At 39.8% G+C, this 144179-nt stretch overlaps 1 protein-coding gene, 3 long non-coding RNA genes and 22 other non-coding genes across 26 annotated transcripts; 25 read left to right on the top strand and 1 right to left on the bottom strand.

The window, feature by feature from the left end:
• Nucleotides 1–6050: 6050 nt before the first annotated feature.
• LOC149639881 (uncharacterized) lies at nt 6051–7970 on the top strand. Its single transcript, XR_016372307.1, has 4 exons — nt 6051–7015; nt 7081–7493; nt 7576–7657; nt 7729–7970. It is a non-coding gene; the product is annotated as an uncharacterized LOC149639881 (long non-coding RNA).
• Nucleotides 7971–47719: 39749 nt separating this feature from the next.
• Nucleotides 47720–47791, top strand: TRNAC-GCA (transfer RNA cysteine (anticodon GCA)). Its single transcript has one exon. It is a non-coding gene; the product is annotated as a tRNA-Cys (tRNA).
• A 58-nt stretch (nt 47792–47849) lies between these two features.
• On the top strand, nt 47850–47921 carry TRNAC-GCA (transfer RNA cysteine (anticodon GCA)). Its single transcript has one exon. It is a non-coding gene; the product is annotated as a tRNA-Cys (tRNA).
• Nucleotides 47922–48758: 837 nt separating this feature from the next.
• On the top strand, nt 48759–48830 carry TRNAC-GCA (transfer RNA cysteine (anticodon GCA)). The gene has a single exon. It is a non-coding gene; the product is annotated as a tRNA-Cys (tRNA).
• Nucleotides 48831–48888: 58 nt separating this feature from the next.
• On the top strand, nt 48889–48960 carry TRNAC-GCA (transfer RNA cysteine (anticodon GCA)). Its single transcript has one exon. It is a non-coding gene; the product is annotated as a tRNA-Cys (tRNA).
• Nucleotides 48961–49668: 708 nt separating this feature from the next.
• On the top strand, nt 49669–49740 carry TRNAC-GCA (transfer RNA cysteine (anticodon GCA)). The gene has a single exon. It is a non-coding gene; the product is annotated as a tRNA-Cys (tRNA).
• Nucleotides 49741–50964: 1224 nt separating this feature from the next.
• TRNAC-GCA (transfer RNA cysteine (anticodon GCA)) lies at nt 50965–51036 on the top strand. The gene has a single exon. It is a non-coding gene; the product is annotated as a tRNA-Cys (tRNA).
• A 318-nt stretch (nt 51037–51354) lies between these two features.
• On the top strand, nt 51355–51426 carry TRNAC-GCA (transfer RNA cysteine (anticodon GCA)). Its single transcript has one exon. It is a non-coding gene; the product is annotated as a tRNA-Cys (tRNA).
• A 553-nt stretch (nt 51427–51979) lies between these two features.
• Nucleotides 51980–52796, top strand: LOC149639873 (uncharacterized). The gene is made up of 2 exons (XR_016372341.1): nt 51980–52219; nt 52313–52796. It is a non-coding gene; the product is annotated as an uncharacterized LOC149639873 (long non-coding RNA).
• Nucleotides 52797–55578: 2782 nt separating this feature from the next.
• Nucleotides 55579–56527, top strand: LOC149639872 (uncharacterized). Its single transcript, XM_089850785.1, has 2 exons — nt 55579–55804; nt 55879–56527. The coding sequence occupies exons 1-2, from the start codon at nt 55579–55581 to the stop codon at nt 56433–56435; spliced, it is 783 nt and encodes a 260-aa protein (XP_089706911.1). The 3' UTR covers nt 56436–56527.
• A 12717-nt stretch (nt 56528–69244) lies between these two features.
• Nucleotides 69245–70756, bottom strand: LOC149639871 (uncharacterized). Its single transcript, XR_016372340.1, has 2 exons — nt 70331–70756; nt 69245–70149 (listed from the first exon to the last, which is right to left on the bottom strand). It is a non-coding gene; the product is annotated as an uncharacterized LOC149639871 (long non-coding RNA).
• A 1192-nt stretch (nt 70757–71948) lies between these two features.
• TRNAC-GCA (transfer RNA cysteine (anticodon GCA)) lies at nt 71949–72020 on the top strand. Its single transcript has one exon. It is a non-coding gene; the product is annotated as a tRNA-Cys (tRNA).
• A 1483-nt stretch (nt 72021–73503) lies between these two features.
• On the top strand, nt 73504–73575 carry TRNAC-GCA (transfer RNA cysteine (anticodon GCA)). The gene has a single exon. It is a non-coding gene; the product is annotated as a tRNA-Cys (tRNA).
• A 58-nt stretch (nt 73576–73633) lies between these two features.
• Nucleotides 73634–73705, top strand: TRNAC-GCA (transfer RNA cysteine (anticodon GCA)). The gene has a single exon. It is a non-coding gene; the product is annotated as a tRNA-Cys (tRNA).
• Nucleotides 73706–75448: 1743 nt separating this feature from the next.
• On the top strand, nt 75449–75520 carry TRNAC-GCA (transfer RNA cysteine (anticodon GCA)). Its single transcript has one exon. It is a non-coding gene; the product is annotated as a tRNA-Cys (tRNA).
• A 58-nt stretch (nt 75521–75578) lies between these two features.
• TRNAC-GCA (transfer RNA cysteine (anticodon GCA)) lies at nt 75579–75650 on the top strand. The gene has a single exon. It is a non-coding gene; the product is annotated as a tRNA-Cys (tRNA).
• A 964-nt stretch (nt 75651–76614) lies between these two features.
• TRNAC-GCA (transfer RNA cysteine (anticodon GCA)) lies at nt 76615–76686 on the top strand. Its single transcript has one exon. It is a non-coding gene; the product is annotated as a tRNA-Cys (tRNA).
• Nucleotides 76687–76744: 58 nt separating this feature from the next.
• On the top strand, nt 76745–76816 carry TRNAC-GCA (transfer RNA cysteine (anticodon GCA)). The gene has a single exon. It is a non-coding gene; the product is annotated as a tRNA-Cys (tRNA).
• A 1612-nt stretch (nt 76817–78428) lies between these two features.
• TRNAC-GCA (transfer RNA cysteine (anticodon GCA)) lies at nt 78429–78500 on the top strand. The gene has a single exon. It is a non-coding gene; the product is annotated as a tRNA-Cys (tRNA).
• An 835-nt stretch (nt 78501–79335) lies between these two features.
• TRNAC-GCA (transfer RNA cysteine (anticodon GCA)) lies at nt 79336–79407 on the top strand. The gene has a single exon. It is a non-coding gene; the product is annotated as a tRNA-Cys (tRNA).
• An 8656-nt stretch (nt 79408–88063) lies between these two features.
• Nucleotides 88064–88135, top strand: TRNAC-GCA (transfer RNA cysteine (anticodon GCA)). The gene has a single exon. It is a non-coding gene; the product is annotated as a tRNA-Cys (tRNA).
• Nucleotides 88136–88970: 835 nt separating this feature from the next.
• TRNAC-GCA (transfer RNA cysteine (anticodon GCA)) lies at nt 88971–89042 on the top strand. The gene has a single exon. It is a non-coding gene; the product is annotated as a tRNA-Cys (tRNA).
• An 8787-nt stretch (nt 89043–97829) lies between these two features.
• Nucleotides 97830–97901, top strand: TRNAC-GCA (transfer RNA cysteine (anticodon GCA)). Its single transcript has one exon. It is a non-coding gene; the product is annotated as a tRNA-Cys (tRNA).
• Nucleotides 97902–98348: 447 nt separating this feature from the next.
• TRNAC-GCA (transfer RNA cysteine (anticodon GCA)) lies at nt 98349–98420 on the top strand. Its single transcript has one exon. It is a non-coding gene; the product is annotated as a tRNA-Cys (tRNA).
• An 835-nt stretch (nt 98421–99255) lies between these two features.
• On the top strand, nt 99256–99327 carry TRNAC-GCA (transfer RNA cysteine (anticodon GCA)). Its single transcript has one exon. It is a non-coding gene; the product is annotated as a tRNA-Cys (tRNA).
• Nucleotides 99328–124573: 25246 nt separating this feature from the next.
• On the top strand, nt 124574–124645 carry TRNAR-GCG (transfer RNA arginine (anticodon GCG)). Its single transcript has one exon. It is a non-coding gene; the product is annotated as a tRNA-Arg (tRNA).
• Nucleotides 124646–144179: the final 19534 nt, after the last annotated feature.

Here is a 144179-nt window from a genome sequence, read left to right as displayed (position 1 = left end):
GGTTACACCGTTTTTTTCTGGGTTGGCGTGCAATTTCCATTTTTATCTTTAGGTATTATGGATTTCATGAGTTTAAGTCTTTTAGCCCCTTGCCCATATTGACTAACGGTGGGATTTTCCCTAGAACCACCAGATCCTCTCTGACGTCCAAAATAGTTTTCAACCAAATCCTGATTTAAATTCGCTGTTAATATGTAGGGTGCTCCTTTTTCTATCAAAAATTTTACAATCTCTATAGTTGAATAAACTAAAAGAATTAAAGAGAGTTAGAATTTGGGATTATTCTAGTTTATTTCACCTGTTATTCTTATGCCTTCAAGAGTTTCCCTACCAAGTAGCATTTTATTGTTGTCGAAATCTTCTTCAACTTCAATTTGCTTACTTCAGATTCCCATTCGTCTAAGTTTATACATTTTGTTAGTTTTTGTACTTTAATACCTTAAAACGCCAGTCAGTTAAGTTCATCAATGGTTTTAATTCAGGTTTCTTCTTTGTGAAGAATGCGTAGGTGTTAGAAATATTCAAGATGTCAAAAAAAGCGTCAAAAAGTCTTAAAAACTTGACAGCCTCTTCCGCTTTATCTCCCAACCAATTGCTCGACATCGTTGGCGGTAGTACTGCTCAGGATTTGGGTTGAAAGCTTTACTCTCATACAACTGTGTGCATTAGGATACACATGATTGTATGTCAACTTGGGCGCTAACCTTAGCAAGGACTTTGAATCAATTTCATAAGCATTAACTATATGCTGCCATAGCAAATGTTTTCCATTTTTTTAAAAGTCTGATTGGTTTAACTGAACCACCTTTGTGTTTCTTCATTTTACCACTCTTGTTTAGTCCATTTTTAGATGTTTTATGTGACAAACATCCGACACGAAATACAAGGTTTCAGCGATATTGAAGGATTTTTGGTTTTATACCCCACTCTGTGATTGTTTACTTCTTTATCAATCTCCGTAGAAATTTTAATTAATTTCATATTCGTGGAAGCTGTATCACATACCACAGCGAGAATTCGAAATCCCGCTGCTTGTAAATTCTCGATTCCCTCCCAAATTAAGGAAATAACTCTTCTGCGTATAGATTTCCACAAGGAAATAACGAGAATGGATACTTAAAATTGGTCATCAGTCCTCTGACCATGTACTGAAGAATTTGATTTGCCGAGTTTATGTTTGCAATTTCAACCTTTCCTTTAATGTTATTATCTAATTCAATGAATTTATTTCGGAATTCATTAAGATTTGCAGCTCCAATTAATTCTCCTGTACTGCTGTTGAATGCCAGTTCCTGTTTTATTTGAATTTCGTCAAGGATTAACGTGAAATACTTTTGGTGTTCGTCCATATTTTCTATATCAATTTTTCCTCTCATTTCCAAGAGACTGGCATCGTTAAATCCACTTTTTGTAGTTAGGTCCACAGAGTAATTATAAAGAGTTCGCTGAGAAGGCAATGCAATTACTTGACGCACGGCTTCGTATGCACAAGGAGACCTAGATTTTATCGAAATACACCACTGTATTATTGCTGGATGCCATTTTCTTGGCCTGGATTTTTTGGTTTGGAGTAGTTTCAATTGTTCGCTCATCAATAACTTTTGGAAAACCGATTTGCTCTCAAATGGATTTTTTCTGATTATTTCTTCAAAATCAAGACTTGCCTCTACAACATAAAAATTGCGTCCTTTTTAAAGCTCTTCTTTACCTTCAATTCCAATACATTATTCCTTTTTTTAACGCCTTATTTTTTATTTAATATTTTAACTCTGTCTTTCATCTGTCCTCCCGTGATGTAACGAAAATTGGCACGTTTTCCAAAGAATTTTACTTTTCGTTTTCGATTCTCTAAAACAATCTTCGGCCAAATTGTCATTTGGATAGCTCTTTTCCCCATTTTCACCCCGTTTGTGGCCGCCATTTTTCTTTAAGGGGAAAAAATTGAGAAAGGGTCCTTTTTCGTTGTCAGTTTCATATTTTTTGAGAATTTGCACATGGCTGGATTTTAAATATAATATAAATTAGGTTTCAAGCTTTAATATAAGCCTAATTTCATAATTTTCCACCTATAATCTATTTCTAAACTTCGCACCGTCGATTTTTGGCATTTAATAAAAAATATTTTTTTGCCCCTCGTTTTAAGGCCCGATACTTGTCCATCTCGTAGCGTCGTATTTTTAAAGTTTAGACTTAAAATGAATGCTTTGTTTTCTTAAATATTACCAGAAGTATATAATACTTCTGTTCGAGAGAAGTGTACCAAAAAGCGGGGTAAGTGTAACGTCATTCTTCTCAACATCGGAACATTTGGAGCAAGGTTACTAAACCGAATCACATATATGATAAATAGTTCCATCATCATTACTCTATTAGCGTATAAATATTTGGCAAGACGCGCTTGTGGATTTTTGTCCCACGTTAGGGGACGACGTTAGGGAGTGGATTTCTGGGGATTTAGTTCCAAACAGTTAAAAAATTCATCTTACGGTGCGATGCCCGTCTGAAGTTTGAAGAGCGGGAAAGCAAACGAAAAGGGTGAGCCTGGGAAGAATGACGTTACATAACTAAAGTATTAAGAGGCTACAGAGTGTCGTCCTTCCTCTATTATCCCCTTCTGATATTACTTAATTGTATAAAATTTCAATATTATAATTGCGTAAAACGTCCGCATTTACGAATTCAATGTTTTTTGTTGAAGGGACGCGCCATGCATTTGAATTTCGTTCCCTCGAAACTACCCCCTTTAACGGGCCGGAGGGTTTTTCTTTATCGCCGGCTGTTTTCGGTCGCTTCAGCCCCGAAAACCGTTGTGGTGAGAAATTTATTAAAAATGTATGCGGTCAGTGTTTTGTTTTTACATTTTAATGCTTCTAATCGTGCTGCGCGTCGAGGTTTACGAATCCAACGTGTGTTGCGAAATGAAAATAAAGGGTTGATACTATATGATCTATGCTTTAAAAGGAATTTGACGGCGACAGTCAAGCAAAACGGTATTAGGCCTTGCCAAAAATTGACTGAGCAGTCTGAGCTATAGTGAGCCTTCGTCAGATTATCAAATGTCAATGATATAAGAAATTGACCCTCGGATATCCTGTGATGAGGAGATGGTTATAAAGTTAACTTTCGATTTTGTAGGTAGATACTGTCTAGTGACACTTAAAGTAACGATTTAATCTTATAAACAGACTACCATCATAAGCCCATATCTTAAATTAACCGATGTTGATATCAAAGCTTAATTGAAATACCAATACCAATTTTTTTTAACTCAATAAATCTTTAATATCAACATCAAAAATTATCTACTGAAAGAGATATCTACTTATATTCAATTTATATTTCTCGCAACATTTCAAATTAAAGACTAGAAATGTGCAAATGAAGTTCAAGCCGATTAATTGGGAAAATTGCTACATTGGTCACCGTTACCTATCACAGATAGATTTGCATCCTTCAGTAGTGTTTATTATGCTTGTGAAATGGTAAGCGAAATCTGTGATTAAAGTTTAAAATAGACATGGGCAAAAAGTTCTTTATTCATATCAACTCGATTACCTAATTTCTAAATTTGACCTAAATTAACAAAATATTCTCTTCATGATTAAAAATCTTGTTTGAAGCAGCAAGCCATCTAATCCTTATTTACCTTCTTTTTAAAAAAGTAGGTTGGTACCTCTTTCAGTAGATGATTGATTGATATTTCAGTTTCATTGATTTTTTTGGTTCAGTGTCCTTCCTCCGCCAACTAGAATCATATAGAATATCGTGGTCGGATTTAAAATACTAACTGTAAAGTCAGTTGGAATTTGGAAGGGTATTAAAGCTCCTTGCTTGTGTTTTTGAGCTAAGCCTTGGTTTTCTTGAAATTTCAAACTGATATTCGCCGTCGCGCGCCAACATATAAAAATTTTGTAATGGCACGTGCAGCCTTTTACTGTGCTAAAGTCTCGTGACTAGGATCTTCCCAACAATTCTTAAGCCTATTTAAAATTAGATTTTAAACAGCGCAGACAGTGAACGAAACCAACCCGCTTTTTTAAAAACCAAGTTTTAGTAAACCGCTTTTTGAGCCTAGAACGACTGATAGCAGTTTATACAACCGGTGAATACACCGATATGATACTAGCTTTAGGCTATTGTGAAGGAAACTACGAAGCCGCATCGCGTCGTTACGCGGAATTGTTTCCATATAATAGGCGTCACCCAGATTCTCGCGTGATATCAAGAACACAGGAAAGATTGCGGGCAACTGGAAGCGTTTTGATTCAAGGGGTGGATCGTGGACGTCCAGCATTAAGAGCAGTGGCAGTCGAGGAAAATGTTTTGGATATGGTGTCAAACGACCCCACTCTCAGCACTACACGTGTCAGTAGGATGCTCAACATTCCCCAGCCGATCGTTTGGCGAACCATTCACGATGATAATCAACACCCATACCATTACCAAAGAGTGCAGCAATTGCGACCCCTCGATTTTCCAAGGCGTTAATTGTTCTACCAATGGCTCTTGGAACATCATGATGTGGACGACCATTTCCGTGGCCGTATTCTCTGGTCGGATGAGGCACAGTTCACAAGGAAGGGCATTCTAAACTTACACAACTTGCACTATTGGGCTCACGAAAATCCGCATCTCATTCGCAACGCAAGTTTTCAAGAAAAATGGCGTATAAACATTTGGGCCGGTATGCTAGGCGACACCCTGATTGGTCCATTTATCCTTCCGTTTCGTCTTAACGCGGAACGTTATTTGGAGTTTTTGCAAACGGATGTTCAAGATGTGTTGGACGAACACTACCATTGGCTGATCGTGCGCAACTATGGTTTCAGCACAATGGGGCACCGCCGCACATTGGCCGTCAAGTGCGGGCATATCTAGACGAGATGTTTGGCCCAAGATGGATTGGCCGAGCGGGACCCACGCCTTGGCTTGCCAGATCGCCAGACCTTACACCACTCGACTACTTCCTTTGGGGCCGCGTGAAGGATTTAGTTTACGCAAGTCCCTGACGAAGAAACCCTTCCCGCGAGGATCTTTGGTGCGTTTGACATCATCAGACAAAGTGGTGAGACAAGGAGAGCATGCTTTTCCATAGTCCGACGGTCACGGCTATGCGTAGACCATGAAGGGGGACATTTCCAGCAATTCCTATAATAAGAATCCGCGAGAGGTATGCTCGACCACTTCACTTCGCCCTCGCCTGGGAAATGCTTTGGTTCATTCCTAGCTTCCTGCATTACTTCTGATTGCTGCGGTTACATTGCGCCCGATGGTAGAGAGTAAAAAGCGATTCGAGGGCGCTGGTATGGCCCTCCACTAATTACAGCGCTTAATCAAAAACTAAACTGATAATGGCCACTTGTCGTCAAGGTCGTTGCGATGCTACTTTAACTCTTGGATTCACCACAGAAAAGAATTGGCGGGTTATTACGTCCACTCTTCATAAACTTTCCAAATTACCGCCAAAGATGTCAGACAACCACTACAATTTGAACTCTTGCGCGTTTTGCAGCTTTAATACCCTTCCAAATTCCAACTGACTTTACAGTTAGTATTTTAAATCCGGCCACGAAAGCAAACAAAAGCCAGCGATGCATCAAGTTTTGAGAATCGAATGTGAGAACAGACTCTCATTCCATGAGGCAAAACACGCTACACCGTCAAAAACTGACATTTAGTTGATTTCTTAATTTGGCTTCTGACTTTACAATTTATACGTTACATTGCAGTAGAGCCCATGTGTTCCGTAACTTCTTACTCCATTGACGATCAAATTGTTAAAATTAAGTTTTGATCCGCTTTAAACAAAAATACGTGTAATTTTGCTTGAAAAGCTTCACTTCATTTTGCGATTCTCAGAAGAGAGTGGAAATAAAACATTAAACCTTTGGTAAGGTTTTTCTCAATCCGGCAAGAATCTTCCCATTTGGTCCTTTTTTATTAATTTGCAATGCATTTCCCCATTGGGTTAGGTTTTTCTCAATTCGGCATGAATCTTCCCATTTGAACCCATTTTCAAGCTTACATTGGAGGAGGACTTCTTTATGGAGTTCACGGGGAAGTAAATCGCTAGCGTGATTACTAAACACGTGAGTCCCCTTAAAAAATGAATTCAACCCGCTGGGCTTTTGTTTTCGAATTTAATTCATTTTAAGGGGTCATCCGTAAATGATCCTTATCAGAACTTTTAAACGGTGGCCTGGATGACAAAATGCCATAGAACATTTTCGACTTAAAATCGCTCATAGAACCCGCAGTAGTTCGGTTATACCACCATTTTAGAATCACCCTGTATATGGAATAGAGAAAAGAGGCCTTAGCACCTTCAGCCAGCTTTACTATCTTAGCACATTGGAGCCTAGCAATTTTTCGTTCTTGTATTAATTATATTCATAATTAACGATACTGTATTTTACTGACCATGTACCCCGTTAATACAAATTTAGCCACAATGTGATGGGTGCATCGTTCCCAAGTTGTCGTTCAATGCACCGCGCCATGGAAAGGAACGAACCTAACAGTGTCAGTACTTTTGAAGGCCTTGTTCAAGCGCTAAACAAGGATCCCAAAGCGGAACAATACAGGTATGATAAGAACATTCTTAATCGTAATCTTTTTTGCAGGGCATTCTACCTGTGCGGAATACTTTTTCGTATCAGGGTATATGATGCAGCATTTTATGGCGGATATGAAGTCAATCTTCTTAGATGGAACTTTCGAAGTTTTTTTTGAAGGCGGCCCACTAAAGCATTACGTCAGCGATTTTTTTCCCTTTGATCGCGATAGCAAGATTTTATTCTTATTATTTTTTAAATACGTAATCCCTTTTGTGTACGCTTTCATGACCAGAAAAACAGCGGGGGCGTATGATGAGGTTCTTGATTTCTTATGCCGAGAATACCTCGATTTTCAGTCTACTGACATCATGACTGACTTTGAAATGGGAATGCAAAGGACTTAGCATGACCATTTCCCTTTGGCGAGGCTACGTGGGTGTTGGTTCCACTACACACAGGTTATCGTTTTTAAATTCCATTTCAAAAAAATAGAAAAATGCCAACCCCGTGAAAATTTCTTCAGGCAATTTATCGCAGAGTCGCCGCGAGCCCTGAACTTCACCGTCATTATAAGACAGAGAGGGACTAGCCACGGGAACAGAACAACATCCGCGATTTAATCAAATGATGATGGTGTTGCCTCTTTTGCCAGCTGTCCAAATTCAAGAGGGAATGGACGTAATATGGGATGGCATTGGTAGACCCTTTCGTGACCATGCGCTAAAAATTTACAGAACGTTTTCGGTCGAGCTTTATAGCCATTTTTTGGCAAAAGTTTAATTTTTTTAATTGAATTTAGTAATACTAAATAGTATCAATACATTGGGTCATACGTTCAAGATTATTGAATAGATACTGTGACACCTTTTGTAATTTCCGTCCACAAGGCGAACAAACAACGATGTGGAGTCTTTCCACGCATATGGTTGTTTACAAGTAAATACGTTAAAAACATTTCAATTTCGATTCTTAAGCTAACGTTGTGTATATTAAACAAAAAATCTGGGATCAATTGAAGACAGAGAGCGTTGAGACATTGAAATATCAGAAGAGAGGAGGTCCATTCGAACAGGGCATAACGCGTCCCATCTAAATAACAAGTAAGTCGGGATAACACAAACAATGTAAATACCTTTGTAAAGATAAACTTAAATCAATCCGAATTTTATAGTCGCCTAGCAATAGTAACTGAACAGCTAGCTCGTGATGAGATAAATGTTCAACAGTTCTTACGTCATGTAAGACATCTAATAAATATCCTGATGTTGGAGAACCAGAAATTGGATTGTAATATTAACATAAATTAAACCTAAAGCCATAATTGGGTCTGTTTCAGCAAGCTATAGAAATGAACACTGTTTTGGATGTTGTTGAATCATGTCTCTGGTTCTATATTCGAATAGATTTTCAATATAATAGTTTTATGGTTGTCCCAATTTTAACAATTTGCAGAGAAAATAAAAATGTAAATTCGATACCCCCTATTCCTGTCGCCCAGCGCATCCAGAATCTTTGTCGCCCAACCCCAAACACTAGGTTTCAAAAACCCAGATATTCTCAGTCCCCAAACACTAGGTTTCAAAAACCCAGATATTCTCAGTCCCCAAACACTAGGTTTCAAAAACCCAGATATTCTCAGTCCCCAAACACTAGGTTTCAAAAACCCAGATATTCTCAGTCCCCAAACACTAGGTTTCAAAAACCCAGATATTCTCAGTCCCCGAACACTAGGTTTCAAAAACCCAGATAATCTCAGTCCCCAAACACTAGTTTTCAAAAACCCAGATATACTCATTCCCCAAACACTAGGTTTCAAAAACCCAGATATTCTCAGCCCCAAACACTAGGTTTCAAAAACCCAGATATTCTCAGTCCCCAAACACTAGGTTTCATAAACCCAGATATTCTCAGTCCCCAAACACTAGGCTTTAAAAACCCAGATATTCTCAGTCCCCAAACAGTAGGTTTCAAAAACCCAGATATTCTCTATCCCCAAACACTAGGTTTCAAAAACCCAGATATTCTCAATCCCCAAACACTAGGTTTCAAAAACCCAGATATTCTCAATCCCCAAACACTAGGTTTCAAAAACCCAGATATTCTCAGTCCCCAAACACTAGGTTTCATAAACCCAGAAATTCTCAGTTCCCAAACACTAGGCTTTAAAAACCCAGAAATTCTCAGTTCCCAAACACTAGGCTTTAAAAACCCAGATATTCTCAATCCCCAAACACTAGGTTTCAAAAACCCAGATATTCTCAATCCCCAAACACTAGGTTTCAAAAACCCAGATTTTCTCAATCCCCAAACACTAGGTTTCAAAAACCCAGATATTCTCAGTCCCCAAACACTAGGTTTCAAAAACCCAGATATTCTCAGTCCCCAAACACTAGGTTTCAAAAACCCAGATATTCTCAATCCCCAAACACTAGGTTTCAAAAACCCAGATATTCTCAATCCCCAAACACTAGGTTTCAAAAACCCAGATTTTCTCAATCTACAAACACTAGGTTTCAAAAACCCAGATATTCTCAGTCCCCAAACACTAGGTTTCAAAAACCCAGATATTCTCAGTCCCCAAACACTAGGTTTCAAAAACCCAGATATTCTCAGTCCCCAAAAACACTAGGTTTCAAAAACCCAGATATTCTCAATCCCCAAACACTAGGTTTCAAAAACCCAGATATTCTCAATCCCCAAACACTAGGTTTCATAAACCCAGATATTCTCAGTCCCCAAACACTAGGTTTCAAAAACCCAGATATTCTCAGTCCCCAAACACTAGGTTTCAAAAACCCAGATATTCTCAGTCCCCAAACACTAGGTTTCAAAAACCCAGATATTCTCAGTCCCCAAACACTAGGTTTCAAAAACCCAGATATTCTCAATCCCCAAACACTAGGTTTCAAAAACCCAGATATTCTCAATCCCCAAACACTAGGTTTCAAAAACCCAGATATTCTCAATCCCCAAACACTAGGTTTCAAAAACCCAGATATTCTCAGTTCGCAAACACTAGGTTTCAAAAACCCAGATATTCTCAGTTCGCAAACACTAGGTTTCAAAAACCCAGACGTTCCTAGTTTTCAAACACTACGTTTTAAAAACAAAGCTATTCCCATTTCCGAAACTCAAGGTTTCAATTCCAGGTATTTGCAACCTAGAAATGGGTCTTAACGCCCAGATATTCCCAGATGCAGAACACTTGCTTCAAATCCCATAAATTTCCTTTTTTCAAAACCGATTTCGAGTCAAAGGTATTTCTATTATTTTCAATTCAAGGTATATCTAAACTAGATTAAATACCTCTTTATTTGCAATATTAAAAACTATTCTAATCCTTATATCTGAAACATGTCTACTCATAAAAACATTGCATTGAAACAAAGATTTCAAATCGCAATTTATGTTTTTCAATCAAATTGGAAGGGAGAAGTTCGTCTGACGTGGCTTACAAAGCCAAACCTTCCATACCACGATATTGAAATATTTAAAAAATATTAAGCATTAATGCCATAAATCCTTACGAAAAAACTTTCCTTGTTTCACAGCCTCCTATTCGTTCTACAGTAGTCAATGTTTTTACACATAATTTTGAGATATTTAATCTTTCATCGGCAACTTCGAGAGACAAAGGTTTCTGTGTTCTAACTAAGAAAGCCGTTTTTACGTTCCGAGAGCGCATTAAGGCTCCTCAGAGAAGTCCGCACTTCTCTCGGAACTTCATATACTTTTACTTCAATTGAATTTAATCAACTTAACGTCACTTTATTACAATATAACCTAATTTCAACCCATGTTAAGCGGCACGGTGACTATCGAGTACCACCCTGCCCCGCGGTCCTCGAAGAAGTGAAAACGAAGAACTTATTGCTGAGTAACGTAGAGACTAGAGAGAGAGAGGCGAGAATCAGGGAGTGGCGATTTTGTCAGCGTGCTTACCAAAGCAGGTGTACTATAGAAGGGATAAGACACATTACCTAGAAATCATTACACTTCTCGTCTCTCGTGCCTTTTGGATTATGGTTTTAATTGCTTCTGACATATTTTGGCGGTTTTCGATGCATGTTTCAAAAAAATGATAGTTTCTATACAATTCTCAGTTCTTTGATTCTTTGACAATAAATTAATATGAAAACGCCAGGGAAGATAACGTATCCGACTACACACGAATAATTTCCCCATAACGACCCGGGAGCAGGGCAGGAAATAATCTCAGGACACTGGACATTGTCCAATAAAATTTCAATATGTGCCATAATTTTTTTTAATTTAGGGGGGTCACTGGACAGTTTGACCAATAAAGTTTCCGAAGTTTTGATATCTTGGCCATGGAGAAATGACTCAATTTTTGCATAATTCAGCAGACAAAATCCTATAAATTTTCCATTCAAACGGGGGGTCACTGGACACTTGTCCCATAAGAAATGTTTCTTATTTCCGGCCCTGCCCGTGAGTCAGTTATCGCCATAGAACTGTAAAGGTTCTATTATCCCCTCTGACACTATTTTACCCCGAAAAGCCGAAGCCGAAGCTCGAAGTCATTTAGAATATTTTAGCAGACGACGTATAGGATGAATTCTCCAATTTTAGATTTTGAGGTAATTCGGGAATATGTTAGTTATGGGTTTTGGGGTAATATAGTGTTCCCCCATTTGCCATTAAGAACTTAAGGCTGGCGAAGCTGGGTAAACGTAATACTTGACTTGTAAATGATATTCCTTAAGTTTAACTGTAGGTTTTGTGGTTTTAAATAGCGCTGTTATAATTTTGTTACTATTTTAAACATGGAGCTAAGTTTTATTATTGTTATTCGTACAGTTAGGCAGGAAAATAGGTCTTTCAAAGTGAGATATAAAAAGCCCATATTCATCCCCTTACTCATCTTTTTCAATGGGAAAGGAAAAGAACCAAGGCTTAATGATTCTAAGCTTTGTTAATTTATAATAACACATCATTCAGGAATAACAACTATAGAGAGCTTTCATTTGGGGAAGGGGGTTGAAATACGTGACGTAGACAATTGAAGATGTAGCGCCATCTTTTGGGACATGAAACGTTCCTTTTAAATTTAAATATCGCGGCTTTCAAGCCGCCATATTGGAGGGTGGTCTGTATCGTTTTTCGACTGTTTCGAAGGCAGGAAACGTGAGCCAGAGACGCTCGCTAATTGAATGTACGCCACCAACGCCGGCGAGACCGACGTAAAAAGTTCAGCTCGGCGAACATTTTTTCTCTCTACGCCTCCTTCGACCAGCGCGGTTGGCGCGAAAATTTGCCAAGTGCGGACAGTGGTTTTTCTCGGCGTGCGTGGCGAGCGAGAATTTACGCCAAGTGCGGACATACCTTTACTCTTTTTCCGCTTACGCTTTGTCGCGTCCTCCTAGAATTAATGACCTAGATGGCATCACTAGAAATGTAAACATAACACACCATCCTTAGAAAGGTATAAAAACAGGACCCCTTGATTAGATAAGGCATTCGAGTACCGGGCACGCGGCTCCACAACTTCGGACTATGAACTATTGACTCTACTCAACTAAGCCGCGTTTACACGAGACTCTTTGAAACCGTTTTAAACCGTTTTGAAATGTACAAAAAATAATATTTAGCTGATAAAACGACATAATTTTCACGAGAAAATGCAAATATTATTTTTTAAAAAGTGTTAGGCCTTTCCAAAACAGTTGAAAACGGTTCCAAAGTGTCTCGTGTAAACGCGGCTCTAGTAAACTCGCGCTAGTAATTAATTTAGTATATCTTTTACTTGTTATTTAATAAACTATAATTATTGCACATACGCCTATTTATTCACGTTTATCAGTACATAACAGAATGGCGACGGAGGCAAGATCGTAAGTTAGCGGGAAATATTTATTTTGAACTCTAGATACCGGAAACCGATCCCGCGTAAAAAGACCCCTTAGTTCAGTACGTTATAGACCTTTCAATAAATTTCTCTCTTCGTGGTTCCCCCCCCCCCCCGGCACGACAGAAGAGGGGAAACTTTGATAGAAAATTTTTGGCATAGCGCACCTGTCCACGCGCTTCACGAGGCAAGCTGCTCGCGCCACAGTCGGTTAAAAAATCGGTCGCGCCATGCCAAAAATCCAGTTTTTAACGGGTTCTTCTTTGGGAAACCGATGAAAACTTATATTTTTATTTGAAAATGTGTAACTATAGCATTCGGGAATGCAACAGGCATTTCCCCTAACATGGTTGCACGACTTAAGTCTTGTGCTTGAAGTTTACATCATAGAGATACATAGAGTCACAATTCATATCGCGAATAGAAGCCGCTTATCAGTGGCGTCACGTGTTTTCTGAAGAGTAGGGAAGAAACGCTAAATAAACTAAAATTAAGTAATAATTATTTCGAATAAAATATAATGACGATATAAATAAAGTTTAGGAATGTGTAATTATTTGTGGTCAAGTCGAAAATTAACGGTAAGCAAATGATTTTAATAATTTTTCTCCATAGATAAAAATAGGAGTTATTTATTTTCTTTTGAAAGGCGTGAATTTTTTTAATTTATTGCCCTTGAAAGAGAATTAATTTGGTAAGCTTTTTTCTCACTGCGTCTTTTTTGAGTTCATTGTTTATATCCATGCTGATTTTGTGTAAACGAATCTTCTTTTGACGATCCGTTTTAACAAAGAATTCACATGATGCTGCGAACCTAGTTCATCATCGAACATATGTTCAGACAAAGATGGAAATACATCAGCATTGAGAAGCTGCCTTAAAACCAAACACTCAATCCTCAAATCTATGTTCTTGGCAGAGGTGTTTATCGGCCCACAATATCTTAAAGCCTTCTCGGTTAAACCGCAAATCTTTACTACACTGTCGGACGGATGGCGAAGTCCTCCGTTGTCTTTCAAATGTAGGAAAAGTTGGTTTGGGTGTTTCTCATAGGTTTCATTTGAAAAGTTAGAATGTCTTTCAGTTTCGAGCAAAGCGGCTACGCATTTCTGGCATTTTAGTTCTTTTTGAAGTTTTTTTAACACATAACCACTCATATAAAAAATTATATTTTCTCTGAAAATGTTAGATGATGATGACGTTTCATCATTAAGAAAGATAATAAAGTTGTCAATGTCATTTAAATCAAAAGAGTCTTTCTGAGCTTCAGCTATGTTGGTTTCTGTGATTGGAACCAAGAACTCGCTTAGATTTGGGACGTGAGTATTGTCTAAAGCAATGACATTTCCACTTCTTGACGTTTCAATTTTTGTCACTAGTGTGTTTTTGTACGCTGCGGTGAATTGCCGACAGCTTGGATTGTTGTTCCAGCTTCCTCTCTGACGGATTGTATTAAAATACAACTCTAGATGGTCTTGTGACAGTTTGTACGTCAAAAGGTACTTTTAAAATTAACAAATAGTTTGACATTGATCATGAGAGCTTTAGTTTATTTAACATTATACTTCAGTGGTGCGTCATTGAGAGCAACATATTTCTCCGCAATATCCAACACACTGTGAATGACGAGTGTGAAGCCCAAAATGGCTGTTTTTCTTGGACTTTCAAGAATTAAGTTGCCTTCTATATCTGTCAAATTTAACAACAGTTCCCTCGTTTTTAATAGATCTCTTTTAGTAATATCTAGGTTGGAAGGTTGGATTGCTGCCTTAAAACCTTTAGCCATTGGGTTTCTCGAGTTTAAAACATCAAACAATCTATACAAGACAAAGTGAAGTTGCATCTCAAAGTTTTCAAGACTGGACAATGAAGTGCAAGTAGTACCTATCAATGGATGATATAAATCTTGATGTTAGGGCACTGCCTTGGTATACTGGATCCCCTCCCTCCTTCAGAAACTCATTCCCTTTGCTACGGAGCTACTTATGGTTTGCGCTGCTAAGTTCACTTTCATTTTTTGACTCTTGAAATTAATATGGAATTTGGAAAGCTTGTTTGCCAAGAATAAACCCTCGTATGCTTGGTAGGCATGTAGGGTGGCTACGTACCCTCAGTCAATTCGCTAAGTAATTATGCAGATTATTAGCAAAAATGAAAAACCATTTAGAAAGTGTTAGTTTTGTGTACTTCGGCCGTGCGTTGGTCAATTAAATCACCATAATGCTCCCATAAATTTCTCTACAGTTTACGCATGTGGCATGCATCGAGAAGAAAGTGTACTCTTTCACTGGGATCCACTGGAAGGGGACAAATAACATAGTTGGGAATAGTTTATGTCCGAAGCGAAAACTAAAGAAAATAGGACCATATCAATTGTACCTGGGTTTGGGGAACTGCTCTGTACGGCGTCTTTTGTGATGGTAACCCCAAGTAACTGAGCCATCGTGATATTGCTTTTTAGTCCATCACACACAAGAGCATTACATTTGGAACCTGTTTTGTGTACATTGAAAAGACACTCAGTTACGAGAGTTTTTAGCAAAGAGCTAGGGGTTCCGTGAACGAGGAAATAGCCGACTGGCACTTTCCAATGGCCATTTATTGCTACAGCCATGAAAACTAGGACCGATGTAGCAATCTCGTCAGAATCTTGGGCATTGTGGCCTAACCCCAAGTTTACGTAACCGGAGAACTCTTTCCCTGTCCATTCTGTATGTTTTTTGATGGGCATGCCTGTGAAATGAAAGCTTTCACCTTTTACCTCTGCTTATTGAAAACCGGCTCTAGCATCTTTGTAAATGGTCACGCGAAAGCCGACGCCGAGCACAAAATTAAAGCTTCAGCTATCAGCTTCAGGTTATAGCTGGCTTATAAACCCACCTTTATCTTGCCATGGCACTTGGCCTTCCGGATCAAAATAAGTACGAAATGTATAACTTGTGGCTTGTCCGTTGGTACATCGTTGGTCATCGTCATTCTGAATATCCTTCTCTCTCCAAGAACCGGACTTCAATTGTCCAGTGTCAAGGTCTTCACAATGCACCGTACCTATTCTGATATAATCTGAATTTATTTTTCGCAAGAAATTATGCAAGTAGCAACATACTAAAACTATTGTTTCAGCCTTACCGGGACACAGATTTATTCAATTTTCTAAAACACCGAACCGCGAGACCATTATCCCGAAAACATTCTCAATAATTCTTCGCGCTCTTGACAGCCGGTAATTAAATATTCTTCTTTCGTTGTCAAGAGTTGCTTGAGAGTATGGTTTCATGAAGTTGTCTAAAAGTGGAAACGCTTCGTCACCGACGAAAACGAACGGGGCTGAGCTGGTCGAACTCGGTAAGGACTCGGGTTTAGGAAGATGTAACGAGTTCTCCAAAGGTTTCTTGTAAAACGTGGTTCCTCGTATGACACAGCCATCCGATATTCGACCATTTGCTCCGACATCCGCCATCATAAACTCATAGTTGGAATTGACAATTGCGAGAAGTACAATGCTATGAAAGGTCTTGTAGTTAAAATACCGAGAGCATGTTCCTCCTGGTTTTCGGATGGTAACATGCTTACCATCTATGGTCGCCACGCAATGATAAAAATTCCATGTACGTTCGAATACATTAACCACTTTCCTCCATTCGGAATCGTGATCTGGAAACTACCATATACTTATCCATTAGGGTCACATTTCAGATTATTATTTCCTTGGCTTAGGGAGCACTTTTTGAGGGACGGGTATGCTTATACATTTGTGAAACTTATCACCTAAGGAACACTCAACTTAGTGAGACCTTTCAGAAGCAACCTGTATTCACATAGACTGCATTAAAATTTAAACGAGTAAAGTGCTTCGTAATTAAATTAATTATAATAAGCTTTTCTGCCACAGAATGGATGGTCCGGGTAAAAAAGCCTCCATTGCTGGAACTGGACGAAAACAAACCAAAATTTCACAATGAACGGAAAATAAACAGTGCGTACAAACACATCAAGTGCATCGACAACGTCGCCGACTTCTTTAGTAAGTAATTCTTCATTAAGTGAAGAGGTTGACTTAGTTGAAATCGAGGATCGGAATTTGATCTTCCATCAAAGGTTCTTCGAAAAATATCAGGTGGAGAAGTGCGGGTGGCACACGTAAAAGGACGTATACAAAGGCAGTTTTACTAAAGAACGTAATCAGCCATCGAGAAAAGTCCTTTAATTATTCTTACACTGCCAAATGACCTTTTATGGTGACAATATTACAGGGTTGGCACGCTGGTATCCAGTCCGGTTTTATCCACCTGGATTAAACCGGTTTAAACCACGATTAAAAATCCAGTGGTTTTTTCAAAAAATATAATAATAGAGTACAGCGCAGGCACCATAAAGTGAGATGGAAGGAATCGTTTGACCCACATGTCTTTACCTCTTTATTTCATCGAAATGGTCGATTCCCATACATTGTGGGTTAGTTTGACGCGCCCTCCTTCTACTGTCCCACCCGAAACTCGTGGGACTGAGTTGAATTTTTCGCAACGCTAAATTGTTGGGTCGGACCGCGCATTTAGAAAAATCTTTATCAGACCCTGCCCTAATGAAGATCACAAAAAAGACTACCCGGGCCCGACCCTGCCCTATTGAAGATCAAATAAAAGCCTACCCGGGCCCAACCCTGCAATATTGAAGATAATAAAAATGTCTACCCGTGTAGACGATATGACAACCCTACCCGACCCGACCAGCAAAACATTTTAAGTAATTTTCTTACCCAACCCGATATGGGTCGGGTTGGATAGAAAAATCCTGATTAAATCGGGGGCCCTACTCATCTCCAAGGGAAATGTCTATAGTTTTATCAATTTTTATGTACAATAAAAATGATTCTCAATTAGATGGCCTAGCAGAAGACAACTAGCGCGCTAAATGTAAAAAGAAGTGCTAAAATTAAGCACTAGAGAGTAGTTTTAAAAAAAAAGCCAGATAAATCCAATAAAATCCGGTTTAAACCAGCAAAAAACCATTCCAGTGGCTTTTTCTAGAAAAATCCGGATTTTTGCCAACCCTGATTTTTGCAGTATTTGGGGATTTATTAAAGGTAGTAATTTCAGACAAACAGACAATAAAACAGTTGATAGCGTGAGCAAGTTTACAGACTACATAGGAACAATACTACGTCGAATTCCGGAAGCTGGTCGTGAAAACATTTAAAAGAAAGCAAAACAGTTGTGCTGTAACATTTGAACGCAAACGTTATTTATTAAAATTTAAAATCATAGAATTTAGTTTGTAAAATTTAAAATCATTCCAAGGGTCGTAGAATTGTTTCCAGGGGTTTAAAATCATTCGAAGTGTTGTATAATTTAGTTTGTAAAATTTAAAATCATTTCAAGGGTTGTAGAATTTAGTTTGTATTTAACCCTGGAGTAATTTCGTACTGCCAGGGGACCTCGCCAGCTGGAGTAGAAAAATACTCTGCAAATTTATCTCGTACCAGTCCAGCTTGCAAGTTATAATTTCTAGCAACTGTCGGTGCAATGTTGTTGCGTATATCATTATGCCAGTACCCTTCCACTATATTGTTTTCGTCGTTCAAATGATTGGCGTAATTAGTTGGACAATAGACCTTCCTGCCTTTTTCGGATTCTTGAACCATCAAAAAGTTGTGCAGAACAACGATTGCCTTCACTATTGCATCTGCATTTTTGGGAATCATACTGATAGAAGTACCAAGGATTCTCCATCTGGCTGCAGCGATACCGAAAGCGTTTTCACTGCAACGCCTAAACAAATTGCGTAAATTCAAATTAGGTATTTATACTCCATCAGCTATGTGAACGACATCTACCTGGCTCTGCTTAATCGGTAGTTGAATATTCGTTTTATGTCGTTTAAACTGCCTCTTGGATATGGTCTCATGAATGTTGGAAGGAGCTGAAAAGCTTCATCTCCCAAAAGCACATGTGGAACTTCTATATCCGACCCTGGTAAAGCCTTATCTTCTGGAAATTGCACAGTTCCATCTTGCAAAGATTTACCGAAAGCTGAAGCCTTGAATACACCACCGTCTGTTGTGGACCCATAGGCTCCAATGTCAACAGTTATAAATTTATAACTTGCATCTACTACCGCCACTAACACAATTGAGTTGAATCCCTGTATTTGTATTAACGATTTGATTACCATTTTAAATGGGTCCCTAATGAACAACTTACTTTGTAGTTATGATAAAGTTAACCTGAGTTTCGTGGTTGTTTTACCATAATGTGTTTACCGTCCACTGCTCCGCAACATAAAGGGAAATTCCATGTTTCACAGTACTCTTTAGCAACGTTCCTCCACGTTTCTGTAGTGGGGTTCTAGGAAGAAGATAGAAAAAACACATAAAAATTGATAGGATATGTATAGGCCTAATTAAATCTGAAATTTGGGCTACTTCCTATACTCACTGGTAAATAGATTGGCTGCAACGCATCCCATAATGCTTCACATACTGTCTCTATCACAGTATGGGCAGCAGTTTTGCCCAAACGGAACGAGTACGCCATGGAAGGGAGGGAGTTGCCTGTTGCCAAAAATCTAGTGACCGCGTATGTTAGTTTTTAAGTTACTTTTAATTAAAATTTGAACCTTTACCTTAAAGTAACCGCAAGCACTTCTCCGGGTGAAATAATATCAGAACGCCCGAAACACTTTTTTTGAAGTCTTTCTTTCAATAACCCCAATAAAAAGTCAAATTTTTCAGGACTCATTCTCGTGTAATTTTGGAAGTAACTATGATCGTGGGACCGCATAGCTTGAAGCTAATAAAGCAATATGTATATAATAATAATAATATGACCAAGGCTTAATTCGAAATGAATAGAACTTACCAAAGAGCCGAAATCCCCCTCTGTTTTACGGTTTCGCCATATCGGGTGGACCCACCAACGTTTCGCTTTGTACCGTCGTTTAATGTTCTGTTTTCTCTTTATTATTAATAGCGATAATAGTAGAATTTTCTTTCGAATCAGCAGATTTCGTAGTTCTTCGTCCGCCATTTTAAAAATCCTAGTAAACAAGCTCTAGATATCGCCAGCGGGTATTTTCAATGCTACCATGAAAACACGATTGCTGTTTTCGAGCGAGTAAACTACACGCGGAACTTTGACGCTAGCAAAATATACTCGCACGCTAGTCATTTACACGCTACAAGTGACCATGAAAACGTAGCTTTACATCCTCAGCCTGTTAATTCAAACAGAAGCGAAAGTGCAAAATACAGTATTTTTTGAAAATGAGTTGGACTGCAGTGACATATCTTTCGCCTTTGAATTAAATACTTTTAAACTTAAAAAATTTGAAATCAAAAATCATCTATCTATTAATATCTTTGGATATGAAAAAGAGGTTTTCCCTTTACACGTCAGTGACAACAAAGTTCTGGAAAATCGTCAAATAGACCTTCTCTATCTTCTGTCTGGAGAAACCAGACATTTTTGCCCCATAACAAATCTTAGCCGTTTATTAAGTCACTTCACTAATTACAATGGAAAAGTTCACGTAAGTCGATATTGTCTACACCGCTTTGCTGGAAAAAAATCCAAACAAAGATATAACGAACACCTTAGAAACTGTAACGTTCACGACCCGCAAGTTGTTAAAATGCCCTACAAAGAACCCATTTTGGAGTTCAAAAAAATCGACTGGTTACAAAAGGTAAGGAAACTACAACGATTTACATAGGGTAGAATTAAATTCTCTTTTCATTTTAGGTTCCATATGTTATATACGTGGACTTTGAGTCCAATATTGACAAAATGCAAATATGCCTTCCGGATTCTTTCCTTTACTCAACAACTAAGCTATCTGAACACGTAGCTTGTGGTTTTAGTTGCGTTGTAAAAGGACCCGACGGTATTAAATATTTGTATTAAATATTTGTATTAAATATTTTCAGCTTCTTATATTATTTTTATAGGAAAACCAAACGCTCCCGTAACCTATCGGGGGACTGATGCTATCGACGTTGTTCTTGAAAATTTGTTGATGGAACGGGAAAACATCACTCATTTATTGAATGAGAATATCCCCATGAACCTTACACCGAACGAAGAAGAAATGTTTCGAAACGCGACTCATTGTTACGTCTGCGAAGGGGTTCTTACGCTAGACGATCCTGGAGTGAGAGATCACTGTCATTATTCTGGTACGAATTTCACGAAACGTATTGTAACCCTCCGTAGAATAATTTAACTAAGGGAGAAGGTTCCCGAGGGCCATAAAAATGAATAAAGACAACTTGCTTTAAATATCCAAAAAGTGGAAGACAAGTCTTTCAAAACTTTATTAATATATAGTAATAGGGATAAACCCAACTCGACCGTACACTCGACAGTAGAATATAATAAAAAGGAATCAACCTCTCTATCTGAGAGCTGACTAGTGACTGACTTTACTAAAAATCACAGAGGTTTTTGGAAGAGGAGGAGTATGTAACATGGAGGCATGACACCCTGCCAGATCCAAGGAGTAGAAGCTCCAGGAATCTGGCAGCCATGTTACATCCCCCCTCTTTAGGAACTCGTTTTAATCCTAACAAAAATGAAAAAGATAAAAGGGTTACCCCGAGGAACCCTTAACATTTTAGCAGGGGTAAGGTATTTAGTTGTTATCACAAGTTTTATCACTAGTATACAAAAAAAAGAAAATCTCTCTCTCTCGTTTTTTCTCCTTTTTTTTCACTCTGGAGCTAAGTCCTTTTCGTAATCGTCCTTTTTTTGCTTATTGGCCAAACGGGCCAATCTACGAGCTTCTCTCCGGGCTAAGGCAGCTTTACTCCTTTTGCCAGGGCAGTCCGCAACAACATGATGGCCGACTTTTCGGCAGCGCCAGCAAATGGAAGTGGTCCAAATAACTGGGTGTTTGGCGTCAGCAACCTTTGAAGCAATTAAGAGTTTTGGAGGGTGTTTTGGGGTCCACCCCATTGATCCGAAGCGTTCGCAACGCAGTTTATCTTAAAAATCATCATTATCGGAATCCTCCAGGGGGATCCATTGGCGTGGTGACGGGTCTGGTTTCACAGTGGTTTCCTCCTTGATGTTGGTTCTTGAAGGCCTTTTTTCTTCCTCATGTGGAGGAGGATGGGGAAGGAATGGGGCCAATGACCAAGGGTCATTTGCTTCTTGATTTAAAGATGGAGGTGTTATTGGGTAAAACCCTGGGGACGGATTCTGGACCGCCTGAGGAGCTGTGTTTTGCTCCAATTCCTCTCCTGAATCTGCTAGCACCAGTATTTCGTCGTCGTTTTCTTTAAAAGGGCAAGAACTGGCAGTATGTCCCTGTGTATAACATTGCGAGCACGAGTCATTGGAATTCGTATATTTACTGGGAATTTAGCAATCGTTTGCTACATGTCCACGTTCGTCGGGAAAAACAAAAATGTTCCCTAGTTAGGTTTGGAATCTTATTATTTTGGAGGTAAACCTGGACCTCATATCTCGACCGTAATCGGTTATTATCAGAAGGTCGATAATAGATATCAACTTCATTACCCCCGGGCTGAACCGTCGCCCTCTTACACACCTCTCGTCGCCATCCCAATTTAAAAGGTTCTAAATAACAATCGGGTAAGGAGGCCCTATTCAATCTAGGAGTTCTCATAGACTCCGACAATGTAGTCGACGAACTGTCAGACGCACGCAGCGATTGGGATTGCGATTGGGAATCTGTTCAGGGGTTGATATTTCCTCTGAAAGAGTAGCAATCTGTTCCGGAGGTACTATTTCCTCCGAAAAACCAGAAGAAGGAGAGTGGTGTAACGCCGGGTCCGGTACTGTTTGTTCCGAAGACGTTGATTTATCTTCCGGCGTTTGAATTTCTTCTGTGAAACTGGATGTTGGTGTATGTAGCTTAGTTTCCACGACTGATTCATGATCAGACGGGGAAGCCTCCCCTGCCGCAGAAGGCGGACTATCGTTAGAGGGATGATCGAGCTGAAAAGCCCTCATATCATTATAGGTAAAAAGGAGGAGAGGAGGGTCTTCAAAAAGGGCCATGCCCGGTTCACTATCAGAATCTGTATGTTGCTGTGAATCATCTCAAACTGTAGGAGGGATCTGTTGATCCGCTGCTTGATCTTCTAGAGTACATGATGTCGAGGTTGGAGGGACAACTGGAATAGCAGAAATAATCGGTTGATTGACTTCCTGACCGTCCTGGGGTGACGGTGATGTAGAAGATGATGATGATTCAGATGACGTGGTTGGGGAAGTCTCCGTAAGAGGGTGGTCCGCGGTACCACCAGTCGTTGGGGGACTAGACTCAGGATCATCTGCAACGTTTGATTGAGAAGTGGGGGCATTTTCGGCATTGTCGAAGACGGCTACGTTAGTCCAATAAAGTTTTAAGTGTTCTAAGTTAACTTTCCCTACATTCTGTCCTGAGTTAGCATCTTCTAACTCGTAGACTACGGGAGAATGTTTTGCTACTATTTTAAAGGGACCTGCCCATTTAGGACTAAGCTTTTTCTTAAGCTGACCTGTCGTGCTTGATAAAGGATGAGTTTCCATCCATTCTAATGTTCCTACCTCAAACTCTAAAGGGTCATGGCGGAGGTCATAGTATTTTTTCTGGTGAGCTTTGGCTAACTTAGATAATTCATTACTGAATGCTAATTGTTCCTTAAGAACCTTCAAAGCCTTACTACGACTAGGGTCATCATTGTCCTGAATGGGTTCTTCAATAGCTAAATCCCAAGGGAGACGTGGCTCCCGCCCTAAATTCAAAAAGAAAGGGGATCTGCCCGTGGTCTCATGGGGTGCGGAGTTTATAGCGAATTGAAGAAGGTCAAGGGATTCATCCCATCTATCATGGTGATTCCCTACATAAAACGATATGAACTCGCCTATTACTCTATTTACTCTTTCGGTGGGATTTCCCTTAGGTGAGTAGGGGGTAGTAAACTTTGGGTTTATTTTAAAAGCTCTGCACGTCTGCAGCCAAAGTTTCGAAGTAAACTGTACCCGTCTATCACTAAGAATAGCTTTTGGAGCTCCCCACCTAGTGATAATAGACTTGAAAGCCTGTACACAGGTCTTAGCAGTAATAGTTTTAAGCGGAATCATTTCCACAAACTTAGTCATGTAATCGACAAAAACTATCAAATATTTATAGTGGTGTCTACTGGAAGGGAAAGGTCCCATTATGTCGACACTAATCTGGTCCCAAGGACTTGTTATTTCTGAGGGTTGCATTAGCCCTGGCTTTTTCCTATTTCTAGCCTTAAATTGTTGGCATAATGAGCATCCCCTAACATAGTCCTGGACGTCACTAATTATAGTGGGCCACCAATATATTTTAGTCACTTTACTAAGGGTCTTATCTTTGCCCCTGTGAGCCGATAGAGGGTGGTCGTGTAATAACCTCATGGCTTCGAGCCTTAAACGAGGAGGTAGGTAAATTTTTTCAGGATGGTTCCTGTACGGTCTTCTATAAAGAAGATCATTTTTCATTTCGAACATTTTATTCCTAACGGGGTTAGGTCCTTGCAAGGAATTAATAATAGGGGAAGCAAATGGGTCTTCCCTTTGAGATGTTCTTACATCGTCTAATGTAAATACGGAATATAAGGTTCTAGGACCTGGAGGACGTATTCGACCTTCCACAGCCTCACTAAGGAGATTGAACTACTACTACTACCGGTAGAACTTTGACTTGTACTACTACTACTTGGATCCATATTACTAGTAGAATTTGAAGTAGAAGAGCTAAGGTTTATGCTAAGGACGTTTATCGGAGCTCTCGATAAAGCGTCGGCTACTACATTTTCTACTCCTTTTTTATGCTTAATTGTAAAGTCAAATGTTTGAAGGTACATTGCCCATTTAACTAGACGAGAATTTGGTTCCCTAATATTAAACAACCACTGTAAAGCCTGATGGTCAGTGAGAACAGTGAATTTACGACCTTCTAGAAAGGGCCTTAACTTCTTAACCGCCCGTTAAATGGCTAAACATTCTTTCTCGCTAGTGGAATACCTTGTTTCCGCGTCTTTAAGTCCTGTACTAGCATAAGCCATAGGAACTTCTACATTGTCTTGTATTTGGGAAAGAAGGGCACCTAACCCTGCATCACTAGCATCTGTAGTGAGAATGCCCGGGGATTCCCTTCTGAAGGAAGCTAAGGGATGAGCCTTACATATTTCTTCCTTTATTCTTTCGAACGCCTGTTGCTGTTCGAAACCCCAAACAAATTTCTGATCCTTCTAAGTTTATTAATAGGGGCTACTATTTGGGAGTAGTGACCAATAAACCTATCCTGCCATCCCTAAAAATCTCTGGACTTCCTTAACATTTTTAGGAGGAGGGAATTTCTGAATAGCTTCTATTTTAGAAGGATCTATATGCACTCCTGTTTCGTTTACTATGTGAACAAATATGGTAGCTTCTTTTTGAGCGAAACGACATTTTTTTAACTGTAGGGTGAGACCCGCTTCCTTTAATCTATTTAAGACGTATTCTAAACACGTTAGCTGTTGATCCCAATCCTCGCTAAGAGAGGTTAAATCATCTAAATAGTCTATTAATTGGAAGTAATCGGCATCTCTAAAAATTTCGTCAATTAAACGCTGAAAAGAGCTAGGGGCGTTACAAAGCCCAAAAGGGAGTACATTGAACTCGTACTTTCCCATGTGAGTCACGAAAGCAGTTTTTTCTCTACTCTTAGGGTGCATTTCCACTTGCCAATACCCTGATTTAAGGTCAAGTGTAGTTATGTATTTTGGCCTTCCTACTCTAGCTAACATATCCTCTATATTAGGCAAGGGATAAGGGTCTTTAATAGTAACCTGATTTAGTTTTCTGTAATCAATACAAAACCTATAGGGTTTACCCCGTTTTGCCTGATCAACTAAAACTACGGGCGAAGCCCAAGGAGATACTGAGGGTCTGATTATCCCGTCATCCAACATTTCCCTAACATGTTGTTCAATAATTTTCCTTTTCTGGTCATTAACACGATAAGGCTGAGACTTTATGGGTGGACTAGTACCCGTATGGATCTCATGGAAGACTAGTCCTGTTCTTCCTACTTTATCAGAAAACAACTCGGGAAATTTCAATAAAAGGGTTTCTAATTTATGACGTTGATCATCAGAAATAGGGGCTGCGGAAACTGCGTCCCTAATGTTATTTACAATCTCCTTATCGATTGGACCCTTTTCTGATGGTATTGAAAAAGGGATCCTTAAGTTACCCACTAAGCATTGAGATGATTCAAAATCTAATTTGACCCTATTTTCCTCAAGAAAATCTTGACCTAGTATAAAGTCACTATTGAGGGAAGGAACTATGTAGAATTTAAATTTAAATTGTTTCTCACTTTCATTTGACTTAAGAGTAAACTCAAGTTCGTGAGAACGTTTTGTAAACGTATAACGGCCGTCGCCCCAAACTACACAATCTAGTTCTTCATCTTCAGGTAATTCTGAAGAATTTCTATATTTACAGATTTTCTACCACTGATCTAGACTAACAAAAGAGGCATCGGCCCCGCTATCTAATTTAGCGTGAACTGTCGCGTGTTCAAAAGTAACGGGAATGGTAACCCTTTTATAAACTGAACCCTTCCTGACAGATTCGATCCGCAGAGGGAACGCGACACGCTTATTGTTAGGGGAATTTATTGGGCACCGAGAGAGGGACCACGAGGGACCTCTCCCGTCTGGGCTTCCCCCGACTGGATCATCATTTTGTTTGGACAATCGGGTGCAAGATGACCTGGTTCCTGACAACTAAAACAAGTGATAGAACGAGTAGATGGGTAAGACAAGGCCAATTGACAACTTAGATCTCTGGTTATAATAACTATTATAAGATCGTTGACCTCTATTTGAAGTGTTTTGACCTCTAGCTTGCGATCTAGAGTCTAAGGGTTTCAAGGGATATTCCCATTTAGGAGAAGTAGGAGGATTACAAGGGCTTTTACAATGCCCGGGGGAACACTGACTATGGGCAGAGCCCTTATTAGCTGGGCAAGAAGACTCAGCTTTAACCTTAGGTTTAGGGGGTGACTTCCTCTTTTCCCTTTTCTCAGCATTCTTTCTCCTAACTTCAATATCCTTTTCTATGGTTTTACAGGAATTCCTTAACTGTTCCATAGTGGTAAATTGTAAGAAAAGGAGGGGAGTTCTAAGTTCATCTTTCAAATTGCTCTTAATTATAGGAACTAACTCCTTTTCGGAAAGAGGATGGGTCATCCCTAAATTCAACTTCATAACTTCCCCAAAGAAATCCTCTACCGACTCCTTATCTTTCTGACTTCTATGGTTTATCTCTATCTTAAGCTTAGAGTCAGCTTCGGAATCTCTAAACTGAACCTTATAGTGTCTCTTAAATGTTCTCCAAGCTAGATGAGGATGGGAAGGGTTTACACTACACATATCGTCATAATGACGGACTAAATCCCTATACCAATACAAGGCATGTCCTCGTAACAGGAGAGGCAATGCAGCTAACCTTTCTTCATTTGATAGCTTATGAAATTTTGCATACTCCTCAAAAGCTGCTAAAAACTCGGTGGCGTTATTGTTAGACGATCCCATAAAAGCTAACCTTTCTGGAGGTTCAATAGGGACTTTTCCCGTCTGAGGAACTGAACTTCTATTGATTAATGTAGGTAGGTCCCTAACTAATTTATCCAAACTAGTAGCTATAGCTTTATTTATTGCTACATTTTGGTTAGAATTATCTGCCAGTGTTTGGAGTAAGGGTAATATAAAGGCTTCTGGTCCTAATTGAGGGATTTGTTGGGACGGAGATATTTGGGTTCCGATAGTTCTAACTCTTGGATTAAAATTAATTAAATTCGTTAACAAAAGCCCAGCGGGTTGAATACATTTTTTAAGGGGACTCACGTGTTTAGTAATCGCGCTCGCGATTTACTTCCCCGTGAACTCCATAAAGAAGTCCTCCACCAATGTAAGCTTGAAAATGGGTTCAAATGGGAAGATTCATGCCGAATTGAGAAAAACCTAAACCAATAGGGAAATGCATTGAAAATTTAATAAAAAAGGACCAAATGGGAAGATTCTTGCCGGATTGAGAAAAAACTATACAAAAAATCAACAAAGGTTTAATGTTTTATTTCCACTCTCTTCCGAGAATCGCAAAAAGAAGTGAAGCTTTTCAAGCAAAATTACATGTATTTTTGTTTAAAGCGGATCAAAACTTAATTTTAACAATTTGATCGTCAATGAAGTAAGAAGTTACGGAACACATGGGCATTGTAACGTAAAAATTGTAAAGTCAGAAGCTAAATTAAGAAATCAACTAAATGTCAGTTTTTGGCGGGAGTTTTTGGAATGGGAGTCTGACTAGATGTTCTCACATTCGATTCTCAAAACTTGATGAATCGCTGGCTTTTGTTTGCTTTCGTGGCCGGATTTAAAATACTAACTGTAAAGCCAGTTGGAATTTGGAAGGGTATTAAAGCTGCAAAACGCGCAAGAGATCAAATTGTAGTGGTTTTCTTTCATCTTTGGCGGTAATTTGGAAATGTTTATGAATTTGGAAAGTTTATGAAGAGTGGACGTAATAACCCGCCAATTCTTTTCTGTGGTGAATCCAAGAGTAAAAGTAGCATCGCAACGACCTTGATGACAAGTGGCCATTATCAGTTTAGTTTTTGATTAAGCGCTGTAATTAGTTAAGGGCCATACCAGCGCCATCGAATCGCTTTTTACTCTCTGTCCATCGGGCGGAATGTAACCGCGGCAATCAGAAGTAATGCAGGAAGCTAAGAATGAACCAAAGCATTTCCCAGGCGAGGGCGAAGTGGTCGAGCATAACTCTCGCGGATTCTTATTATAGGAATTGCTGGAAATGTCCCCCTTTATGGTCTACGCATAGCCGTGATCGTCGGACTATGGAAAAGCATGCCCTCCTTGTCTCACCACTTTGTCTGATGATGTCAAACGCACCAAAGATCCTCGCGGGAAGGGTTTCTTCGTCAGGGACTTGCGTAAACTAAATCCTTCACGCGGCCCCAAAGGAAGTAGTCGAGTGGTGTAAGGTCTGGCGATCTGGCAAGCCAAGGCGTGGGTCCCGCTCGGCCAATCCATCTTGGGCCAAACATCTCGTCTAGATATGCCCGCGCTTGACGGCCAATGTGCGGCGGTGCCCCATTGTGCTGAAACCATAGTTGCGCACGATCAGCCAATGGTAGTTCGTCCAACACATCTTGAACATCCGTTTGCAAAAACTCCAAATAACGTTCCGCGTTAAGACGAAACGGAAGGATAAATAGACCAATCAGGGTGTCGCCTAGCATACCGGCCAAATGTTTATACGCCATTCTTCTTGAAAACTTGCGTTGCTAATGAGATGCGGATTTTCGTGAGCCCAATAGTGCAAGTTGTGTAAGTTTAGAATGCCCTTCCTTGTGAACTGTGCCTCATCAGACCAGAGAATACGGCCATGGAAATGGTCGTCCGCATCATGTTGTTCCAAGAGCTATTGGCAGAACAATTGGCGCCTTGGAAAATCGAGGGGTCGCAATTGCTGCACTCTTTGGTAATGGTATGGGTGTTGATCATCATCGTGAATGGTTCGCCAAACGATCGGCTGGGGAATGTTGAGCATTCTACTTACACGTCTAGTGCTGAGAGTGGGGTCGTTAGACACCATATCCAAAACATTTTCCTCGACTGCCACTGCTCTTAATGCTGGACGTCCACGATCCACCCCTTGAATCAAAACGCTTCCAGTTGCCCGCAATCTTTCCTGTGTTCTTGATATTACGCGAGAATCTGGGTGACGTCTATTTGGAAACAATTCCGCGTAACGACGCGATGCGGCTTCGTAGTTTCCTTCACAATAGCCTAAAGCTAGTATCATATCGGTGTATTCACCGGTTGAATAAACTGCCATCAGTCGTTCTAGGCTCAAAACGCGGTTTACTAAAATAAAAGAGCGGGTTGGTTTCGTTCACTGTCTGCGCTGTTTAAAATCTAATTTGAAATAGGCTTAAGAATTGTTGAAAAGATCGGATCGTAGTCACGAGACTTTAGCATAGTAAAAGGCTGCACGTGCCATTACAAAATTTTTAAATGTCGGCGCGCGACGGTGAATATCAGTTTGAAATTTCAAGAAAACAAAAGGCTTAGCTCAAAAACAAAACAAAAATAAAAGCAGCTTTAATACCTATCGAAATTCCAACTGACTTTACAGTTAGTTGCAATCCGGCCACGAAAGCAAACAAAAGCCAGCGATTCATCAAGTTTTGAGAATCGAATGTGAGAACATCTAGTCAGACTCTCATTCCATGAGGCAAAACACGCTACACCGCCAAAAACTGACATTTAGTTGATTTCTTAATTTGGCTTCTGACTTTACAATTTTTACGTTACATTGCCCATGTGTTCCGTAACTTCTTACTCCATTGACCATCAAATTGTTAAAATTAAGTTTACATCCGCTTTAAACAAAAATACGTGTAATTTTGCTTGAAAAGCTTCACTTCTTTTTGCGATTCTCAGAAGAGAGTGGAAATAAAACATTAAACCTTTGTTGATTGTTTGTTAGGTTTTACTCAATCCGGCAAGAATCTTCCCATTTGGTCCTTTTTTATTAAATTTTCAATGCATTTCCCCATTGGGTTAGGTTTTTTTCAATTAGGCATGAATCTTCCCATTTGAACCCATTTTCAAGCTATGGAGTTCACGGGGAAGTAAATCGCGCGAGCGCGCGATTACTAAACACGTGAGTCCCCTTAAAAAATGTATTCAACCCGCTGGGCTTTTGATTAATTATTTAATTTTAAGTGGTCATCCGTAAATGATTCTTACCATAGCTTTTAAACGGTGGCCTGGATGCCAAAATGCCATAGAACATTTTCGACTTAAAATCGCTCATAGAACCCACAGTAGTTCGGTTATACCACCATTTTAGAATCACCCTGTATATATAGATGAGATCGACACGTAAAATGAACAATTGCAATTTCGAAAATACATGGGGGTATTTAAGGAAGCATTGACGAAAAAATTAGTTAATCACAGGACATTTCACCGATGCCTATAAGCCCCATTAACCTATCCATGTTAACCAAATCTCTGGTGGTATGGTTAAGTCGGAACCCCTTAACCTTCATTTCGACGGCTGTCGATCCGGTATCAGGGTTCACAACTCGGTATGCGTAGTTCTTACATCCACCACTCGCATATTCTTCGATGTAGGCCTGGGGTCCGTACTTTTCAAGCTCATTGGTCATTTCACTGAAGAAATTACCAGTTTCGATTTCGACGCCCCCTGGTGTGTAAACGTACAGTATTGAATCAGTGTCTCTATAAATAACAGACTCACCCAAGCGTTCGAGGTAGGAATAAAGCTTAATCCTAGCCATGGCAGTGGTGTACGCTGCGATCGGAACACTGACATTTTTATTAATTGGGTCAATCTCGTTGATTTAACACCATTTAGCAACGCAAATGTCGTCGCTAACGGGTATCAACGTCTTGACCTCAATTGCTGGGTCATAGGACAAGTTAAAGAACTTCTGTGGATCTTCAAAGACTTCAACCTTGTCAAGCCGAGTCCTTTCACCAAATTTGCCCCAAAACGAATTCAAACACAGTTTGGCGATGGTACGCTTGCCAGCGTTCTTCTCGATACAGCTAGGATCAAGTTTTACCCCTTCCTTTTCGTAGTACTCGGCTACGTATTGCTCTTTCTGCGCTTGGGTTACTACGTCAGAAGGCCAACCGCTACTTTCCTGTTTTAGCTTCAGAAAGCAGTTAACGTAATTGTTAAATAGCCCGCCTGATTTAGTTACGGGGTCGTACTGAGATATTTTGTACGACCAGGCTTCGTGGATTTTAACAACCACGTAACCCTTTCTAACCGCTAAATGGACTTCGTCCGCCACAAACGTCCCCCTAATAACTCTTTCCTCGTCGGAATGTGTGCAATCCCCTTAATATTTGTTTTCAGGGCACAGCTGACACAGGGCAAAGCACAATTTCCCCCCGATCTTTTGGGGTAAAACTGGGTGGAAGAGGTTACGAGGGGGGAGGATATCCAGTTTAATAAAACCTTCAATCTCGTTAATGGGTGGGAAGTTGTCTGTCAAGATCGTAGGGTGGCCGTAAGGTAGTTTACCGTATTTGTTACACCATGGATATAGACTAGTGACGTCGACATATCGAATCTCCTCTCCCGGCTTAACCTTGTGATGAAGACACAGAGCGGAAGTACGTCCCCCGAAAAATGCGTTACGGGGATTGAGCGGTTCCCACGCATCGATTTGGATATGAATAGAAGATAGAAAGGTGTTAATTTCGGGCTTTTGCTCCCTCAATTTGTGGAATACACATTCCCACATTTCGATTACCTTATACCCCAGCTCCCTAAGCCTCTTATTACAGTTCAAAGTATCAGTATAGCGGGAGTGTAAAGTTTGGGTGACGTCACCGTGCAAAACCAGGTCTCTGTTTACCGGGAAACAGGTTCTACACCCGTGCCAAAAACAACCTTGGAATTGGTAGACGACCTTTTGATCTGCGCCAAGATCGTCTACTAGAAGCCCGTCGACTTTAATGTTCAAAATTTTAGGTTCGGAATCGTTAAAAGCCGACATAATAATGACCCCGCGCTTATGGGCTTCCCACCTCAACCACTCGATGGCTACTTTAGATTGAGGGTCTTTCATTCTATAGCCGTGAGGTGGAACAATTCCAATTGAATTTGGCGCTAGGTGGTCCTTCCTGAAAACGGCGTTGCAAAGCCCGGCAATTGTCGCGGCAGTGTTAAAAGGGTTAACGTCCGCAATCTTCTCAAAAATCTCCCTGTACTTTAAGCACCCCTCTCTTAAAATCCTAACGTCCAAACGGCAATAATGTATCAACTCTTCAACATAGTTGAAACCTTTTTTGGCTTCAACTTGTTCGTTGTACCATGAAATTAAAACCGAACGTTGTTTTTCGGTTAGCCTGTCTGGCGCGTAAGATTCTAAAAGAGGCATGCTTTCCCTCAAGACATAATTAGTACTCGTAGGATCTTTTGGATCAAACACGTGTTCGGGAACAAAGTTGAAGAGCAGGTGGGGGAATTGTCCCTTATTTAAACTAGGGTCTAAGCCGAAAGTGAATACAAAGCTAGATAAGGGGGAGGGGATGAAATTTAATCTATCTATAAATGTTAAATTCTCATATCGAATTTGCATAATCTTCGTTCCCGTCATTATCACTTGAGGGCGCCACGCTTTGATGGCTAACATGGCTTTGTACAGAAATTGTAAATCGTATCCCTTCGCATTATGGGCTATAACCGTTATTTTGGGAGAATTGTGGAATTCTTGAAGATGATTTAAAAAATCCAGAACAGCATCATTCCCAAGAAACACCCGTTCTCGAGGGCCGCAGGTGGCGCAAGTAAATTGATCAGATTTCTCGAGAATGCATTGATCACAGATTTTTTGAGAAATACATAAGATAGGAGTGTGTAGGAAAGCATTAGGGTTTGAAGGGTCTTGGGTATTTTGAACACATTCGAAATCATAAAAGATAGTAACCGAAGGATGGGTCTTAGCTTTTTTAGCCGCAGGGTGGGCTTTAGAGTCGGTAACCTGCATGAAACAATAGTGGGGGTGTGGGTTGAATTTTTTACAGACGACGCAATACACTTCACCGCAGTTGTGAGGTGACTTGCGTTTCCCCATATCTATTGTTTTCGCGCATCGGGGGCATTTAAAAACCCTTTCGCAAACGGATAAGGTTTTGCTTCCACTAGCCTTATGGGCGTCAAAGCATTCTTGCCCCCTAAAGTCGCGATGGCAGGTACCGCATCTAATTTCTCCCCCCTCGCAATCTTCGGCCCTTTGACAGGAATATTAATAATTGTTGCATGCATTCTTAAAGTCTAAATGATTATATCCCACAAGGCACCTCTCGCAGAAAAAATCGAAATGGAAGAGAGGCTTAGGTTTGGTGATGACGTCAAAATGATTTTGATAGTTGAAAAGGTATAGCCGCGGCTTTGGATTACCATCGGCACCGACAATGAAATCTGCTTCCCCGAAAATACGGTGGGGGACGTTTGCTCTAACTGTAAATACTAATATTTGGTAATCAGACAAATTCGCTTGAAATCGAGGTAGAGCACCCGCCCCCGCGCATTCGTCCAATGGTATTTCCGCCGCCAGGGCTAATTCCTCCGCCATCTTCCTAAGCCTCTCTCCTGATTTTTTACTAATATCGGTACGACATAGTGTTTTGAAATCCGCCTCGAGGCTTTTGTCAAGGGGATGCATTGTATGATCCCTGTGTATTCAAGCAAAAACTAGAGAATAAGGGAGGCATAGCCGATCGTTGTTTTTGATTTGTATAATACATTTCTTCTCCCTGGCAAAAGTCTCGAAGCTACAGATTCCAATAGCCTTTCCTCGGCGAGCGCCTTGGGGCAACCTCACACGCTGTATGAATATTCCTATAGGACCAAGAAAAAACTTTGAACCCCCTTCCGAGTTATACGACTTATCCGCGACTACTTCTAATATAAATCCAATATCTATTTGGTCTCTTCTTCTAAAACTAGTCCGCGGTTTGAATGCCTAGATTACTAATGCTTGTCATTGAATTTGCAATCATGTCATCGGGTAAACAGTCGTCCAAAACGTATTCTAGGAAGTCGCTTACAGATTCAACGATGTTATTGTCAAATCGTACTTCCATTTCCCATCCATCAAGATTAAAATTGGGGAAGGACACTACCCCGCTAGAAAGTACGTTTACACCTGGTGGTGCAACTAGCGGAGATGGCGGTGGAGGAGTAAGAACCCCACCCCCTACCTGTCCTTCCCCTTCATCCATTGACTCATTTTGAGATGGTGGGGTACAATAACCGTCTAAGAAAGAAACATCGTCGTTTTGAAACGCCTCTTCCAGAGGGGACAAAGGAGTAAGAGGGCTATTGTTGGCCCTAGACTGCGGGGTAATGTTAAACATAGACGGGGGTGTAGAATAATTTGCCATAAACGTGTCATCGGCATTTAAAAAGGCTATTTCTAACGAGTCTGGAAAGTCGCCTAAAAAACTATCAACTTCAATAGGGAGTTCAATTTCTACATTAGAGTTGGCCATTGCGATAATTTAAAAATACAAATACAGCAAAATACTAATAATAAAACTTAACAGGCATAAATAATAATACTAAAACACAAAAATATACTAAAACACTAATGCTAAAACAATAAAACACTAATGCTAAAACAATAAAACAGTAATGTACTTATAAAAAAATTGAAAGTACTTATAAAAAAACAGTCAAATACTAAAACAATAAAGTACTTATAAAAATTGAAAGTTCTTATAAAAAAATTGAATAAAAATTGAAAGTTCTTATAAAAAAATTTAAAGTTCTTATATAAAAACTAAGTTAAAAATACTAAAACACTTGTAAAACTAAATGAAAATACTAAAACACTTGTAAAAAAATTAAAAAACTAAGTTAAAATGAAAATACTAAAACACGTATAAAAACTAAGTTAAAAATACTAAAGCACAATGATATGGGCACGCAATAACTCACACGTTTTGTTTGGGAGCAGAAGATTTCTTGGCTTTCATCAACAGCGGTCAGAAGTAAACTGATGAGTAGCCTAGAGTGATCCGCTCTTTTATACTTTCGTGATACAATTAGAAAAAAATAGATCCCTTTCAATGTCATAAACATGTCTTAACACGTTTGGGCTAGTCCTAAAACACTCTAAATATAAATTCCATTTATAACAATACAACTGGTTCGACCACGCCCCCTTTTAAGGTCCTAAACCATCTGGTATGGGATCCAATTAAAGAATTGACAAAATAAATTCTTTTGTTCAAGTTCAGCCCTCTTTTATGGCCATAGAAGTCTTGGAATGACCCCAAAAGACAAAGGGAATAGATGCTTTTGTTCAAGTTCAGCCTCCCCCCTTTTCAAGGTCATAAATCAACCTGTGGGGTGGCCCAATTAAAGAAAAATAAATTCCAATGCATCTCAGGGACCCGAGGTCATTCACCCCTCCCTAAAGCCATAAATGATTTTGAGGAACTGTCAAAGACCAAATTGAAAATAGGAATGATTTTGATAAATTTAGTTAGAATTTATTTCAACGAGGTTTTATCAAGACTGTAGTAGGTATAATAGCATTACAAAGAACAAATTAAGGAAAAAAATATATTTATTTCGAGTTACATTTCAAGTTTTTGACTGGTTCTTTTATAATTTAGAAAGGTAATGAGGTATGGAATATATTACAATAATAGGATCTAACTTTCATGTCGCAAAAGTTCTTGAATAAACATTTCAATTATAGCTTTCTCGAGATTAACGCGTTTAATTCTTAGTACAATATCGTCATTCGGAGTAAGTGTTGTTGGTATCGGTTGGGTTGGCGGAATAATAATAATAATAATAATAAGCTTTAATAGGGATATTCACATTCAGATAGATCTGGTTTACAAGAGAGTCCCGACAAATTAAATTATAATCCAATATAATATAAATAAATAATATAAATAAATAATATAAATTTCAAATCATTATGCATCATTTTTCAAGAAGGCTAACATTCCATTTATAAAAGTTGCCCTTGTGTCTGATTTTTTAATTACTTCTGGCAAAGAGTTCCATAACTTCACGCCTCTACTTTTAATACTTTTCTGTGTAAATTTATTTTGGGAATTTTCAACATAAAGATTATGTTCACTACCTCTGGTTATATGTTTTTTAGGGCCATTGAGGGCATTATGAAATATTTCAGTTATATAATTTGGTGCTTCACCGTTAATGATATTAAACATAAATTTCAAAATATGTAACTCCTGTCTTTTGGACAAATCCAACCACCCAAGTTCAGACCTTGCTTCCGTAGCCGAGAATCTTTTGTCTTTTCGTAAAATACGCTTCGCGCAACTGTTTTGTAATACTTGAAGTCGCTTTAAGTTAGTTTTGGAGGCAGTGCCATATAATATGTCTAAGTAGTCAAAGATTGGTTGGAGCAAAGCGTTATATAGAATGCTAAGGGATTTTTTATCAAGGGCACAAAATAAGGGGTATAGCATCCAAATTCTTTTTTTTAATTTTTTGCATGTGTAATCGATGTGATTAACCCAGTTTAAGTTTTCATCTATATATATGCCCAAGTACTTGACCACAGAGACTCTTTGTATATCAGTGGCTCCTAAGAATTTAATGTTCTCAACGTCCAGTTTCTTATTTTGCGATGGAGAAAATATCATGAAGACTGTTTTTTGAACATTAATTCTAAGGCCAATTGTCAGCAGTGCCCTTTTCAACGCATTTATGTCTGTTTCCAGTTTGGAGATTAGGCATTTCACATCGCCATCAGAATTAATTATAGCCTCATCATCGGCATATTCGAGTAAAACAGATTCTTTCACCGCTAGGTGGTTGTCTTTGGTATATAAATTAAATAACAAGGGGCCTAATATGCTGCCCTGGGGCACCCCTGCTCTAATATGTTCGAAGTTAGAATAACATCCATTGAGATACACTTGTTGTCTACGATGCTCGAGGTAAGATTTAAACCATTTAATCGAGGAACTATTGAGTTTGCAACTTTTAAGTGTTTTTAGGAGGATTTGGTGGTCAACACAATCAAAAGCTTTAGAAAGATCGATGAAAACTATGCCTACGTATCTACCATGTTCTAGTCCGTCAATTATTCGTTCATGTAAATTTATTGTCCCAGTTAATGTAGAATGTCCAGGCACGAAACCTGATTGCATGTTGTTAAACAGACTATTATCGAGGGCAAATTTCATAATTTGGTGGTGTGCACATTTTTCTATAACTTTTGACATGGTTTGAAGAATAGAGATACCTCTATAATTATTTAAATCCATATGATCACCTGATTTATAAAGTGGTACCACCTTAGCTTCTTTCCATTTTTCTGGATAGGTTCCAGTTGAAAATGATAGATTAACAATTTTGGTTAGAATTGGGGCGATAAGAATTGCTATACCCTTTAACAGGCAGACTGAGATGCCGTCTGTACCTATGGCTCTACTATTTGGGAGTTTCTTTAATATATTGAAAATCATATCTTCTGAAACTTCCTGAAAACAGAATTCTGATATTTCATGATTGAAAGGAGTAAAACAGTACGGGTCAACTTTTTGAATGGCCTGATTTTTGGTAAAATGGTCGTTAAATAATCTCGCAATATCGTTGTTTTCTGTAACTATATTGTCATTAACTAACAGGGATGTGACAGTGTTATTTTTACTTTTTATATATGGTTTCAAACTTTTCCAAATGCTTTTTGAATCAGGTGATTTGGCAACCTTATCTTTAAAGAAACTATTTTTAGATTTTTTAACCATTAAATTAACAGTATTTCTTAGGTTCCGATACGTTAATAGTTTTGAAGGGTTTAAATGGGATTTCTTTTTTGCAATGTCACGTTCGTGCATTATATTTTTTATTTCGTTAGTGAGCCATGGTGGTTGGTTAATAAATTTACGGCATTGCTTTAGTGGCATAAAACTATCTAAATTGTACATCAATATATCATTTAACTGAGTGACGGCCTGATTAATTTCAATAATATTTAGCTTCTCTAAGTCTGTCGTAAGGGATACTATAAAATCATTCACCCGAACATGCCTCATATTTCTAATTTTGGTTATAATTTTTTGCGGTCGTGGACACGATTTTTTGCGAATGCACATAATTAAATCATGGTCTGATGCACCATTGGGAATCACAGTACTATATTTAATGTTCTGAGGGTGAGAAGTATAGAAGTGGTCGATGAGAGTTGCACTAGTTAAAGTTATTCGTGTAGGTTCGGTGATCAGTTGACTATATGTGTTTAATGTTGCCTTCAGTGATTTGGTTTTTGGAGTCTGCGTTTGAGTTAAGTCAGTATTAAAATCGCCCAAAATAAGAAGTTCTTGAGTGGTGTCTTCATGTATGAGTGCGATCACTGTACCTAAGTCTTCGAATGTGGTTTTATATTCAAGATTTGGCGGACAATAACAACATACTATATTAGTAGGTTTTGTATTTTTTTCGTATAGAGAGCACCATAAAAATTCAAGAGATGAACTCTTGGGCTGTGTGTATCCAAGAGATTTTATATTTATAGTTAAATGATCTTTATAATAGACACAAATCCCACCACCTCGTTTGTTAATTCTGTCCTTTCTAATTAAAGTATATCCGTTAATGGCTAGAGGAAGGTCTGGTATGAGAGCAGATAACCATGTTTCGGTGATCGTCAAAATATCAATATTATATTTAAACAATATATTAACTATATCAGTAATATGGATTTTAAGACTCCTTATATTAACGTGACCAATGTATAGCCCCTTAATACGGGTTTTTCCCATAAAATTATGAGTATTAGAACTTGAAGGTAAACTTAGTAAACATGGTTTGGGAAGTCATTTGGTGCAAGTGTTTGGAGCCCTTTCCACGTAACGCCTGACTCTTATAGGGCTCGGCCAATTCTCGGGGGCTAATATGATACTATCTTGCGAAGTTTCAGTTTCAATAATATAGCTATTCGTCCAGTTCGCTTGTTTCGACAGAAGACTTACTGTTACAGGAACAGTTATTCCAATATCTTCTAAATGATTTTTTATGTCATCCAGTGAAACTGAATTTTCACAGTTTGAAATGTAGTATTTCATAGTTGGCCGAATTGAAAGGGCAAGTCCTTCCATGGAAGTGTTCGTACCCCAAGTTTTTGGTTTCCTGTCAGACGTTCCTAGTAGATGACATGAGATGCCTTGGGGCCAAATGTTAGGTTTTAGGACTTCTACGGGAGAGGTAGTTGTTCGTAAAACATAGCACTGATAAGTCGACGACTCTGATTGCGATTTATAAGATGGTCTTAGTCCAATAATAGTTAGGCCCTGCATGGTCAGAAATAGGCTCAGGTCTGTTTCATTAGTGGTTTTCTTACAGCCACCTATGAAAAAATCATTCGTGCTTGGGGTTGTTTTGATCCTGCAGTTGGTAAGCTTTTCCAGGGGCATTGATCCTCTGCCTGATGTCGCAATTGATTTAAAAGGATGTTTCGCTTGGGCTACAGGTTTGACGACTTTTGGGAAGGGATTCGACGCCTTTTGGGAACGGATTCGGTCCTGAAGGATTTTTGGCTTCAAGATGTTTTTAGCTTTGTTAAGTCTGTTTGCAGATATGTTATTAACGCAGTTGAGCAATTTAGCCGAAACTTCGGCTTCGTTCTTGTTCGGTCTTTGCATTTTAGCTTGGTAGTTTGAGTTCTGTAAGGTAAGGGGTTCGACAATAGCCTCTAAAACATCAATATCCATTATCTTCGGTTGGCGATTTAGCGATCCTTCAATCATGACGATGTTTTCCTTTATAGCTAGCTGATCTGTCTCCAGTTTGTTTAATTCATCAATTAAGTCATGTTTTACTTTCGTTATGCTTTCTTCCATAATGGTGTGCATGGCATTGTTGCTGTCATGGAAAGAGGCAAATTTATTTGCCAAAGATTCTGAGTTCGGTACTAATGTAAGTTCTTTTATAATGTTGGATATATCATCCTTTGTTTCCTTACGAAGGGTGTTTAGTTCTTCCGAAATTGTATTAAGAGTTTGTTCTAAGTCTTCAATTTTATTTGCTAAGCCTTTGCATTGGCAAGGGTTGTTTACTCTATTTCTACATCTTTTACAAAGGAAAAATCTTTTGGCCTCGGCCGCTTTTATTTCGACACATGGCAGATGGAAAGTTAAGGAACAATGGTCACAAGTTACCGTAGGTGTCCTACTTGATCTCTCTTCTTTTCGGTCGTACTTGCAGTCTGGTAGACAGTATTTTACACCGGTGAATCCATTAGGGGTACCGGATTGTCGTCCGCTTGAGCGGCTGCTATCGTTCATGTTTTGATTGAGAAATTTTCCAATTTTTGCCTGTAAAATCCAGAGCAAAATTAAAGCCGCATCACACCCGTAATTTCACTAATTTAATGACATTTTCTTTCTCCCACTCTTCTTGAGGGACATCTCTGTACTTTCTGTTTGGTGGCATGTCTTTAGTCAGTGGGTTTTGGATGAATATAGGCATGTTATTTGTTGGTAATCCTTGAAGTAATGGACAGTCTGCCTTGAATTTCTGATGCTCCTCGAAAACATTATCGTTAGGTTCCCATCCTCGTAGCGTTAAGTCACAAAAATGGCATTTAACAGCGTCCGTCCCCGAACTTAAATAGTAAAACCCATGACGGGCTAGTTCTGACGGTTTTACAAACGTACTCGCAAATGCACCAAACGTTTCTAGACGGGTAATTTCACGATTCATCTTATCCTGGCGGTGTCTAACAATCAAATGAGGTCCTGACCAAATCAGCCTCTATTTATACCCCAAATAAGGGGATGAAAGGTTAGATTGTAATGGATGCTGTTACTAAGCAGACGTTAATTCGCGAAGCTCTTTCAAAGCCAGGGAAAATAGTGGCAGTTACTTTCATCCTAGTAACTGTATTCCTAGTTGAATTTGCATTTTGGTATTTTAAAAATATTACTTTAATTTCGGGTAACGCGACAAAAACATAACATGTTGAGACTTGTCAGGATAATGCCTTCAGGGCAAACACTTGGAAACAATTAAATGTTTCGTGGTAGGAAGAGTCACCGACTAACAAAGCAATAAATCCGAAAATAGATTCCATTCATAACAATACAACTGATTCGACCATACCCCTAAACCCATTAAAGCACGTCTTTATAGGAAAAATAAAAACGGATGGGGATAAATTCTTTTGTTCAAGTTCTGTCCCTTTTTATGGCCATAGACCAGTCTGAACGATGTTACGTATAAATATTACGTATAAATAAAAAGCCGATGGAATGTCTTAACACGTTTGTGTGAGTCATAAATCACTCAGATTCCATTGTTAACAATACAACTGGTTTAGCTACGCCCCCTTTTAAGGTCCTAAACCATCTGGCCAATAAAGGGCAATAAAAAAGCACCATTCAATATACCCTCAAGCTAATTATCAACCCCGCACTCTCAAGAAAATCTCGCGATAAAGATCATTCAGTCCTCAGCTTTTAAACCGTAAAGACCTCCCGTAAGAATGTCCACCAAAGTAGGAGGTCGTGTTTTAGATTACCGCGTGAACGCCCGTGTTAGACTCGGGGCTGAATGCTCGGTGGTGTTTGGGGTCAATGGATTTGAGCCAAGCTTACTTTTGACAAAGAAGGACGGGACTATTCTCGCAATCTCGGAAGACGTTTTGACGGAATTTATGGAGGAGTGGACGGAGATATATTCAGCTATAGAAAGTGGCGACTGGTGTAATTATCGTTACTTGAACTTGAAAATAAAAATAACCGTTATGGAGGGGAGTATAGTATTCGACGATGGCAGCGTATTCACTCTAACAAAGGCCGAAGCAGGGAAACTGAACGAGAAATTTAGTTTTATGAGCTTTCACTTCAAGCTTTTAAACGATCAAGCCGAAGTTATTAAATGCATGTACGAAGCTATTGTAAAACGCATGAATGATATATATCAAAATTATTATGTAAGTCGCGGTACTATGTCGCACAATGATAACGACCGTGTAAAAAATTTCCTAGCTGCGTGTATAGTTCCTTCGAGCATTTTCGAAGATTTTTGTAACTTGGTTCGTGACAAAAACTTGACGCGTAAACTACATTTGCTTAAATAACGACGCGTACATTCGCGAATTAATTGGAATTGATTGTGTTCATTAAACGTTTTTGACTTAAATTCTGATTCATAATAATAATAAGCCTAGAATAACCTAGCATAAGCCTACCAGGATCTACAATACCATAAGCCTAGCATAAGCCTATCCCTACAAGTACCAGCCACGTTAAGTCATAAAAAATTTGCCATGACGTCATACCAATACACTAAAAATAAATTCAAATTTCCCGCCAACACCATCACATGACGTCATCAATTTCCTCCCTCCCCCCCAACACCTTCACGTGACGTCATCAATTACCCCCCCTTCCCCCCAACCCCCAGGATGACGGTATAGAACAGGTTTTACCCCCCCTGAAGGGGGGGAAGAAGGGGGTAAAACCTGTTCTATACCGTCATCCTTACTCTCTGACATTGCACCCTATTGTGTGTTTCATGTACTATGTTTGACGTATATTCACTTCGTAAATTTCCATCTAATTTGGCTGTATGAAATTCTAAAAATAAAACCATATGATCCAAATCCTACATCTATTCAATATTTAAGTTTAGTTCTTCTTACAATTAAAATAACTTCCAATTTACACCTTGTCATAGTTGAATTCTAAAAATAAACCATATGATCCAAATTCTACATCTATTCAATATTTAAGTTTAGTTCTATTCTTACAATTAAAATTACTTCCAATTTACACCTTGTCATAGTTGAAATCAATTGAACACAAGTTTAGACGCAGTAACAAGCGTCACTTGCCACTGATTATCTTATTATTAGTATTGATCTAAATCTAGTGGAACAAGCATTTAAAAATGAATTGTCCAGTAAATATAAAAATAATTACTTGAATGTACAGTTGATGAAGGAAAATATGTTAATGTATGATGAAGTCTTCTGAATTGAATTTGAGTAAATAATCAATTATCAACCCTATTGCTGTTAACGTTGCAAAAGTGCAGGGTTAACTTAACATGATCTGGAAAATATGTTAACGAATGATCTTTCAATAATTAAATTTAATACTGACAATATTCACAACAATTTAGGAGGATAAGCAAACGCCAATGTGAATATAGCAAAAAAATAACACTGTGTGAACAAAGCGGTTTAACGTTGTAAATTCTGCGCAAATGTAAAAATGATCGTTGTCAAACTTACTGCCAACCACAGAGGCATAAGAGCCTATATATTTAAGGTGGTTACCGCCACTAACTATCCTTGACTCAAAACGGGTAATAATGAAATTTTTTACTTCAAACTATGGATCTTGAAAGAACTTCAGTGCGAATAAACCGATAATACAGATTCTAAGTACGAATATGCTATCAACCGTTTGTTTGTACAATGAGAGCGTCACATGAAACATACTATACGGAGCAGAATATTCACCGAAGATGGTTAATAAAATAATGCAGTTTTAAATCTCCCACCATGGAACGACCTGCCATAGAGTATAAACACAAGCTTGGAGAAGATTGGTAGCAACTTGACCAGCTGAAATTTTCCATCGAGTAAGGAGGATGATGGGCCTGGACTACTGGAGGGGAAAACGTGCACAGGTGGTTGCGTGATCGAGTTGGCTATGGCTGAGTGGCCCCAGCGAGTGCGACTGCTACAAATAAATTTTTTCAGTCTCAATGTTTTGGTCTACATTTGAGCTGAACTGAACTGGATGTGAAGTTCGTCCTATCACGGCACGCGTGCTTCTAATTCAGACAAAGACATTCACTTCACTCGTGAAAGCTTATAGGTAAGCCTAATTACATTTTTAAGAGTTTTGGGTTTTCTTATTTTCAGCTGTGAAGTTTGCTAAGCATCGTTTCAGTTGGCTTGGGTTTGACGCTTTTCTAAAAGCAAACTAAGCTGTACATTGCAATTTCTTAGTGTCTTTTTAAAGGTAAGAAAATTTTTCTTGCTTCATTGTTTGTATTTGTGTTTGTGTTAATGTGTGAGAGACCTTTTTTCGTGGTCCAACAGAGAGACCTATTTTCGTGGTTCAACAAAGAGACCTTTTTTCGTGGTCCAACAGAGAAACCTTTTTTCGTGGTTCAACAGAGAAACCTTTTTTCGTGGTTCAACAGAGAAACCTTTTTTCGTGGTTCAACAGAGAAACCTTTTTTCGTGGTTCACCAGAGAGGGAGTCCTTTCTTGCTTTAAAAGAAGCCTTTCTGGCTCTGAAAAAGAACTAAAATGGTTTCGCTGCTACGTGCTAAGAAACAAAAAAAGCGCTTACAATATTTAAAGCAAATTGCGTTGAAAGACCAAGCTCAGGCTAGGGTAAATAAGATTTTGGAAAACTCAGTATCAAACCGAGTTAGGTGTAAAAGGTACTATTTAAAAAAAACAGCTCTCTCAGAGTAAAAATTCGAGTGATGGACGTAATCGTAAGTCTTTATTGACAAGTTCAACAAAAATTGAAAAGGTTTTGCAGGCCCCTAAAATATGTGGCACTTCGCGACAAAGAAAAGGTGGTGCGAATCCTGCCAACTATTATGTTAAAAAAATCTCCTTCAACAAAGGAATTTTTAAAACAAAAAATAAAAAGATGATTGCCGAAAGTTTCAAGAGGTTTTTGATCACGCGACTTACGGAACGTTTGCTGTCAACAAAAACTTCTGCTTATTCATGTAAAAAGCAAAGTTCCAAATTTACATCCCACAAACTCCAATGCCAGTTGCTATCTGGAAAAACATTTCACCTAAAAAGGCAAATATATTCGGCCTTCCAGGCAAGACGTTCGTTACTTATTGAAGATTTCAAAAGTTTTGCCAAGAAAGTCAAGAAATTGGATTGGTAGATAGTGACAATTTTATCAAAGTCATTGGAGGAAAAAGGCTTCACAATAATCTCGAAGAAGCTTTTTATCACTAGACAACATATTTTACTTTGGGGAATGATGGCAGAATTTTAAAAAACCAGGACCACGAAAAGCGCTATGAAAAAATTTTGCGGTTCAACGAAAATGGTCTTGTAATAAAGGTGCTCCGAGAAAGCTCTCGTCGCGGCGAAAAAGTTAATGAATTATGGGTTGATGAAACTGGTAATTTTATTGACCAGAAAAGACTGAACAGAGGCATTGAACGCTGCTTGCAAGTTAATGATTTCGGTGTTGTCACGAATTAATTCAATGCAGTAGAAAACGTTTCAAAGGACAACAAGTTGGGAAAACCAAAATATTACCTCTCCGTGTCGAGAAGATTATATAAACAAAATTATCCAATGAAAACACTTTTGCCCTCATCCTTTATATATATAGGAGGCAATGAATGAAATATATCACAATTCATGGGCCTTGATAGATATAGGAGGCAATGAAGGAAATATATCGCATGCACGGGCCTTGGTTGATACAGGAGGCAGTGATAATCTCTCTTTGTACGAGAGGTTTATCTTTAATATTTAAATAAATATAATTATTTTTAATTATATTAATCTTCAATAATTAACATTAATAATAGTTAAATCGTTTAAAATAAAGTTATACCTATTATCATCTCAAACTTTGCTAATATTGACGTTTATAGTGAAGGGTACCCCTCTTGCCCGCTTTCTTCAAATTTTGGGGTATATATACGATTCGATTCCATTATAATAGTAAGGAAAAAGCGCAATTGCGAAAACCTTTGGTGGCGATCCCACCTTAGGGAGGCTAGACGTTTCTCGTAACCCTAGCTGATCGCCGCGTATATCCTAAAACCAAACGATGATAATGGAGTAGAAGCCAATGATACAGATTGGTGTCTATGTAGAATAGACGGAAGACCAGTGGATGGTGGTGTTAGAAGCCAGTGTAAGTGCAGACTGGTGTCAATGTGGGATTGACAAAGAACAGAAAATGGTGGTGATTAGAAGCCAGTAAGAACAGACTGGTGTCCGTGTGGGATGGACAAAGACCAGAAGATGGTGGTGTGAGAACTCAAGTAGAGGAGCCATTTCCGTGACTGTGAAAGCAGTTCGGAGATGGCGAACACGTTTGCTCCGATACGCAAACTGCGAACGCGGTCACGTGGGTGTAACAACAGACAGACAGACACACAGACACACACACAGACAGACAGACACACACACAGACAGACAGACACACACACAGACACGGCCGTTACAGAACCTCTCCTGGACTACGTCACACGGAGAGGTAAAAATCCCAAAGCGAATATCGTAGTTAACGAATCTGGGTTTATTGAAACCAAAGAAAAAGCTTCGTATTGGGAATGCAGTGACATTTGCAACGTTAGAGAGCGGACTATTTTTAAAGTCATAGCTTTCATTAACCAGGCGGCAAAGGCCAGTGATAGCGTCCTAAATGAACTTTTTAGTTCTAATTTTGACGTTTGCTCCTACAAAAATAAGTTTTGCCAAAAATCCGTGGTCAAATTGCCATTGGACGATTCAGATTTTGAAGTGAAAGTTCTGCCGTATCTTGGTCATTTTTCCTATTGCTCTGAAAGCGAAGAATGCGAGAGTTACTTGAGAGCCTTCAGAGAATTGGCTCCGCATTACTCCGGGATTAGAACTATTTTAAGTAAAATCTACTCTGTTCGAGCGTTGCTTAACGCTTTATCAACTTTGCCTGGGGGAATAGCTCAGTGGTAGAGCATTCTACTGCAGATCGAGAGGTCCTTCGTTCAAACTCGTGTTCCCCCTGTAACAGCACGGATCATTGCCTTTATTTTAGTTAATTAGACATTACGGTTATGAACAAGGGGGAATAGCTAAGTAGTAGAGCATTCGACTGCAGATCCAGAGGTCCTTGGTTCAAACCCGAGTTCCCCCTGTAACAGCACTGATCATTGCTTTTATTTTAGTGAATTCGACATTACGGTTATGGACATTGGGGAATAGCTCAATGGTAGAGCATTCGACTGCAGATCGAGAGGTCCCTGGTTCAAACTCGTGTTCCCCCTGTAACAGCACGGATCATTGCCTTTATTTTAGTTAAATACACATTACGGTTAAGAGAAAGGGGGAATAGCTAAGCGGGAAAGCATTCGACCGCAGATCGAGAGGTCCTTGGTTCAAACTCGTGTTCACCCTGTAACAGCACGGATCCTTGCCTTTATTTTAGTTAATTAGACATTACGGTTATGAACAAGAGGGAATAGCTCAGTGGTAGAGCATTCGACTGCAGATCGAGAGGTCCTTGGTTCAACTCCGTGTTCCCCCTGTAACAGCACGGATCATTGCCTTTATTTTAGTTAATTAGACATTACGGTTATGAACGAGAGGGAATAGCTCAGTGGTAGAGCATTCGACTGCAGATCGAGAGGTCCTAGGTTCAAACCCGAGTTCCCCCTGTAACAGCACGGATCACTGCCATTATTTTAGTTAATTAGTCATTACGGTTATGAACTAGAGGGAATAGCTCAGTGGAAGAGAATTTGACTCAGATCGAGAGGTCCTTGGTTCAAACCCGAGTTCCCACTGTAACAGCACGTATCATTGCCTTTATTTTAGTGAATTCGACATTACGGGTATGGACATTGGGGAATAGCTCAATGGTAAAGCATTCGACTGCAGATCGAGAGGTCCTTGGTTCAAACCAGAGTTCCTCCTGTAACAGCACGGATCATTGCCTTTATTTTAGTTAATTAGACATTACTGTTATGAGCAAGGGGGAATAGCTCAGTGGTAGAGCATTCGACTGCAGATCGAGAGGTCCTTGGTTCAAACCCGAGTTCCCCCTGTAACAGCACGGATCATTGCCTTTATTTTACTTAATTAGACATTACAGTTATGAGCAAGGGGGAATAGCTCAGTGGTAGAGCATTCGACTGCAGATCGAGAGGTCCTTGGTTCAAACCCGAGTTCCCCCTGTAACAGCACGGATCATTGCCTTTATTTTAGTTAAATAGACATTACGGTTAAGAGAAAGGGGGAATAGCTCAGTGGTAGAGCATTCGACTGCAGATCAAGAGGTCCTTGGTTCAACTCCGTGTTCCCCCTGTAACAGCACGGATCATTGCCTTTATTTTAGTAAATTTGACATTAGGGTTAGGAACAAGGGGGAATAGCTCAATGGTAGAGCATTCGACTGCAGATCGAGAGGTCCTTGGTTCAAACCCGTGTTCCACCTGTAACAGCACGGATAATTGCCTTTATTTTACTTAATTAGACATTACGGTTATGAGCAAGGGGGAACAGCTCAGTGGTAGAGCATTCGACTGCAGAACGAGAGGTCCTTGGTTCAAACTCGTGTTCCCCCTGTAACAGCACGGATCATTGCCTTTATTTTAGTTAATTAGACATTACGGTTATGAACGAGAGGGAATAGCTCAGTGGTAGAGCATTCGACTGCAGATCGAGAGGTCCTAGGTTCAAACCCGAGTTCCCCCTGTAACAGCACGGATCATTGCCATTATTTTAGTTAATTAGTCATTACGGTTATGAACTAGAGGGAATAGCTCAGTGGAAGAGAATTTGACTCAGATCGAGAGGTCCTTGGTTCAAACCCGAGTTCCCACTGTAACAGCACGTATCATTGCCTTTATTTTAGTGAATTCGACATTACGGGTATGGACATTGGGGAATAGCTCAATGGTAAAGCATTCGACTGCAGATCGAGAGGTCCTTGGTTCAAACCAGAGTTCCTCCTGTAACAGCACGGATCATTGCCTTTATTTTAGTTAATTAGACATTACTGTTATGAGCAAGGGGGAATAGCTCAGTGGTAGAGCATTCGACTGCAGATCGAGAGGTCCTTGGTTCAAACCCGAGTTCCCCCTGTAACAGCACGGATCATTGCCTTTATTTTACTTAATTAGACATTACAGTTATGAGCAAGGGGGAATAGCTCAGTGGTAGAGCATTCGACTGCAGATCGAGAGGTCCTTGGTTCAAACCCGAGTTCCCCCTGTAACAGCACGGATCATTGCCTTTATTTTAGTTAAATAGACATTACGGTTAAGAGAAAGGGGGAATAGCTCAGTGGTAGAGCATTCGACTGCAGATCAAGAGGTCCTTGGTTCAACTCCGTGTTCCCCCTGTAACAGCACGGATCATTGCCTTTATTTTAGTAAATTTGACATTAGGGTTAGGAACAAGGGGGAATAGCTCAATGGTAGAGCATTCGACTGCAGATCGAGAGGTCCTTGGTTCAAACCCGTGTTCCACCTGTAACAGCACGGATAATTGCCTTTATTTTACTTAATTAGACATTACGGTTATGAGCAAGGGGGAACAGCTCAGTGGTAGAGCATTCGACTGCAGAACGAGAGGTCCTTGGTTCAAACTCGTGTTCCCCCTGTAACAGCACGGATCATTGCCTTTATTTTAGTTAATTAGACATTACGGTTATGAACGAGAGGGAATAGCTCAGTGGTAGAGCATTCGACTGCAGATCGAGAGGTCCTTGGTTCAACTTCGTGTTCCCCCTGTAACAGCACGGATCATTGCCTTTATTTTAGTAAATTTGACATTAGGGTTAGGAACAAGGGGGAATAGCTCAATGGTAGAGCATTCGACTGCAGATCGAGAGGTCCTTGGTTCAAACCTGAGTTCCCCCTGTAACAGCACGGATCATTGCCTTTATTTTACTTAATTAGACATTACAGTTATGAGCAAGGGGGAATAGCTCAGTGGTAGAGCATTCGACTGCAGATCGAGAGGTCCTTGGTTCAAACCCGAGTTCCCCCTGTAACAGCACGGATCATTGCCTTTATTTTAGTTAATTAGTCATTACGGTTATGAACAAGAGGGAATAGCTCAGTAGTAGAGCATTAGACTCAGATCGAGAGGTCCTTGGTTCAAACCCAAGTTCCTCCTGTAACAACACGTATCATTGCCTTTATTTTAGTTAATAGACATTACGGTTAAGAGAAAGGGGGAATAGCTCAGCGGTAAAGCGTTCGACTGCAGATCGAGAGATCCTTGGTTCAAACTCGTGTTCCCCCTGTAACAGCACGGATAATTGCCTTTATTTTAGTTAATTAAACATTATGGTTATGAACATGAGGGAATAGCTCAGTGGTAGAGCATTCGACTGCAGATCGAGAGGTCCTTGGTTCAAACCCGAGTTCCCCCTGTAACAGCACGGATCATTGCCTTTATTTTAGTTAATAAGTCATTACGGTTATTAACAAGAGGGAATAGCTCAGTGGAAGAGCATTTGACTCAGATCGAGAGGTCCTTGGTTCAAACCCGAGTTCCCCCTGCAACAGCACGGATCATTGCCTTTATTTTAGTTAATTAGTCATTACGGTTATTAACAAGAGGGAATAGCTCAGTGGAAGAGCATTTGACTCAGATCGAGAGGTCCTTGGTTCAAACCCGAGTTCCCCCTGTAACAGCACGGATCATTGCCTTTATTTTAGTTAAATAGACATTACGGTTAAGAACAAGGGGGAATAGCTCAGCGGCAGAGCATTCGTCTGCAGATCGAGAGGTCCTTGGTTCAAACCCGAGTTCCCCCTGTAACAGCACGGATCATTGCCTTTATTTTAGTAAATTAGTCATTACGGTTAAGAGAAAGGGGGAATAGCTCAGCGGTAAAGCATTCGACTGCAGATCGAGAGGTCCTTGGTTCAAACTCGTGTTCCCCCTGTAACAGCACGGATCATTGCCTTTATTTTAGTTAAATAGACATTACGGTTAAGAAAAAGGGGGAATAGCTCAGTGGTAGAGCATTCGACTGCAGATCAAGAGGTCCTTGGTTCAACTCCGTGTTCCCCCTGTAACAGCACGGATCATTGCCTTTATTTTAGTAAATTTGACATTAGGGTTAGGAACAAGGGGGAATAGCTCAATGGTAGAGCATTCGACTGCAGATCGACAGGTCCTTGGTTCAAACCCGAGTTCCCCCTGTAACAGCACGGATCATTGCCTTTATTTTAGTTAAATAGACATTACGGTTAAGAGAAAGGGGGAATAGCTCAGTGGTAGAGCATTCGACTGCAGATCGAGAGGTCCTTGGTTCAAACCCGAGTTCCACCTGTAACAGCACGGATAATTGCCTTTATTTTACTTAATTAGACATTACGGTTATGAGCGAGGGGGAATAGCTCAGTGGTAGAGCATTCGACTGCAGATCGAGAGGTCCTTGGTTCAAACTCGTGTTCCCCCTGTAACAGCACGGATCATTGCCTTTATTTTAGTTAATTAGACATTACGGTTATGAACGAGAGGGAATAGCTCAGTGGTAGAGCATTCGACTGCAGATCGAGAGGTCCTTGGTTCAACTCCGTGTTCCCCCTGTAACAGCACGGATCATTGCCTTTATTTTAGTAAATTTGACATTAGGGTTAGGAACAAGGGGGAATAGCTCAATGGTAGAGCATTCGACTGCAGATCGAGAGGTCCTTGGTTCAAACCCGAGTTCCCCCTGTAACAGCACGGATCATTGCCTTTATTTTACTTAATTCTAGGAGAGCGATAGCTCTCTTAGATAAGACCTCATACCGACTTTAATGTATAAGGATGGTTTTTTGATTGGTTATAACTTTTTTTGTATCGTATTAACTGCTTTGAAAAAATTCCACAGAACTACAATTCGGGACCTAAATATGTGGTTAAAATTTCAAAAAGATCCATCCATTAGTTTTTCTTATAAAAAATAAAGTTGCTAAGGGTGGTTTTCATTTCCATAAAAATTTTACGATATTTTGATGAAAATCATGAAATTTTCCATAGAAATAACATGGGAAAAATTTAACAGATAGCCTTTTTGTGGAAGCCGTCATGAAATAACTATACGTTTGTTTGATTTGAAAACGGTTTCAAATGAAAGCCTCATATTTAGTATTTGTGCTTTCCAGCTTTCATTGATTAATTTTAAGTTTAAGTATGTTTAATTTTAAATTTTCAAAATTACCCCAATTTGCGTTATTTAAGCATGGATAGACTGATTTACTAGAAAATTGCAGCGCGAGGCCAAAATTGGCCTTTTTTTGCGTTTAGTTGCGTCATATTAATCCGATTGTTTTTTCTTAATGCCTTTTGGTTGAAATGCCCTATCGGTAGTGAGATAAGACTGCTTTAATATTGCCGCCGTGACAAATACCCCGTTTGTGGTCGCCATTTTTTTAAGGGGAAAAAATTTGAGAGTGGGTCCTTTATCGTTGTCATTTTCATATTTTTTGAGGATTTGCTGATGGATAGATTTTAAATATAATATAAAGTAGGTTTCACTTTTTAATATAAGCCTAATTTCATAATTTTCCACCTTCCTATTGTCCCACAATCTGTTTCTAAACTTGCCACTTTTTTTAAGGCGGTGAAACCCGTGAAATTGCGCTAAGCCTTGGTCGCTTCAGCCCCTTTAATGCTTCTAATCGTGGTGCGCAGCCATGGTGAATTAATTTCTCTAAGCCTTGGTCAAAACAATATCCATAGTGCACCAGGCCCGTCAATCTTATTTCCCATCCTGGTTTCCTCATATATGCTCTGTCTTCGAAGTCTGCTTTGTATTATGCTATGAATTTATGCTTTATTTATTTCGTAAGCATAGGTAACAGTAGTGATAGTTAAAAATGCCGTTATTTATTTACTCAAATCAGGGTTCCATTGTATTAATTAAAACCTTGTATTCTACCTAAATGATTAAAATGTTTCATTTGGTAATGCTTTATGAAAAACAACGCTCACTACAGAAGATTTATACACATATTCCTCACCAACGTAACACGTTTGTTTACCTTGTAAACTATTAAATACAATAAATACTATTGCCATTAACGGTGATTTTCTGGAAAGTATTGACAGCAAACCTTATTTTCTTAATTAATAGTTTACATATTTATAATTTAACTCAAACACACTTTTAACAAGTTATATTAATTGTGGTTATATGTAATATTTCATGAATGAAGCTCAGTTTCGAACAAAACCACTATTAGTGAGCCATCCAACAAACAATGGTTTGGAACTAATAATAATAATAATAGATGGAAATGATTAACGCAAGTTGATAAAGAAATTAATAATCTTTTGATTAATTATGTTAGAAAGGAAATGATTTACGCAAGTTGATAAAGAAATTAATAATCTTTTAATTAGTTATGTTAGGAAGGAAATGATTTACGCAAGTTGATAAAGAAATTAATAATCTTTTAATTAGTTATGTTAGGAAGGAAATGATTAACGCAAGTTGATAAAGAAATTAATAATCTTTTAATTAGTTATGTTAGGAAGGAAATGATTAACGCAAGTTGATAAAGAAATTAATAATCTTTTAATTAGTTATGTTAGGAAGGAAATGATTAACGCAAGTTGATAAAGAAATTAATAATCTTTTAATTAGTTATGTTAGGAAGGAAATGATTAACGAAATGATTTACGCAAGTTGATAAAGAAATTAATAATCTTTTAATTAGTTATGTTAGGAAGGAAATGATTAACGCAAGTTGATAAAGAAATTAATAATCTTTTAATTAGTTATGTTAGGAAGGAAATGATTTACGCAAGTTGATAAAGAAATTAATAATCTTTTAATTAGTTATGTTAGGAAGGAAATGATTAACGCAAGTTGATAAAGAAATTAATAATCTTTTAATTAGTTATGTTAGGAAGGAAATGATTTACGCAAGTTGATAAAGAAATTAATAATCTTTTAATTAGTTATGTTAGGAAGGAAATGATTAACGCAAGTTGATAAAGAAATTAATAATCTTTTAATTAGTTATGTTAGGAAGGAAATGATTAACGCAAGTTGATAAAGAAATTAATAATCTTTTAATTAGTTATGTTAGGAAGGAAATGATTTACGCAAGTTGATAAAGAAATTAATAATCTTTTAATTAGTTATGTTAGGAAGGAAATGATTTACGCAAGTTGATAAAGAAATTAATAATCTTTTAATTAGTTATGTTAGGAAGGAAATGATTTACGCAAGTTGATAAAGAAATTAATAATCTTTTAATTAGTTATGTTAGGAAGGAAATGATTAACGCAAGTTGATAAAGAAATTAATAATCTTTTAATTAGTTATGTTAGGAAGGAAATGATTTACGCAAGTTGATAAAGAAATTAATAATCTTTTAATTAGTTATGTTAGGAAGGAAATGATTAACGCAAGTTGATAAAGAAATTAATAAATTAATAATAATTTGATAAATATTATGGGGAAGAATATAATACTTCTTTTCCCCTTCTGATATGGGAACTCATGACGGAGACAATAGGGAGCTAACAGTTCTGACCCTGAAACGTCACACCCTTCTATCTCTTACTGGAGTTTCATCCCCCCTGACGGTTGGAAACAGTATTCTACTCGCAAAAATTCCAACCAGAGAGGGGCTGTGTGACGTCAGACTATCTGTTCCCCCTAGCCAGTTGTTAGCTCCTTATAGCTTTTAGACCAAACTACATTTTAAATGTCAGGAAGCTTTGACTGTAATTGGATTTAGGAATATTTTGAACTAATAATTCTACCCAAATGATTAAAATCTTAAATTAGGTAAGGCTTTATGAAAAACCACGCTTTCTACAGAAGATATCAACATATTTCTCGCCAACGTAACATCTTTGTTTATCTTGCAAACTATTAAACATAAGAAAAAGCACTGTCGTTAACAGTGATTTTCCAAGGAAAGTAATGACAGCACACCTTATTTTGTTAACTAATGGACCCCAGATTTATAATTTATCTCAAACACTTTTAACAAGTTTTATTAATGTTTATTTTGTTACATTTTAAATATTTTTTGTTTTATTACATTTTTAAATATTTTTGGTTTAATACATTTTAAAAAGTTTTGGTTTATTAAATTTATATTTTTTGACAGTTATGATTATTAATTTTTTTGAAAAAAGACGCTCTACAGTGCTGCCCCCAATAATTCGTCTTCAGCGCTAGCTAGGTTAGTGGTGGTCTTTAGAACTTTCGTAACCGACCAATCAAAATTGTTTTTGCTGGTTTGCAATCAGGGTTGGAAACAGGGCCGGAAATAAGAAAAATTTCTTATAGGACATGTGTCCAGTGACCCCCTGTTTGACTTGAAAATTTATTGGACATTGTCCACTGGAATGCGCAAAAGTAGTGATGCATCTCCATAGTCAAGCTATCAAAACTTGGGAAAATTTATTGGTCAAACTGTCCATTGACCCCCTTAGTTTTGAAAAAATTATGGGACATTTTAAAATTTTATTGGACAATGTCCAGTGTCCTGTGCTTATTTCCGGCCCTGGTTGGAAATAAGAAATATTTCTTATAGGACGTGTGTCCAGTGACCCCCTATTTGACTCGAAAATTTATAGGACATTGTAACTGGAGTGTGCGTGCCAAAATATTGTCGCTTCTCCATAGTCAAGATATCAAAATTTCGGGATACTCATTGGTCAAACTGTCCATAGTTTAAAAAAAAGTTATGGGACATTTTAAAATTTTATTAGACAATGTCCACTGTCCTGTGCTTATTTCCGGTTTCGGGCTGCCAGATTCTGAGTGAGTCTGACGTAGCAGACGACAAATGAGTTTTCCTTTAAAATCCTCATAGAGTGGCACAGGCTTAGCAATTTTAATTAATATTTTAGTTAAAAATGGTTTATTGTTCAGTTTTTAAGTGTAAAAGTCGCACGGAAAAAGATAAGGGGATTTCGTTTTACTGTTTTCCTTGTGTAAATAAGAAATATGGGCCTTATATTGAAGAACTTTCGCGTAAAAGAAGGCAGGCTTGGGTTAACGCCCTTCATCTTGAAAAAAAATTTTCAACTTTTGATCTAATACAGAAATGGCATAGAATATGTAGTCGTCATTTTATTTCAGGTAAGAAATACTAAAATTAAAGAAATGGTACAAGTTTTAAAATTTTTTCATTAATGCAATGTATTTTAATTTAGGAAAACCATCAAATTTGGAAGATGAGACGCACCCTGATTGGGTTCCATCACTTTTCCTGGGATATAGAAGTGTGCAAAGCTTAAGATCTCCAAAATCTAGACTAGATTTACATAATCGGTATTTAGAGCGTTCTGAGAAGAAGAGAGAATTGGAATCAAAAAGTGAAAATGCGATCTCAATGTCATCATTGGGAAATGATCTCTTCGTTTCTGTGTTAACGGAAGATAGTCAAGATGATTCTGTGTTAACGGTAGACAGTCTAGATGATTCTGTGATTATGGAAATAAGCATTCTTGAAGACAGAATTGAAGATTCTGGAAGAGCTGAAGTTGCTTGTCAATGCGTACCACTTTTTTTAAATGCATCTGTTCAAGCTAATGTTAAAATGGTGGAGGCATCGAGTCAGACAAGCAATAATACATACAAAACTGCCGAAATTCAAACTGATCTAACCATAGAAAATATAAATTTTTATGAAGACTTCAAAAAATACAATCAAATGAAACGAGGACCGTTTATTATACTTGCCTTCCATCAATTCTGTAGTACCATTTGATTAGATTTAAGATGTTCATAGTATATTTTTGCAAATTTAAAATTTTTTATTGCACAATTAAGGTGGAAGGAATAAAAATTATCACAAATTAAGTTTTATCACTTTTTCTTTCCTGGTCTACCTCTACCTCGGTTTTTGGGTTGGTTTTTAGAAAATATTTTGTACTTGGGGCCTTTGTAATTTTTAAAGATATGTAATGAAAGTTATTATGAAACTATTTCTATCACAGTTCTCATTATCACAAGCTATCATTCTCCCCTCTTCCCCTTTACCGCAATAACAATACTTTTTATTGACCAGATTTTTACAATTGCGGCTAGAGAGTTCACTGGAATTTCTCTAATGCCATTATAGAGAACATTTCTTCTAAAATGCTTACAAACCAATTCTAATAATATGCACTTTTTTTGTACATTTTTGAATTATTTCTTCCCAAAGTTCAGTCAGGTAAAATTCTTTCAATTTTGACTTCATTCAGTGTCCAAATGACAAAAATCACAATAACTTCTATCACGGATCATCATTTGGGTTTGTACTTGATAATAGTAAGCGTAACTAGAGGACAGTTTATACTTCTTCGTTTGTTAACAATATTCCAAGCATGAAGATTTCGTAGTTGCATACTCGTCTATTTTTATTTCTCTTACTGAATAAGGGCATTTGATTTCTAATAATCCAAGACCGCAGCATTCGCAAGAAATTTTGTTATCAGGTAAAGCCCCCATGAATGGGAAATCTGGGTTTATAACCAATCCTGACATAAAACACAGTTTTGCAGGAGCATGTTTTGAAATTTCCAAAAATATTCAAACAAACATCTCACCTCATGTCATTGTTTTCAAGCAAATTGCTTTAATTTTTAAACCGTTTTCTTCCCTTTTATGACTGCATACTTATACTTTAAGACTTGGGCTCTTTCCACTAACATCTCTTTCTGCCACTTTCTACAAACTCTATATACTCCAAAAGGAGAATAATCGTTTGTTCAACAACGTTCAATTCTATGATATAAATGTAATTATAATTTTGCCCGTTAAAACCTAAAAACTACCCTTATGTGATAGATTTAACCAAGGTTTAACTAGTAAAACTTCCTTACATACAGCCGCAATTTTGATTTTTAATAGGGCACCTTCCCCCTCTTTAAAGTTCACTTTTTTTCGGCTTTTCGCCCTTACCACACCCCACTCAGGGAGCACATTATCCTATTTTTGAGCTCACTGCCCCACTCGATCACGCAAGTTGCACGCACTTGCGTGATCGAGTGGGCTACACCCTTACGAACTCTGCCTCTTCAAAGTTCACTTTTAGGCGGCAACTTTCCGAAGCCAGGCTTAAGGTTCGTATTCCTCTATTAAAAACCTGTATTTAATTATATCTATTACTTCAAATTATATTTAGAAGTATTTTATGGGTTAATAAGTTGGTTATTTAAACCAACTTCATACATCGTTTGTGCTCAATTATTTTTTTCTTTCCAATTTTCCTTTTGTTAAAATTTATGATAAGCCTATTTTTTATTACTCACATTTCATTATTACCTACATCATTGAAATCTGAGTGTTTTGCAAAGGGTTCTTTGTGTACCTTTGCAAATTCAAGGGTTTCTTTGTGTACCTTTGCAAATTCAAGGGTTTCTTTGTGTACCTTTGCAAATTCAAGGGTTTCTTTGTGTACCTTTGCAAATTCAAGGGTTTCTTTGTGTACCTTTGCAAATTCAAGGGTTTCTTTGTGTACCTTTGCAAATTCAAGGGTTTCTTTGTGTACCTTTGCAAATTCAAGGGTTTCTTTGCGTACCTTTGCAAATTCAAGGGTTTCTTTGTGTACCTTTGCAAATTTAAAGGGTTTCTTTGTGTACCTTTGCAAATTCAAGGGTTTCTTTGTGTACCTTTGCAAATTCAAGGGTTTCTTTGTGTACCTTTGCAAATTTAAAGGGTTTCTTTGTGTACCTTTGCAAATTCAAGGGTTTCTTTGTGTACCTTTGCAAATTCAAGGGTTTCTTTGTGTACCTCTGCAAATTCAAGGGTTTCTTTGTGTACCTTTGCAAATTCAAGGGTTTCTTTGTGTACCTTTGCAAATTCAAGGGTTTCTTTGTGTACCTTTGCAAATTTAAAGGGTTCTGTGTGTACCTTTGCCAATTCAAAGAGTTCTTAAAAAGTTCCTTGTGAACTGCTGGGTGTAACAAACATATTTGCAAAACCCGTTGCAATATATTATTAAATACATTATTGTGACAGCCATTCTTGACTATTTAAAATGGTTACTCGAGAACAAGCTAAGCGGAAAAAAAACGCCTTGCAATGGGGAAATCTAGAACAGAAGCTAACTTAAAATTGCAAGCTGAGAGTAAAGCTTTGCAAAAGAAGCAAAGTAGGCAACTTTGCCTTAAAAAGCACTATTTGAAAAAGAAGGAGTGCTTTCAGAGAAAATACGCAAATAATCAAGTTGCGCGTAAATCTGGCCTTGGTATTGCGAAAAAAAAAAATTGGACTAAACCACGTGGTGGCACTACTAATGTGGGTTCCCAATCAAAAAATAAAAAAAAATATATGAAACCCACTAAACAAGATAAGTTTGGTTTTGCAAAAAAGCTTCTCAATGCGGGAATTTTCAAAACGAAAAACAAAAAAATTATAGCTGAAAGCTATAAAAGGTTTCTAGTCAAACGTCTAACTGAAAGACTGGCGGCGTCAGAGTCTTTCAACGGTGAGACTAAAAAACAACGCACGAAGTCTATCTCTCACAACCTAAAATGCCAAGTGCTAGCTGGTAGAATATTGCATTTCAAAAGGCAATTATATTCGGCTTACCACGCCCAAGTAACGAGGATAGTTAGTGAATTTAAGGATTTTGTTCAGAAAATCAAAGAAATTGGGTCCATTGATCCTGGTAATTTGGCAGAAGTTGTGGGTGGTAAAAGGCTTCACAGTAGCATGAAAGAGGCCTATTTCCATGAAACTACCTATTATCCGATTGGAAATATTGGTAAAATATTGAAAAATGACGATGAGTCACATTACGGCAAAATTTTTCAATTGGATTCTGATGGTCGTGTACGAAAAGTTCTGAGAGACCGTGTTACCACTTCGACTAAAGAATTGTTTGTTGACGAAATGGGAAATATCGTTGACATGAAAAACAATAACGCAACTAGTAATGTTGAACTAGTTTTACAAGTTAATGAATCGGGAGATGTTACGAATCTTTTCAACATTGTTGAAACTGAAGAGAAGAATCCAAAAGCAAATTTTGTGATCAATGAAGGTGGGTTTATTGAAACCAAAAACAAAACTGTATATTGGGAATGCAGTGATATTTGTAATGTTCGACCTCGAGCCATTGCAAAAGTACTAGCTTTCGTAAACACAGTTGCAAATGCGAATGAAAAATCTTTGACTAAAATTTTTGACACTGATTTGGACCTTTGCGAATTAAGAAAAGAATTTTGCAAAAAATCAAACGTGTCTATACCGCCAGATGGAGACGAAATAGTGGTGAGAATAGTTCCGTTCCTAGGACACACTGCTTACTGCGCTGATAGCGAAGATTGCCAAAGTTATTTGCGTGCTTTCGCTGAACTGGCTCCTCACTATTCGGGAATTAGAAATATTCTGAATAATATTTATCACATCAAAGCGTTACTCAACGCGTTAACTAAAATCTCAACTGAAATTGAAAGTGGTGATTACGAGTCTGTGACGAATGTCATGGCGGAATTAAGGAAAACCCTTGCTACACGTGGGAAAAATTTAAATAAGGAACAAAACGATGCTCCTGAAGGAAGCGTTAACGCTCCTCGGCCGAGTCTCGATGAAAGTGAAATCTTGAGTCTTTACGAGAATCAATTCGCTCGGGCAATGCTAAACACCAACGAGTTTCACGACACGCCCTGCGACTGCTGTTTAAGATTATTGAAAAAATCTGATTTAAGAGCAGTAGAAAAATTGGTAAACAGTGCTGTTTTTGAGAACGAGGCCTATCTGATTTTAAGAGCTGGCTGGATAATGAATAATTCGGACGCTAGAGAAGCGGACATGCTTCTATGTCGTTACTGCGCTACGGATTTGGGAAAGGGTAAAGTTCCCATTAGATGTTTTCTGAACAACTTGGCAGTTGACAATCCTCCGCCAGATGTCACCAATTTAAACATGTTCGAGAAAGTTTTAATTCAACTTGTGAAAGCCTTCCACACTGTGGTGCGGTTAGGCACTAAAACCAATTCCAACGTTAAGTTTGGTACGGTTAAAGCTTTAAAGGGAAGAGTAATTTATCTTCCAATTCCAGTGGAAAAAAATTTGAAGATGATTCCCAAGACGTTGCCGAAAAATCACGAACTGCATATCTTGGTGAACGGCGTTCCCACTGCGGACAAAAAGGTTTGGCAGCAGGTTGTTTGCCTCGAAAAAGTGTTGAAAGCATTCAGTGTGCTGAAAAAGATAAACCCTTTTTACAAAGACATTGATATTTCGACAATGAATGAGGAATATATTTGTGGCACGCAAGAAATTGATGGAAATGGAAATTCATCGACTCCCGAAGAATTACTGAGCCTAACAGATCCACTTGCGTTAATTAATGATGGATCTGATGCCTTGACACGCGCTTCCGCTGCGCTTCAAACAGAAGGGCCAGCGGATAGTAGTCACGACGTCCAAGGTGACCAAAACGCTTCGAACATACAGGAGCAGGATGAAAATCAGTCTAGGCTTGCACCAGGCAACGCCTACAAAATTTTAACACAGCCCGAGGCTTTGTTGCGAAAACTATCTGAGGGTGAAGCCAATGATCTGTACGATCATTACTCTATTCATCCAGTGAACGTTCAACCACCGAAAGATTTACTGGGCGCTTACCAAATGAAGCGCGTCGAAGCCGAGCCAGTTAGCACTTGGGACAAAACTTGGAATACATGAGCTTTGTTCATTTGTTCCCTAAGGGTCGCTTTGGCAAGCACGATGATAGACCATTTGGGAAAATAACGGAAACCGAGTATCGTTTATCCCGTTTTTTGAACAAGAGTCCAATTTTTAGACGAGATTACGCCTATCTGTTCCATTCTTATCAAGAATGCGAAATGAAAGCGATTTCTAGCAGTTTGAACTACGTTCTTCGTGTAAAAAAACCCATGCCTATTGGGGTTGAAAATTTGCTCAGTCGCGTTGAATCTGGCGATAAAGAACTTGAGAGTAATTTAGCTACTTTCTTGGGTCATATTCGAGGAACTAAGGACTACTGGTATAAAGTTCTTAGAAACGTTTTAGCGATGATTCGGGAATTTGGTCCTCCCACCTGGCTTTTAACTTTTAATCCGGCCGAATACGATGATATGGAACTGCACGATCACTTGAGAAAAGTGAATTCAGACGTTCCAGGAATAGAGTCGATGACGGTGGCTGAATTGTTGAATTTGGATCCGCTTAGCGTAAATTTGCACTTTCACAACAAAGTGAGGTCGCTGCTAAACAACTTTGTCTTGTGTAAGCAAAATCCAGTTCTTGGCATGATAGAACATCATTTTTGGCGGGTTGAATACCAATCTCGTGGTTTACCTCACTACCACATGCTTTTGTGGGCCAAGGACGCTCCAAAGATTGGAACTTCTTCGCCCGAGACTATTTTGGATTACGTGCAAAAACACGTCACGTGTTCGATGCCAAGCGCATCGATAAGTCCAGAATTGCACCGGCTGGTAAAAAAATTTCAATTTCACAAATGCACCTCCAGTTGTTACAAGAAGGTGAAAAATTCTAAAAAAGGATCGAGAGTGTGTCGTTACGGTTTCCCTCGTAACGTAACAAACGTAGCGACTATGAATTCCGTTAGATCAGTTACTCGTCACCGTAAGATGAAAAAGGTGCAGAAACGGTTGTACGACTTGCCGAGAAAACAGCACGAAGAATTAATAAATGATTATAATCCAACGCTACTATTGGCTTCCAAAGCCAACATGGATTTGCAATTTGTCGCTGACAAATCGGAGATAGTGGCAAACTATGTTACGGCTTACGTGACAAAGGGAGACCGGGCTGACATGGACCAAACTTTTGCCGAGTTAGGCAACGAAAGTTTGTCCAAAAAATTATTTGCCTATAGATTGAAATCTTTGACGTGCAAGCAAATAGGAATTTATGAAGCTCTCGATATGATGCTGGGCCAAGACCTTTTCAACAAGTCTGACAGCACTAAATTTATAAACACTAACTTGAAAGAAAACCGATCGAGAATTTTGAAAGGTTACAAGGAACTCGCTCGTTTGAGGGAAACTGACCCCGAAAGCAAGGACACTTGCCAAAAAGGGTTCGTCGACGACAAGTATCCGAATCGTCCCGACAGCTTGGAAAATCTTAGTTTGCGGGAATTTGGTCAGTTTTACGATTATGCCATGCGCTCCGAGGGTGTCGAGAAAAATGCGAATCTCATCCAGTTGAAAAACAATCTGGGTTTCATGAGAAAGAGAATTAAGCCGTACATAATAGAGCACTTTATTCACGACCCGATGGAGGAGAAAGAACAGTATTGTCACGCTCTACTGATCCTCTTCAAACCGTGGCGTGACGAAACTGAGCTATTGGGCGATTTTGAAACATACGCCGATGCTTTCGAAAACTCGCTTTCGGTGTTAAAAGACATGAGAGAATATCACGAGAAGCTGTCGGTTTCCAAAGAAGTTGAAAAGAAACGGAAGGCTTCTAAAAAGGCGGACGAGCTAGAAACCATAGTATCGGAGGCCGAAAGTGAAGACGATGAAAATGCGCTACAAGGGAAAGAAATTGTTATCGAAACTGAACACGCGATGGCTGATGTGGAAGCTGCCATGGAAATCAATTTCGAGACTGATGATGACAATGTGGCGTTACTAAACTCGGATCAAAGGCGAATATATGATCACATCATGGATCACTTCTCCCAAGAGGGAGAAAAATCTGGAAACAAGTGCCTTTTTGTGTCGGGACCTGGTGGCACTGGCAAATCGTTTCTTATCGACACTCTCGCCAACGCAGTAAGGCGACGCTTTCAAAATCCTGCTAGCGTGGCAATTGCCGCGCCAACGGGTTTGGCAGCGTTGAATGTTAATGGCGTAACATTACACAGATTACTAATGTTGCCGGTAGATCATGGGCGTATTGCCGAATACCATTCCCTAAGTTCTGACAATATGAGCATTATGAAAGAAACTTTGGGAAATTTAAAACTCTTAATTATTGATGAAATTTCCATGGTCTCGTCGGTGTTACTGACTCACGTTCACTTGAGGCTGAACGAATTTTGGGAAATGAACCAACCATTTGGTGGAGTTGTATTTATCCTTGTTTTGGGTGACTTTTTCCAATTGCCTCCGGTTCAAGGAAATCCCGCGTTCATCAAAATCACTTCCGAAGAAGCCAGACTTAGATTCAATTGCATCGGAGGAAGTGATCTTTGGAAGTTTTTTAAATACGATGAACTAACGCAAAATGTTAGACAAGCCAACGACCAAAGTTACGGCGACATTTTAAGCAGAGTTAGAATTGGAAATATTTCTAAAGCTGATGTTGCAACCTTAGAAAGTAGATTGGTTGCTCGAGGAAAAAACATCGAGGTGGCTATGGACCTTTTCATTAAACTGTCCAATGAAGGGTTTCGCCCAATTTGTTTGATGCCTAAATTAGCCATGTGCGAAAAATTCAACGGCGAAATGCTGCGAAAAAACGGCGAGAAAGTTGAAGTCATTCCTTGCCAGGATAGACTCGCTGACTATGGCAAAAAAATGAATAAAAACATTTTGAGGAGACTTCAAAGTCTAAAAAACGAACCGTCCAAAACGGGCGGTTTGGAGAGCGAGTTAATTCTTTGCGTTGGCTGCCGTATAATGGTCAGAAGGAATATCAGTTTTGAAAAAGGCGTTGTAAATGGTACGATGGGTTTCGTAACTGGATTCAAGAAGGACGAACAAGGAAACGTTGTTGGTATTTTTCTCAGAGTAGATCGCGAACCGAATAACGACAACGACAACGCTAACACTGACTTTTTAGTTGAGAAAATTTGCGTCAAATTTTTGCTCATGACAAACATTTACGTTAAGCGCTCCCAGTTTCCCGTCATCCTGGCATACGCAATTACGATACACAAAAGCCAAGGCATGAGTTTAAAATGCGCCATTATGGATTTGGGTCCGAATTTATTTGGAACGGGCATGGCGTACGTCGCTTTATCGAGAGTGACGTCCTTAGCCGGACTCCATCTATTACAGTTCGATCCGACTAAAATTAAGGCGGATGGACGAGCCATAATGGAATATAACAGGCTTCGCAAAAAATATAGGCCAGATCTGCCTCTTTTGGAAATAACGGAGTCGAAAGAAAGTAGAGGTGGGAAAAGAAGTGCGCCTACACTATCTAAAAGCCTTTTAGAAGGCGAGGAAGTGAGATGTGAAGAAACACCGAAGAAGAAAAGGAAAGCCCAACAGAGTTTGGATAGTTTTCCCTTGAAAGGTTTAGCTAACGATGATCAAGTAACGTGCTATTCTAATAGCGTTTTGCAACTACTCTTATTAGTGCCGGAATTAAGAGAATTGGTTAAATCTTACAATGGATCATTCGTTGAAAAACCAGTTTTACGTTGCCTCCATGACACGATAAACGACATCGAGAGTTCTCAAGGAAGTTTCAGTCGTAAAGGGTTGGAACTGAGAATGGCTGTCGGAAATCATTTTACGCAAAACGTTCAACAAGACGCCAGTGAATTTTTGATGGTGCTCTTGACGACACTAAGTCAAGAAATGGAAGCCAATTACTCTAAGGCTCTAAAAGATCTTTTTTGGTCAAAGTCGCGAAACTTTACCAAATGCCCCAAATGTCAAGTTGAACAAAATTCGGAAAATATTGTTGAAAGCAACATTTTCAATCTTCCACTAGAAAACCGAGATAAAATTGATTGGAAATCTCTAGAAAAAAGGATGAGATTAACAGAGGTGCCATGCGTATTTTGTAACAACCCAAAAATACAAGAGCGTGATGTATTGATATCCAGCGGGAAGTACGTATTTTTGTGTCTTCTCCGTGGCGATTACAAAGATGGTCGTCCAGTTAAGATTTCGACCAAAATATCAAGTTTTGAAAATCAAAATGTCACTTTGAGCAAGATGCTTTTTAAAACTAAAGGGGTGATTATTCATAAAGGTCAATCGTTGGCCGAGGGACATTATGTGAACTTTGTGAGAAAAGACAACGGCTGGTACGAGGTCAGTGATGCAATAATCAGAAAAAGGGAGAGATTCGTCAGTAACTTGACTGACGTCACTGTTCTGCTCTTGGAAAGAGTCCAGACACATTAAAGGATCTAACGTGATTGAAGAATCCATATCAAATTTACCCCAGGTAAAGCTTAAAATTTCAATATTCGTACCAGAAAGGAGCATCATATCTGTCAAAGATATACTAATAGTTTCATATTCCCTTTAAAGTAATTTATGATTGGGTAAAATTGTTAATTCTCGAGCAAGTTAAAGGTTTACAATGGTTCGAGATAAATTTTGATGTTGCCCAGACTATAATAACCGTGAATGGGAGAGGAAGGAGGATTGTAGGGCCTTGCTATTGTTTCGAAAAAAGGCGATGATTCTTGAATTAATTTTTAAATTTTCTAGTGAAGGGTTTTGCCTTGCCCCAATGGTATTTTATATAAAAACAAGTTAAAAACGTAGCCCCTGTTGGTAATGCTATGTGATTAAATATAATTCTTTAATAAGCTGGTGTTACTATTGAGACAAACTCATATTATTAGTTAACATTGAACAGATTTTTGGAACTGAGATTTAGACACTCGTACACAAATTTTAAATAAATACTGATTAAAATTAATATATTCGAAGAGTTCTCTAAATATCAGTTTCGCAACTACCATTTTTCTCTTTTAAGCACGCTATATTTTTTTTTTTACATTAAGACGCTCATAATTTTTTTTTGCATTAACAATTTCAAACCGTTCCAAAAAAAGTCCACGAGGTTTTATAAACTAAATTAATTTAATCTAATATCATACTGTTTTAATTTCAACCCCTGTAGCGAAGATTTTTGTGTTTAAATATTATTTATTAATATAACCTTTTCTTTGTATAACTTATCAATAATGTGTACCAGACCCAATCTAATACCACTTTCAAAAATTTATTTTAAAGTATTTAATAGCCATATGAACTTATTAATTTGTCCCACTAACTAATATCCTACTATTGTTGGATAATTTGTTTTTATAAAGTTTGAGAATTATTTCCCCAATTGCGGTTACCAAAATATATATATATATATTACATTACCCGTGTAAATAAAATAACTAAAACATTTTTTTTTCAATTAATATTCCAGGAAGTTTTGCATATTCTCTTTGTGTTTCTCACCAGCTGGAGTAGTCTGAGTGACGGGTGCCATTGATTAAAACCAACAGGGGTAGAATTTGCAAAGCCTTTTGGAATAATTTTTTTTCTTCAAAATTTAATAACCTTTTCATTGTCCCTTTGGTAACCCACGCGCAAAACAATAATTGTCATGTTCTAGCAGCACTGTTTTCAAACTTAAAGCTAAGAGTTGCCTGACATAATTTATAAAAATTGACCCTCAAAATCTCATATTTAAATGAACATATAATAGCCAGTAAATGGTAAAGTTTTCTTTCGCCTCCTCCCCCTCCGCCCCTTTACATAACTAATATACCGAAGAACAAAATTATTTCGACAAAAATGCTACGAGCAGTTCATATGTTCAACTTTGAAACATGCAATTTAAAGACTATTTTCGTACAACTACAAGCGTATTGTATCAACACGTGCCAGCTGCTAAGCTTCAACAGAAAGATAATTCATCATAGCCTTTACCAGTATAATAAAAGATTAAAACTACACAGCCAAAAAGTATGAACATCATCATTATATAAAACAACACCACAAGACTTCGATAGACAGATCAAGAAATATAAATATTCAACTTCTATGCCGAAATAACAGACACTTTAGACTGGCGTGTGCAAAGAATGAGAGCGACTTTGGATTAAAAACAGCAAAGATATTCAAAGAAATAACCCTCGTATTTGTTGAGTGAGTGTCTATAGAACGTCAAACTGTACCAAGGCCAAATAATACGTGTCAATTATTTAATTTCCCTGCATAGTTATATAACGGCTTGGCAAGCCTTGCCTTCAAGTTCATCAACACAATAGAAGTTCATAACAGATATGATTTTGCTAAAAAAACTTTTTTGAACAAAAGTTGCTTCAACGTTATTAAAATTTAGAACAGCAATGGTTTGTTACTAAAATTATGTACTTTACTATGTTGGGAGTTTGGGCGCACTCCTGTAAGCCAAGCTTCTGGGCGACAAAGTTTTGAGGGAATAAGGGACTTGTCAGCATGCCTACCCTACAGGAACTGACTACCCCGTGTCCGCGGGTGGTGAAATACCCCAGATCCCCCCTCCTTCACCACCCGATTAAACCTCAAGTACTTCACTCGTAACTCTAAAAAACCCAACTGTGATTAACCGCCTAATCACCTTGGACTTCAATTTAAATTTCCATCGAAACGCCTTATGAACGTTATTTTACGGACGTTTGCCAAACAAAACAAGCTCGATGGAATTAGTAAAATAAAGCTGCCAATTAATGACGTTAAGCAGTAATGCTATTTGAGTTCAAAAGTAATAAATATCAAAACAAAATAAAATGGACTGGAGATGTCGCTACCAAACACAAGGCACATCATTAACTCTCTGAACTAAATTGCAGATTCTACATTAACATAACAAAATCACGCGCGATGGAGCTAGTAAAAAAGCTACCGATTAATGAAATTAACCACTAACGCCATCTTAGTTCAATAGTGAAACACAAGGCTCCTCATTAACTGTGAACTAAACTGCAGACTCTACATCAATAAAACAAAACCAAGCGCGATGGAACCAGTAAAAAAAGCTACCAATTAATGACATTAACCACTAACGCCATCTTAGTTCAATAGTATTAAATATAGAAAAAAAAAATAAATCAACTGGATTGAAGATGTCACTAACGAAATACAAGGCGCTTCATTAACTCTCTGAGCTAAACTGCAGATTCTACACCAACAAATCACTACCCTTTTTAAAAAGCATCTTTAAGTATATTAGCAGTATTTTAACAAACTCCCCCTTCCCTTTTTTATACCTAAAATAATTTAACATTAAAACCCATGCTTACTATTTTTCTGGCTATTATATATTCTCAATTTTACAGTCCTAGGATTACATGTGTATAAATATTTTTTCATCATTGAATTATTCACTTGAGAGATTAACAAAATGATTATTGGTGCTCTAACGTTAATGTTGAACTTTTCACACTTTTTAAATCCAACCTTCACGTATGACTCTCTTTGAACATTTTTTTAATCCCTCTCATGTATTCATAGTGAAACTTACATTTTAGATTCAGTTAAAATTAATTATAGTTATTCCTAGCTTTTCCCTGTTAAGGTCTATTTTTTGACAGTTAGGACGCTATCACTAATTATTCTCAAAAGCCTTTCTGGTGTCCAAAATAATTTTCCTTATAAAGTTACGAATGAAACCCTTTAAAAAATACGCAACTATTAGCTTTAAACGTGAAAAACAAAATTTTTATTTACTGGAAAATAATTATAATGAATACAAATAACAACCAGGGAAATTCAATTCCAAATTGCGTCCTATAAATAAATGTAGCAATTATCAAACCAAATGTGTTTTTAAAATAAATCTTTAGCACATTCCAATAAAATAATAATCATACGTGTTTTAACTTTGAAAAAAAGGTTTAACAAAAATATTCTTAAAGCAATTTATTGTTTTAATGACTTTTAAGTAATTACTGAACAGCCATAACTTTAAAAAATTACAATTTATATTTTAACTATTATATAAAATAAATAATACTATTAACCCTAACTTTTGTCATCAATAAACTACTGTAACTCTCATTTCACTTTATTTATCAAAGGTAAAATAGTTACCATTAGTTTCATAAATACTAGTAAATAATTTGTTGGTCCTGGTATTTCCTATATTCAATGATAAATCTAAGCACAGTTCCATTGCCAGACTCCCCTAGTATGGTGGCTAATCATTTATCATCTATCCCAATGGCTAAATCCAATTAAAATTGTACTTAAGGACAGAGCGAAAAATAAAATATGCCAAACTACCACACTATACGGAAGAGAAAATCTTTTTAAGACGCGTTATATTTATATTATATTATAATTATTATGATATTGCCAGCTTTTCCAAAACACTACAAAATTGTATTTCTTTTCCCCTGAAATATTGCCAAATTATTGCTAGTTGTCTTATTTAATGCCACTTTTAACAAAAAAAATTACTATTTTAGTTTCTTAAATTAGGTTAAAGTTAATCACAAAAGATGGTAATCTATATGTTGAATCTCGTGTAAAGGTTAAGAGAAATATCCGTTCTGAATAAGATCTTGTTGACACAATGACATTGGAAATGGGGTTCAAAATTAACGTGAAAGCAACTGGTATATTCTGGTCTGGGTTCATCAGAAATAGTCGAACTAAAATCTTTGTCATGACATCACACCCTCGTATATCTACGAATTTCATCAGCTTAAATTAAGACTAAAAATATTGATGTGACGTCCCCTAAGCTAATAACTCTCAGTCTATTGAATGACAAACTATTTCCTTTTCTGCAGCTAGCGGGAATGAGCACTGAAATAAATTAATCACCACCGCATGTACGCAAAATTAATAAAAATTTTGACCGAAGTAACAGATATTAATCAAAACGCGTCTTGGATTTAACCAAGACCTAAAAAGTATCGATAAGAACAAGGTTAATCACTTGACTGAATGCACAGATATTGAAACTTTTTTTTTAATTAAAACTTACATGCTTAAGAAAGTATGTTCCATCACCCTATTCCATTGAATAAACTTACTTTACTGGTAGTAAATTTTTTCCCTCTCAATAATTTGAAAAATTTACTTATCTCGGGTTTTCGAGCACAATTCCATTCCCCGAAAACATTTTATAACTACATTTATTATCACTTTTAAGAGTTTTCGTGTGGAAAAATACCTCATAACTAGTAACTACACGTAACAATGAAAAAACGATTAGGGGGTAGTCTGCTTTAGCTTCTGCTGCGCCCGATACGAACAAGGAGGATGTATAGTTGTATACCCCCCTTGATAGAAGTACGCCTTGTGCCATTCTCATGCCTTGTCTTTCGCTGGCCTCGTCACCAAGGCAATAGCCCACTCAATTACGCGTTAAGCTGCTCGAGAATTCTGTGTGAATCACTTTTTAAGGTATTCGTCAGCAAATAGCGTCAGCAAATAGTAATTGTTTTTGAGAGCATTCCTCGCCTTGAAATAGGACAACTACGAAATAATTCGACCAAATTGAAGTTTAAATATTCGAACAAATCTTATTTTATAAATATCTTCTACCATTTCAATTTCTATAAAACTGTTCTACCAAATGCATAAAGAGTGCTACCAGAAGTCTCTGGGGCTACTAGAAATACAACATTTACTATAGGAAGATTCGCAGCGACAAGTTTAAAAATCCCATATTCCTTTAAAAACCGTTAATGCATTATCCTTGTTCCTGAAGATATACAGACTAAGTAGCAGAGTCGAGCCACAGCGTCGTAGATCACGCGACTTGGTGAACGCAGGCTATTTTTCAAAATAACCAAGTCATAAATTTCAGGCTACGACCACGCTTAAGTTAACAATTACAACAAAGAAAATCAAAAAATTACGAATATCATGCACGCCCCTACTGCTTGCGAACCATAGAAACGCCATGGCAGAACCGTTTGAACATTGTCTGTCGTACCGTTGCTATAGACCCTTTTTACGTAAAAAAGAGATGTCAATCCTTAGTATCGGGACATATGGGAGGGGGGGGTTTGACCCCTCGCCGTCTCTGCTCTATTTATGATCTTTCCATCGACTCGACTCACTCGAGCGAGATGGAAGGCAAAGTTTTACCCCCGTGTCTTCCCATGTCGAAGTGGTCTATTAACATAAGTCAGTTTAACCAAGAGTAAAAGTCATAACGTCCATGTTGAATGTGCTGCCATTGTTGAAATTTGCACTAAAATTAACAAAAGGTTTCACTATGGAGCGTTCAGGGCATAAACGGGGATATGTTAGCAACCTATTAACGACACAATGTCATACACGTACTCTCTTAAAAGTGATAATAAATGTAGTTATAAAATGTTTTCGGGGAATGGAATTGTGCTCGAAAACCCGAGATAAGTAAATTTTTCAAATTATTGAGAGGGAAAAAATTTACTACCAGTAAAGTAAGTTTATTCAATGGAATAGGGTGATGGAACATACTTTCTTAAGCATGTAAGTTTTAATTAAAAAAAAAGTTTCAATATCTGCGCATTCAGTCAAGTGATTAACCTTGTTCTTATCGATACTTTTTAGGTCTTGGTTAAATCCAAGACGCGTTTTGATTAATTAGACATTACAGTTATGAGCAAGGGGGAATAGCTCAGTGGTAGAGCATTCGACTGCAGATCGAGAGGTCCTTGGTTCAAACCCGAGTTCCCCCTGTAACAGCACGGATCATTGCCTTTATTTTAGTTAATTAGTCATTACGGTTATGAACAAGAGGGATTAGCTCAGTAGTAGAGCATTTGACTCAGATCGAGAGGTCCTTGGTTCAAACCCAAGTTCCTCCTGTAACAACACGTATCATTGCCTTTATTTTAGTTAATAGACATTACGGTTAAGAGAAAGGGGGAATAGCTCAGCGGTAAAGCATTCGACTGCAGATCGAGAGATCCTTGGTTCAAACTCGTGTTCCCCCTGTAACAGCACGGATAATTGCCTTTATTTTAGTTAATTAAACATTATGGTTATGAACAAGAGGGAATAGCTCAGTGGTAGAGCATTCGACTGCAGATCGAGAGGTCCTTGGTTCAAACCCGAGTTCCCCCTGTAACAGCACGGATCATTGCCTTTATTTTAGTTAATAAGTCATTACGGTTATTAACAAGAGGGAATAGCTCAGTGGAAGAGCATTTGACTCAGATCGAGAGGTCCTTGGTTCAAACCCGAGTTCCTCCTGCAACAGCACGGATCATTGCCTTTATTTTAGTTAATTAGTCATTACGGTTATTAACAAGAGGGAATAGCTCAGTGGAAGAGCATTTGACTCAGATCGAGAGGTCCTTGGTTCAAACCCGAGTTCCCCCTGTAACAGCACGGATCATTGCCTTTATTTTAGTTAAATAGACATTACGGTTAAGAACAAGGGGGAATAGCTCAGCGGCAGAGCATTCGTCTGCAGATCGAGAGGTCCTTGGTTCAAACCCGTGTTCTCCCTGTAACAGCACGGATCATTGCCTTTATTTTAGTTAAATAGACATTACGGTTATGAACAAGAGGGAATAGCTTAGTGGTAGAGCATTCGACCGCAGATCGAGAGGTACTTGGTTCAAATCCGTGTTCTCCCTGTAACAGCACGGATCATTGCCTTTATTTTAGTTAATTAGTCATAACGGTTATGAACAAGAGGGAATAGCTCAGATGTAGAGCATTCGACTGCAGATCGAGAGGTCCTTGGTTCTAACCCGAGTTCCCGCTGTAACAGCACGGATCATTGCCTTTATTTTAGTAAATTAGTCATTACGGTTATGAACAAGAGGGAATAGCTCAGTAGTAGAGCATTTGACTCAGATCGAGAGGTCCTTGGTTCAAACCCCAGTTCCTCCTGTAACAGCACGTATCATTGCCTTTATTTTAGTTAAATAGACATTACGGTTAAGAGAAAGGGGGAATAGCACTGCGGTAAAGCATTCGACTGCTGATCGAGAGGTCCTTGGTTCAAACTCGTGTTCCCCCTGTAACAGCACGTATCATTGCCTTTATTTTAGTTAATTAGACATTACGGTTATGAACGAGAGGGAATAGCTCACTGGTAGAGCATTCGACTGCAGATCGAGAGGTCCTTGGTTCAACTCCGTGTTCCCCCTGTAACAGCACGGATCATTGCCTTTATTTTAGTAAATTTGACATTAGAGTTAGGAACAAGGGGGAATAGCTCAATGGTAGAGCATTCGACTGCAGATCGAGAGGTCCTTGGTTCAAACCCGAGTTCCCCCTGTAACAGCACGGATCATTGCCTTTATTTTACTTAATTAGACATTACAGTTATGAGCAAGGGGGAATAGCTCAGTGGTAGAGCATTCGACTGCAGATCGAGAGGTCCTTGGTTCAAACCCGAGTTCCCCCTGTAACAGCACGGATCATTGCCTTTATTTTAGTTAATTAGTCATTACGGTTATGAACAAGAGGGAATAGCTCAGTAGTAGAGCATTTGACTCAGATCGAGAGGTCCTTGGTTCAAACCCAAGTTCCTCCTGTAACAACACGTATCATTGCCTTTATTTTAGTTAATAGACATTACGGTTAAGAGAAAGGGGGAATAGCTCAGCGGTAAAGCATTCGACTGCAGATCGAGAGATCCTTGGTTCAAACTCGTGTTCCCCCTGTAACAGCACGGATAATTGCCTTTATTTTAGTTAATTAAACATTATGGTTATGAACAAGAGGGAATAGCTCAGTGGTAGAGCATTCGACTGCAGATCGAGAGGTCCTTGGTTCAAACCCGAGTTCCCCCTGTAACAGCACGGATCATTGCCTTTATTTTAGTTAATAAGTCATTACGGTTATTAACAAGAGGGAATAGCTCAGTGGAAGAGCATTTGACTCAGATCGAGAGGTCCTTGGTTCAAACCCGAGTTCCTCCTGCAACAGCACGGATCATTGCCTTTATTTTAGTTAATTAGTCATTACGGTTATTAACAAGAGGGAATAGCTCAGTGGTAGAGCATTCGACTGCAGATCGAGAGGTCCTTGGTTCAAACCCCAGTTCCTCCTGTAACAGCACGTATCATTGCCTTTATTTTAGTTAAATAGACATTACGGTTAAGAGAAAGGGGGAATAGCACTGCGGTAAAGCATTCGACTGCTGATCGAGAGGTCCTTGGTTCAAACTCGTGTTCCCCCTGTAACAGCACGTATCATTGCCTTTATTTTAGTTAATTAGTCATTACGGTTATTAACAAGAGGGAATAGCTCAGTGGAAGAGCATTTGACTCAGATCGAGAGGTCCTTGGTTCAAACCCGAGTTCCCCCTGTAACAGCACGGATCATTGCCTTTATTTTAGTTAAATAGACATTACGGTTAAGAACAAGGGGGAATAGCTCAGCGGCAGAGCATTCGTCTGCAGATCGAGAGGTCCTTGGTTCAAACCCGTGTTCTCCCTGTAACAGCACGGATCATTGCCTTTATTTTAGTTAAATAGACATTACGGTTATGAACAAGAGGGAATAGCTTAGTGGTAGAGCATTCGACCGCAGATCGAGAGGTACTTGGTTCAAATCCGTGTTCTCCCTGTAACAGCACGGATCATTGCCTTTATTTTAGTTAATTAGTCATAACGGTTATGAACAAGAGGGAATAGCTCAGATGTAGAGCATTCGACTGCAGATCGAGAGGTCCTTGGTTCTAACCCGAGTTCCCGCTGTAACAGCACGGATCATTGCCTTTATTTTAGTAAATTAGTCATTACGGTTATGAACAAGAGGGAATAGCTCAGTAGTAGAGCATTTGACTCAGATCGAGAGGTCCTTGGTTCAAACCCCAGTTCCTCCTGTAACAGCACGTATCATTGCCTTTATTTTAGTTAAATAGACATTACGGTTAAGAGAAAGGGGGAATAGCACTGCGGTAAAGCATTCGACTGCTGATCGAGAGGTCCTTGGTTCAAACTCGTGTTCCCCCTGTAACAGCACGTATCATTGCCTTTATTTTAGTTAATTAGACATTACGGTTATGAACGAGAGGGAATAGCTCACTGGTAGAGCATTCGACTGCAGATCGAGAGGTCCTTGGTTCAACTCCGTGTTCCCCCTGTAACAGCACGGATCATTGCCTTTATTTTAGTAAATTTGACATTAGGGTTAGGAACAAGGGGGAATAGCTCAATGGTAGAGCATTCGACTGCAGATCGAGAGGTCCTTGGTTCAAACCCGAGTTCCCCCTGTAACAGCACGGATCATTGCCTTTATTTTACTTAATTAGACATTACAGTTATGAGCAAGGGGGAATAGCTCAGTGGTAGAGCATTCGACTGCAGATCGAGAGGTCCTTGGTTCAAACCCGAGTTCCCCCTGTAACAGCACGGATCATTGCCTTTATTTTAGTTAATTAGTCATTACGGTTATGAACAAGAGGGAATAGCTCAGTAGTAGAGCATTTGACTCAGATCGAGAGGTCCTTGGTTCAAACCCAAGTTCCTCCTGTAACAACACGTATCATTGCCTTTATTTTAGTTAATAGACATTACGGTTAAGAGAAAGGGGGAATAGCTCAGCAGTAAAGCATTCGACTGCAGATCGAGAGATCCTTGGTTCAAACTCGTGTTCCCCCTGTAACAGCACGGATAATTGCCTTTATTTTAGTTAATTAAACATTATGGTTATGAACAAGAGGGAATAGCTCAGTGGTAGAGCATTCGACTGCAGATCGAGAGGTCCTTGGTTCAAACCCGAGTTCCCCCTGTAACAGCACGGATCATTGCCTTTATTTTAGTTAATAAGTCATTACGGTTATTAACAAGAGGGAATAGCTCAGTGGAAGAGCATTTGACTCAGATCGAGAGGTCCTTGGTTCTAACCCGAGTTTCCGCTGTAACAGCACGGATCATTGCCTTTATTTTAGTAAATTAGTCATTACGGTTATGAACAAGAGGGAATAGCTCAGTAGTAGAGCATTTGACTCAGATCGAGAGGTCCTTGGTTCAAACCCCAGTTCCTCCTGTAACAGCACGTATCATTGCCTTTATTTTAGTTAAATAGACATTACGGTTAAGAGAAAGGGGGAATAGCACTGCGGTAAAGCATTCGACTGCTGATCGAGAGGTCCTTGGTTCAAACTCGTGTTCCCCCTGTAACAGCACGTATCATTGCCTTTATTTTAGTTAATTAGACATTACGGTTATGAACGAGAGGGAATAGCTCACTGGTAGAGCATTCGACTGCAGATCGAGAGGTCCTTGGTTCAACTCCGTGTTCCCCCTGTAACAGCACGGATCATTGCCTTTATTTTAGTAAATTTGACATTAGGGTTAGGAACAAGGGGGAATAGCTCAATGGTAGAGCATTCGACTGCAGATCGAGAGGTCCTTGGTTCAAACCCGAGTTCCCCCTGTAACAGCACGGATCATTGCCTTTATTTTACTTAATTAGACATTACAGTTATGAGCAAGGGGGAATAGCTCAGTGGTAGAGCATTCGACTGCAGATCGAGAGGTCCTTGGTTCAAACCCGAGTTCCCCCTGTAACAGCACGGATCATTGCCTTTATTTTAGTTAATTAGTCATTACGGTTATGAACAAGAGGGAATAGCTCAGTAGTAGAGCATTTGACTCAGATCGAGAGGTCCTTGGTTCAAACCCAAGTTCCTCCTGTAACAACACGTATCATTGCCTTTATTTTAGTTAATAGACATTACGGTTAAGAGAAAGGGGGAATAGCTCAGCAGTAAAGCATTCGACTGCAGATCGAGAGATCCTTGGTTCAAACTCGTGTTCCCCCTGTAACAGCACGGATAATTGCCTTTATTTTAGTTAATTAAACATTATGGTTATGAACAAGAGGGAATAGCTCAGTGGTAGAGCATTCGACTGCAGATCGAGAGGTCCTTGGTTCAAACCCGAGTTCCCCCTGTAACAGCACGGATCATTGCCTTCATTTTAGTTAATAAGTCATTACGGTTATTAACAAGAGGGAATAGCTCAGTGGAAGAGCATTTGACTCAGATCGAGAGGTCCTTGGTTCAAACCCGAGTTCCCCCTGCAACAGCACGGATCATTGCCTTTATTTTAGTTAATTAGTCATTACGGTTATTAACAAGAGGGAATAGCTCAGTGGAAGAGCATTTGACTCAGATCGAGAGGTCCTTGGTTCAAACCCGAGTTCCCCCTGTAACAGCACGGATCATTGCCTTTATTTTAGTTAAATAGACATTACGGTTAAGAACAAGGGGGAATAGCTCAGCGGCAGAGCATTCGTCTGCAGATCGAGAGGTCCTTGGTTCAAACCCGTGTTCTCCCTGTAACAGCACGGATCATTGCCTTTATTTTAGTTAAATAGACATTACGGTTATGAACAAGAGGGAATAGCTCAGTGGTAGAGCATTCGACCGCAGATCGAGAGGTACTTGGTTCAAATCCGTGTTCTCCCTGTAACAGCACGGATCATTGCCTTTATTTTAGTTAATTAGTCATTACGGTTATGAACAAGAGGGAATAGCTCAGATGTAGAGCATTCGACTGCAGATCGAGAGGTCCTTGGTTCTAACCCGAGTTTCCGCTGTAACAGCACGGATCATTGCCTTTATTTTAGTAAATTAGTCATTACGGTTATGAACAAGAGGGAATAGCTCAGTAGTAGAGCATTTGACTCAGATCGAGAGGTCCTTGGTTCAAACCCCAGTTCCTCCTGTAACAGCACGTATCATTGCCTTTATTTTAGTTAAATAGACATTACGGTTAAGAGAAAGGGGGAATAGCACTGCGGTAAAGCATTCGACTGCAGATCGAGAGGTCCTTGGTTCAAACTCGTGTTCCCCCTGTAACAGCACGTATCATTGCCTTTATTTTAGTTAAATAGACATTACGGTTTGAACAAGGGGGAATACCTCAGCGGTAGAGCATTCGACTGCAGGTCGAGAGGTCCTTGGTTCAAACCCGAGTTCCCCCTGTAACAGCACGTATCATTGCCTTTATTTTAGTTAATAAGACATTACAATTATGAACAAGGGGGAATAGCTCAGTGGTAGAGCATTCGACTGCAGATCGAGAGGTACTCGGTTCAAACCCGTGTTCCCCCTGTAACAGCACGAATCATTGCCTTTATTTTACTTAATTAGACATTACGGTTATGAGCAAGGGGGAATAGCTCAGTGGTAGAGCATTCGACTGCAGATCGAGAGGTCCTTGGTTCAAACCCGAGTTACCCCTGTAACAGCACGAATCATTGCCTTTATTTTAGTTAAATAGACATTACGGTTATTAACGAGAGGGAATAGCTCAGTGGAAGAGCATTTGACTCAGATCGAGAGGTCCTTGGTTCAAACCCGAGTTCCCCCTGCAACAGCACGGATCATTGCCTTTATTTTAGTTAATTAGTCATTACGGTTATTAACAAGAGGGAATAGCTCAGTGGAAGAGCATTTGACTCAGATCGAGAGGTCCTTGGTTCAAACCCGAGTTCCCCCTGTAACAGCACGGATCATTGCCTTTATTTTAGTTAAATAGACATTACGGTTATGAACAAGGGGGAATAGCTCAGCGGCAGAGCATTCGTCTGCAGATCGAGAGGTACTTGGTTCAAATCCGTGTTCTCCCTGTAACAGCACGGATCATTGCCCTTATTTTAGTTAACTCGACATTACGGTTATGAACAAGAGGGAATAGCTCAGTGGTAGAGCATTTGACTCAGATCGAGAGGTCCTTGGTTCAAACCCGAGTTCCCCCTGTAACAGCACGTATCATTGCCTTTATTTTAGTTAAATAGACATTACGGTTATGAACAAGGGGGAATAGCTCAGTGGTAGAGCATTCGACTGCAGATCGAGAGGTCCTTGGTTCAAACCCGTGTTTCCCCTGTAACAGCACGGATCATTGTCTTTATTTTAGTGAATTCGACATTACGGTTATGAACATTGGGGAATAGCTCAATGGTAGAGCGTTCGACTGCAGATCGAGAGGTCCTTGGTTCAAACCCGAGTTCCCCCTGTAACAGCACGTATCATTGCCTTTATTTTAGTTAATAAGACATTACAATTATGAACAAGGGGGAATAGCTCAGTGGTAGAGCATTCGACTGCAGATCGAGAGGTCCTTGGTTCAAACCCGAGTTACCCCTGTAACAGCACGGATCATTGCCTTTATTTTAGTTAATTAGACATTACGGTTATGAACAAGAGGGAATAGCTCAGTGGTAGAGAATTCGATTGCAGATCGAGAGGTCCTTGGTTCAAACTCGTGTTCCCCCTGTAACAGCACGGATCATTGCCTTTATTTTAGTAAATTTGACATTACGGTTAGGAACAAGGGGAATAGCTCAGTGGTAGAGCACTCGGCTGCAGATCGAGAGGTCCTGGGTTCGAACCCGAGTTACCCCTGTAACAGCACGGATCATTGCCTTTATTTTAGTTAATTAGTCATTACGGTTATTAACAAGAGGGAATAGCTCAGCGGTAGAGCATTCGACTGCAGATCGAGATGTCCTTTGTTCAAACCCGAGTTCCCCCTGTAACAGCACGGATCATTGCTTTTATTTTAGTTAAATAGAAATTACGGTTATGAACAAGGGGGAATAGCTCAGTGGTAGAGCTTTCGACTGCAGATCGAGAGGTCCTTGGTTCAAACCCGTGTTTCCCCTGTAACAGCACGGATCATTGCCTTTATTTTAGTGAATTCGACATTAAAGTTATGAACATAGGGGAATAGCTCAATGGTAGAGCATTCGACTGCAGATCGAGAGGTCCTTGGTCCAAAACAGAGTTCCCACTGTAACAGCACGGATCATTGCCTTTATTTTAGTTAATTAGTCATTACGGTTGTGAACAAGAGGGAATAGCTCAGATGTAGAGCATTCGACTGCAGATTGAGAGGTCCTTGGTTCAAACCCGAGTTCCCCCTGTAACAGCACGTATCATTGCCTTTATTTTAGTTAAATAGACATTAAAGTTATGAACATTGGGGAATAGCTCAATGGTAGAGCATTCGACTGCAGATCGAGAGGTCTTTGGTCCAAAACAGTTCCCACTGTAACAGCACGGATCATTGCCTTTATTTTAGTTAATTAGTCATTACGGTTATGAACAAGAGGGAATAGCTCAGATGTAGAGCATTCGACTGCAGATCGAGTGGTCCTTGGTTCAAACCCGAGTTCCCCCTGTAACAGCACGTATCATTGCCTTTATTTTAGTAAATTAGTCATTACGGTTAAGAACAAGAGGGAATAGCTCAGTAGTAGAGCATTTGACTCAGATCGAGAGGTCCTTGGTTCAAACCCCAGTTCCTCCTGTAACAGCACGTATCATTGCCTTTATTTTAGTTAAATAGACATTACGGTTAAGAGAAAGGGGGAATAGCACAGCGGTAAAGCATTCGACTGCAGATCGAGAGGTCCTTGGTTCAAACTCGTGTTCCCCCTGTAACAGCACGTATCATTGCCTTTATTTCAGTTAAATAGACACTACGGTTTAAACAAGGGGGAATAGCTCAGTGGTAGAGCATTCGACTGCAGATCGAGAGGTCCTTGGTTCAAACCCGTGTTTCCCCTGTAACAGCACGGATCATTGCCTTTATTTTAGTGAATTCGACATTAAAGTTATGAACATTGGGGAATAGCTCAATGGTAGAGCATTCGACTGCAGATCGAGAGGTCCTTGGTCCAAAACAGAGTTCCCACTGTAACAGCACGGATCATTGCCTTTATTTTAGTTAATTAGTCATTACGGTTATGAACAAGAGGGAATAGCTCAGATGTAGAGCATTCGACTGCAGATCGAGTGGTCCTTGGTTCAAACCCGAGTTCCCCCTGTAACAGCACGGATCATTGCCTTTATTTTAGTAAATTAGTCATTACGGTTAAGAACAAGAGGGAATAGCTCAGTAGTAGAGCATTTGACTCAGATCGAGAGGTCCTTGGTTCAAACCCCAGTTCCTCCTGTAAAAGCACGTATCATTGCCTTTATTTTAGTTAAATAGACATTACGGTTAAGAGAAAGGGGGAATAGCACAGCGGTAAAGCATTCGACTGCAGATCGAGAGGTCCTTGGTTCAAACTCGTGTTCCCCCTGTAACAGCACGTATCATTGCCTTTATTTCAGTTAAATAGACATTACGGTTTAAACAAGGGGGAATAGCTCAGTGGTAGAGCATTCGACTGCAGATCGAGAGGTCCTTGGTTCAAACCCGTGTTTCCCCTGTAACAGCACGGATCATTGCCTTTATTTTAGTGAATTCGACATTAAAGTTATGAACATTGGGGAATAGCTCAATGGTAGAGCATTCGACTGCAGATCGAGAGGTCCTTGGTCCAAAACAGAGTTCCCACTGTAACAGCACGGATCATTGCCTTTATTTTAGTTAATTAGTCATTACGGTTATGAACAAGAGGGAATAGCTCAGATGTAGAGCATTCGACTGCAGATCGAGTGGTCCTTGGTTCAAACCCGAGTTCCCCCTGTAACAGCACGGATCATTGCCTTTATTTTAGTAAATTAGTCATTACGGTTAAGAACAAGAGGGAATAGCTCAGTAGTAGAGCATTTGACTCAGATCGAGAGGTCCTTGGTTCAAACCCCAGTTCCTCCTGTAAAAGCACGTATCATTGCCTTTATTTTAGTTAAATAGACATTACGGTTAAGAGAAAGGGGGAATAGCACAGCGGTAAAGCATTCGACTGCAGATCGAGAGGTCCTTGGTTCAAACTCGTGTTCCCCCTGTAACAGCACGTATCATTGCCTTTATTTCAGTTAAATAGACATTACGGTTTAAACAAGGGGGAATAGCTCAGTGGTAGAGCATTCGACTGCAGATCGAGAGGTCCTTGGTTCAAACCCGTGTTTCCCCTGTAACAGCACGGATCATTGCCTTTATTTTAGTGAATTCGACATTAAAGTTATGAACATTGGGGAATAGCTCAATGGTAGAGCATTCGACTGCAGATCGAGAGGTCCTTGGTCCAAAACAGAGTTCCCACTGTAACAGCACGGATCATTGCCTTTATTTTAGTTAATTAGTCATTACGGTTATGAACAAGAGGGAATAGCTCAGATGTAGAGCATTCGACTGCAGATCGAGAGGTCCTTGGTTGAAACCCGAGTTCCCCCTGTAACAGCACGGATCATTGCCTTTATTTTAGTAAATTAGTCATTACCGTTAAGAACAAGAGGGAATAGCTCAGTAGTAGAGCATTTGACTCAGATCGAGAGGTCCTTGGTTCAAACCCCAGTTCCTCCTGTAACAGCACGTATCATTGCCTTTATTTTAGTTAAATAGACATTACGGTTAAGAGAAAGGGGGAATAGCACAGTGGTAGAGCATTCGACTGCAGATCGAGAGGTACTTGGTTCAAACCCGTGTTCCCCCTGTAACAGCACGAATCATTGCCTTTATTTTACTTAATTAGACATTACGGTTATGAGCAAGGGGAAAAGCTCAGTGGTAGAGCATTCGACTGCAGATCGAGAGGTCCTTGGTTCAAACCCGAGTTCCCCGTGTAACAGCACGAATCATTGCCTTTATTTTAGTTAAATAGACATTACGGTTATGAACAAGAGGGAATAGCTCAGTGGTAGAGCATTCGATTGCAGATCGAGAGGTCCTTGGTTCAAACTCGTGTACCCCCTGTAACAGCACGGATCATTGCCTTTATTTTAGTAAATTTGACATTACGGTTAGGAACAAGGGGAATAGCTCAGTGGTAGAGCACTCGGCTGCAGATCGAGAGGTCCTGGGTTCGAACCCGAGTTACCCCTGTAACAGCACGGATCATTGCCTTTATTTTAGTTAATTAGTCATTACGGTTATTAACAAGAGGGAATAGCTCAGCGGTAGAGCATTCGACTGCAGATCGAGAGGTCCTTTGTTCAAACCCGAGTTCCCCCTGTAACAGCACGGATCATTGCTTTTTACCTCTCCGAGTGACGTATGTCACGGAGAGGTTCTAATTTCAACGTGTCTGTGTGTCTGTGTGTCTGTGTGTCTGTGTGTCTGTCTGTTGTTACACCCACGTGACCGCGTTCGCAGTTTGCAAATCGGAGCAAACGTGTTCTCAATTTCCGGAAATTTCGAAAATTGTATTACACTTACAGGCTATTACTCCATTGCCTGTCTAACATCACCAGCCTCTGGTCTTTGTCCATCCCACATGGACACCAGTCTGTACACACTGGCTTCTAATCACAATCATCTGCTGCTCTTTGTCCATCCCACATGGACACCAGTCTGTACACACTGGCTTCTAATCACAATCATCTGCTGCTCTTTGTCCATCCCACATGGACACCAGTCTGTACACACTGGCTTCTAATCACCACCGTCATCTGCTCTTGTCACATGGACACCAGTCTGTACACCTGGCTCCTAGCACCACCATCTTCTGGTCTTTGTTTTTGTCCATCCCACATGGACACCAGTCTGTACACCTGGCTTCTAACACCACCATCTTCTGGTCTTTGTTTTTGTCCATCCCACATGGACACCAGTCTGTACACCTGGGAGGCTATTCTCTAAAAATCGAAAATCATTCGGATCACTCCGAATCCTTATGATTCGGATCGGGCTCATTCGGAGTGGACCGAACAAACCGTATTCTCTAACCCCAATCCTTATCGTCATTCGGATACTTCGAAAATTTTCTCTCAATCCAAATGGACGTCACTTCCTCTTAAGCCACGTGGTACTTTTTGACGCCCACTTTTTCTTTATTGGACAATTTTATTTGGCGCGCTTTCAAATTGAAGGGATGGAAACTTTGGTTTTTTCCAAGGAGTGGAAATTTTGGGAAATGGTCTTTGTATTGGGAACACATTCAATACAATACAAAGCAAATTTCGATTTCTTTTCTTAAGATAGAAACAAGTGCTTTTTTTCCTTTTTTATTTATTTATTTATTTTTGATAAAAAATTATTTATTCCTAAATTGCTTCATAATATTCTTTTAAAATGGTATTAAAGAACACGCTAAACAACAGTTAATATACGTCGAATTTTGAATGAAACTTAGCGCAAGTTTTGGTAGGGTTAAATATGAGGCAATGAGAACCTAGAATAACAACGTTAATTAATCGCAAATTATAATCCAATTGTGTGGATCTCGTGAGATTTTGATAAATTCATTAATGTAGATCATTAGCCCTCCATCAATGGTTACACACCTACCAAAATTTAATAATTTAAATAGATTCTAAACGAAATAACCAAATTTAATCTAGCAATTATTAATAATTGATGCAATTGGTCAAAAATAGGTGACTCTAACTTACAAGCACCGGTAGAAAAAATATTAAAATGAACAATTAAATCTGTGTTAAGTAATTGGATCTCGCGAAATTATCCCTTAAATGTAGGATAAATTCAACGACGTTTTTTACCTTTAATCTACCAAAAAAAGCCGTCGATCTACCTTGTAGATTTCGCCAAGGCCCGCCAAGGCCTAAAGCCATTTCCCGCTTTAACCTAAAATTTTGCCCACGCTTGATTTTAAGTCTCGAAAAACCCTTTGAACTCGTAAATCGCGACGGGCAATGCGATTACTATGTTCAAATCGCAAACGATGAAGCTTGAGTTGAAAAAACAAAGCAGCCATACTAAATAAAAATATGAACCGCAGCCAAAACTTCGGCGAAAATTCCGCGAATCTAAGATTGATGGAGGGAAGAGAGGCGGTAAAAACTCCGAATGCCCGATTCGGCCGTCTCTTACGGCCGCCGAATGATTCGGAGAGGTTATCACCGTATGATTAGGATAAGGTGCTAACAGAATAAGTTTTATTTTCATTCGGAGAAATTGACTCCGAATGAAAAGATTCGGATCGAAATTCCTCCAAAAGGACCTTAGAGAATAGCCTCCCAGGCTTCTACTCCATCATCATCGTTAAGGTTAAGACATACGCGGCGATCGGCCAGGGTTACGAGAAACGTCTGGCCTTCCAATGGCGGGGCTTCCACCAAAGGTTCACGCAATTGCGCTGTTCTTATCCATAGCTGCGATTCGACAACCTTATATACTACCTATTTGAGTAAGGCGACGCAACCGGCGTATGCTGCATTTCAAACGCCAATATTAGTCAAGTCTCTCAAGAATGTATAATTATTCTTTTTCAAAACGATGTAACGCTCAATAAGGCGAACAACTATCGAAGAAAATATTTAATATTAATTATATTTATTTTAATATTTAAGATAATCATGTCTCTAAACTCAAAATTAATACGGAAAGGGTAAAACAGCAGACTATGTGTTTGTCTATATGTGTCCGTCCGTTGTTACACTAGTGCGCTGCGTTAGAAGTTCGTTTTTGTTTTGATGTGTGAAGAAATCCTTCAGAACCTTAATATTCCCGTTTTCCATAATATAAAATGAATATGTGGAAATATTTTTCGTAATTATGATGCATTTAGTACTTTTGTAGCTTTAAAGCTCTATTTCATTTTGATATTCCAAAGATTTTTTTTAATATTATTATTTAAAATGGATGTTTATATATTACTTAAGCTATACTACATCTGTTTATAGCATAATCCTTCCCAAAGTGAATACAAGCGCAACGCTGCAATGTTGGTCAAATGAACTGTTATTTGTCAATAGGCCTAGTGAACCAAAAAGTAAACGCTTGGGTTTGGTTTTCGTTTCTGTAATGCAGAGACATTAACGGTTCAGAGTGAGCCGAAAGTTAAATACACTATTTAATAATTAGGCTTAGATATTATAATCATGGTGGAAATCTGGGCCGCGTTCAGCAGAGCCCAGCGCTGTTAGCAGTGTCCTACATAACGGGATTATGTTTTTGAATTTTGACGTCACGGTGCTTAGCGCTGAGCTAGCGCGGTCTTCAAAGAAAATAGTCGACTTTTTGGACAACGTGACGTAAAACGTCTAGTTCTCAGCTTGGCGAAAAAACCATGGATGAATTAATACAAATAGCTCTATGGGACTATAGCTATTTAATTAGCGTGAAACCAGTTGATCACGCGAGAATTTTAAGAGATATGTTAGTTTCTAATTTTAATTATAAAAGTTGTTATCTATCTCTACAAATATGTTATCATACAATTTTTGTTAAGCCTTGGTACCTTGCACGCTTTATTGCGCTAGCGTCATTTATAAAACGCCGATGACCGGAGAAAAGCTATGACGACAGAGCTCACCGGTAAACATTTCCAAAATCCGCTGTCTTTTTTGGTGAGCTCTGCTGAACGCAGCCAGACCAGTGAAAGGTCTGATCGTAATCGGATAATAGCTTCGTGTTTTCATGCTTTTTATGGTACGCATTTACTTTCAGTGTGTGTAGCCACAAATAAGCTTTGGTGTTATGTAACGTTAAGTCATGTTGACAAACTAAGAAAATCGTTGAGGTGAAACGAGAGGATAGTGTTTATATGGCAACCCTGTTGTGAATATGGCTTTGAACATAGAGGGCATACAGTTGAGGAGTAGAAAATTGGGCCTTTACAAACACGTAAAGGTAGTATCCCTCCAAAGTTTTATCTCTTCATTTCCCGTTTCTCCCCCATCGGATGATTTTAATGTGTACAATTATAACATTATTGGATGTAAAATGTCGTCTGATTTACAGTATATTTGCTATGCTTTGTATACTGCTTTAATATTTCATAAATTTTAACTTAAGAAACATTTCCATATCTGGGTAAATAAGTTTGTAAGTAGTCGTCTTGACTCGGAGAGGTAATATTTTGGTTTTCCCAACTTGTATTTTAGTTAAATAGAAATTACGGTTATGAACAAGGATGAATAGCTCAGCGGTAGAGCATTCGACTGCAGACCGAGAGGTCCTTGGTTGAAATCCGTGTTCCCCCTGTAACAGCGCGGATCATTGCCTTTATTTTAGTAAATTCGACATTACGGTTAGGAACAAGAGGGAATAGCTCAATGGTAGAGCATTCGACTGCAGATCGAGAGGTCCTTGGTTCAAACCCGAGTACCCCCTGTAACAGCACGGATCATTGCCTTTATTTTTGTAAATATGACATTACGGTTAGGAACCAGGGGGAATAGCTCAGTGGTAGACCATTCGACTGCAGATCGAGAGGTCCTTGGCTCAAACCCGAGTTCCCCTGTAACAGCACGGATCATTGCCTTTATTTTAGTTAATTAGTCATTACGGTTATTACCAAGAGGGAATAGCTCAGTGGAAAAGCATTTGACTCAGATCGAGAGGTCGTTGGTTCAAACCCGTGTTCCCCGTGTAACAGCACGTATCATTGCCTTTATTTTAGTTAAGTAGACATTACGGTTATGAACAAGGGGGAATAGCTCAGTGGTAGAGCATTCGACTGCAGATCGTGAGGTCCTTGGTTCAAACTCGTGTTCCCCCTGGAACAGCACGGATCATTGCCTTTATTTTAGTTAAATAGACATTACGGTTGTGAACAAGAGGGAATAGCTCAGTGGTAGAGCATTCGACCGCAGATCGAGAGGTACTTGGTTCAAATCCGTGTTCCCCCTGTAACAGCACGGATCATTGCCTTTATTTTAGTAAACTCGACATTACGGTTAGGAACAAGAGGGAATAGCTCAGTGGTAGAGCATTCGACTGCAGATCGAGAGGCCCTTGGTTCAAACCCGAGTTCCCCCTGTAACAGAACGGATCATTGCCTTTATTTTAGTTAATTAGTCATTACGGTTATTAACAAGAGGGAATAGCTCAGCGGTAGAGCATTCGACTGCAGATCGGGAGGTCCTTTGTTCAAACCCGAGTTCCCCCTGTAACAGCACGGATCATTGCTTTTATTTTAGTTAAATAGAAATTACGGTTATGAACAAGGGGGAATAGCTCAGCGGTAGAGCATTCGACTGCAGATCGAGAGGTCCTTGGTTCAAACCCGAGTTCCCCCTGTAACAGCACGGATCATTGCCTTTATTTTAGTTAATAAGTCATTACGGTTATTAACGAGAGGGAATAGCTCAGTGGAAGAGCATTTGACTCAGATCGAGAGGTCCTTGGTTCAAACCCGAGTTCCCCCTGCAACAGCACGGATCATTGCCTTTATTTTAGTTAATTAGTCATTACGGTTATTAACAAGAGGGAATAGCTCAGTGGAAGAGCATTTGACTCAGATCGAGAGGTCCTTGGTTCAAACCCGAGTTCCCCCTGTAACAGCACGGATCATTGCCTTTATTTTAGTTAAATAGACATTACGGTTATGAACAAGGGGGAATAGCTCAGCGGCAGAGCATTCGTCTGCAGATCGAGAGGTACTTGGTTCAAATCCGTGTTCTCCCTGTAACAGCACGGATCATTGCCCTTATTTTAGTTAACTCGACATTACGGTTATGAACAAGAGGGAATAGCTCAGTGGTAGAGCATTTGACTCAGATCGAGAGGTCCTTGGTTCAAACCCGAGTTCCCCCTGTAACAGCACGTATCATTGCCTTTATTTTAGTTAAATAGACATTACGGTTATGAACAAGGGGGAATAGCTCAGTGGTAGAGCATTCGACTGCAGATCGAGAGGTCCTTGGTTCAAACCCGTGTTTCCCCTGTAACAGCACGGATCATTGTCTTTATTTTAGTGAATTCGACATTACGGTTATGAACATTGGGGAATAGCTCAATGGTAGAGCGTTCGACTGCAGATCGAGAGGTCCTTGGTTCAAACCCGAGTTCCCCCTATAACAGCACGTATCATTGCCTTTATTTTAGTTAATAAGGCATTACAATTATGAACAAGGGGGAATAGCTCAGTGGTAGAGCATTCGACTGCAGATCGAGAGGTCCTTGGTTCAAACCCGAGTTACCCCTGTAACAGCACGGATCATTGCCTTTATTTTAGTTAATTAGACATTACGGTTATGAACAAGAGGGAATAGCTCAGTGGTAGAGAATTCGATTGCAGATCGAGGGGTCCTTGGTTCAAACTCGTGTTCCCCCTGTAACAGCACGGATCATTGCCTTTATTTTAGTAAATTTGACATTACGGTTAGGAACAAGGGGAATAGCTCAGTGGTAGAGCACTCGGCTGCAGATCGAGAGGTCCTGGGTTCGAACCCGAGTTACCCCTGTAACAGCACGGATCATTGCCTTTATTTTAGTTAATTAGTCATTACGGTTATTAACAAGAGGGAATAGCTCAGCGGTAGAGCATTCGACTGCAGATCGAGATGTCCTTTGTTCAAACCCGAGTTCCCCCTGTAACAGCACGGATCATTGCTTTTATTTTAGTTAAATAGAAATTACGGTTATGAACAAGGGGGAATAGCTCAGTGGTAGAGCTTTCGACTGCAGATCGAGAGGTCCTTGGTTCAAACCCGTGTTTCCCCTGTAACAGCACGGATCATTGCCTTTATTTTAGTGAATTCGACATTAAAGTTATGAACATAGGGGAATAGCTCAATGGTAGAGCATTCGACTGCAGATCGAGAGGTCCTTGGTCCAAAACAGAGTTCCCACTGTAACAGCACGGATCATTGCCTTTATTTTAGTTAATTAGTCATTACGGTTGTGAACAAGAGGGAATAGCTCAGATGTAGAGCATTCGACTGCAGATCGAGAGGTCCTTGGTTCAAACCCGAGTTCCCCCTGTAACAGCACGTATCATTGCCTTTATTTTAGTTAAATAGACATTAAAGTTATGAACATTGGGGAATAGCTCAATGGTAGAGCATTCGACTGCAGATCGAGAGGTCTTTGGTCCAAAACAGAGTTCCCACTGTAACAGCACGGATCATTGCCTTTATTTTAGTTAATTAGTCATTACGGTTATGAACAAGAGGGAATAGCTCAGATGTAGAGCATTCGACTGCAGATCGAGTGGTCCTTGGTTCAAACCCGAGTTCCCCCTGTAACAGCACGTATCATTGCCTTTATTTTAGTAAATTAGTCATTACGGTTAAGAACAAGAGGGAATAGCTCAGTAGTAGAGCATTTGACTCAGATCGAGAGGTCCTTGGTTCAAACCCCAGTTCCTCCTGTAACAGCACGTATCATTGCCTTTATTTTAGTTAAATAGACATTACGGTTAAGAGAAAGGGGGAATAGCACAGCGGTAAAGCATTCGACTGCAGATCGAGAGGTCCTTGGTTCAAACTCGTGTTCCCCCTGTAACAGCACGTATCATTGCCTTTATTTCAGTTAAATAGACATTACGGTTTAAACAAGGGGGAATAGCTCAGTGGTAGAGCATTCGACTGCAGATCGAGAGGTCCTTGGTTCAAACCCGTGTTTCCCCTGTAACAGCACGGATCATTGCCTTTATTTTAGTGAATTCGACATTAAAGTTATGAACATTGGGGAATAGCTCAATGGTAGAGCATTCGACTGCAGATCGAGAGGTCCTTGGTCCAAAACAGAGTTCCCACTGTAACAGCACGGATCATTGCCTTTATTTTAGTTAATTAGTCATTACGGTTATGAACAAGAGGGAATAGCTCAGATGTAGAGCATTCGACTGCAGATCGAGTGGTCCTTGGTTCAAACCCGAGTTCCCCCTGTAACAGCACGGATCATTGCCTTTATTTTAGTAAATTAGTCATTACGGTTAAGAACAAGAGGGAATAGCTCAGTAGTAGAGCATTTGACTCAGATCGAGAGGTCCTTGGTTCAAACCCCAGTTCCTCCTGTAAAAGCACGTATCATTGCCTTTATTTTAGTTAAATAGACATTACGGTTAAGAGAAAGGGGGAATAGCACAGCGGTAAAGCATTCGACTGTAGATCGAGAGGTCCTTGGTTCAAACTCGTGTTCCCCCTGTAACAGCACGTATCATTGCCTTTATTTCAGTTAAATAGACATTACGGTTTAAACAAGGGGGAATAGCTCAGTGGTAGAGCATTCGACTGCAGATCGCGAGGTCCTTGGTTCAAACCCGTGTTTCCCCTGTAACAGCACGGATCATTGCCTTTATTTTAGTGAATTCGACATTAAAGTTATGAACATTGGGGAATAGCTCAATGGTAGAGCATTCGACTGCAGATCGAGAGGTCCTTGGTCCAAAACAGAGTTCCCACTGTAACAGCACGGATCATTGCCTTTATTTTAGTTAATTAGTCATTACGAGTATGAACAAGAGGGAATAGCTCAGATGTAGAGCATTCGACTGCAGATCGAGAGGTCCTTGGTTGAAACCCGAGTTCCCCCTGTAACAGCACGGATCATTGCCTTTATTTTAGTAAATTAGTCATTACCGTTAAGAACAAGAGGGAATAGCTCAGTAGTAGAGCATTTGACTCAGATCGAGAGGTCCTTGGTTCAAACCCCAGTTCCTCCTGTAACAGCACGTATCATTGCCTTTATTTTAGTTAAATAGACATTACGGTTAAGAGAAAGGGGGAATAGCACAGTGGTAGAGCATTCGACTGCAGATCGAGAGGTACTTGGTTCAAACCCGTGTTCCCTCTGTAACAGCACGAATCATTGCCTTTATTTTACTTAATTAGACATTACGGTTATGAGCAAGGGGAAAAGCTCAGTGGTAGAGCATTCGACTGCAGATCGAGAGGTCCTTGGTTCAAACCCGAGTTCCCCGTGTAACAGCACGAATCATTGCCTTTATTTTAGTTAAATAGACATTACGGTTATGAACAAGAGGGAATAGCTCAGTGGTAGAGCATTCGATTGCAGATCGAGAGGTCCTTGGTTCAAACTCGTGTACCCCCTGTAACAGCACGGATCATTGCCTTTATTTTAGTAAATTTGACATTACGGTTAGGAACAAGGGGAATAGCTCAGTGGTAGAGCACTCGGCTGCAGATCGAGAGGTCCTGGGTTCGAACCCGAGTTACCCCTGTAACAGCACGGATCATTGCCTTTATTTTAGTTAATTAGTCATTACGGTTATTAACAAGAGGGAATAGCTCAGCGGTAGAGCATTCGACTGCAGATCGAGAGGTCCTTTGTTCAAACCCGAGTTCCCCCTGTAACAGCACGGATCATTGCTTTTTACCTCTCCGAGTGACGTATGTCACGGAGAGGTTCTAATTTCAACGTGTCTGTGTGTCTGTGTGTCTGTGTGTCTGTGTGTCTGTCTGTTGTTACACCCACGTGACCGCGTTCGCAGTTTGCAAATCGGAGCAAACGTGTTCTCAATTTCCGGAAATTTCGAAAATTGTATTACACTTACAGGCTATTACTCCATTGCCTGTCTAACATCACCAGCCTCTGGTCTTTGTCCATCCCACATGGACACCAGTCTGTACACACTGGCTTCTAATCACAATCATCTGCTGCTCTTTGTCCATCCCACATGGACACCAGTCTGTACACACTGGCTTCTAATCACAATCATCTGCTGCTCTTTGTCCATCCCACATGGACACCAGTCTGTACACACTGGCTTCTAATCACCACCGTCATCTGCTCTTGTCACATGGACACCAGTCTGTACACCTGGCTCCTAGCACCACCATCTTCTGGTCTTTGTTTTTGTCCATCCCACATGGACACCAGTCTGTACACCTGGCTTCTAACACCACCATCTTCTGGTCTTTGTTTTTGTCCATCCCACATGGACACCAGTCTGTACACCTGGGAGGCTATTCTCTAAAAATCGAAAATCATTCGGATCACTCCGAATCCTTATGATTCGGATCGGGCTCATTCGGAGTGGACCGAACAAACCGTATTCTCTAACCCCAATCCTTATCGTCATTCGGATACTTCGAAAATTTTCTCTCAATCCAAATGGACGTCACTTCCTCTTAAGCCACGTGGTACTTTTTGACGCCCACTTTTTCTTTATTGGACAATTTTATTTGGCGCGCTTTCAAATTGAAGGGATGGAAACTTTGGTTTTTTCCAAGGAGTGGAAATTTTGGGAAATGGTCTTTGTATTGGGAACACATTCAATACAATACAAAGCAAATTTCGATTTCTTTTCTTAAGATAGAAACAAGTGCTTTTTTTCCTTTTTTATTTATTTATTTATTTTTGATAAAAAATTATTTATTCCTAAATTGCTTCATAATATTCTTTTAAAATGGTATTAAAGAACACGCTAAACAACAGTTAATATACGTCGAATTTTGAATGAAACTTAGCGCAAGTTTTGGTAGGGTTAAATATGAGGCAATGAGAATCTAGAATAACAACGTTAATTAATCGCAAATTATAATCCAATTGTGTGGATCTCGTGAGATTTTGATAAATTCATTAATGTAGATCATTAGCCCTCCATCAATGGTTACACACCTACCAAAATTTAATAATTTAAATAGATTCTAAACGAAATAACCAAATTTAATCTAGCAATTATTAATAATTGATGCAATTGGTCAAAAATAGGTGACTCTAACTTACAAGCACCGGTAGAAAAAATATTAAAATGAACAATTAAATCTGTGTTAAGTAATTGGATCTCGCGAAATTATCCCTTAAATGTAGGATAAATTCAACGACGTTTTTTACCTTTAATCTACCAAAAAAAGCCGTCGATCTACCTTGTAGATTTCGCCAAGGCCCGCCAAGGCCTAAAGCCATTTCCCGCTTTAACCTAAAATTTTGCCCACGCTTGATTTTAAGTCTCGAAAAACCCTTTGAACTCGTAAATCGCGACGGGCAATGCGATTACTATGTTCAAATCGCAAACGATGAAGCTTGAGTTGAAAAAACAAAGCAGCCATACTAAATAAAAATATGAACCGCAGCCAAAACTTCGGCGAAAATTCCGCGAATCTAAGATTGATGGAGGGAAGAGAGGCGGTAAAAACTCCGAATGCCCGATTCGGCCGTCTCTTACGGCCGCCGAATGATTCGGAGAGGTTATCACCGTATGATTAGGATAAGGTGCTAACAGAATAAGTTTTATTTTCATTCGGAGAAATTGACTCCGAATGAAAAGATTCGGATCGAAATTCCTCCAAAAGGACCTTAGAGAATAGCCTCCCAGGCTTCTACTCCATCATCATCGTTAAGGTTAAGACATACGCGGCGATCGGCCAGGGTTACGAGAAACGTCTGGCCTTCCAATGGCGGGGCTTCCACCAAAGGTTCACGCAATTGCGCTGTTCTTATCCATAGCTGCGATTCGACACCCTTATATACTACCTATTTGAGTAAGGCGACGCAACCGGCGTATGCTGCATTTCAAACGCCAATATTAGTCAAGTCTCTCAAGAATGTATAATTATTCTTTTTCAAAACGATGTAACGCTCAATAAGGCGAACAACTATCGAAGAAAATATTTAATATTAATTATATTTATTTTAATATTTAAGATAATCATGTCTCTAAACTCAAAATTAATACGGAAAGGGTAAAACAGCAGACTATGTGTTTGTCTATATGTGTCCGTCCGTTGTTACACTAGTGCGCTGCGTTAGAAGTTCGTTTTTGTTTTGATGTGTAAAGAAATCCTTCAGAACCTTAATATTCCCGTTTTCCATAATATAAAATGAATATGTGGAAATATTTTTCGTAATTATGATGCATTTAGTACTTTTGTAGCTTTAAAGCTCTATTTCATTTTGATATTCCAAAGATTTTTTTTAATATTATTATTTAAAATGGATGTTTATATATTACTTAAGCTATACTACATCTGTTTATAGCATAATCCTTCCCAAAGTGAATACAAGCGCAACGCTGCAATGTTGGTCAAATGAACTGTTATTTGTCAATAGGCCTAGTGAACCAAAAAGTAAACGCTTGGGTTTGGTTTTCGTTTCTGTAATGCAGAGACATTAACGGTTCAGAGTGAGCCGAAAGTTAAATACACTATTTAATAATTAGGCTTAGATATTATAATCATGGTGGAAATCTGGGCCGCGTTCAGCAGAGCCCAGCGCTGTTAGCAGTGTCCTACATAACGGGATTATGTTTTTGAATTTTGACGTCACGGTGCTTAGCGCTGAGCTAGCGCGGTCTTCAAAGAAAATAGTCGACTTTTTGGACAACGTGACGTAAAACGTCTAGTTCTCAGCTTGGCGAAAAAACCATGGATGAATTAATACAAATAGCTCTATGGGACTATAGCTATTTAATTAGCGTGAAACCAGTTGATCACGCGAGAATTTTAAGAGATATGTTAGTTTCTAATTTTAATTATAAAAGTTGTTATCTATCTCTACAAATATGTTATCATACAATTTTTGTTAAGCCTTGGTACCTTGCACGCTTTATTGCGCTAGCGTCATTTATAAAACGCCGATGACCGGAGAAAAGCTATGACGACAGAGCTCACCGGTAAACATTTCCAAAATCCGCTGTCTTTTTTGGTGAGCTCTGCTGAACGCAGCCAGACCAGTGAAAGGTCTGATCGTAATCGGATAATAGCTTCGTGTTTTCATGCTTTTTATGGTACGCATTTACTTTCAGTGTGTGTAGCCACAAATAAGCTTTGGTGTTATGTAACGTTAAGTCATGTTGACAAACTAAGAAAATCGTTGAGGTGAAACGAGAGGATAGTGTTTATATGGCAACCCTGTTGTGAATATGGCTTTGAACATAGAGGGCATACAGTTGAGGAGTAGAAAATTGGGCCTTTACAAACACGTAAAGGTAGTATCCCTCCAAAGTTTTATCTCTTCATTTCCCGTTTCTCCCCCATCGGATGATTTTAATGTGTACAATTATAACATTATTGGATGTAAAATGTCGTCTGATTTACAGTATATTTGCTATGCTTTGTATACTGCTTTAATATTTCATAAATTTTAACTTAAGAAACATTTCCATATCTGGGTAAATAAGTTTGTAAGTAGTCGTCTTGACTCGGAGAGGTAATATTTTGGTTTTCCCAACTTGTATTTTAGTTAAATAGAAATTACGGTTATGAACAAGGATGAATAGCTCAGCGGTAGAGCATTCGACTGCAGACCGAGAGGTCCTTGGTTGAAATCCGTGTTCCCCCTGTAACAGCGCGGATCATTGCCTTTATTTTAGTAAATTCGACATTACGGTTAGGAACAAGAGGGAATAGCTCAATGGTAGAGCATTCGACTGCAGATCGAGAGGTCCTTGGTTCAAACCCGAGTACCCCCTGTAACAGCACGGATCATTGCCTTTATTTTTGTAAATATGACATTACGGTTAGGAACCAGGGGGAATAGCTCAGTGGTAGACCATTCGACTGCAGATCGAGAGGTCCTTGGCTCAAACCCGAGTTCCCCTGTAACAGCACGGATCATTGCCTTTATTTTAGTTAATTAGTCATTACGGTTATTACCAAGAGGGAATAGCTCAGTGGAAAAGCATTTGACTCAGATCGAGAGGTCGTTGGTTCAAACCCGTGTTCCCCGTGTAACAGCACGTATCATTGCCTTTATTTTAGTTAAGTAGACATTACGGTTATGAACAAGGGGGAATAGCTCAGTGGTAGAGCATTCGACTGCAGATCGTGAGGTCCTTGGTTCAAACTCGTGTTCCCCCTGGAACAGCACGGATCATTGCCTTTATTTTAGTTAAATAGACATTACGGTTGTGAACAAGAGGGAATAGCTCAGTGGTAGAGCATTCGACCGCAGATCGAGAGGTACTTGGTTCAAATCCGTGTTCCCCCTGTAACAGCACGGATCATTGCCTTTATTTTAGTAAACTCGACATTACGGTTAGGAACAAGAGGGAATAGCTCAGTGGTAGAGCATTCGACTGCAGATCGAGAGGTCCTTGGTTCAAACCCGAGTTCCCCCTGTAACAGAACGGATCATTGCCATTATTTTAGTTAATTAATCATTACGGTTATGAACTAGAGGGAATAGCTCAGTGGAAGAGCATTTGACTCAGATCGAGAGGTCCTTGGTTCAAACCCGAGTTCCCCCTGTAACAGCACGGATCATTGCCTTTATTTTAGTGAATTCGACATTACGGTTATGGACATTGGGGAAAAGCTCAATGGTAGAGCATTCGACTGCAGATCGAGAGGTCCTTGGTTCAAACCCGAGTTCCCCCTGTAACAGCACGGATCATTGCCTTTATTTTTGTAAATTTGACATTACGGTTAGGAACCAGGGGGAATAGCTCAGTGGTAGACCATTCGACTGCAGATCGAGAGGTCCTTGGCTCAAACCCGAGTTCCCTTGTAACAGCACGGATCATTGCCTTTATTTTAGTTAATTAGTCATTACGGTTATTACCAAGAGGGAATAGCTCAGTGGAAAAGCATTTGACTCAGATCGAGAGGTCGTTGGTTCAAACCCGTGTTCCCCGTGTAACAGCACGTATCATTGCCTTTATTTTAGTTAAGTAGACATTACGGTTATGAACAAGGGGGAATAGCTCAGTGGTAGAGCATTCGCCTGCAGATCGAGAGGTCCTTGGTTCAAACTCGTGTTCCCCCTGGAACAGCACGGATCATTGCCTTTATTTTAGTTAAATAGACATTACGGTTATGAACAAGAGGGAATAGCTCAGTGGTAGAGCATTCGACCGCAGATCGAGAGGTACTTGGTTCAAATCCGTGTTCCCCCTGTAACAGCACGGATCATTGCCTTTATTTTAGTAAACTCGACATTACGGTTAGGAACAAGAGGGAATAGCTCAGTGGTAGAGCATTCGACTGCAGATCGAGAGGTCCTTGGTTCAAACCCGTGTTCCCCCTGTAACAGCACGAATCATTGCCTTTATTTTACTTAATTAGACATTACGGTTATGAGCAAGGGGGAATAGCTCAGTGGTAGAGCATTCGACTGCAGATCGAGAGGTCCTTGGTTCAAACCCGAGTTACCCCTGTAACAGCACGAATCATTGCCTTTATTTTAGTTAAATAGACATTACGGTTAAGAGAAATGGGGAATAGCTCAGTGGTAGAGCATTCGATTGCAGATCGAGAGGTCCTTGGTTCAAACTCGTGTTCCCCCTGTAACAGCACGGATCATTGCCTTAATTTTAGTAAATTTGACATTACGGTTAGGAACAAGGGGAATAGCTCAGTGGTAGAGCACTCGGCTGCAGATCGAGAGGTCCTGGGTTCGACCCCGAGTTTCCCCTGTAACAGCACGGATCATTGCCTTTATTTTAGTTAATTAGTCATTACGGTTATTAACAAGAGGGAATAGCTCAGCGGTAGAGCATTCGACTGCAGATCGGGAGGTCCTTTGTTCAAACCCGAGTTCCCCCTGTAACAGCACGGATCATTGCTTTTATTTTAGTTAAATAGAAATTACGGTTATGAACAAGGGGGAATAGCTCAGCGGTAGAGCATTCGACTGCAGATCGAGAGGTCCTTGGTTCAAACCCGAGTTCCCCCTGTAACAGCACGGATCATTGCCTTTATTTTAGTTAATAAGTCATTACGGTTATTAACGAGAGGGAATAGCTCAGTGGAAGAGCATTTGACTCAGATCGAGAGGTCCTTGGTTCAAACCCGAGTTCCCCCTGCAACAGCACGGATCATTGCCTTTATTTTAGTTAATTAGTCATTACGGTTATTAACAAGAGGGAATAGCTCAGTGGAAGAGCATTTGACTCAGATCGAGAGGTCCTTGGTTCAAACCCGAGTTCCCCCTGTAACAGCACGGATCATTGCCTTTATTTTAGTTAAATAGACATTACGGTTATGAACAAGGGGGAATAGCTCAGCGGCAGAGCATTCGTCTGCAGATCGAGAGGTACTTGGTTCAAATCCGTGTTCTCCCTGTAACAGCACGGATCATTGCCCTTATTTTAGTTAACTCGACATTACGGTTATGAACAAGAGGGAATAGCTCAGTGGTAGAGCATTTGACTCAGATCGAGAGGTCCTTGGTTCAAACCCGAGTTCCCCCTGTAACAGCACGTATCATTGCCTTTATTTTAGTTAAATAGACATTACGGTTATGAACAAGGGGGAATAGCTCAGTGGTAGAGCATTCGACTGCAGATCGAGAGGTCCTTGGTTCAAACCCGTGTTTCCCCTGTAACAGCACGGATCATTGTCTTTATTTTAGTGAATTCGACATTACGGTTATGAACATTGGGGAATAGCTCAATGGTAGAGCGTTCGACTGCAGATCGAGAGGTCCTTGGTTCAAACCCGAGTTCCCCCTATAACAGCACGTATCATTGCCTTTATTTTAGTTAATAAGGCATTACAATTATGAACAAGGGGGAATAGCTCAGTGGTAGAGCATTCGACTGCAGATCGAGAGGTCCTTGGTTCAAACCCGAGTTACCCCTGTAACAGCACGGATCATTGCCTTTATTTTAGTTAATTAGACATTACGGTTATGAACAAGAGGGAATAGCTCAGTGGTAGAGAATTCGATTGCAGATCGAGAGGTCCTTGGTTCAAACTCGTGTTCCCCCGGTAACAGCACGGATCATTGCCTTTATTTTAGTAAATTTGACATTACGGTTAGGAACAAGGGGAATAGCTCAGTGGTAGAGCACTCGGCTGCAGATCGAGAGGTCCTGGGTTCGAACCCGAGTTACCCCTGTAACAGCACGGATCATTGCCTTTATTTTAGTTAATTAGTCATTACGGTTATTAACAAGAGGGAATAGCTCAGCGGTAGAGCATTCGACTGCAGATCGAGATGTCCTTTGTTCAAACCCGAGTTCCCCCTGTAACAGCACGGATCATTGCTTTTATTTTAGTTAAATAGAAATTACGGTTATGAACAAGGGGGAATAGCTCAGTGGTAGAGCTTTCGACTGCAGATCGAGAGGTCCTTGGTTCAAACCCGTGTTTCCCCTGTAACAGCACGGATCATTGCCTTTATTTTAGTGAATTCGACATTAAAGTTATGAACATAGGGGAATAGCTCAATGGTAGAGCATTCGACTGCAGATCGAGAGGTCCTTGGTCCAAAACAGAGTTCCCACTGTAACAGCACGGATCATTGCCTTTATTTTAGTTAATTAGTCATTACGGTTGTGAACAAGAGGGAATAGCTCAGATGTAGAGCATTCGACTGCAGATCGAGAGGTCCTTGGTTCAAACCCGAGTTCCCCCTGTAACAGCACGTATCATTGCCTTTATTTTAGTTAAATAGACATTAAAGTTATGAACATTGGGGAATAGCTCAATGGTAGAGCATTCGACTGCAGATCGAGAGGTCTTTGGTCCAAAACAGAGTTCCCACTGTAACAGCACGGATCATTGCCTTTATTTTAGTTAATTAGTCATTACGGTTATGAACAAGAGGGAATAGCTCAGATGTAGAGCATTCGACTGCAGATCGAGTGGTCCTTGGTTCAAACCCGAGTTCCCCCTGTAACAGCACGTATCATTGCCTTTATTTTAGTAAATTAGTCATTACGGTTAAGAACAAGAGGGAATAGCTCAGTAGTAGAGCATTTGACTCAGATCGAGAGGTCCTTGGTTCAAACCCCAGTTCCTCCTGTAACAGCACGTATCATTGCCTTTATTTTAGTTAAATAGACATTACGGTTAAGAGAAAGGGGGAATAGCACAGCGGTAAAGCATTCGACTGCAGATCGAGAGGTCCTTGGTTCAAACTCGTGTTCCCCCTGTAACAGCACGTATCATTGCCTTTATTTCAGTTAAATAGACATTACGGTTTAAACAAGGGGGAATAGCTCAGTGGTAGAGCATTCGACTGCAGATCGAGAGGTCCTTGGTTCAAACCCGTGTTTCCCCTGTAACAGCACGGATCATTGCCTTTATTTTAGTGAATTCGACATTAAAGTTATGAACATTGGGGAATAGCTCAATGGTAGAGCATTCGACTGCAGATCGAGAGGTCCTTGGTCCAAAACAGAGTTCCCACTGTAACAGCACGGATCATTGCCTTTATTTTAGTTAATTAGTCATTACGGTTATGAACAAGAGGGAATAGCTCAGATGTAGAGCATTCGACTGCAGATCGAGTGGTCCTTGGTTCAAACCCGAGTTCCCCCTGTAACAGCACGGATCATTGCCTTTATTTTAGTAAATTAGTCATTACGGTTAAGAACAAGAGGGAATAGCTCAGTAGTAGAGCATTTGACTCAGATCGAGAGGTCCTTGGTTCAAACCCCAGTTCCTCCTGTAAAAGCACGTATCATTGCCTTTATTTTAGTTAAATAGACATTACGGTTAAGAGAAAGGGGGAATAGCACAGCGGTAAAGCATTCGACTGTAGATCGAGAGGTCCTTGGTTCAAACTCGTGTTCCCCCTGTAACAGCACGTATCATTGCCTTTATTTCAGTTAAATAGACATTACGGTTTAAACAAGGGGGAATAGCTCAGTGGTAGAGCATTCGACTGCAGATCGCGAGGTCCTTGGTTCAAACCCGTGTTTCCCCTGTAACAGCACGGATCATTGCCTTTATTTTAGTGAATTCGACATTAAAGTTATGAACATTGGGGAATAGCTCAATGGTAGAGCATTCGACTGCAGATCGAGAGGTCCTTGGTCCAAAACAGAGTTCCCACTGTAACAGCACGGATCATTGCCTTTATTTTAGTTAATTAGTCATTACGGTTATGAACAAGAGGGAATAGCTCAGATGTAGAGCATTCGACTGCAGATCGAGAGGTCCTTGGTTGAAACCCGAGTTCCCCCTGTAACAGCACGGATCATTGCCTTTATTTTAGTAAATTAGTCATTACCGTTAAGAACAAGAGGGAATAGCTCAGTAGTAGAGCATTTGACTCAGATCGAGAGGTCCTTGGTTCAAACCCCAGTTCCTCCTGTAACAGCACGTATCATTGCCTTTATTTTAGTTAAATAGACATTACGGTTAAGAGAAAGGGGGAATAGCACAGTGGTAGAGCATTCGACTGCAGATCGAGAGGTACTTGGTTCAAACCCGTGTTCCCTCTGTAACAGCACGAATCATTGCCTTTATTTTACTTAATTAGACATTACGGTTATGAGCAAGGGGAAAAGCTCAGTGGTAGAGCATTCGACTGCAGATCGAGAGGTCCTTGGTTCAAACCCGAGTTCCCCGTGTAACAGCACGAATCATTGCCTTTATTTTAGTTAAATAGACATTACGGTTATGAACAAGAGGGAATAGCTCAGTGGTAGAGCATTCGATTGCAGATCGAGAGGTCCTTGGTTCAAACTCGTGTACCCCCTGTAACAGCACGGATCATTGCCTTTATTTTAGTAAATTTGACATTACGGTTAGGAACAAGGGGAATAGCTCAGTGGTAGAGCACTCGGCTGCAGATCGAGAGGTCCTGGGTTCGAACCCGAGTTACCCCTGTAACAGCACGGATCATTGCCTTTATTTTAGTTAATTAGTCATTACGGTTATTAACAAGAGGGAATAGCTCAGCGGTAGAGCATTCGACTGCAGATCGAGAGGTCCTTTGTTCAAACCCGAGTTCCCCCTGTAACAGCACGGATCATTGCTTTTTACCTCTCCGAGTGACGTATGTCACGGAGAGGTTCTAATTTCAACGTGTCTGTGTGTCTGTGTGTCTGTGTGTCTGTGTGTCTGTCTGTTGTTACACCCACGTGACCGCGTTCGCAGTTTGCAAATCGGAGCAAACGTGTTCTCAATTTCCGGAAATTTCGAAAATTGTATTACACTTACAGGCTATTACTCCATTGCCTGTCTAACATCACCAGCCTCTGGTCTTTGTCCATCCCACATGGACACCAGTCTGTACACACTGGCTTCTAATCACAATCATCTGCTGCTCTTTGTCCATCCCACATGGACACCAGTCTGTACACACTGGCTTCTAATCACAATCATCTGCTGCTCTTTGTCCATCCCACATGGACACCAGTCTGTACACACTGGCTTCTAATCACCACCGTCATCTGCTCTTGTCACATGGACACCAGTCTGTACACCTGGCTCCTAGCACCACCATCTTCTGGTCTTTGTTTTTGTCCATCCCACATGGACACCAGTCTGTACACCTGGCTTCTAACACCACCATCTTCTGGTCTTTGTTTTTGTCCATCCCACATGGACACCAGTCTGTACACCTGGGAGGCTATTCTCTAAAAATCGAAAATCATTCGGATCACTCCGAATCCTTATGATTCGGATCGGGCTCATTCGGAGTGGACCGAACAAACCGTATTCTCTAACCCCAATCCTTATCGTCATTCGGATACTTCGAAAATTTTCTCTCAATCCAAATGGACGTCACTTCCTCTTAAGCCACGTGGTACTTTTTGACGCCCACTTTTTCTTTATTGGACAATTTTATTTGGCGCGCTTTCAAATTGAAGGGATGGAAACTTTGGTTTTTTCCAAGGAGTGGAAATTTTGGGAAATGGTCTTTGTATTGGGAACACATTCAATACAATACAAAGCAAATTTCGATTTCTTTTCTTAAGATAGAAACAAGTGCTTTTTTTCCTTTTTTATTTATTTATTTATTTTTGATAAAAAATTATTTATTCCTAAATTGCTTCATAATATTCTTTTAAAATGGTATTAAAGAACACGCTAAACAACAGTTAATATACGTCGAATTTTGAATGAAACTTAGCGCAAGTTTTGGTAGGGTTAAATATGAGGCAATGAGAACCTAGAATAACAACGTTAATTAATCGCAAATTATAATCCAATTGTGTGGATCTCGTGAGATTTTGATAAATTCATTAATGTAGATCATTAGCCCTCCATCAATGGTTACACACCTACCAAAATTTAATAATTTAAATAGATTCTAAACGAAATAACCAAATTTAATCTAGCAATTATTAATAATTGATGCAATTGGTCAAAAATAGGTGACTCTAACTTACAAGCACCGGTAGAAAAAATATTAAAATGAACAATTAAATCTGTGTTAAGTAATTGGATCTCGCGAAATTATCCCTTAAATGTAGGATAAATTCAACGACGTTTTTTACCTTTAATCTACCAAAAAAAGCCGTCGATCTACCTTGTAGATTTCGCCAAGGCCCGCCAAGGCCTAAAGCCATTTCCCGCTTTAACCTAAAATTTTGCCCACGCTTGATTTTAAGTCTCGAAAAACCCTTTGAACTCGTAAATCGCGACGGGCAATGCGATTACTATGTTCAAATCGCAAACGATGAAGCTTGAGTTGAAAAAACAAAGCAGCCATACTAAATAAAAATATGAACCGCAGCCAAAACTTCGGCGAAAATTCCGCGAATCTAAGATTGATGGAGGGAAGAGAGGCGGTAAAAACTCCGAATGCCCGATTCGGCCGTCTCTTACGGCCGCCGAATGATTCGGAGAGGTTATCACCGTATGATTAGGATAAGGTGCTAACAGAATAAGTTTTATTTTCATTCGGAGAAATTGACTCCGAATGAAAAGATTCGGATCGAAATTCCTCCAAAAGGACCTTAGAGAATAGCCTCCCAGGCTTCTACTCCATCATCATCGTTAAGGTTAAGACATACGCGGCGATCGGCCAGGGTTACGAGAAACGTCTGGCCTTCCAATGGCGGGGCTTCCACCAAAGGTTCACGCAATTGCGCTGTTCTTATCCATAGCTGCGATTCGACACCCTTATATACTACCTATTTGAGTAAGGCGACGCAACCGGCGTATGCTGCATTTCAAACGCCAATATTAGTCAAGTCTCTCAAGAATGTATAATTATTCTTTTTCAAAACGATGTAACGCTCAATAAGGCGAACAACTATCGAAGAAAATATTTAATATTAATTATATTTATTTTAATATTTAAGATAATCATGTCTCTAAACTCAAAATTAATACGGAAAGGGTAAAACAGCAGACTATGTGTTTGTCTATATGTGTCCGTCCGTTGTTACACTAGTGCGCTGCGTTAGAAGTTCGTTTTTGTTTTGATGTGTAAAGAAATCCTTCAGAACCTTAATATTCCCGTTTTCCATAATATAAAATGAATATGTGGAAATATTTTTCGTAATTATGATGCATTTAGTACTTTTGTAGCTTTAAAGCTCTATTTCATTTTGATATTCCAAAGATTTTTTTTAATATTATTATTTAAAATGGATGTTTATATATTACTTAAGCTATACTACATCTGTTTATAGCATAATCCTTCCCAAAGTGAATACAAGCGCAACGCTGCAATGTTGGTCAAATGATCTGTTATTTGTCAATAGGCCTAGTGAACCAAAAAGTAAACGCTTGGGTTTGGTTTTCGTTTCTGTAATGCAGAGACATTAACGGTTCAGAGTGAGCCGAAAGTTAAATACACTATTTAATAATTAGGCTTAGATATTATAATCATGGTGGAAATCTGGGCCGCGTTCAGCAGAGCCCAGCGCTGTTAGCAGTGTCCTACATAACGGGATTATGTTTTTGAATTTTGACGTCACGGTGCTTAGCGCTGAGCTAGCGCGGTCTTCAAAGAAAATAGTCGACTTTTTGGACAACGTGACGTAAAACGTCTAGTTCTCAGCTTGGCGAAAAAACCATGGATGAATTAATACAAATAGCTCTATGGGACTATAGCTATTTAATTAGCGTGAAACCAGTTGATCACGCGAGAATTTTAAGAGATATGTTAGTTTCTAATTTTAATTATAAAAGTTGTTATCTATCTCTACAAATATGTTATCATACAATTTTTGTTAAGCCTTGGTACCTTGCACGCTTTATTGCGCTAGCGTCATTTATAAAACGCCGATGACCGGAGAAAAGCTATGACGACAGAGCTCACCGGTAAACATTTCCAAAATCCGCTGTCTTTTTTGGTGAGCTCTGCTGAACGCAGCCAGACCAGTGAAAGGTCTGATCGTAATCGGATAATAGCTTCGTGTTTTCATGCTTTTTATGGTACGCATTTACTTTCAGTGTGTGTAGCCACAAATAAGCTTTGGTGTTATGTAACGTTAAGTCATGTTGACAAACTAAGAAAATCGTTGAGGTGAAACGAGAGGATAGTGTTTATATGGCAACCCTGTTGTGAATATGGCTTTGAACATAGAGGGCATACAGTTGAGGAGTAGAAAATTGGGCCTTTACAAACACGTAAAGGTAGTATCCCTCCAAAGTTTTATCTCTTCATTTCCCGTTTCTCCCCCATCGGATGATTTTAATGTGTACAATTATAACATTATTGGATGTAAAATGTCGTCTGATTTACAGTATATTTGCTATGCTTTGTATACTGCTTTAATATTTCATAAATTTTAACTTAAGAAACATTTCCATATCTGGGTAAATAAGTTTGTAAGTAGTCGTCTTGACTCGGAGAGGTAATATTTTGGTTTTCCCAACTTGTATTTTAGTTAAATAGAAATTACGGTTATGAACAAGGATGAATAGCTCAGCGGTAGAGCATTCGACTGCAGACCGAGAGGTCCTTGGTTGAAATCCGTGTTCCCCCTGTAACAGCGCGGATCATTGCCTTTATTTTAGTAAATTCGACATTACGGTTAGGAACAAGAGGGAATAGCTCAATGGTAGAGCATTCGACTGCAGATCGAGAGGTCCTTGGTTCAAACCCGAGTACCCCCTGTAACAGCACGGATCATTGCCTTTATTTTTGTAAATATGACATTACGGTTAGGAACCAGGGGGAATAGCTCAGTGGTAGACCATTCGACTGCAGATCGAGAGGTCCTTGGCTCAAACCCGAGTTCCCCTGTAACAGCACGGATCATTGCCTTTATTTTAGTTAATTAGTCATTACGGTTATTACCAAGAGGGAATAGCTCAGTGGAAAAGCATTTGACTCAGATCGAGAGGTCGTTGGTTCAAACCCGTGTTCCCCGTGTAACAGCACGTATCATTGCCTTTATTTTAGTTAAGTAGACATTACGGTTATGAACAAGGGGGAATAGCTCAGTGGTAGAGCATTCGACTGCAGATCGTGAGGTCCTTGGTTCAAACTCGTGTTCCCCCTGGAACAGCACGGATCATTGCCTTTATTTTAGTTAAATAGACATTACGGTTGTGAACAAGAGGGAATAGCTCAGTGGTAGAGCATTCGACCGCAGATCGAGAGGTACTTGGTTCAAATCCGTGTTCCCCCTGTAACAGCACGGATCATTGCCTTTATTTTAGTAAACTCGACATTACGGTTAGGAACAAGAGGGAATAGCTCAGTGGTAGAGCATTCGACTGCAGATCGAGAGGTCCTTGGTTCAAACCCGAGTTCCCCCTGTAACAGAACGGATCATTGCCATTATTTTAGTTAATTAATCATTACGGTTATGAACTAGAGGGAATAGCTCAGTGGAAGAGCATTTGACTCAGATCGAGAGGTCCTTGGTTCAAACCCGAGTTCCCCCTGTAACAGCACGGATCATTGCCTTTATTTTAGTGAATTCGACATTACGGTTATGGACATTGGGGAAAAGCTCAATGGTAGAGCATTCGACTGCAGATCGAGAGGTCCTTGGTTCAAACCCGAGTTCCCCCTGTAACAGCACGGATCATTGCCTTTATTTTTGTAAATTTGACATTACGGTTAGGAACCAGGGGGAATAGCTCAGTGGTAGACCATTCGACTGCAGATCGAGAGGTCCTTGGCTCAAACCCGAGTTCCCTTGTAACAGCACGGATCATTGCCTTTATTTTAGTTAATTAGTCATTACGGTTATTACCAAGAGGGAATAGCTCAGTGGAAAAGCATTTGACTCAGATCGAGAGGTCGTTGGTTCAAACCCGTGTTCCCCGTGTAACAGCACGTATCATTGCCTTTATTTTAGTTAAGTAGACATTACGGTTATGAACAAGGGGGAATAGCTCAGTGGTAGAGCATTCGCCTGCAGATCGAGAGGTCCTTGGTTCAAACTCGTGTTCCCCCTGGAACAGCACGGATCATTGCCTTTATTTTAGTTAAATAGACATTACGGTTATGAACTAGAGGGAATAGCTCAGTGGTAGAGCATTCGACCGCAGATCGAGAGGTACTTGGTTCAAATCCGTGTTCCCCCTGTAACAGCACGGATCATTGCCTTTATTTTAGTAAACTCGACATTACGGTTAGGAACAAGAGGGAATAGCTCAGTGGTAGAGCATTCGACTGCAGATCGAGAGGTCCTTGGTTCAAACCCGAGTTCCCCCTGTAACAGAACGGATCATTGCCATTATTTTAGTTAATTAATCATTACGGTTATGAACTAGAGGGAATAGCTCAGTGGAAGAGCATTTGACTCAGATCGAGAGGTCCTTGGTTCAAACCCGAGTTCCCCCTGTAACAGCACGGATCATTGCCTTTATTTTTGTAAATTTGACATTACGGTTAGGAACCAGGGGGAATAGCTCAGTGGTAGACCATTCGACTGCAGATCGAGAGGTCCTTGGCTCAAACCCGAGTTCCCTTGTAACAGCACGGATCATTGCCTTTATTTTAGTTAAATAGACATTACGGTTATGGACATTGGGGAATAGCTCAATGGTAGAGCATTCGACTGCAGATCGAGAGGTCCCTGGTTCAAACTCGTGTTCCCCCTGTAACAGCACGGATCATTGCCTTTATTTTAGTTAAATAGACATTACGGTTATGAACAAGAGAGAATAGCTCAGTGGTAGAGCATTCGACCGCAGATCGAGAGGTACTTGGTTCAAACCCGTGTTCCCCCTGTAACAGCACGGATCATTGCCTTTATTTTACTTAATTAGACATTACGGTTATGAGCAAGGGGAAATAGGTCAGTGGTAGAGCATTCGACTGCAGATCGAGAGGTCCTTGGTTTAAACACGATTTCCCCCTGTAACAGCACGGATCATTGCCTTTATTTTAGTTAATTAGTCATTACGGTTATGAACAAGAGGGAATAGCTCAGTAGTAGAGCATTTGACTCAGATCGAGAGGTCCTTGGTTCAAACCCGAGTTCCCCCTGTAACAGCACGTATCATTGCCTTTATTTTAGTTAAATAGACATTACGGTTAATAGAAAGGGGAAATAGCTGAGCGATAGAGCATTCGACTGCAGATCGAGAGGTCGTTGGTTCAAACCCGAGTTCCTCCTGTAACAGCACGGATCATTGCCTTTATTTTAGTAAAGTCGACATTACGAATAGGAACAAGAGGGAATAGCTCAGTGGTAGAGCATTCGACTGCAGATCGAGAGGTCCTTGGTTCAAACCCGAGTTCCCACTGTAACAGAGCGGATCATTGCCATTATTTTAGTTAATTAATCATTACGGTTATGAACTAGAGGGAATAGCTCAGTGGAAGAGCATTTGACTCAGATCGAGAGGTCCTTGGCTCAAACCCGAGTTCCCTTGTAACAGCACGGATCATTGCCTTTATTTTAGTTAAATAGACATTACGGTTATGGACATTGGGGAATAGCTCAATGGTAGAGCATTCGACTGCAGATCGAGAGGTCCCTGGTTCAAACTCGTGTTCCCCCTGTAACAGCACGGATCATTGCCTTTATTTTAGTTAAATAGACATTACGGTTATGAACAAGAGAGAATAGCTCAGTGGTAGAGCATTCGACCGCAGATCGAGAGGTACTTGGTTCAAACCCGTGTTCCCCCTGTAACAGCACGGATCATTGCCTTTATTTTACTTAATTAGACATTACGGTTATGAGCAAGGGGAAATAGGTCAGTGGTAGAGCATTCGACTGCAGATCGAGAGGTCCTTGGTTTAAACACGATTTCCCCCTGTAACAGCACGGATCATTGCCTTTATTTTAGTTAATTAGTCATTACGGTTATGAACAAGAGGGAATAGCTCAGTAGTAGAGCATTTGACTCAGATCGAGAGGTCCTTGGTTCAAACCCGAGTTCCCCCTGTAACAGCACGTATCATTGCCTTTATTTTAGTTAAATAGACATTACGGTTAATAGAAAGGGGGAATAGCTGAGCGATAGAGCATTCGACTGCAGATCGAGAGGTCGTTGGTTCAAACCCGAGTTCCTCCTGTAACAGCACGGATCATTGCCTTTATTTTAGTAAAGTCGACATTACGGTTAGGAACAAGAGGGAATAGCTCAGTGGTAGAGCATTCGACTGCAGATCGAGAGGTCCTTGGTTCAAACCCGAGTTCCCACTGTAACAGAACGGATCATTGCCATTATTTTAGTTAATTAATCATTACGGTTATGAACTAGAGGGAATAGCTCAGTGGAAGAGCATTTGACTCAGATCGAGAGGTCCTTGGTTTAAACCCGAGTTCCCCCTGTAACTGCACGGATCATTGCCTTTATTTTAGTGAATTCGACATTACGGTTATGGACATTGGGGAATAGCTCAATGGTAGAGCATTCGACTGCAGATCGAGAGGTCCCTGGTTCAAACTCGTGTTCCCCCTGTAACAGCACGGATCATTGCCTTTATTTTAGTTAAATAGACATTACGGTTATGAACAAGAGGGAATAGCTCAGTGGTAGAGCATTCGACCGCAGATCGAGAGGTACTTGGTTCAAACCAGTGTTCCCCCTGTAACAGCACGGATCATTGCCTTTATTTTACTTAATTAGACATTACGGTTATGAGCAAGGGGAAATAGGTCAGTGGTAGATCATTCGACTGCAGATCGAGAGGTCCTTGGTTTAAACACGATTTCCCCCTGTAACAGCACGGATCATTGCCTTTATTTTAGTTAATTAGTCATTACGGTTATGAACAAGAGGGAATAGCTCAGTAGTAGAGCATTTGACTCAGATCGAGAGGTCCTTGGTTCAAACCCGAGTTCCCCCTGTAACAGCACGTATCATTGCCTTTATTTTAGTTAAATAGACATTACGGTTAATAGAAAGGGGGAATAGCTCAGCGATAGAGCATTCGACTGCAGATCGAGAGGTCGTTGGTTCAAACCCGAGTTCCCCCTGTAACAGCACGGATCATTGCCTTTATTTTAGTAAATTAGTCATTACGTTTATGAACTAGAGGGAATAGCTCAGTGGAAGAGCATTTGACTCAGATCGAGAGGTCCTTGGTTCAAAACCGAGTTCCCCCTGTAACAGCACGGATCATTGCCTTTATTTTTGTTAACTAGTCATTACGGTTATGAACAATGGGGAATAGCTCAGTGGAAGAGCATTTGACTCAGATCGAGAGGTCCTTGGTTTAAACCCGAGTTCCCCCTGTAACAGCACGGATCATTGCCTTTATTTTAGTGAATTCGACATTACGGTTATGGACATTGGCGAATAGCTCAATGGTAGAGCATTCGACTGCAGATCGAGAGGTCCCTGGTTCAAACTCGTGTTCCCCCTGTAACAGCACGGATCATTGCCTTTATTTTAGTTAAATAGACATTACGGTTATGAACAAGAGGGAATAGCTCAGTGGTAGAGCATTCGACCGCAGATCGAGAGGTACTTGGTTCAAACCAGTGTTCCCCCTGTAACAGCACGGATCATTGCCTTTATTTTACTTAATTAGACATTACGGTTATGAGCAAGGGGAAATAGGTCAGTGGTAGATCATTCGACTGCAGATCGAGAGGTCCTTGGTTTAAACACGATTTCCCCCTGTAACAGCACGGATCATTGCCTTTATTTTAGTTAATTAGTCATTACGGTTATGAACAAGAGGGAATAGCTCAGTAGTAGAGCATTTGACTCAGATCGAGAGGTCCTTGGTTCAAACCCGAGTTCCCCCTGTAACAGCACGTATCATTGCCTTTATTTTAGTTAAATAGACATTACGGTTAATAGAAAGGGGGAATAGCTCAGCGATAGAGCATTCGACTGCAGATCGAGAGGTCGTTGGTTCAAACCCGTGTTCCCCCTGTAACAGCATGGATCATTGCCTTTATTTTAGTAAATTAGTCATTACGGTTATGAACAATGGGGAATAGCTCAGTGGAAGAGCATTTGACTTAGATCGAGAGGTCCTTGGTTCAAACCCGAGTTCCTCCTGTAACAGCACGTATCATTGCCTTTATTTTAGTTAAATAGACATTACGGTTAAGAGAAAGGGGGAATAGCACTGCGGTAAAGCATTCGACTGCAGATCGAGAGGTCCTTGGTTCAAACCGTGTTCCCCCTGTAACAGCACGTATCATTGCCTTTATTTTAGTTAAATAGACATTACGGTTATGAACAAGAGGGAATAGCTCAGTGGTAGAGCATTCGACTGCAGATCTAGAGGTCCCTGGTTCAAACTCGACTTCCCCCTGTAACAGCACGGATCATTGCCTTTATTTTAGTTAATTAGTCATTACGGTTATTAACAAGAGGGAATAGCTCAGTGGAAGAGCATTTGACTCAGATCGAGAGGTCCTTGGTTCAAACCCGAGTTCCCCATGTAACAGCACGTATCATTGCCTTTATTTTAGTTAAATAGACATTATGGTTATGGACATTGGGGAAAAGCTCAATGGTAGAGCATTCGACTGCAGATCGAGAGGTCCTTGGTTCAAACCCGAGTTCCCCCTGTAACAGCACGGATCATTGCCTTTATTTTTGTAAATTTGACATTACGGTTAGGAACCAGGGGGAATAGCTCAGTGGTAGACCATTCGACTGCAGATCGAGAGGTCCTTGGCTCAAACCCGAGTTCCCTTGTAACAGCACGGATCATTGCCTTTATTTTAGTTAATTAGTCATTACGGTTATTACCAAGAGGGAATAGCTCAGTGGAAAAGCATTTGACTCAGATCGAGAGGTCGTTGGTTCAAACCCGTGTTCCCCGTGTAACAGCACGTATCATTGCCTTTATTTTAGTTAAGTAGACATTACGGTTATGAACAAGGGGGAATAGCTCAGTGGTAGAGCATTCGCCTGCAGATCGAGAGGTCCTTGGTTCAAACTCGTGTTCCCCCTGGAACAGCACGGATCATTGCCTTTATTTTAGTTAAATAGACATTACGGTTATGAACAAGAGGGAATAGCTCAGTGGTAGAGCATTCGACCGCAGATCGAGAGGTACTTGGTTCAAATCCGTGTTCCCCCTGTAACAGCACGGATCATTGCCTTTATTTTAGTAAACTCGACATTACGGTTAGGAACAAGAGGGAATAGCTCAGTGGTAGAGCATTCGACTGCAGATCGAGAGGTCCTTGGTTCAAACCCGAGTTCCCCCTGTAACAGAACGGATCATTGCCATTATTTTAGTTAATTAATCATTACGGTTATGAACTAGAGGGAATAGCTCAGTGGAAGAGCATTTGACTCAGATCGAGAGGTCCTTGGTTCAAACCCGAGTTCCCCCTGTAACAGCACGGATCATTGCCTTTATTTTTGTAAATTTGACATTACGGTTAGGAACCAGGGGGAATAGCTCAGTGGTAGACCATTCGACTGCAGATCGAGAGGTCCTTGGCTCAAACCCGAGTTCCCTTGTAACAGCACGGATCATTGCCTTTATTTTAGTTAAATAGACATTACGGTTATGGACATTGGGGAATAGCTCAATGGTAGAGCATTCGACTGCAGATCGAGAGGTCCCTGGTTCAAACTCGTGTTCCCCCTGTAACAGCACGGATCATTGCCTTTATTTTAGTTAAATAGACATTACGGTTATGAACAAGAGAGAATAGCTCAGTGGTAGAGCATTCGACCGCAGATCGAGAGGTACTTGGTTCAAACCCGTGTTCCCCCTGTAACAGCACGGATCATTGCCTTTATTTTACTTAATTAGACATTACGGTTATGAGCAAGGGGAAATAGGTCAGTGGTAGAGCATTCGACTGCAGATCGAGAGGTCCTTGGTTTAAACACGATTTCCCCCTGTAACAGCACGGATCATTGCCTTTATTTTAGTTAATTAGTCATTACGGTTATGAACAAGAGGGAATAGCTCAGTAGTAGAGCATTTGACTCAGATCGAGAGGTCCTTGGTTCAAACCCGAGTTCCCCCTGTAACAGCACGTATCATTGCCTTTATTTTAGTTAAATAGACATTACGGTTAATAGAAAGGGGAAATAGCTGAGCGATAGAGCATTCGACTGCAGATCGAGAGGTCGTTGGTTCAAACCCGAGTTCCTCCTGTAACAGCACGGATCATTGCCTTTATTTTAGTAAAGTCGACATTACGGTTAGGAACAAGAGGGAATAGCTCAGTGGTAGAGCATTCGACTGCAGATCGAGAGGTCCTTGGTTCAAACCCGAGTTCCCACTGTAACAGAACGGATCATTGCCATTATTTTAGTTAATTAATCATTACGGTTATGAACTAGAGGGAATAGCTCAGTGGAAGAGCATTTGACTCAGATCGAGAGGTCCTTGGTTTAAACCCGAGTTCCCCCTGTAACAGCACGGATCATTGCCTTTATTTTAGTGAATTCGACATTACGGTTATGGACATTGGGGAATAGCTCAATGGTAGAGCATTCGACTGCAGATCGAGAGGTCCCTGGTTCAAACTCGTGTTCCCCCTGTAACAGCACGGATCATTGCCTTTATTTTAGTTAAATAGACATTACGGTTATGAACAAGAGGGAATAGCTCAGTGGTAGAGCATTCGACCGCAGATCGAGAGGTACTTGGTTCAAACCAGTGTTCCCCCTGTAACAGCACGGATCATTGCCTTTATTTTACTTAATTAGACATTACGGTTATGAGCAAGGGGAAATAGGTCAGTGGTAGATCATTCGACTGCAGATCGAGAGGTCCTTGGTTTAAACACGATTTCCCCCTGTAACAGCACGGATCATTGCCTTTATTTTAGTTAATTAGTCATTACGGTTATGAACAAGAGGGAATAGCTCAGTAGTAGAGCATTTGACTCAGATCGAGAGGTCCTTGGTTCAAACCCGAGTTCCCCCTGTAACAGCACGTATCATTGCCTTTATTTTAGTTAAATAGACATTACGGTTAATAGAAAGGGGGAATAGCTCAGCGATAGAGCATTCGACTGCAGATCGAGAGGTCGTTGGTTCAAACCCGAGTTCCCCCTGTAACAGCACGGATCATTGCCTTTATTTTAGTAAATTAGTCATTACGTTTATGAACTAGAGGGAATAGCTCAGTGGAAGAGCATTTGACTCAGATCGAGAGGTCCTTGGTTCAAAACCGAGTTCCCCCTGTAACAGCACGGATCATTGCCTTTATTTTTGTTAACTAGTCATTACGGTTATGAACAATGGAGAATAGCTCAGTGGAAGAGCATTTGACTCAGATCGAGAGGTCCTTGGTTTAAACCCGAGTTCCCCCTGTAACAGCACGGATCATTGCCTTTATTTTAGTGAATTCGACATTACGGTTATGGACATTGGCGAATAGCTCAATGGTAGAGCATTCGACTGCAGATCGAGAGGTCCCTGGTTCAAACTCGTGTTCCTCCTGTAACAGCACGGATCATTGCCTTTATTTTAGTTAAATAGACATTACGGTTATGAACAAGAGGGAATAGCTCAGTGGTAGAGCATTCGACCGCAGATCGAGAGGTACTTGGTTCAAACCAGTGTTCCCCCTGTAACAGCACGGATCATTGCCTTTATTTTACTTAATTAGACATTACGGTTATGAGCAAGGGGAAATAGGTCAGTGGTAGATCATTCGACTGCAGATCGAGAGGTCCTTGGTTTAAACACGATTTCCCCCTGTAACAGCACGGATCATTGCCTTTATTTTAGTTAATTAGTCCTTACGGTTATGAACAAGAGGGAATAGCTCAGTAGTAGAGCATTTGACTCAGATCGAGAGGTCCTTGGTTCAAACCCGAGTTCCCCCTGTAACAGCACGTATCATTGCCTTTATTTTAGTTAAATAGACATTACGTTTATGAACTAGAGGGAATAGCTCAGTGGAAGAGCATTTGACTCAGATCGAGAGGTCCTTGGTTCAAAACCGAGTTCCCCCTGTAACAGCACGGATCATTGCCTTTATTTTAGTTAACTAGTCATTACGGTTATGAACAATGGGGAATAGCTCAGTGGAAGAGCATTTGACTTAGATCGAGAGGTCCTTGGTTCAAACCCGAGTTCCTCCTGTAACAGCACGTATCATTGCCTTTATTTTAGTTAAATAGACATTACGGTTAAGAGAAAGGGGGAATAGCACTGCGGTAAAGCATTCGACTGCAGATCGAGAGGTCCTTGGTTCAAACCCGTGTTCCCCCTGTAACAGCACGTATCATTGCCTTTATTTTAGTTAAATAGACATTACGGTTATGAACAAGAGGGAATAGCTCAGTGGTAGAGCATTCGACTGCAGATCTAGAGGTCCCTGGTTCAAACTCGACTTCCCCCTGTAACAGCACGGATCATTGCCTTTATTTTAGTTAATTAGTCATTACGGTTATTAACAAGAGGGAATAGCTCAGTGGAAGAGCATTTGACTCAGATCGAGAGGTCCTTGGTTCAAACCCGAGTTCCCCATGTAACAGCACGTATCATTGCCTTTATTTTAGTTAAATAGACATTATGGTTATGAACAAGGGGGAATAGCTCAGCGGTAGAGCATTCGACTGCAGATCGAGAGGTCCTTGGTTCAAACTCGTGTTCCCCCTGGAACAGCACGGATCATTGCCTTTATTTTAGTTAATTAGTCATTACGGTTATGAACAAGAGGGAATAGCTCAGTAGTAGAGCATTTGACTCAGATCGAGAGGTCCTTGGTTCAAACCCGAGTTCCCCCTGTAACAGCACGTATCATTGCCTTTATTTTAGTTAAATAGACATTACGGTTAATAGAAAAGGGAAATAGCTCAGCGATAGAGCATTCGACTGCAGATCGAGAGGTCGTTGGTTCAAACCCGAGTTCCTCCTGTAACAGCACGGATCATTGCCTTTATTTTAGTAAACTCGACATTACGGTTAGGAACAAGAGGGAATAGCTCAGTGGTAGAGCATTCGACTGCAGATCGAGAGGTCCTTGGTTCAAACCCGAGTTCCCACTGTAACAGAACGGATCATTGCCATTATTTTAGTTAATTAATCATTACGGTTATGAACTAGAGGGAATAGCTCAGTGGAAGAGCATTTGACTCAGATCGAGAGGTCCTTGGTTTAAACCCGAGTTCCCCCTGTAACAGCACGGATCATTGCCTTTATTTTAGTGAATTCGACATTACGGTTATGGACATTGGGGAATAGCTCAATGGTAGAGCATTCGACTGCAGATCGAGAGGTCCCTGGTTCAAACTCGTGTTCCCCCTGTAACAGCACGGATCATTGCCTTTATTTTAGTTAAATAGACATTACGGTTATGAACAAGAGGGAATAGCTCAGTGGTAGAGCATTCGACCGCAGATCGAGAGGTACTTGGTTCAAACCAGTGTTCCCCCTGTAACAGCACGGATCATTGCCTTTATTTTACTTAATTAGACATTACGGTTATGAGCAAGGGGAAATAGGTCAGTGGTAGATCATTCGACTGCAGATCGAGAGGTCCTTGGTTTAAACACGATTTCCCCCTGTAACAGCACGGATCATTGCCTTTATTTTAGTTAATTAGTCCTTACGGTTATGAACAAGAGGAAATAGCTCAGTAGTAGAGCATTTGACTCAGATCGAGAGGTCCTTGGTTCAAACCCGAGTTCCCCCTGTAACAGCACGTATCATTGCCTTTATTTTAGTTAAATAGACATTACGGTTAATAGAAAGGGGGAATAGCTCAGCGATAGAGCATTCGACTGCAGATCGAGAGGTCGTTGGTTCAAACCCGTGTTCCCCCTGTAACAGCACGGATCATTGCCTTTATTTTAGTAAATTAGTCATTACGTTTATGAACTAGAGGGAATAGCTCAGTGGAAGAGCATTTGACTCAGATCGAGAGGTCCTTGGTTCAAAACCGAGTTCCCCCTGTAACAGCACGGATCATTGCCTTTATTTTAGTTAACTAGTCATTACGGTTATGAACAATGGGGAATAGCTCAGTGGAAGAGCATTTGACTTAGATCGAGAGGTCCTTGGTTCAAACCCGAGTTCCTCCTGTAACAGCACGTATCATTGCCTTTATTTTAGTTAAATAGACATTACGGTTAAGAGAAAGGGGGAATAGCACTGCGGTAAAGCATTCGACTGCAGATCGAGAGGTCCTTGGTTCAAACCCGTGTTCCCCCTGTAACAGCACGTATCATTGCCTTTATTTTAGTTAAATAGACATTACGGTTATGAACAAGAGGGAATAGCTCAGTGGTAGAGCATTCGACTGCAGATCTAGAGGTCCCTGGTTCAAACTCGACTTCCCCCTGTAACAGCACGGATCATTGCCTTTATTTTAGTTAATTAGTCATTACGGTTATTAACAAGAGGGAATAGCTCAGTGGAAGAGCATTTGACTCAGATCGAGAGGTCCTTGGTTCAAACCCGAGTTCCCCATGTAACAGCACGTATCATTGCCTTTATTTTAGTTAAATAGACATTATGGTTATGAACAAGGGGGAATAGCTCAGCGGTAGAGCATTCGACTGCAGATCGAGAGGTCCTTGGTTCAAACTCGTGTTCCCCCTGGAACAGCACGGATCATTGCCTTTATTTTAGTTAATTAGTCATTACGGTTATGAACAAGAGGGAATAGCTCAGTAGTAGAGCATTTGACTCAGATCGAGAGGTCCTTGGTTCAAACCCGAGTTCCCCCTGTAACAGCACGTATCATTGCCTTTATTTTAGTTAAATAGACATTACGGTTAATAGAAAAGGGAAATAGCTCAGCGATAGAGCATTCGACTGCAGATCGAGAGGTCGTTGGTTCAAACCCGAGTTCCTCCTGTAACAGCACGGATCATTGCCTTTATTTTAGTAAACTCGACATTACGGTTAGGAACAAGAGGGAATAGCTCAGTGGTAGAGCATTCGACTGCAGATCGAGAGGTCCTTGGTTCAAACCCGAGTTCCCACTGTAACAGAACGGATCATTGCCATTATTTTAGTTAATTAATCATTACGGTTATGAACTAGAGGGAATAGCTCAGTGGAAGAGCATTTGACTCAGATCGAGAGGTCCTTGGTTTAAACCCGAGTTCCCCCTGTAACAGCACGGATCATTGCCTTTATTTTAGTGAATTCGACATTACGGTTATGGACATTGGGGAATAGCTCAATGGTAGAGCATTCGACTGCAGATCGAGAGGTCCCTGGTTCAAACTCGTGTTCCCCCTGTAACAGCACGGATCATTGCCTTTATTTTAGTTAAATAGACATTACGGTTATGAACAAGAGGGAATAGCTCAGTGGTAGAGCATTCGACCGCAGATCGAGAGGTACTTGGTTCAAACCAGTGTTCCCCCTGTAACAGCACGGATCATTGCCTTTATTTTACTTAATTAGACATTACGGTTATGAGCAAGGGGAAATAGGTCAGTGGTAGATCATTCGACTGCAGATCGAGAGGTCCTTGGTTTATACACGATTTCCCCCTGTAACAGCACGGATCATTGCCTTTATTTTAGTTAATTAGTCATTACGGTTATGAACAAGAGGGAATAGCTCAGTAGTAGAGCATTTGACTCAGATCTAGAGGTCCCTGGTTCAAACTCGACTTCCCCCTGTAACAGCACGGATCATTGCCTTTATTTTAGTTAATTAGTCATTACGGTTATTAACAAGAGGGAATAGCTCAGTGGAAGAGCATTTGACTCAGATCGAGAGGTCCTTGGTTCAAACCCGAGTTCCCCATGTAACAGCACGTATCATTGCCTTTATTTTAGTTAAATAGACATTATGGTTATGAACAAGGGGGAATAGCTCAGCGGTAGAGCATTCGACTGCAGATCGAGAGGTCCTTGGTTCAAACTCGTGTTCCCCCTGGAACAGCACGGATCATTGCCTTTATTTTAGTTAATTAGTCATTACGGTTATGAACAAGAGGGAATAGCTCAGTAGTAGAGCATTTGACTCAGATCGAGAGGTCCTTGGTTCAAACCCGAGTTCCCCCTGTAACAGCACGTATCATTGCCTTTATTTTAGTTAAATAGACATTACGGTTAATAGAAAAGGGAAATAGCTCAGCGATAGAGCATTCGACTGCAGATCGAGAGGTCGTTGGTTCAAACCCGAGTTCCTCCTGTAACAGCACGGATCATTGCCTTTATTTTAGTAAACTCGACATTACGGTTAGGAACAAGAGGGAATAGCTCAGTGGTAGAGCATTCGACTGCAGATCGAGAGGTCCTTGGTTCAAACCCGAGTTCCCACTGTAACAGAACGGATCATTGCCATTATTTTAGTTAATTAATCATTACGGTTATGAACTAGAGGGAATAGCTCAGTGGAAGAGCATTTGACTCAGATCGAGAGGTCCTTGGTTTAAACCCGAGTTCCCCCTGTAACAGCACGGATCATTGCCTTTATTTTAGTGAATTCGACATTACGGTTATGGACATTGGGGAATAGCTCAATGGTAGAGCATTCGACTGCAGATCGAGAGGTCCCTGGTTCAAACTCGTGTTCCCCCTGTAACAGCACGGATCATTGCCTTTATTTTAGTTAAATAGACATTACGGTTATGAACAAGAGGGAATAGCTCAGTGGTAGAGCATTCGACCGCAGATCGAGAGGTACTTGGTTCAAACCAGTGTTCCCCCTGTAACAGCACGGATCATTGCCTTTATTTTACTTAATTAGACATTACGGTTATGAGCAAGGGGAAATAGGTCAGTGGTAGATCATTCGACTGCAGATCGAGAGGTCCTTGGTTTAAACACGATTTCCCCCTGTAACAGCACGGATCATTGCCTTTATTTTAGTTAATTAGTCATTACGGTTATGAACAAGAGGGAATAGCTCAGTAGTAGAGCATTTGACTCAGATCGAGAGGTCCTTGGTTCAAACCCGAGTTCCCCCTGTAACAGCACGTATCATTGCCTTTATTTTAGTTAAATAGACATTACGGTTAATAGAAAGGGGGAATAGCTCAGCGATAGAGCATTCGACTGCAGATCGAGAGGTCGTTGGTTCAAACCCGAGTTCCCCCTGTAACAGCACGGATCATTGCCTTTATTTTAGTTAATTAGTCATTACGGTTATGAACAAGAGGGAATAGCTCAGTGGAAGAGCATTTGACTTAGATCGAGAGGTCCTTGGTTCAAACCCGAGTTCCTCCTGTAACAGCACGTATCATTGCCTTTATTTTAGTTAAATAGACATTACGGTTAAGAGAAAGGGGGAATAGCACTGCGGTAAAGCATTCGACTGCAGATCGAGAGGTCCTTGGTTCAAACCCGTGTTCCCGCTGTAACAGCACGTATCATTACCTTTATTTTAGTTAAATAGACATTACGGTTATGAACAAGAGGGAATAGCTCAATGGTAGAGCATTCGACTGCAGATCGAGAGGTCCCTGGTTCAAACTCGTGTTCCTCCTGTAACAGCACGGATCATTGCCTTTATTTTAGTTAAATAGACATTACGGTTATGAACAAGAGGGAATAGCTCAGTGGTAGAGCATTCGACCGCAGATCGAGAGGTACTTGGTTCAAACCAGTGTTCCCCCTGTAACAGCACGGATCATTGCCTTTATTTTACTTAATTAGACATTACGGTTATGAGCAAGGGGAAATAGGTCAGTGGTAGATCATTCGACTGCAGATCGAGAGGTCCTTGGTTTAAACACGATTTCCCCCTGTAACAGCACGGATCATTGCCTTTATTTTAGTTAATTAGTCCTTACGGTTATGAACAAGAGGAAATAGCTCAGTAGTAGAGCATTTGACTCAGATCGAGAGGTCCTTGGTTCAAACCCGAGTTCCCCCTGTAACAGCACGTATCATTGCCTTTATTTTAGTTAAATAGACATTACGGTTAATAGAAAGGGGGAATAGCTCAGCGATAGAGCATTCGACTGCAGATCGAGAGGTCGTTGGTTCAAACCCGTGTTCCCCCTGTAACAGCACGGATCATTGCCTTTATTTTAGTAAATTAGTCATTACGTTTATGAACTAGAGGGAATAGCTCAGTGGAAGAGCATTTGACTCAGATCGAGAGGTCCTTGGTTCAAAACCGAGTTCCCCCTGTAACAGCACGGATCATTGCCTTTATTTTAGTTAACTAGTCATTACGGTTATGAACAATGGGGAATAGCTCAGTGGAAGAGCATTTGACTTAGATCGAGAGGTCCTTGGTTCAAACCCGAGTTCCTCCTGTAACAGCACGTATCATTGCCTTTATTTTAGTTAAATAGACATTACGGTTAAGAGAAAGGGGGAATAGCACTGCGGTAAAGCATTCGACTGCAGATCGAGAGGTCCTTGGTTCAAACCCGTGTTCCCCCTGTAACAGCACGTATCATTGCCTTTATTTTAGTTAAATAGACATTACGGTTATGAACAAGAGGGAATAGCTCAGTGGTAGAGCATTCGACTGCAGATCTAGAGGTCCCTGGTTCAAACTCGACTTCCCCCTGTAACAGCACGGATCATTGCCTTTATTTTAGTTAATTAGTCATTACGGTTATTAACAAGAGGGAATAGCTCAGTGGAAGAGCATTTGACTCAGATCGAGAGGTCCTTGGTTCAAACCCGAGTTCCCCATGTAACAGCACGTATCATTGCCTTTATTTTAGTTAAATAGACATTATGGTTATGAACAAGGGGGAATAGCTCAGCGGTAGAGCATTCGACTGCAGATCGAGAGGTCCTTGGTTCAAACTCGTGTTCCCCCTGGAACAGCACGGATCATTGCCTTTATTTTAGTTAATTAGTCATTACGGTTATGAACAAGAGGGAATAGCTCAGTAGTAGAGCATTTGACTCAGATCGAGAGGTCCTTGGTTCAAACCCGAGTTCCCCCTGTAACAGCACGTATCATTGCCTTTATTTTAGTTAAATAGACATTACGGTTAATAGAAAAGGGAAATAGCTCAGCGATAGAGCATTCGACTGCAGATCGAGAGGTCGTTGGTTCAAACCCGAGTTCCTCCTGTAACAGCACGGATCATTGCCTTTATTTTAGTAAACTCGACATTACGGTTAGGAACAAGAGGGAATAGCTCAGTGGTAGAGCATTCGACTGCAGATCGAGAGGTCCTTGGTTCAAACCCGAGTTCCCACTGTAACAGAACGGATCATTGCCATTATTTTAGTTAATTAATCATTACGGTTATGAACTAGAGGGAATAGCTCAGTGGAAGAGCATTTGACTCAGATCGAGAGGTCCTTGGTTTAAACCCGAGTTCCCCCTGTAACAGCACGGATCATTGCCTTTATTTTAGTGAATTCGACATTACGGTTATGGACATTGGGGAATAGCTCAATGGTAGAGCATTCGACTGCAGATCGAGAGGTCCCTGGTTCAAACTCGTGTTCCCCCTGTAACAGCACGGATCATTGCCTTTATTTTAGTTAAATAGACATTACGGTTATGAACAAGAGGGAATAGCTCAGTGGTAGAGCATTCGACCGCAGATCGAGAGGTACTTGGTTCAAACCAGTGTTCCCCCTGTAACAGCACGGATCATTGCCTTTATTTTACTTAATTAGACATTACGGTTATGAGCAAGGGGAAATAGGTCAGTGGTAGATCATTCGACTGCAGATCGAGAGGTCCTTGGTTTAAACACGATTTCCCCCTGTAACAGCACGGATCATTGCCTTTATTTTAGTTAATTAGTCATTACGGTTATGAACAAGAGGGAATAGCTCAGTAGTAGAGCATTTGACTCAGATCGAGAGGTCCTTGGTTCAAACCCGAGTTCCCCCTGTAACAGCACGTATCATTGCCTTTATTTTAGTTAAATAGACATTACGGTTAATAGAAAGGGGGAATAGCTCAGCGATAGAGCATTCGACTGCAGATCGAGAGGTCGTTGGTTCAAACCCGAGTTCCCCCTGTAACAGCACGGATCATTGCCTTTATTTTAGTTAATTAGTCATTACGGTTATGAACAAGAGGGAATAGCTCAGTGGAAGAGCATTTGACTTAGATCGAGAGGTCCTTGGTTCAAACCCGAGTTCCTCCTGTAACAGCACGTATCATTGCCTTTATTTTAGTTAAATAGACATTACGGTTAAGAGAAAGGGGGAATAGCACTGCGGTAAAGCATTCGACTGCAGATCGAGAGGTCCTTGGTTCAAACCCGTGTTCCCGCTGTAACAGCACGTATCATTACCTTTATTTTAGTTAAATAGACATTACGGTTATGAACAAGAGGGAATAGCTCAGTGGTAGAGCATTCGACTGCAGATCTAGAGGTCCCTGGTTCAAACCCGACTTCCCCCTGTAACAGCACGGATCATTGCCTTTATTTTAGTTAATTAGTCATTACGGTTATTAACAAGAGGGAATAGCTCAGTGGAAGAGCATTTGACTCAGATCGAGAGGTCCTTGGTTCAAACCCGAGTTCCCCCTGTAACAGCACGTATCATTGCCTTTATTTTAGTTAAATAGACATTATGGTTATGAACAAGGGGGAATAGCTCAGCGGTAGAGCATTCGACTGCAGATCGAGAGGTCCTTGGTTCAAACTCGTGTTCCCCCTGGAACAGCACGGATCATTGCCTTTATTTTAGTTAATTAGTCATTACGGTTATGAACAAGAGGGAATAGCTCAGTAGTAGAGCATTTGACTCAGATCGAGAGGTCCTTGGTTCAAACCCGAGTTCCCCCTGTAACAGCACGTATCATTGCCTTTATTTTAGTTAAATAGACATTACGGTTAATAGAAAGGGGGAATAGCTCAGCGATAGAGCATTCGACTGCAGATCGAGAGGTCGTTGGTTCAAACCCGAGTTCCTCCTGTAACAGCACGGATCATTGCCTTTATTTTAGTAAACTCGACATTACGGTTAGGAACAAGAGGGAATAGCTCAGTGGTAGAGCATTCGACTGCGGATCGAGAGGTCCTTGGTTCAAACCCGAGTTCCCACTGTAAAAGAACGGATCATTGCCATTATTTTAGTTAATTAATCATTACGGTTATGAACTAGAGGGAATAGCTCAGTGGAAGAGCATTTGACTCAGATCGAGAGGTCCTTGGTTTAAACCCGAGTTCCCCCTGTAACAGCACGGATCATTGCCTTTATTTTAGTGAATTCGACATTACGGTTATGGACATTGGGGAATAGCTCAATGGTAGAGCATTCGACTGCAGATCGAGAGGTCCCTGGTTCAAACTCGTGTTCCCCATGTAACAGCACGGATCATTGCCGTTATTTTAGTTAAATAGACATTACGGTTATGAACAAGAGGGAATAGCTCAGTGGTAGAGCATTCGACCGCAGATCGAGAGGTACTTGGTTCAAACCAGTGTTCCCCCTGTAACAGCACGGATCATTGCCTTTATTTTACTTAATTAGACATTACGGTTATGAGCAAGGGGAAATAGGTCAGTGGTAGATCATTCGACTGCAGATCGAGAGGTCCTTGGTTTAAACACGATTTCCCCCTGTAACAGCACGGATCATTGCCTTTATTTTAGTTAATTAGTCATTACGGTTATGAACAAGAGGGAATAGCTCAGTAGTAGAGCATTTGACTCAGATCGAGAGGTCCTTGGTTCAAACCCGAGTTCCCCCTGTAACAGCACGTATCATTGCCTTTATTTTAGTTAAATAGACATTACGGTTATTAGAAAGGGGGAATAGCTCAGCGATAGAGCATTCGACTGCAGATCGAGAGGTCGTTGGTTCAAACCCGAGTTCCCCCTGTAACAGCACGGATCATTGCCTTTATTTTAGTAAATTATTCATTACGTTTATGAACTAGAGGGAATAGCTCAGTGGAAGAGCATTTGACTCAGATCGAGAGGTCCTTGGTTCAAAACCGAGTTCCCCCTGTAACAGCACGGATCATTGCCTTTATTTTAGTTAACTAGTCATTACGGTTATGAACAATGAGGAATAGCTCAGTGGAAGAGCATTTGACTCAGATCGAGAGGTCCTTGGTTTAAACCCGAGTTCCCCCTGTAACAGCACGGATCATTGCCTTTATTTTAGTGAATTCGACATTACGGTTATGGACATTGGCGAATAGCTCAATGGTAGAGCATTCGACTGCAGATCGAGAGGTCCCTGGTTCAAACTCGTGTTCCCCCTGTAACAGCACGGATCATTGCCTTTATTTTAGTTAAATAGACATTACGGTTATGAACAAGAGGGAATAGCTCAGTGGTAGAGCATTCGACCGCAGATCGAGAGGTACTTGGTTCAAACCAGTGTTCCCCCTGTAACAGCACGGATCATTGCCTTTATTTTACTTAATTAGACATTACGGTTATGAGCAAGGGGAAATAGGTCAGTGGTAGATCATTCGACCGCAGATCGAGAGGTACTTGGTTCAAACCAGTGTTCCCCCTGTAACAGCACGGATCATTGCCTTTATTTTAGTTAAATAGACATTACGGTTATGAACAAGAGGGAATAGCTCAGTGGTAGAGCATTCGACTGCAGATCTAGAGGTCCCTGGTTCAAACCCGACTTCCCCCTGTAACAGCACGGATCATTGCCTTTATTTTAGTTAATTAGTCATTACGGTTATGAACAAGAGGGAATAGCTCAGTAGTAGAGCATTTGACTCAGATCGAGAGGTCCTTGGTTCAAACCCGAGTTCCCCCTGTAACAGCACGTATCATTGCCTTTATTTTAGTTAAATAGACATTACGGTTAATAGAAAGGGGGAATAGCTCAGCTATAGAGCATTCGACTGCAGATCGAGAGGTCGTTGGTTCAAACCCGAGTTCCCCCTGTAACAGCACGGATCATTGCCTTTATTTTAGTAAATTAGTCATTACGTTTATGAACTAGAGGGAATAGCTCAGTGGAAGAGCATTTGACTCAGATCGAGAGGTCCTTGGTTCAAAACCGAGTTCCCCCTGTAACAGCACGGATCATTGCCTTTATTTTAGTTAACTAGTCATTACGGTTATGAACAAGGGGGAATAGCTCAGTGGAAGAGCATTTGACTTAGATCGAGAGGTCCTTGGTTCAAACCCGAGTTCCTCCTGTAACAGCACGTATCATTGCCTTTATTTTAGTTAAATAGACATTACGGTTAAGAGAAAGGGGGAATAGCACTGCGGTAAAGCATTCGACTGCAGATCGAGAGGTCCTTGGTTCAAACCCGTGTTCGCCCTGTAACAGCACGTATCATTGCCTTTATTTTAGTTAAATAGACATTACGGTTATGAACAAGAGGGAATAGCTCAGTGGTAGAGCATTCGACTGCAGATCTAGAGGTCCCTGGTTCAAACCCGACTTCCCCCTGTAACAGCACGTATCATTGCCTTTATTTTAGTTAATTAGTCATTACGGTTATTAACAAGAGGGAATAGCTCAGTGGAAGAGCATTTGACTCAGATCGAGAGGTCCTTGGTTCAAACCCGAGTTCCCCCTGTAACAGCACGTATCATTGCCTTTATTTTAGTTAAATAGACATTATGGTTATGAACAAGGGGGAATAGCTCAGCGGTAGAGCATTCGACTGCAGATCGAGAGGTCCTTGGTTCAAACTCGTGTTCCCCCTGGAACAGCACGGATCATTGCCTTTATTTTAGTAAATTATTCATTACGTTTATGAACTAGAGGGAATAGCTCAGTGGAAGAGCATTTGACTCAGATCGAGAGGTCCTTGGTTCAAAACCGAGTTCCCCCTGTAACAGCACGGATCATTGCCTTTATTTTAGTTAACTAGTCATTACGGTTATGAACAATGGGGAATAGCTCAGTGGAAGAGCATTTGACTCAGATCGAGAGGTCCTTGGTTTAAACCCGAGTTCCCCCTGTAACAGCACGGATCATTGCCTTTATTTTAGTGAATTCGACATTACGGTTATGGACATTGGCGAATAGCTCAATGGTAGAGCATTCGACTGCAGATCGAGAGGTCCCTGGTTCAAACTCGTGTTCCCCCTGTAACAGCACGTATCATTGCCTTTATTTTAGTTAAATAGACATTACGGTTATTAGAAAGGGGGAATAGCTCAGCGATAGAGCATTCGACTGCAGATCGAGAGGTCGTTGGTTCAAACCCGAGTTCCCCCTGTAACAGCACGGATCATTGCCTTTATTTTAGTAAATTATTCATTACGTTTATGAACTAGAGGGAATAGCTCAGTGGAAGAGCATTTGACTCAGATCGAGAGGTCCTTGGTTCAAAACCGAGTTCCCCCTGTAACAGCACGGATCATTGCCTTTATTTTAGTTAACTAGTCATTACGGTTATGAACAATGAGGAATAGCTCAGTGGATGAGCATTTGACTCAGATCGAGAGGTCCTTGGTTTAAACCCGAGTTCCCCCTGTAACAGCACGGATCATTGCCTTTATTTTAGTGAATTCGACATTACGGTTATGGACATTGGCGAATAGCTCAATGGTAGAGCATTCGACTGCAGATCGAGAGGTCCCTGGTTCAAACTCGTGTTCCCCCTGTAACAGCACGGATCATTGCCTTTATTTTAGTTAAATAGACATTACGGTTATGAACAAGAGGGAATAGCTCAGTGGTAGAGCATTCGACCGCAGATCGAGAGGTACTTGGTTCAAACCAGTGTTCCCCCTGTAACAGCACGGATCATTGCCTTTATTTTACTTAATTAGACATTACGGTTATGAGCAAGGGGAAATAGGTCAGTGGTAGATCATTCGACCGCAGATCGAGAGGTACTTGGTTCAAACCAGTGTTCCCCCTGTAACAGCACGGATCATTGCCTTTATTTTAGTTAAATAGACATTACGGTTATGAACAAGAGGGAATAGCTCAGTGGTAGAGCATTCGACTGCAGATCTAGAGGTCCCTGGTTCAAACCCGACTTCCCCCTGTAACAGCACGGATCATTGCCTTTATTTTAGTTAATTAGTCATTACGGTTATGAACAAGAGGGAATAGCTCAGTAGTAGAGCATTTGACTCAGATCGAGAGGTCCTTGGTTCAAACCCGAGTTCCCCCTGTAACAGCACGTATCATTGCCTTTATTTTAGTTAAATAGACATTACGGTTAATAGAAAGGGGGAATAGCTCAGCTATAGAGCATTCGACTGCAGATCGAGAGGTCGTTGGTTCAAACCCGAGTTCCCCCTGTAACAGCACGGATCATTGCCTTTATTTTAGTAAATTAGTCATTACGTTTATGAACTAGAGGGAATAGCTCAGTGGAAGAGCATTTGACTCAGATCGAGAGGTCCTTGGTTCAAAACCGAGTTCCCCCTGTAACAGCACGGATCATTGCCTTTATTTTAGTTAACTAGTCATTACGGTTATGAACAAGGGGGAATAGCTCAGTGGAAGAGCATTTGACTTAGATCGAGAGGTCCTTGGTTCAAACCCGAGTTCCTCCTGTAACAGCACGTATCATTGCCTTTATTTTAGTTAAATAGACATTACGGTTAAGAGAAAGGGGGAATAGCACTGCGGTAAAGCATTCGACTGCAGATCGAGAGGTCCTTGGTTCAAACCCGTGTTCGCCCTGTAACAGCACGTATCATTGCCTTTATTTTAGTTAAATAGACATTACGGTTATGAACAAGAGGGAATAGCTCAGTGGTAGAGCATTCGACTGCAGATCTAGAGGTCCCTGGTTCAAACCCGACTTCCCCCTGTAACAGCACGTATCATTGCCTTTATTTTAGTTAATTAGTCATTACGGTTATTAACAAGAGGGAATAGCTCAGTGGAAGAGCATTTGACTCAGATCGAGAGGTCCTTGGTTCAAACCCGAGTTCCCCCTGTAACAGCACGTATCATTGCCTTTATTTTAGTTAAATAGACATTATGGTTATGAACAAGGGGGAATAGCTCAGCGGTAGAGCATTCGACTGCAGATCGAGAGGTCCTTGGTTCAAACTCGTGTTCCCCCTGGAACAGCACGGATCATTGCCTTTATTTTAGTAAATTATTCATTACGTTTATGAACTAGAGGGAATAGCTCAGTGGAAGAGCATTTGACTCAGATCGAGAGGTCCTTGGTTCAAAACCGAGTTCCCCCTGTAACAGCACGGATCATTGCCTTTATTTTAGTTAACTAGTCATTACGGTTATGAACAATGGGGAATAGCTCAGTGGAAGAGCATTTGACTCAGATCGAGAGGTCCTTGGTTTAAACCCGAGTTCCCCCTGTAACAGCACGGATCATTGCCTTTATTTTAGTGAATTCGACATTACGGTTATGGACATTGGCGAATAGCTCAATGGTAGAGCATTCGACTGCAGATCGAGAGGTCCCTGGTTCAAACTCGTGTTCCCCCTGTAACAGCACGGATCATTGCCTTTATTTTAGTTAAATAGACATTACGGTTATGAACAAGAGGGAATAGCTCAGTGGTAGAGCATTCGACCGCAGATCGAGAGGTACTTGGTTCAAACCAGTGTTCCCCCTGTAACAGCACGGATCATTGCCTTTATTTTACTTAATTAGACATTACGGTTATGAGCAAGGGGAAATAGGTCAGTGGTAGATCATTCGACTGCAGATCGAGAGGTCCTTGGTTTAAACACGATTTCCCCCTGTAACAGCACGGATCATTGCCTTTATTTTAGTTAATTAGTCATTACGGTTATGAACAAGAGGGAATAGCTCAGTAGTAGAGCATTTGACTCAGATCGAGAGGTCCTTGGTTCAAACCCGAGTTCCCCCTGTAACAGCACGTATCATTGCCTTTATTTTAGTTAAATAGACATTACGGTTAATAGAAAGGGGGAATAGCTCAGCGATAGAGCATTCGACTGCAGATCGAGAGGTCGTTGGTTCAAACCCGAGTTCCCCCTGTAACAGCACGGATCATTGCCTTTATTTTAGTAAATTAGTCATTACGTTTATGAACTAGAGGGAATAGCTCAGTGGAAGAGCATTTGACTCAGATCGAGAGGTCCTTGGTTCAAAACCGAGTTCCCCCTGTAACAGCACGGATCATTGCCTTTATTTTAGTTAACTAGTCATTACAGTTATGAACAAGGGGGAATAGCTCAGTGGAAGAGCATTTGACTTAGATCGAGAGGTCCTTGGTTCAAACCCGAGTTCCTCCTGTAACAGCACGTATCATTGCCTTTATTTTAGTTAAATAGACATTACGGTTAAGAGAAAGGGGGAATAGCACTGCGGTAAAGCATTCGACTGCAGATCGAGAGGTCCTTGGTTCAAACCCGTGTTCGCCCTGTAACAGCACGTATCATTGCCTTTATTTTAGTTAAATAGACATTACGGTTATGAACAAGAGGGAATAGCTCAGTGGTAGAGCATTCGACTGCAGATCTAGAGGTCCCTGGTTCAAACCCGACTTCCCCCTGTAACAGCACGTATCATTGCCTTTATTTTAGTTAATTAGTCATTACGGTTATTAACAAGAGGGAATAGCTCAGTGGAAGAGCATTTGACTCAGATCGAGAGGTCCTTGGTTCAAACCCGAGTTCCCCCTGTAACAGCACGTATCATTGCCTTTATTTTAGTTAAATAGACATTATGGTTATGAACAAGGGGGAATAGCTCAGCGGTAGAGCATTCGACTGCAGATCGAGAGGTCCTTGGTTCAAACTCGTGTTCCCCCTGGAACAGCACGGATCATTGCCTTTATTTTAGTTAATTAGTCATTACGGTTATGAACAAGAGGGAATAGCTCAGTAGTAGAGCATTTGACTCAGATCGAGAGGTCCTTGGTTCAAACCCGAGTTCCCCCTGTAACAGCACGTATCATTGCCTTTATTTTAGTTAAATAGACATTACGGTTAATAGAAAGGGGGAATAGCTCAGCGATAGAGCATTCGACTGCAGATCGAGAGGTCGTTGGTTCAAACCCGTGTTCCCCCTGTAACAGCACGGATCATTGCCTTTATTTTACTTAATTAGACATTACGGTTATGAGCAAGGGGGAATAGCTCAGTGGTAGAGCATTCGACTGCAGATCGAGAGGGCCTTGGTTCAAACCCGATTTCCCCCTGTAACAGCACGGAACATTGCCTTTATTTTAGTTAATTAGTCATTACGGTTATGAACAAAAGGGAATAGCTCAGTAGTAGAGCATTTGACTCAGATCGAGAGGTCCTTGGTTCAAACCCGAGTTCCCCCTGTAACAGCACGTATCATTGCCTTTATTTTAGTTAAATAGACATTACGGTTCATAGAAAGGGGGAATAGCTCAGCGATTGAGCATTCGACTGCAGATCGAGAGGTCGTTGGTTCAAACCCGAGTTCCCCCTGTAACAGCACGGATCATTGCCTTTATTTTAGTTAAATAGACATTACGGTTATGAACAAGAGGGAATAGCGCAGTGGTAGAGCATTCGACCGCAGATCGAGAGGTACTTGGTTCAAATCCGTGTTCTCCCTGTAACAGCACGGATCATTGCCTTTATTTTAGTAAACTCGACATTACGGTTAGGAACAAGAGGGAATTATATAAAAACGTCTTGATTTGGACCTTTGGACCAAGGCCGAAAAAACAAACGATATGTGTGAGGTTTATCATTTAACTGAAGTTCAGATATTGCAATTGTTTAAGTTATTTTTATCCATTTAATCCTTAATCAATATTAAATTCAATCAACTGCTTTTACTGTTAATCGATCCATTCCCTTTAAATTAATTGAAAAAATTACATATCTACGCTTTTTCAAGAACAATTACATTTTCCGAAAACATTTTATAATGAAATTAATTATTTTGAATGGACTTCATGTCGACGATTACTAACTTGAAAGCATCTTGACGGGCATAGTTTTAATTAAGGCTGGCTTTACAAATTTTGAAGTTTGCACCAAAAACGTTTAAATCTGTAGTAGGTTTCTCAGAAGATTGATGTTCAAGAAATTATAATAAATAACTTATTTTGCTCAAACTTATTTATAAACTAATGACGTCCTCATAAGACAAAGCAACAACGTTGATCCTGTGTGGTTTCTTTTAGTAGGTGGCACTCTGTAGCACACGAAAAATATATTATTTTATTTTAATGTATGCGCTTTTGATTTAACTCCCCCCCAATCCTTCATATTCCCAATATATACAATTTTACAATCACCAGTGATCCAGTGTATGGGTTATCTGAGCCGTCGCAACACACTCAGCCAATATTATCATATAGTTCGAAACCTTTTCACATTAGTGAACGGTTCATGACTCTCCGGACTTGCCCGCCAACCTTATTAACCTAAAAGTATAAAACATTCGTGTACATGAATGATTACGGTTGTGGATTGACACTCGCTAGCGCCTGAAGGACCGATCACTCAGTGTAATCGGTGTTCATTTGTAAGTGAGTGGACCATTTTGGAAATTACATACAGATAATTAAAACACAGGGGTGATGCCACCATTGAGGTCTTCTCTCTCTTGCCTAGAAGCACCGCTATAGGCAGTGAGAGTTGACTAGCCTCTTGCCTGTAGTGAACTTTGGCACAGTCTGGCGGTGACCCTTGGTGTGACGGAGAATATCCCAATGGTGGCCTCGCCCCAGTGTGTTTTCCGAATTACTGTCATCAAATAACTTTGATGGAAGGCCTTTAGTACAAATGAAAACATAAATAGTACAAATACCAAATAACAAGGAATATATATACATAATGTCTTACCAGAATAAAAATTTCTTGAACACACCCTCTGATTTTTAACAGAGCTTGGGCTAAGGGTCTGCTTCTTTATCCATTCTTTGCGTCTTTTTTCGGACAATACTTTAGTTTTACTACATTGATTACTAATCACACAAGGAATATTAAAAAAGCGAAGCTCAGGATATTTTTTCTGCTTTTATGACAACTACTCACAAAGCAAACTCTATACATAATTAATTCAATCAGCAGTCAACTCAAATTGAAAAGCGGCAAATATAATTGCCGCGGTTTGCTTTGGTATAGGGTTTGTATCTTAAACATTTGAACGTAAGAGTGCGCTGCAATATGATTTGAAATCAAGATGACAAAGTCCGCTGGTAAAATAGTTCTTATTGATATTTAATTGATTATTTATTTCTTCTATATCAACATCGCTCCGTAGTAAAACATTAAGAGATGGGCCGGTACCAGTTTTAACCGATACCGATATCATTCGATACTTGGGAAACCGATACGTACCGATACCGATATTTTACCCGATCCTTCGAATAAACCGATATTAAACCGATACCGATAAATTAATCGACATCAATAATAACAATAAATAAGAAAATAGATGCTAAAATATAGGTTGGAAAACACTAACTTTATTTTGATAATAATCACAGTTTGTAACTTATTCCAATATGAGCATTTGAAGTAGACTAGATATGTAAAACAATTTTGAGAATTTCTTATATTTTTGGAAATTTTCTCAACTGTATGTATATCACAGAAAAACACTTTTTCCCCTTGTTAACAGGCGTTCAACTTGAAGATCAGGCATTCAATGAAATAATACTAATTGTGCTTTGTAATAATGCAGTAATTAAAGGGTGCACTTGTTCAAAAACGCCAACTTTTCGACTTTTTGAGGTTTCAGGCGACTTATCTTTGGAATAACAGGATCCCCAGTTATACGTCTGCTAACTCTGCTGTAATTCTCTAGGCTTGTGATTCGTTAAATATTAAGTCTTATGGCGCCATCTACTCTCAAGTATAAGTATTTTTCTTTAAAAAATATCGGGTAGAAATATCGGATCAATTTTTTGGACTGGAGTGGTTCATTTTTCTTTACCATCCAGGGCTTTCTTGCCATTTGAGGTACCCATTTTTTAATGGGTCCTTCAGATTCTGAGGGCACAGAAATTTTTGGTGGAGTGGCTAGATTTTCTAGACCATTCATGGTTTTTTTGGTGCCCAGATTGTCACTGGATACAAGTTTTTTCACTAGAGTGGATACCTCTGGTACACCCGCCATATAGTGAATAGAACCGGATTAATCAACGATTTCTGGTATTTCTGGTTGTTTCGTAACAAAACACTGAAAAACCAAAAAAAAAATTATAAACAGGAGGTAATAAGCGTATCATAGCAAATTCTATTTACCAAGAATGTTAAACCTTTCTTTACAAGACTAAAAGACGGTTAAGAAAACACAAAACAGAAACTACTTAAACCAGCGGCATGCTCTAATCAAGACAGGGAGTAAAAAATGGTGTCCCGACTCCCGCGTCTTCAACAACAGCAGACCCGATCACGCTTTTGGCTGAACGAGAATTTAAGGTTATCCCGCGGTCATAATTCCGCCATCAGAGCGAAAAAGGACATAATCCCCTGCCGTATGAGACATAATCCCCCGGATAATATCCCCCGAATGGTAGTCGATGACAAAACACCCTAAATCACATGACAATTCAGCGCAGTACTTCTAGTCTCATTTTACTTCTGATAATATTGATATTGTATTTTTTCCCGTTATTTTTACTGTGTCTGGGGTTTTTGTACTCTTTCCTTCGATGGAGGGAAAATGAGCGGGGGATTTTGTCTTGAGAGAGAGGGTTTTTTGTACGTTTTAAAAAATAGTGGATTATGACCGGGGGTCTTTTGTCTTGGGGGTATTTATTCCGTATATCTAGTTTGTCCACTGTCATGTTAGAGAAAGTCCTAACTTCAAGTAAACCTTATTAAAATTAGTAATTTTATGAACGACTATAGAGATAGTACTAGTAGAATACCTAATAGACACATCGTATACGATGGGGTGTGGCTAAAAGTGCTAGAAAACGACATTCTTTTTAAACAAATTAAAAAATGATAGATCTCATGCTTCTTAAAAACATTCATTGATTTTCTTATAACTAGCTCTTAATTTAATCAGAGGTGTAAATAATTTTGAACTGTTATTAAACATGTAGCCTTTTATTTCTACATTGTAATTAGTACTCAAGTATTAATTTCCTAAAATTCGGGTATAATTAATTTAGTAATGGTTTATCGAACAGTAAAACTAAAAATAGCGTGATCAACCAAAGAACTCAATCAAGACTTAATCCGTGCCTTTCTCGAATGAACCTGTGGAACACGGTATGTTTTGAGCGCTGGTATGATCTGCGGATAGACTCAAAAAATATGTGGTGAATGTGAAATAAGTTAGAACTGTGCTACTCACTAGCAACTAGTCTACTTTAAGGTGCCTTAGGATTAAGGTATACTTATAGGTTACGGGTAATGAACTTAGGACTGTTGAAGGCAACGCGTCGAGGAGCGCTAATTTTCACTCATTGGGTATTTTTATTCGTCATTTGAATATTGAATTTGTTTAAGGGTAACTTAGGGATTGCTTGCAGTTATTTTTGAAACATTGAACGTTACGCGTCGAGGGGCTACTCACTAAAAACTCATTGCGAATTTTAAAAGAGATTGGTAAAAGTTCAGTGGTTCCAGACTATTATTTTAGCACTGTTAAAAGCTGTGCCTCGAGGGGCGATTCATTAAGAAAGATTTTCTTTCATTGTTGATTTTAATTGATGCTTTTAAAAGTGATAGGAATTTATTGGTGATTTAAAATGAATGGGGATTAAAGGAATAGAAAACTCGTGGCAGAAACACACTTTGAATTTTAGGCGTGAATGTTTCGTTGTAGAAGAAATTGTGAAACCCCCGAAATGACGAACGTATTTTCGACTTATACTTTTGCTGATTCGCAGTCGATACAAAGTGCACCCCACAACGTGAACAAACTAAATTTATTTTGCCAAAAACCGTAAGGCGTCATAACTCTTCAGCGGTTAAGTCGCAATGGAGTCACCCCTGGCAGTAATCATTCTATGGCCTGAGTTTTCTATACGAAACGGTTGAGAATTTACTTCGTTTAAAACAAGAACAAAGAAAACTAGAAACCAAAAGAATTTTAAAAACCTTCATTTTAACTTTGATAACTTCCTATAATTAATATATACGTAAGAAAATAAAATTTAAAATACCTTTGCCTAATATCGACTTTCGCTTAACTAAATACTAGAATGACGCTTTTCACACTTTTCCTTTTATAAAATTATGTACAGCCGCGGAAATAAAAGAGACATAAAATTAACAATGAGGACATAAATGATTTTATGGTTTCAAGATGCGTGTACACTTTGAATCTGTTTTGAATATTTTTGTAATGCCAATTCATTTATGAAAATAATAGTTATTTTTTTAAAGTACACTTGTGGATTTGACAAAAATTTTAAATGTTAACAATGAATCTTTCCAAAAAAGGCTGAAGGAGGTTTCAAAGTGCTTAGTGTAAAGGCGATTTAATTACGGAGACTTTCTGATGGCTCTACAGGACGAAGTTAAGAGAAAAAATTAATAAAATAATTACTTCTAGAATAATTTTTACCTCCACATATTGAACTACAGCGTTCGGGTTTAAATGATCAATAACTTGTTTTGTCCACAAAGTTATTGGTTTAAAATCGTTTTCTGGATTGTTAATTTCATATTCATTCGGCAAAGTTTCCATTTCCACTTATTGTTTTCAGTATTTTAATTTTTAAATTTGGCAAATCAGCTGCACGGTCACTAGAGAATAATTTACTTATAACACAAAGTAAACGTAATTTCGAGTTTAAGTGGCGCAGCCAGGTTTTTTTTGTCACATTGGCCAAGGCAGATTTGCCGTTCCCTTTAAAAAAGGTTTCTATCTAATCTATTTTGAGTAATAATAAAATTACAGCCCTAGATTTAAATTGTCAAGCGGATGTGGCATCATAATTTAATAACATTAAAATTAAAGGAATTTTGTATGATTAACAGGAGGCCAATAGTCTCTGGCTATTTTTGCTTGAAAATCGTGGCAAAATATTTGAGAAGCTTCAAATTTTCAGGGGGGTGGGGGGACGGCAAATTATTCAATTTTAAAATGTAAAAAGCGATTTCCTCGAGGACCAATCTAGTCCCACCCCCCATACGTGTGCAGTCGGAGACTTGGTTCTCCAACAGGGAAATTGTAGCCTCGTCCCGCAGAGGCGTTACTAAAATGACCTTCTCCTTTTTTTAAAAAATTGCACCAACCCAGGTAGCAAATTAACGTTGATTTAGAGTAGATTTTTGGTGCCAATGTTTTGAAAACGTTTCACGTGTACTTCACACGTAAGAAAAACGTTTATTTTTGGTACATAAGTTACCTCAAGATGTTTAGGATTTTCTTAACGTCAATAACACGTTTTTACAAAGTGATAACTAAAGCGTTTATTTCAGGTCTACATGTTGCGTTTGCAACACGTTTGGGAATGGTGTTCAATTGGCCGTTAGTTTAGCGTTATTACTGTATGTTTTGGCAACGTTGTTATCACGTTTATAGAAAGTGATAACTAAAGCGTTTATTTCAAGTCTACATGTTACGTTCGTAACACGTTTGAGAATAGTGTTCAATTGACAGTTAGTTTAGCGTTATTACTGTATGTTTTGGCAACGGTGTTAAAACGTTTATACAAGAGCGTTTATTTCAGGACTATATGTTACGTTCGTAACACGTTTGAGAATAGTGTTCAATTGACCGTTAATTTAGCGTTATTATACTGTATATTTGGGCAACGTTGTTAAAACGATTATACAAAGTGATAACTAATACGTTTATTTTAGGTTAAAATCACGTTTCGAATTGGTGTTAAGTAAACTGTTAGTTTTGCGTTTTTGATTGAAGTTTCGAGAAAGTTGTGTAAACACATTTATACAAAAGCTTTATTTTCAAGTCTTTATAAGAAGTTCGTTCACAACACGTGTGAAAATGGTTTTAAATGACCCTTAATTTTGCATTATTACTGTACGTTTCGGAAACGTTGATATTTCGTACATGTCTTGCGTCATAAAAAGCTATAATGAATCGTTATCACCTCTCCGAGTTTCGATGACGTCACGGAGGTATTTTACTGGATGTGTCTCTGTCCTCGCGTTCGCAGGTTAAAAATACCACGTACACACCAATCAGTTCTTATTGGCTTCAAACACCACCTTGAGCTGGTCTTTCGTCTATACCGCATAGACATCAAACTGCAAAATTAGCTTGTCGTTAGGGTTAAAATGTACGAGGCGAGCGTCTATGGTTACGAGAAACGTCTAGCCCCCGATGGCAGGGCTTTCACCAAAGGTTCACGCAATTGCATTTTTTCTTATTCGCCTAACTAAGAATCAATCTCCTTATATACCCTTTTACAAAAGTTCTTAAAAGGGTGTTCACTTGAAGTCAAACATTAAAAATAGCTATGTTTAAAATGATTTTAGGAATAAAGTTTCTTAAATCGACTTAACTATAATTAAGGTAAAATAGTGACGATTAAAATAATTTATATCATTCATATAACCCTAATTATCTAAGAAAAACCTCTTTCAGCGGAAAGACATCCGTCAAATATATATAGAACGAGTAATGAAGTTGGAACTCTACGCATTTCATAGTTAATATGAAGCGAGTAATTAAGACATTTTCCCATTGAAATACTAATCATGGGAACTCTATTCAAAGTTAGTAAGGGACTTATGACATTGTTGAGAAGTCGATTTAGGATAGAGACGGTTGGTTTTTTTTTTAATCAACAACGAAAGCCCTAGTAGGAATTAGAGCTTATTTAAAAAACTGTTGACATGTAATGCATAGGCCTGAGCTATAAATTTTTATAATTATAAGAAGTTTTCAGTTTCTACTCCTCGGTTAATACTCCCTTATTGCTTTTTTCCCTTGTATTGGCGTGAATAGGACTCTTTCAAAACTGTAATTTTTTCGTTTTTGCTAAATATAAAATAAAAATATGGTAAATATGTTTCGGCATTACGATTCTTTTAGTAGTTGTATAGCTATAATGCTATGTTTCGTTTCAAAACTCCAAGAAAATCGTTTAATTTTAATATTTCAAAAGCCTTGTTATCTTTTGATTTAGCTATACTACATTTATACTTAACAACTGAAAACTAGGCTTTGTATTAGTCCTGTCATTGCTGTAATATTGGTTTGGATTGCATCTATAAATGAAAATGCCGAAGCTAATACTGGCAATGTTTCGGTTCCACTTTGAGAACAAGAGTTAAATAATTAGACACGTGCTATTAACTAATTACCCACGTTCAACTAACATTTTGCACACGTTCAATTAACATATTACAAACGTCTAATTAAATAAATTTACACATTCAATTAACTTATTATAAACGTTTAATTAACTTATTTCGCACGTGCAATTATTGTCTTTAACATTTTTAATTAACGTCTTATCACACGTAAAATTAAACTATTTCGCACGCTTAAATATCTTATTAGACGCCTTCAGTTAACGAATTTCACACTTGAAATGGCTTATTAAACGCATTCAATTTATTTAAAACACAGGTTCAATTAACTTATTAAACACGTGTAATTTACTTGTTAAACACGTGTAATTTACTTATTAAACACGTGTAATTTACTTATTAAACACGTGTAATTTACTTATTAAACACGTGTAATTTACTTATTAAACACGTGTAATTTACTTATTAAACACGTGTAATTTACTTATTAAACACGTGTAATTTACTTATTAAACACGTTATACCAACGTTATACACAGGTTCAACTAACTTATAAAACACATTAAACAAATGTTTGTGCACGTTCGATTAAGTTGTTACACTCGTTCAATTAACTTTTGAAACGCGTTAGATTAACTTATTACACACGTTCAAATAACCCGAAACATAAACCTAATTGGAACCGTTTAACGCACGATTTATCCACGTTAACCTACTTTATAATACACGTTTTTAAAACGAGAAATAAACGAGATTTCTCATGTATTTGCGACAAAATAAACACGTGTGTAAACACCGTGTTTCAAGGTGACATGATCACCGTTTTAAAAACGTTAATACACACGTTTATTCAATGCTACGTTTAAACGTTGTGTCAACGTGAATTTGCTACCTGGGAAGTACATTTTTAGATCCGTAAGTATGTTTTCATTTTTATAACGGTCAAACTAGAAATAATTGAGATGATGAATTCAGTCTGATTTTTAAAAGGGGTGTCCGAAAATAAATTGAATGTTTCGAACCTTATTTGTACCGAAGTCAAAAACCAAAACTCGCAGATAACTCATGTATTAATTTTGAGCGCTTGTTAAAGCGAGAATAAAATTATAACACAACGCTTATTTAAAAGTAAAACATTGATAAAATACTTTCAAGATATATTCGATTACTTCATTGTGCCTTTTAAAGTGTAAAAATGCGATGGAATATATCTAGTACTAACCGCATTCGTTTCCGTGTTTCCAATAAAATAAATGCCTTTTTTCGGGATTTTCTTTCTCTAAATATCTTAACAAATATTTTATTTTCGAATCTGACTTGCATCTGCCAATGAAGCTCACTTGGTGGCTGAAACCTTATTAAAAATATAACATAATAATCACTGTTGGAATGTTCATGGAAAACTGGAAATGTATTCCTAAATCTTTTATACATTTGGTGAAACGTTTTACATAATTTTGGGATATCCTAACGAGGTTAGGAACTCAATCCCGATCATGTCCCCAAAGATGGGGTAACCCAAAAATTTTTGCTATAAACCTAAAAATAGTTTGTGTCAGCTGTAGTATGTATTATAACTGATGATTACTATCTCAAGAGTCAGAGCTATGACAATGAAAACGCTTAGTAAATTGTGGTTTGTTTACGAGTAAAACCTGGAACCCAAGTTAATGGATTTTCAACCCAAACGAATAGTTTATTTAGTATCATTATAAATTGTAGGAAGTGTGCAACTTATAGAATTAAATAAAAAACTTATATGACACTATATAGTATCTTTGAGCGTCGAACGGCAATAAGTGGACTAAATTGGTTAGTTTTTCTCACATAATTTAGAAAATATGTCTCATTATTGTGAGTCGTAATTGCTATCTTGTGACGTAAATTGTGTCAAAAATATCAATGCGTTAATGCCATTATGAATTGTAACCGCGAGAGTTGAATAATAAAAACCCTATCAGTAAGATCACAGCCGCCTAGATCATGCCCAAACAAGTGTATCGGTAGGAAAATCGAAGGCGCCCAGTTTCAACATGCTTGTCAATGTGAGAAACCACATTTTTCTGCCAAAAATTATTTCTAATTCAGAAAAACCTTTAAATTAAAATTGCATAATGTTTCATATTAAAGTGGAAAGTTGAATAAGTATCCGACATTGACTTTTAAATTAAAACTTATTTGCCTTTCTATGGGAGGAAAGTAGGACTGTTCACGAGCTCGAGCCAGCTCGGGCTCGTGACGAGCGAGCCGAGTTCGAGCCGAGCCGAGCCGCCACTTTTGCGGCTCTATTAATTAACGAGCGAACTTTTTCATGGTCGAGCCGAGCCGAGCCGACAGGTATCGAGCCACTACGACTCGTGAGCCTAGTCACTGATATAGTGCTTTATTTTTATTCTTTATTCTCTCCACCAATAGTGTTCCGTTGTATTTTTATATGAAATAAAGCATGGGGAAAATCTCTCGTCTCTAACCTTGAGCATATTTTACTGAGTGGGTTTTACTGAACCACTGCATTCCTAAACATGGGATGGTATTAGTGGTCGGCATTTGGATAGGGTAATATCTGTTTGTTTTATCTTTATCCATAATTTGAAATTATCCACGGGAAGTCTATGATTAATGCAATGTAATCACGAATAATTATCTGATTATTATCCATGGATAACTGATTAACCAAAATTCTGTGGATTATCTTGTCCAAACGCCGACCACTAGATGGTATTTTTAGTCGTTCTCAAGTTTGACTAAAGCTCGGCATTATCTATCCATTATCCACGTTATTTTATATCCATACACAAAAATTATCCACAAAACTTGTGTGTTAAACGCGTATTATAGTCCACAACTTTGTTTATAAATAATCGGTTACCCATCAATTTGTGGATAATGGATAGAAAATGCCGAGCTCTAAGTTTGACGTTGATAGTAGCAATTGTTTTAAACATGTATATATGAATCGAGCCAGCTCGGCTCTTGAACAGTCCTAGTCAGGTAAGGTGTTTTTTGGTTTTCGTTGTTTAAAGGGGCTGGTTGGACAGTGGGACAACGACAATCTTCGACCAAGGAAGACTCGCCTAGTTCTTCCATGCTTCGACATAGAGCTTAGCGTAGCGTGTGCGTAAAAAAGTAGAGGGGTCGGCCCCTTTAAACCAGTGAAAATGAAAGAAAAAGCTAAATCTTTCTATTCTGTTTCCATGTTTCTCCAAAGGACAAAAGTAACTAGAAATTAAGCACAGAAATATGAAAAATAATTTAACCAATAACAATTACATGAGCATTGAAGAAGCATTTTGTGGACAACAGGGAATTTGGAACAAAACGGTTGAGGAACATGTTAAAACTGGTCTAGGTTTTACATTAACTGATCTTGGAAGCTAGGGTAAGGCGATGGGTAAAGCATGCGCTACAGAAAATCTGTTATGACGCTATATGATTGGACACTTCCTATCTCCGACGACAGCTTATTCCGTATAAACTGTTTCAGGTTCGGTTGACAGCAAGCGCAAAGCTAGTTCTCAATGTTGGAACGGGTTAGCGTTCATCTATAACTTAGCTTTGCGCCTGCAGACAACTGACGAAAGAAATACAGAACCTAAAATCTCAATATTTTAGGGAGTTGCCAATCCTATAGCGTGAAAATAGATTTTCTCTCGAGAATTTTTTTCCTTTAATCGTTGCCAACGTAAATAAAGTTCTGCGCAAGGCGCCGATATTTATTTATCGTTTGACAATTTCAGTTGACGAAATACTAGACTTAAGGAGTTTAAAATATTAATTTTCCCGCGCGTGGAATTTTAAATGTTCATTTTATGGAACTTGCAAGTTTGAATGTTCTTTTTCGCGCGCTTGGTTTTTGAAATATTAATTTTCGCGTGCGTTTAGGTCCACCTAGCAACGCCATGTCGCGGTAAAATTGAGAGAAAATAAGAAGTCGCGTTTCTTAAAAGCCGCCCCCTTTGAAACTGCCGGGCACAGGCCTTAATTATTGGCAGCGGTATAATAAATTTATGATGTGACATCACTCTAGTGTCTTTTTACGTGGATTGACATAAGCGTTGTAAAGTTCTTGAATATATGGCTGTATTTTATCACGATTATGTCAAATCTAAAACACATTAAGTTGAACATCGTAAAAATATGAAAACACATTTATTTACACTTTGCCTCCATATGTCGTCTACGTCCTCCATAGTAAGCGCTGAAAGGAAAGAAAGAAAAAACAAGACGGCCCAAGGGCTCGTAATAGTAGCCATTTCGTACGAGTGAATAGCCCCTCTATACCTACCCCTAATGAGTGGATAACCCCTCTATACCTTACCCTAATGAGTGAATAGCGCTATCTTTTTCTATGCTTAATTGATTCACCGTGCATAAAATCAGAGTTAATAGCCCCTCGATTCCCCACTCTAAACAGTGATTAAATTATAACCGTATAAATTTACTGATGTTGTAATTCTAATATTCCGGCGAATCGAAGAACAGATAGTTTTCAGTGATAATCCCCTCGATGAGTTTACAACATAGACTTATGCCGATGCACACTTATCGCATCTTAT

Source organism: Phalangium opilio, unplaced genomic scaffold, assembly GCF_054372755.1.
Source record: "Phalangium opilio isolate 3A_F unplaced genomic scaffold, DU_Popi_V2 ptg000094l_1, whole genome shotgun sequence".
NCBI lineage: Eukaryota > Metazoa > Arthropoda > Arachnida > Opiliones > Phalangiidae > Phalangium > Phalangium opilio.
The sequence above is the reverse complement of the archived record's forward strand: the minus strand, read 5'-3'. Positions and strand labels throughout refer to the sequence as shown.

Excerpts from the sequence above, each read along its gene's own strand:
- LOC149639872 (XM_089850785.1), top strand. The coding sequence starts at position 55,579 with ATGGTTTATTGTTCAGTTTTTAAGTGTAAAAGTCGCACGGAAAAAGAT. Across the intron at positions 55,805-55,878 it reads TAGTCGTCATTTTATTTCAG|GAAAACCATCAAATTTGGAA; the intron begins GTAAGAAATACT and ends ATTTTAATTTAG.